A 128,641-nucleotide genomic window follows, 5' to 3' on the forward strand; every position below is an offset into this window, starting at 1 on the left:
GGTTGGTTGTTTTGTGTCTCAGCTCTGGCCCTCGCCTCTGCATATCCAAAAAGTTTTATTTTCCATTTGAGAAATCATTCTGAGAAGAGATGTAATTTTTTTCAAATGGTGGTTATCTCCCTATGATACATAACAGTCTTATCCAGAGTGCTACATAGCAAAAGTAATCAAGCTTTGATTGTGGAGAAACATTTTAAGGTAATCTAATTCCAAACTAATCTATTCATGCTGAGATAAATGCCACATTCTCAAAACGGGAAAAACTACCCTGAATTAGGAAGCCTGTGTTTTGGATTTGAACGCTTGTATTATTTATTGCTCTGCTTAAATGTATCCCCTTTGCTCCCCCCTATTGCAGCAAACAATTATCCTCTAAACATCCTGCTTTCTTCCACAGAGAGGTAGCAGTGCCTTCACAGTGATCTATCTTTCATTCTAGGTGGTCATTTGAGGTTTTTTACAGTTTTTCCAGGACACGCACAATGCAATAAAAACAGGAAATGTTTTGGCATGCCTCTCGGTGATCCACACCACTCGATTGTGGGAGCGTAAGCTTATTACAAATGTGTTTGTGGTGCCTTTGTGTCCTGCTGTGACAGACTACATTTAGAGTGTTGCCAACACACACTGCAGCAGCATTACAAGGGTAACAACTCAAGGAAATTGAGTTTGTGGCAAGCCATAAATATCTTGTTATTGTGCTAATAGCACCGTATGATTTTAGCCAAATGGTAAATGAACTCCCATAATGCCTCAAGCAAAATGATAACCTTAGTTTATCAGGTTTTATGAAGCCATTTGTACTCACACTCTCTATTAAAGCATGGTTTGGCCACTCAACCTTTGTGCAATAAAAACAGGCTGTGTGCGTAATTGGAAAGAACAGGGAGGGTTTGCGGGGTGAACTGGGCACAAGAAATGTTTCAGTAAAGCTAAAGCCAGTCTGACCTGATCCCTCCCCCAAAGGAGAGTTTGAACTTCAACGTGCACTCATTTATTTTATATGGATTTTTTTTAAAGGTCAGTTAATGTGTTATTATATTTTTTAAACAACATCTGAAAGTCCCATTTGCAGAAATAATGGAAATGAACGAAATACAATGAAATAGGTCACATACTTCTCACAGACCATCCAGCTTTTCCAGTCTTCCTCATAAACTCTTTCTTCAGGAGGCTCGGGAACGCACAGCTCACCATGCTCTGCCCAGCAGTGTTGGCCAGCATTGGGTTCTTTGCAGTAGAGGGCTGGGGTGGGAACATCAAGGGCAGGGATGCAGACAGGATTAGCAAACGGGTGAAAAAGGCATGGCTCTGTTGGAGAGCTGAGCCAGGACACCCTGGAGGATGTGAACTGAACTGAACATAAGATGCACATTTGCACTCCAAGCATGGCTGTAAATGCACAGATTAGCTTCTTCACATACACATACCTGTTTACATTGTATCATGTATTTTTACATCTAACCTGGCTGGTTTAATTCACCATTTCCTTTGTTTGAAATGGCGAGAAGCATTCCATTCCAAGTCAGGTGTGCATGAAACACTAAAATCCTCAGGTCTCTTTTCCAAATGTGCACTTTTGTTCTAGTTGTTCTAGCATACGCCCATTCTGAGTGGCATGCCAATGGTTGTACATTGCATTGAGGAGGCATGATTTTACCCCCGAAATTGACCAAATAGCGGCGACCAAAACTATTATACAAATCATTCATCCATCATTAAGTTTGACTTAAACTCAAACTAAATACAAAATGCCAAATCCTCATTTTGTCTTAATTTTGTCCAAAGAAAATGGACACCCGGTGTGTTGTTCTGAGAATAAAAGGGTGTTTGTGTTTGTTTGTTAGCCCTTCGTAGGCAGCCTGTATCTAGTTCTCCATGAGGGTAGGATAAAGAATTCAAAGTAATTGAGTTGAACCAAAATGACCCTTAAATGTGTCACACATTACTGCATAATTCCAGTCTTACCCCCTCTAGATTAAGAGTCCAGCAATACCTGCATCATGTGTTAATGAGTTTGGTCCTTTTTTACAACCGTGCTGGAAAACAACACATTAGACTGCCAGCATTACTTACCCTAAATCCTTCGGAAGATGCCTGGAAACAAGACAACCGTAGTCAGGGGAGGGGAAGGGTGCAACAAAAACATTTACTTATGTAGAAAGCAGATAATAATTACCTGTGTGTGTGTGTGTGTGTGTGTGTGTGTGTGTGTGTGTGTGTGTGTGTGTGTGTGTGTGTGTGTGTGTGTGTGTGTGTGTGTGTGTGTGTGTGTGTGTGTGTGTGTGTGTGTGTGTGTGTGTGTGTGTGTGTGAAAACAGAACAGTTGAGCAGTGCACAAATTAGAGTGCATCCTCCAGTGCCCATTAATCAACCACATTGGAATTAACTTTCAATTGACTTTCTTACCCTTCCGAATAGAATAGATGCTACGGCTGAAAAATGGAGCACGAGAGGAATCTATGTAGTTCAAACATGGTTTTTTTGCGCCGGTCGAAACGAAGTAACGAAATTCAAACAATAATTTGAATTTGTTTCAAAGTAATAAAAGACCATCTGAAGCCCCGGCAGTGCTTTCCCAACATGACGATTCTCTGTGATAATGGACAGCATTTTAAATGACTCAATACCAGAGAAGATCATTTGAAATTGTTGTACCATTACTCACCTGTCCTTTTATGTAACCTTGCTCCGATAACTACTTTTTGGGCGCAGTGTATCTCAGAAAAATACTCCTCATTATATTTCCGTGGCAAAGCAAGTTAGACTTATAACTTAAAATGCTGTTATGGATAATGGCTTTTATTTTAATGGGGCTGTCAGTGACTGAAAGCAACTTGTATTCAAGTGTTCATTTGATGGTTCTCTTATCGATTCCATCAGAGTATTACCACACCTGAAAGTGTCCTACACTTTCCCACCTTCTTTTATTGCCTTCAATTGCCATTTTATTCTCATTGTTGTAAGCCAAGGGAGGCATTTAAAGCAATGAATGGACATTGTGGGAAATACGCTCAATTGCTTTTTTGCTGAGAGTTAAATAACAGGATCAATATCACTTTCATACATGTCCAGTAAATCTATTGGCACAGCCGCAGCCAGGGGGTTATCCCTATGTTCCCACAGCCTGATGGTCCCACAGCCCTATGTTCCTTAAGTTGGTGGTTAGGTTCAGGCATCACAGGAGGGTGGTTAGGGCAAGGGGACAGGGGACAGAGAGAGGTTAGAATAGGAGTGAGACCGACACACACACACACACACACACACACACACACACACACACACACACACACACACACACACACACACACACACACACAGACATACTATTCTCTACTGTAGATAGATTACTCTGAAATAAGGCAACATAGGGCTGTGGGATCATTGGGCTGTGGGACCATAGACACCCGCCTGCAGCCAGTTACCTTTGCTTAGCATAAAGACTGAGAATAGGGAGAAACAGCTAGCCTGGCTTCTCCTAAAGTAACAAATGTGACCCACTGCACCTTGCGCGAGTATTGAGGGTAATCAAATGCCGTATTTTAAGTTGACACAAACAGCATCAGCATGGTAACATTTTCTCCTCTCTGTTAGGTTCCAGGAAACCAGCAAATACTGTATATGTCAATGTCCCTTGGCAAGGCATTGTCCAACACAATTTCCCAGTTAAACTGTGATTTCTAGTTTTCAGATTCGGTCACATTATACCGTGTTCTCGGCATTGTACATTACAATATAAGCAATAGAGATTTTCATTGGAGGGGGACTGTTAGCAAGCTTCTTAGGTTGGTTGAGAATGGGAGGGAAAATTTGCAAAGCTTATTCAAAAAAACATATTTTAACTATGAACTGACCAACTCAGCTAATGACCTGGCTTACACCATTTTGGACTCTCCAAATCTCTTGTACCTCAAAGGTCAGCAGAAACTCGCTCAACAGAAAATACGTGTGTAATTCAAAAATACTGTATGTAACAATTATCAAGGGACAAGGGGCACACAGAGAGACTACCCATATATGGGGCTTAGATTATTGTGCTACACCTCTGAGAGTGATATTGGTTTGCTCATTTATTTCTCTTATTGAAAGCCAATGAGCATATTTTTGAGACTATTAAACTATTCCTTAAAGGTAAAACTGACATAAATTCTAGTTTGATTTTGAAGGTATAACAGTCCCACCTATATACTAAATTATTAAATATCCTTTAACGACATTATTATACAATTGTAGCACAGTACCCAATTTCCTAGTGCTCCTGCTTATCACAACAAAATAGTAGTGCAATAAGTGGGCAAGACTGAGTTTTACTATTATTATAATTTTTCTGTCTATGTGTGTGTATGATGTCTTGTTTTAGTTTGCAGCATGCAACATGAAATGCTAGAGCAATAATCTCTACTGATCGTGGCTGGATGATTTGTGCTTGACGGATAACCGTCCTGCTCCACTGGCTCCCTGTATACCATCATGGATCACTATCTGGCCACACTCTAATTATGGGTACTGTCACGCACCACTATCTTGAGATGCTGCTAAACATCAATGACAAACCAAAGCCACAAACACATGAAATTAGCTTCAGTGTGTGTGGTGATTCAACATGATGTTGTTGTAGCCTTGGTGCTAAATAGATTAATTCTCGCTCACATCTGCTATATGTGCTCATGAATACAGCTTTGACTATTGAGCCATAATTTTATTTTAGCGCTCCTTCAAACCTTCGGCTCTGACTAGCCTCTGGGGAAGGAGTGGTTTAAAAGACGGCCTTCCACATCCCCAACCACTATTCCTCTCGTTCTGCCCTCTAATCAGCCATCACACACACACACACACACACACACACACACACACACACACACACACACACACACACACACACACACACACACGCACACACACACACACACACACACACACACACACACACACATTCATTCCCCACCACTGCCTCCCCTCCTCTCTATACACCCACCTACATGACCTCTTCACTAGCAGAGCCACATAATTATTTTTTTCTCTGGGAGACATACTGCGTGCGTGCGTCTCTATCTTTAATTACCATTGAGCCTAAGCGGGCTCTAACAGGAGGGACCAGGCGTGCTGCTTTGATGTCAGTTCCCGGCCATCCACTATTCTCTTTTTGTACTGCAGCAAATGCCTGAATGCTTACATGTCAACCCTACCCTGACCACACAGCATAAACCCTCTCCGGCAGTGATTGTGATGTTAAGCATGGTTGTCTTTGTGTAAAGCAGATTGCATATGCTTGGATCCGGGGCTGGTTTTTTGTGGCAGTGGCGTTAGCTCCACAATGGTCAGCATGTAGTTCTACTCCGAAATTAAAATTCCGGCCCAGCCATCTGCACACTTTGATCCCCGCTGCCAGCTATGACTTTAGTTCTTTTGGAGAAAACACTGGCAGCAGGGACTACTCTATGTTTGTGTGTGAGAGGGGAATGTGCGGGCATCAGGGTGCTTGTATGGTCTTTATGTTTTTAGGAGTCTCTTCACTTAATGCTTGCATACTACTTTATATGTATAAAATGATACTATGGTGAAATAATAGGTTTTTAAAGACTGATACATATACATTAATACTTGTAGATCAAAGGTTATTTCTTTAAGCTATATACTCAGTATTTAAAATTTGAGCATTTTTATGAAGAATATGCAGTGTGTCTCCTTGAATGTATTTATGTTAGCATATGGAACCGCAACTAAACAACTTATTTTAAAAACTAGACTGATAAAAATATGTCTATAGCTAGCCACCACATATATTCATTCGGTGTGTGTATGCTGGGGTATATGCAAATGCATGAGGGCGTGCATGTGTGTGTTGACTGATTAGCGACTGGGTCTGTGATTGCTGCTGTGAGCCAGTGATTAGAGCGTTGGCTGAGATGTTTGCTGCCGGCTCTTTTTGGCCACAAACGGACAAGAAGAAAACCACATTGAATCAGCTGCTCTGAGTCTGCCACCTTTTATAGTGAGCGAGAATGCCTGCTTTCTGTCCCTAAACGACCCCCCAAACTGATACCGGGGAACGCTTTGTTGTGTAAATAAAGCAACAAAAATCATAGCAAAAAAATATGAAGGGATGTCTACTGGCATCTGTAGCTATTATGTAAGTCGTTTTATAAAATGTGGGGACCTAATATCCTCCCAGCATGAGCAGAAAGAATATCAGACCAGGCCGAATGTCGAATTTTTATTTTATTTTTTTGTTTATATGGCAAGACTTTCTACACAAATTTGCAGCGGTGTGAACATAAAGATGTTATTGGACAGAAAACAAATCACCATTAATAAGATTCTGGTTCTAAAGTGAGTGAGCTGCAAATACATCTACTGTACATCAAAGAAATGGTTCAGTATTTTTCGAGGTTACGCTTCCTTTATTTATTTTTTATTTTTTGCTGAGATTTGAATAAGAGGATTGATACCACTCACGTGTCAGTATGCTAAGTATGAAGCTAGAGCCAGCAGGCGCCAGGCGGGCATTAAGACTGGGAGCGAGGGGAAACGACTAGCCCTGCTCTGTCAAATGTTGAAGTCACTTAAGAGGAAGCAGACAGTATCTCCCCATAAAAAATAAACACAATTTTGGCGCCATTGCCATTTAGTTTATTTGCACTGATTAACCAAACAACATATACTGTGTTATTGAATTAGCCTTGGAGGTGCTGGCAGCTGGTTCATTTTACATTTGGGGAGACGCTAGCTGTTTCCAGTCCTTTACTAAGCTCCTGGCATTAGCTTCATATTTAGCATGCAGACAAGAGAGCGGTATTAATCTCCTCATCTATCTTCCAGCTAGAAGGCAAATAAGCCTATTTCCCAAAATGTCAAACTCTAAGCTTTAAGTCCACAAAGTTAGTTTTCATTTCCCTTCTTAGAAATCCTCTACACATTAATACTTTATACGTTCATACCCTTTTTTATGCCGTTCTTAATTATATGCAGAATACATTTCAGCATTCATTTTTCGCAGCAGCAAAATGGGAGTATCTAGAGAGGCAACTGAACAGAGTAGAGAACTGTGCTGAGGATTTGTTTGTAATTAAAGCTGATTCCGCTTTAAAGGGTTTAGCGTTGACAGCGTTTAGAAATCCTGACAACAGTTCCATCAGTGCTCTTCAATGCGTCAATTGAATTAGCCAGCACAAGTGCTTTATGTATTTGTGTGTGTGTGTTTGTGTGTCTTGTGTGCTTGTGTGTGTGTTTACTTCTGCCTCAGCTCAATGTATGCTCCTGGGTGCATTTTAATAACATTTCTGTATTCTTTTGTAGATCCATCAATAACAGTTTTTTTCCCCCAGTATAAAATACCCCACACCCATTGTCTCCCTCAAAAATTGAAAACATAAACTGGAGAAAAGCGCACTAGCCATGGAATATCAATCAGTCTGCAAACAAGTCGAAGGTGTCAGCAGAGTAATGGCTTTTGTTTGAGAAAGAGTCTATAGCTGGTGCACACAGGGATTTAAAACAATAATCTTACTGGCATAATGACTAGGTAATATGGATAGTCCATTTATCTTTGATTAGATTTTTGATGCAGGGATTCATTCCCTTGGCTCCCTGTTTCATTATTATTTCTAATTACCTGCACCGATTCGCCCATCAAGCATCGGTACACTGGCAAGATGTAATTGCTTCTGCCATAAATCAAGAAACATTTGGGGGGCGTCTCGAGAGCCTCTTCTCCATTAAAACAAACACACCGAGAAGCCGGGCTTATGTTCACACTGATAAATCCAATCCTTCATTTTGACGTTGCAGATATTTGACTTGCTCGGTCTCCCGCTCAATGTTTTTGCTATAGTTCTTGCACTTGTCACTGTTTTGTTTGACAACATGCCTCATGCATTCGTCTCTCTAACACCAAGATTTTGCCCCCCTCCCCTTCCCCCTCGTCTAAGAGAACCCCTATTTCGTTAGTGATTGCGAGTGATGCGTCAGGTGTACAGCCACAGTTGTCTGCCAAGGGAAACAGAGCACATTGTGTCTTAATGAGGGCCCCGGCCCTGATCAACATTCAGCTGCTGGCTCCCAGTTTTGCCTCGGTCCTTGTTGTACAAAAACAAAAACGCATATGAAAATTTGCCAGGAGTTGAACGCCCAGATAGTCCAGTGTGCAGGGTTATTATTCTAATTTAGTTTAGGCATTAGGCAAATCAACAGCTCCTGGAGCAGCGCAGTAGGGGAGAAGTGGCCCGAGGTGGAATGTGAACGAGCCAAGTTAAGGCAGACAGAACTGGGGCTTGGCTGTTAGCCTGGGGGTCAAAGTGATAATGTATGAACTTAGCTCTGGCAGGCGAGGAGGCAGCACTACATTAGTGACCAACGAGTGTCTTTGAGTCGGGCGCCTTATTCTGAAAGCGACACAAGCAGTGCCATGTGTCAGCTGATCAGGGACGAACATAGATTATTGGCTCAGCACGGCCATTCCTGATGCATCACATTTGTCAGTTGCTCTTTTTTTTCATTCTTTTTCGCAATGTTCACACTGATCTTGACCTTGTAGCTTGTGGTGAATTGGATCGCTTGTGTTGATGCCAGAAGTTAAGCACATGAGGCGCTGTGAATACAAATGGAGGACACAATTACTTAAGGAAAGAAAAAAACAACCTTGCATATTTTTGATGAAAGTTGCCACTTCCAAAAGGTTAGACACGCTTTAATAATTAAACATATTAAATATTTCATTGTTTTTGTGCGCAGTACTTGCCAATTATATAGCGATTCTTAGTTTGCATTATACTGAAAAATAAAGTGGTTTAACACAAGGTCTTCCTTTCATTATATTCTATCAACATGCCCAAGAGCAAAAATTTTATTCAATTACAATGGCAAGGACACAGAGTTGGCAAGTGGTGAGTGGAAACCCGGATGAAATGTTAAATACACACACTTCTACCAATGACAAGAATACAAGCTGAGGAAAAGCAATTTTGATCTCTCACTCTGCTTTTAAATTTGTTTCTGCTGTACGGGTGGATGTGTGTGATCTGTTGACTTTTGGCTGTCTTTGCTTAATAGCATCTTGTCTGAACACATTCACTCCTCCCGTCCATGTCGGCCTCTTGTGAACCAAACAGTGTAGAACAGCTTCAACTGACGAGAATGCCCAGTGTGCTGAAATCATTGGAGTGTAGCAAAGTGAATGGTCCCCAACAATGCACTTACTTCCTTTTTGAGTTTATAGTGAATATGTTCTTTGTGCCCGAGACTTCCACAGTATTTACAGCGTTGTGCATGTTTAGTATCTGTATTTTTTACATTAACAATATCATAATCAAATTGCTTTAACGTGTAAGGTGTTGCTCATAGTGATGAACCCACAGATATTCAGACAATAGAAGTGTGTTTTAATTGGTGTATACTGTAGTTGCATGAAAGGAATTGTTGAAAATAAAAGTTATTTGTATAACCTTAGAATGAGCCTTTTATATCAACATAGGAGGCGCTCTACCCACTGCACCACGAGCACCACCAATATTGCGGAAATTCTTGAGGCAGTGGTGGATGATGTCATCTTTTGTAAGTAGCTTCTTGTCCTTGAAGGCCACCGTAGCTTCTGTAAATTCTCCGAGCGGGAGGGATAGACACCGAGCATTGCAATCTAGAACTTTCACCACTAGATGATGCTAAAATACACCGTTATTACACACTGTACCTTTAATGACATATATTAATGTTGGTGATTAATACTTAGCAGACCTTTACATAGACACATTTTGAGTCAGTTCCACTCTTTGCTGTGTAGTTTATGTGGATGCTACTGCTATATGCGTCCTGGGGGAAACAGATCCATTGAATTCATGGCTGTAGACATATTCCCAGCAGTATTGCAGCAGTACTAGATTGCGCACAGTTCCATCCAGCCCGCATCCTCCCACTGAGAATGTTCAAGTGGCTTCTGTTGAAACACTGAGTGGGAAGAAGTAAGGTGCTGCTGGCAGTGACCCAGGTTAATATGGTTAAAACTCTGGAGTGCCAGTGTCTGCAGTCACGGAGGGAGGCAGGGTGCTGAATGCAGAAAGCAGAGCAGGCGTCTTTAGAGGATCCTATAGCGGGAGCGTAGGGGGCATTGATACAGTAGCTGCTGTGTAAGCAGCTGTGCTGAGCAGCCTGCGTGGTGGCTGAGGTGGCTGTAACAGTGATTTCCCCACAGTCTGTCTCTGTTTCTGCAGACCTTGAACTAAAATCAGCACCTTTTGTAAGGGGACTCATGTGCAGCCGGAATCCTAATTAAACATGGCATAAAAAAAGCAATTATTTGAAATATAAATGACATACAGAGCCGAGAAACCCAAGAGAGCTGCAGGCATTAATATCACACAAATGGGTCGATCATAGGAAATTCAGTGTGTCATCACGACATCAAGAATAGTTTGATCAGTGGCTATATGGTCTACTTTGTGCCCTTAGAAAACACATTTACCACAATTTGAACCGCTTGAGAATGTTACGTTTGTGTGTTGATAGAAAATTTGTAGAGCAAGCTTAACACCACAGCGTACCACTTCTCCTCCAAGTCTGAGACGGATTTTCAGAGAGCATTAAAAAACAAAAGCTATTGAATCCGCTGTCAGAAGGAAAACAAAAAACTAAATTGATTTCATCCTGAAGATAGTATACCATAAAGGAGTTCAAAGAGGTAGAGTGCTCACGAGCTCAAGTGCGTACAAGGTGTCCTCTGACAAAGCCAGGGCTGTGTACAGGCAGCCTATAAAAGGTTTTTTACAGTCACAGCCACCATCTGATTATAGCCAAGGAGCAAACAAACCTGGGAGTATAAATCTGAGCTCCTCTGCTGGGTGCGAAGTGGGATCAAAGTGCTTTAAGAAGCCTGTGCCATGTCTGGCTTTGCCTAATCAAGTAAAAGTACACAGACATACGGAATCTCTTTGTACCTGTATTTATTTGAGGTATAATTCATTTTCATTTTATTTGAACTGGCTTGCTGGTGGTTGGTTGAAATCATGACTGAACGGCTGAGGTCTATATAAGCCTTCTATACCCAAATGGTCTTGTGTTTCAGATACATGGGCCGGACGTGGTGATCGAATGTGGCACCGACTGAGTAGTTCCTTGAGCACCTTCTCTTTTTGCTTTGTTCGTACGGAATGGAAATAAAGAAACGCTGGTTCAGCACGTCGATCAAAGGTCCGTAGGTGTAAAGCAGGATCTGAGTCTCCTCATCCTCCTCCTTGTGGTCAGACATTGGGATAATATCAGTCTCCAGGGTGTTATGGGGCTGCAACTCCAGGTGCATTTTCCAATGGCAACTTCTGCTCTGAAGGTGGATCAAAATCAAATAGAGAGATAGATGAATGCCACCTCTTTCCCCAGGGCCTTTTGGTTAGAAACGGGTTATTTATTCAGAGTAGGGAAATGTTTGTTTGTTCTAATATGATGAGGGCATTCAAACTGCATCCAAGCATGTGATTGGCGAAATGGCGATCATCATGCTGAGGTTGACCATGCATGTATGTATGCTGGGCCAGTTGCATAACATGCAAATTAATAATAACCTATGCAACAATGGTTTGAAGCAGCAAGGATTTTTGAGTTGCCCCCAGCAGTGGCATCAGTGGTTAGATGGAATCTGTTAACCTTTGCATTATGGATCAAATAGCTTTTTTTTCACACGTGACATTTGACACGGTTCATTAACTGATACTGGGCGAAGTGCCGCTCCGCCGAGTGAAAGTATTTGCCGCTTTTATATAGGACTAGTGATGTTTATTTAATCCTGCAAGACCAACGCGTTCTGCATGAATATTCATGAGTGCGACTCCCTGAACGTCAGGACGCAGGGAGACAGCCAGCCCAGCGGAGAGGCGGGAGGAGAGGGAGAGAGAGAGAGAGAGCGAGCGCGTGCCAGAGTCCGGCTGCATCCCTCCCGACGCGTTCGAGGGCGAATCTGCTCACAAACTCATCCTGCTCTGCACCGCCGACAAGTAAAACAACAATGGACTGACTGTACACAAACACAGAGCGAGATACGTGGAGGGAGAGAGATAGAGGAGGAGAGAAACGCCGCCTTGCTTTTTTCTTTTTTTGAAGCGTGTACGTCTTTTTTTTCTGGACATAAGCTCCCCGGGTTCATAGCATATGTGCAGAGCGGGACGGATCGAGACTGAGTGACGAACGACGCCTTTGCAAAGAGGGAGATGTCACAAGAGCAGAGCGGCGATAGCAGCAGCAGCTGGAGGATGCTCCGGAGCGAGCGATTAGTGCAGCGCTGCATCTCTTGGAAGATGGACGAGACACATTGGGGCTAAAGAAGGAGCTGGCGACTTATTCTCACGTTTAGCGGAATAGAGACGGGGAGATGTTTTTCAACTGCCGTGCATGGGCTGCTCAAGAGGACGAGCGCCTTCACCTGGCGTCATTTCCCGCTTGTGATATGTAGCTCGGCAGAACGACTGGCAGCAGGAGCGTGTGCAGCTGTTTCTCGCCAAGAGTGAAGACCCGTCAAAGAAGCGTCGCTCACCGGCAAGTCAGAGCCCGAGCCAGTCCTTTCCCCCTATCCTCCACTCTCCATGTGACGGGCTGTGATGTCCCGCTAAAGCAGCAAGCTCAGCCGCCCGGAGCTGTCCGTGGTGCTGAACGGATCACCACCAGCTCCCAGTAGGTCTCTGCAAATTGACCTTCTCTTCCCTTAGCCCGAGCAGAGAACCAGCCCTCCCGCAAATAAACTGCACAACTAAGGTGGCTAAAGGCAGGCCACCGCCGCACATGGACAGCTGCTGGGCTTGACTGGGGGTCAGCCAGACGACATTTTTTCTTTCATGGCTGTGGCACGCAAAATCAAAACTTTACTGACCGTCAACATTCTGGTGTTCGTGGGGATTATCCTGTTCTCGGTCTACTGCAGGATCCAGGACCGGTCCGAGGAGCTCATCCAGATGGGGCGTATGACCGACCAGAGGCTGCGAGCCCGCAATGGAAAAGTTTCCAACTTGGTGGTGGACAGACAGTCCATTCTGCAGAGGCTGGAGAGGCTGGAGGATGTGGTCTACAACCAGCTAAACGGTAGGTCACCTCTTGATTATTTTAATAATCTAAAACATGAGCAAAACCTGTGAATTACCGGTAAAGAGGTCACAAACAGAGAAAATAAGCACCACTGCTAACATAAATTCTTAATGAACTGTGGCTATATACCCCCTAAAAAGACAGTCATTGTGCAATGTAGAGCACTTAGTTGTGGCTGAATTGGCCAAACTGTCCTCCAAAATCTAAAAGGTTGCATGCACTGAGGAGAGATTTCCCAAATACCTAAATCATGACTCATGCATATTTTCCAGCCCTGTAGCCTGCATTGTTTTTGTAAGCAGTGAAAAATCTGCTTAATTTTTGCACATGGCACAATGTCAAGTGTGTTGGTGTGTGAAGGTCTGCTGCCTCTGAAGCACCAGCCCTGCTGGTTAAGAAGCTAATGAAGCATTGATGTGATGTATTACAGTGCAATACTTGCTATATGTGCTTACACCGTTTGCCCTGATAGACTTTATTGGGCTGTTACTTTTAACAGCCTATCAGGCTTTGACAAGCCTAACCCATAATTGACTTGTTGTAAACTTCATATAAACTTATGCTTCAAGTGTGTCGCTGTCTGTAGTCCTATGTTTAGTCCCACTCCCAGAGACACAAGTCGGCAGCAGCTCATTTCATTGGAGGCACGGCTGGTGAAACGTATCCGATCTAACAAGCTGTCTGAGTTTTGAAGGAGAGTCGAATGTAATGTCTCTATAACGGAATGACAGGCTTGTATTTCATTACACGGTCATTAGTCTGTGGGGCGGATTCGGTCCCCTCAGCAAGGTAGCCATCTCTGAAATCAGGTTATGTTACATATGACTCTGTCTTACTCATGGTGATACTCTCCTTTGGGAAATTCAGACGATCACAGCGTTGAAAAGTCATTGGAGTCAGTAGATATGGAGACATTTGTTGTGTAAGTGTTAAGTCAATTTATTGAAGCAAACAAACTTGTTCATGTCCTAAAAAAAATCATCTTAAAATCACATTTAGACAAGCAACATATTCACATGCATTTAATAATATTCATTCAATAACTGTTTGCACATAGATACTGTATATACATATTAGATTGACCAGGGAAAGGTAGCGGTGAGACAGTTGGCTTTAGGTGGTTGTTTAAAGGAATGACAATTAAGATTGCAATATATGATTATTCTGAATAATCCGCCAATTATTTTCTCAATCGATTGATACTTTTCTATTCTTGTCTGACCAACAGTCTGAACTGAAAAATCCAGGACATGATTGATTTTAATATAGTGCCTATTTACATTGTATCAACCAGCCAATGTGTTGCATTGTTGCTTGAATGACAATAATCATTAGAAACGGTTACATTTATGTTGATGAACGAATTAATTCATTGTCTCAGCTCTTGAGCGATAATGCATGGAAATCATTCACAGCAGCGCTCTCCTGCTGAATGGCTGCTTACCAGTATACTGGAGGTTTAAATGCCCGATAACATTGTCCTTTTTTGTGAGCGACTCAAAGAGAGAAAAAAGACAAAGAAAAGAAACAATTTATATAAAAGAAAATAGCAGAGACAAACGATGGTGCACTGACTCCTTAGTAGGTCTTTTTTCTAATGAAAAAACACATTTCTTAAATAGAGTGTCTTGTTTGGACTGACCAGTGTTCGCTCACAACATATTGAGGTTAAGTGGGATCACAGGTACAATTATCCCCCTCTGTTGGGACTGCAGTGGTTTTCAAACGTCCACACAATGTCTGTGATGTTGTAGAAGAATACCACTACTTACTTCACCTTACAGTACAAACAGGCCCAAATGCATTGGCAGGGGATTTTTCGCCCTCGACGATCAACATTGGTGATTCAGTGATTCATTGCTAAATGTGCTACACTTCCAGCCCAAAATCAGTTTTGGACCCATATACATTTTGTTTAACTCTAAAATGTTTTATTCCCAAGCCAAATCATGAGAAATTAGAATGGTGGAATGTAAGCAAGGTGTTACTTAATTATGTCTAATCTATCAGTGAAGTAGATTTCTATTTACTAGCTTTCTGTTCTCATCTGGGGAATTGTGACTCTTGCATCTGTGTTAATTACAGCCTACTATAGCACAGGCTGAAGGGGTGCTGTGAAGGATGCAGACAGTGTAGGAGGAGGCAGCTTCTGCTTGTGTTGTTGTATTTCATGCTAGTCACCAGTAGAGGTCACAGCAAGTTTAATACCCCTTTAAACTTCAATTCAGCCCCATGAAAAGCTCCTATTTAAACCCTAAATTCCATAACATAAAAGTTGAAAAAAAAAAAAAAAATTAAGCGTTTCAATTTCGTATTTGAAGATACAGAAGCTGGTATTAATTCATTGTGATGTGTTGGAAGGATCCAGAAAAAGCGGCTTGACAGTCCATTTGACTGTTTTGTTAACTGTCAGTAGTAAAGGATGTTTTACAGGTTCATGGCCCCAAAACAGCGCGACTGTGGACCGTTCCTGCATGATCTTGTTATTACGCCCTAGCCTCGGCAGCTATTTGAGGGTCACTCTGTCACTTTGAGTTATGCTTAGCATCTGGCATCCGGCCAGCAGGCATTGCCTTTCAAAATGTACAATGCATCCTCTCAGTCACTTAGGTTTATATGGAGACAATGAAACTGAGCCAGGAAACATCACAGCGCCACTGCTGTGGGACACAAACACACTGCGTCTGCAAATTTCTTTAAGGAGAAAGAAAACACTCATCTACTTACCAAACTTTTTTTGTGAGATTATACAATGAGGGTGTCCCAGCTAAAAATGCATGTGAATTAGAGAGTACAATTTAGTTCATGCCAATTGTGAGTGGGTGGATTTGAAAAATTTGTTAGCAGGATTCAAGTGTTGGTGGTGATTGACTGTTTTCCCGAAATTTTGGCTGAAGAGCATCCACCTTCACTTTGAATAGATATAAGAATAATATGAACATAAACACAGTCAAAATAGTCAGTCATTTTAATGTTGGTTAATATTGTAATCAGCTTTCAAAACGTACTCCCCTTTCAGGTTTCAGGTTGAGTCCAAGTAGCTGAGATGAAATTTGCAGAAGAGATTCACAGTCAACCGTTGTTGCAGAAGTGAGGAACAAACAATGAACTAAGTGCAAAGCTGGCACAGTTGCTCGCCTTCCAGTAAACATAGCAATACAAGAAAATGAAAGCTTCTTGAAGCTAGGCGTGAGTCTGAAATATACTTAATACATGATATAAATACAGTATTAATTGCATTCAGTGTCAGCTTGTTGCACTTAATTCCAAATGGTACAGTAATAATGCAAATTCATTAATCTATCAAATCCAGTTGTTCAATGCGAGCGTGCCAAATTAAAATGTGTAATTCACAAACAAACTCTACTGGCAAATTAAAGGAAAACCGAGATCAAGGACCATAGTGAGTGGTTAGGACACCACATGGCACCAGAACAGTTGCAATGCACTTTGGCATTTATTCTTTTAGTCTCTGGAACCTTACTGGAGGGATGAACACCTTTCTTCCAAACGATATTCCCTTATTTGGTGTTTTGATGATGATGGTGGAGATTGCTATCTAACATGTTGGTCCTAAATCTGTACATGTACTGATCTAAATGCAGATTTCCCTTTAGTCACTGTTCCTATTGGAACACGAGCCACTTGAGCAATCTTTGTGACTGAAGCTCCTACCATGCCCCAACAATGATCCGGCTTATACACTATGGTCACTAAGGTTACTCAGTTTGACATGCAGTGCACCTGTTTGGAAGCATCTATATTCGTAACGTTTGTCCACTCACTGACTCAGTATTTACTTTAATTTGTCACCCTTCTGTATATTTCATGCGATCCAAGCCTGAAACAGAAAAAGGAATCAATTGCAATTCCGTAACTTTCTTTGACAGCGACAATTTGTAAGAAGGAGTGCAAACAGGATGGAAACGTTCTCTGCTGGCTGTCACAATCCCTCCATGATTTGTCTTGAGCTCTTTTAATGGCTGCTTAATCATAACCTCATATCCCAGGTCACTGCACCTTTTTCCTCAATCGTGCACAGACCACAAATTGTATTATATGGCCATAGGGAATAACTATGGTGAGGGGAGGACTCAGCGTGCCAATAACTATTACCATGTCTAGGGGCGATATGAAGTAATTGCCCATTCTCTCTGTTGTTTATTGCCTACCAATGGCATGTTGTGGGAGCTCCAGCAACGTCCAATTAGATTTGAAGGACATAAACAAGTCACGGATATCCCTTTTTATGGTTTTCTGATGGATGGTCAACCGGACACACAACAAGAAAACAACGGTCAAACGTTTATCAGCGGCCCATTCTGTGCCGAAATGAGCAACATGAGGGTTATCAGCAGCACTGCTCGGCTGTGGAGGCCGCCGTCTTTGGGTAATCAGATGAGGGGGTTTTAAGCTTGTTAACAAGCTTATGAAGCAGCATTGTGACCTTAAGTACCGCATTAGAACCCGCAAATACCTCCTCGCCAGTACTTAACCTGCCGAAGCCCCGTGAGGCTGACTAAATCAACACCATACACAAATGAGATTAGCTGCCATTATAAAGAAAGTGATTGAAATGCATATTTTGTACCATTGACTGAATGGACGTTAAAGGCCAGTATAACCATTACATGGTAACTTTGAACTAAGCTGTACAGTAGATACCCAACATGTAATGATATTCAATTGTTGTAGAGAAAACATTATTAAATAATGAATTAATAGTTTTGTCAGGTGTACCCCTCTCAACTACGTCTTCCAGGCTTTAAATGTATGCTCAGCACATATAATAATGCTATTTCCAATAATAACAGTGGCAGATTCACCTCTTGAAATTCTTGGTCATTTTAGAAAATATATTCTCATATAATAGCTTTTCAGCTAATGTAGTGGATTGTGTTTTCAAATCATACTTAATTTTACAAGATTAAAAGCATTTTCTGTGAGGACTATGACAAGTTTGGCCACTTAGCTGGGCATGCTAATGATTAGGCTCTGTTGCCTCTTAGATGATAAATTCACAGTTTAATCCAAATACCCTTTTGAGGTTCTGTTCTTTTGGAAAGGCTAGAACTCAAAATAAACCACTGTCCAAACTCTTCAAATGCAAGCGCTTACTACTGCCCCATGCACAGCGTGCGAACACGTGGAGATATCAAATGCTTGTCAGACCTATTATGACTAGGTAAAGCTGCCAACCTGTAAAGGGTTTTAGCAAACAGTCACTTACATAAGGGCGGCTGTGGTGAAGTGGCTAACCTAGGAAGGTCGTCCACATGGTTGCAGGGTCGGTGGTTTGATCCCCCGTCTCCCCTCCACATGTCAAAGTGTCCCTTGGCAAGACACTGAACCCCAAATTGCTCCCTATAGCTAGCATGCACTCTGCATATTAGCTGCTGCTATCGGTGTATGAATGAATGTGTAATTGGGTGAATGTGTACAATACAATGTAAAGGGCTTTGGGTCTGTGAAAAACCAGGGGAAAGCACTAAATAAGTGGAGTCCATTTACCATTTTACATTTGACTAATATATTGTTAAATAGGCTAGTAGAGACACATATAATGTTTAAACATCAACATGATGAGATTAATTCTGTTCTAAAGTTCAAAGGTCAAATTGGATTAGACTCAGATGAGTGATGGCCTGACTTTCCTTTTCATTGCCTCTTTTTCTCTTTCTGTTCAGTCAATCAAAGCAGAAATGTTTAACTTAAAGTAAACTTCTTAAGAAACAGATATTGCTCTTTGCAGGTGAATGTGCTACTATACAGTTTACTCCACTGACCAGTGCTGGACGTGTCATTGTTTGCGCTAGGCTGTTGTTCCCTCAGCTCACTGTCCTACTGATGCGCATGTCATCAGCCATGCATGTCACTCCTGGCCTTGAGCCGGTGTGTAGGTGCTGATGGGATGGCAGCCTCAGAGGCCCAGCTGCAGAACCAGATATGCCTCTTATCTATAATGCCCAATTATGGCAAAGAAACCAACACTGTTTATATGCTAAGCCTGCTGGGGCAAAGACTTGATGGGAAATGATGAATGTCACCCTCCCTCTCTTCGACACTGACACACACACTTGATGCTCTGACAGTATCTTAATGATACACATCGCGGTGTGCCTAAATGTTGTTGTGCTGCGTATACTGGCAACGGCTGCAGTGACAGCATCAGGCATCACAGCACAGTGAAGCCTGATGAAATGAAATATATTTCAATAATGATATGGAGATGAGGCTCTGGTCCACAAAACAGTTTCAGAAAACAGATAAGAATCAATTCTGCTCAGCCTGGAAGGGAATCATGATAATGAATTCCACGGCTAACCTGACAATCAGCAGTCAGCCACAGACAATAAAGGCTATTTTAGATGGAGCCGGCATTCCTCCTATTTACACTGTTGGCCTAGAGTCATGCGGTGACTACATTACTAACACTTAATGATGATTTCCGATGATGGAAGCACATGTAGGCCAGTATGCCAGGCTGGATAATTAATGGTGGAAATTAATTTGGACAAAATGGAACAAAAGTGTTTACAAATAGTACTCAAGAATGCAACCAATTACCAATATTACATTCCGTCACCAGTTTGGCCTTCAGCCATAATTTGTCTTAGAAATCACAAAAAAAGGTGTCTCCTTAAATTGTGGAAGAAGTTTTTTGTTGAAGAAAACTTCACTATAGTCCAATATGAAAACAAATCTTTACTTGGTTCTAAAAGACAATACAGGTGCTTATGGTCAGCATTCATGCATGGAGAGAAGACCATAGCATCCTGCTCAGAGCAATGCCAGGGTATTGACTGAGTTTTATACACAAAATGAGCTGCTTTATACAGAATGGTTGACATGGTCAGATAGGTAGAATAACAATGGAACAATCAAGTTTGGTTCTTGATGACATCAATGCTAATCTGAATCTGGGAGCTTCCAGGATGGCCCACACCTAGGGTGTCAGCCCAATCAGACTGATTTAATTACTATAGAAACTCTAGACAGGAAACATCAGTAGTCAAGATGAGAGGAAATACACTTCTTACAATGATCAAATAATGAATGTAGAGACAAGAGTAGAATCAAACCAATCAATATAAAATTGGCTTCCACACTGGCCCTTGCCACACAGTCATGTGATTATTGCTTTTACACAGATTCAGTTCACATGATTTGTTCTGATGTTAACAGGTGTTATGAGTTAGATATTCAGCTATTCAGCTGGTGATAAAAGGCATTGTACTTTTTACCTGTTTTTTTGTGCGCTGTGGCACTGATGCTGCACAGTGCTATTAAAACCTCAAGATGCAATGTTAAAGACTGGCACTTGGTGTGAATTTACAGCAGACAGAAAGATGATAGACCCCGTTCATGGTACATCTTACAAAAGCATGCAAATTAGTTTTTTTTTTATCAACAGCTGGCACATTTTTTCATTTTTCATTTCAATACTGCATCAAAGAAACAAAGTAGTTGAATGTACACCTACTTCTACCTAAAAGCACTATGGCCCAATTTTTGTCGATAGCATATCACTGTTGTATTTGATTAATTGAGGTTAATTTTTCAAATTATGATATCTTATTTTATTGTGTACGGACAGCTAAACCCATACACATGTGCAGAGTTAAAATGGCAGTAGAGAACAATCGGACACAGAAAAGCGAGGCAGAGATTGATAACTCCCAACAACGTGCAGTGTTAATCAGAGCACACATAAAAATGCAGGTGTTATGTGTGCAATTACCAAGGACATAGAGCTTTGTATTGCAGCCCTAGTAATTACTAACCGCAGATAGATGATGCTTTCTATTCACTGTTTACAATACAAAATACATGCTGGTGTGATTTGGCCACTCTGTTACATACATTGATTCAGTCTGTTTAGGTATTGTACTAGACAATGACAATGGTTGAGTGTTCTTTGTTAGAAACTGGAGGGGAGAGTTGTACTGAAACCATGAATGAGGTATTGAATGGATTCATTTTGAAAACGCAAAGATTTTTGTTTTTCCATGGAAAAAAAGATGAGCCTCATATTTGTGCCCTTGCTCATTGCTCAGACAATCGTTATTGGGTGTAAAAGGACAACCATCCATTGTTTAGACATAATTTAGGGTTCTGGTGCTACCGATTTCCAATTCAGAGTTGTTATCCTCCTGAAATGCCTGCTGCTGTTATGAGCGGCAGTGCTAGAATTAACGCGGCTCTTCTTCTCCCGGCTCTCCATATTTCATAAATTTCCATTGGCCTCTGAAGCCTTTAAATGTCTCTTGAAGCAGTTATTTCCCTCTTCTTGAAGAGATCACTGAATCCCCCTTTGTCATCAATATTGAGAACACAGCTGCATCACTTTGGACACACATAAATCCATTCTCGCTCTCAGATCATTCATTTTAAAATGGGGTCATCTTTGATTCTGTGGCTCTATCTTACAAAAGGCCAAATCAGACACTTTCTGAAGGTTGCTGCATAATTTATAGCTGTTATGGGTTTGATGCATTGTGTCGGAGGGAATCAGGATAAATGGAATCGGAGGGACGGGCACGGAGACGGATGTAAGCTTGGACACAATGATATTTAAACTGGCGTATAGGATCCACAGTCTGCTGATGGGATGGGGATGAACCCTATGCTGGTCAAAAATGTAACATATATACAGTATATATACAGTTTGGGCCCTGAATTACATTAACTATTGAAAGAATGCTTGTATCGATACTGCACTCTACATTGAAACAATTGGCCCTTTAATCCATAAGTTGTTGATTCACTCTATAATGTAATACAATTATTACACTATTGGGCTCAGACTTTTGTTACATTATCGACCAGTTATTTCATTTTTGTAAGGTTTCTGTTACATTTTGGGTCGTTTTTTACATTTTCGGGTCATTGTTACATTTCAGGCTGCGACTGCTTCGAAGTGAGCCGATGAAAGTGCACCTGTGTGCCGTCTGGAAATAGTAAATGAAAGAGTATACTCCACAGGGAATACGTGGACATTTCAAAGCTGTGTTGTTGTCAAAATCTACAGACGTGCTATTTGTTTTAGTTTGATAAATCAATGACTTTCCATTTGTACCTGCCGTGGTCACAGCACCACAGTGAACAGCGTGCAGGCTTTTAGTCATTGTCATTTACTTTTGACCGGAACAAAACAGCCCACATGGTGGATGCTTTTAAACAAAGTGCCTCAAAGGATCATGGGTACGTATACATTTTTAACTCATGCAGTCTCCAGGGGAATGGCTTTTAATCATCACAGTGTTTGTGCGATGCTCTTCCCACAGACGCACACGGTCCAATTCTTCCTTTTGAGAAATGTACTAAAAGGCTTCTATTTTGGTTTGTGAACAATCCATTTGTGCTGTTGTGTAAAAGAAGCATTCCGGCTGTTGATTAATTTACGCATAGTCAATTTTGGTATGACATTTTGTTTTTCTTAAAAAGAAAGTAAACAAGGAGAAATCTCTAAATGGAGGGCACATAAAAGATGAATCATAAGGCCAGGCAGGGAAATGTAACTACCACCAAGACTTACTTACTTACTAGGCGTTATCAAACCAGGTTTTTAAAAACTTTGCCCCTTAAAGCTTCCAAACAGCATCAATTTGCTGCAGTGCTGTTTTTAGTGTGACACATACAAACTCATGAGTTGTGAGAGTGCCTCTACAGAATCCTTATGTTGAAGTGCTACAAACAGACTAAAGTGGAGCAGGGTTTCAGGGCCTCTCATCCCATAATGGACTTTTTTCTCTTTCAATCAGACACAGGAAGTGGAAGGCAGGGGGTAGCAAAACAACGCAGCTAACTGAAAACAAAAGCTGGCTTTGCCCTGCTTCCAAGGCACGTGCACAGACAGAGAGGCCCTCCAGACTCGAGTCTCCGGCTCTGGAGGGTTATCTGTGTTATTGTGTGTTGTGCCACTGTTCCAGATGGCCAGCCCGTGACGCAAACCCCACCCATACTCAAAATGCCTCCACACTGGCTGGTGCAGGCAGGGCAGGCTAAATCCCTCTCTCGGGAGAAGCGAGTTTGCAACCATTCAGCTCCAATTACAAATCTTCAGTGGCACTGGAGGATTTGAGGCCATCCAAATATGGTGATTACTCTGCAGTTCCTGGAGGGGTGAAGCTGGGAGCTGAGCTCTTCATTGGTATGCGCTGTTGACTTACTGTCTGTGTGTCCATCTGTTCATATGGAGAACAGACGTGGCTCCATTTTTCTGTGGAGGCCACACTGGAAGCTCGGCCCGCATCACAATGATCTGACATTATGCTGCAGTTTCCTGGAATTTAAAAAGATTGTCAAGCCAAGCAGCAGAGACATGTGAACAAGGGTAACAACTATGTATACCGACATAGGCAGTTATGTTTTATTTATTCATTTTCTTGCAAGGATTAGACAAACATAAATCAAAAAAAGTTACAACGAAAACATGCATTTTGTATGCATCATCGATCATAATCGTTCACTTTGCCCCATGCACAGGACAAACATCTGGTCTCTGTGCCAGGCCTTTATTTTTCATGTAGCTAGTAGCCAATATGCCAGTTGTAAAAAAGAGTGTTAGTAGGGATTAAAAATGATTTCTCTAAAGAGAAGTGTGTAATTTCTTCAGTGGCCAAAAGTCGCTTTTCTTTACTCTACAATATCTAATACTTTTAACTTGCTCTACTAACTAGCAGTTAAATGTGCAACATTATAGACTTTACCTTTAAATTATTGCATTTGCAGCAAACTTCTACTAAATGCACGCAAATATTCCAATGCTGAGGCTGTGTCCCACTAGTCATTTAATATTTCTTCATTCACAAATTACTAATAATGAACAAATTACGTTTGAAATTAGTTTGGAGTAGATTTGTTGCCGAGTGGGTAACTAGGGAAGGTTTTGCTTTAAAAATAAATTGAAAATAAGTTTTGGCCCCAACCCACCTCAGTGATTTGTCCCTTTGAGGTCTGAATCAGTGAAAATGCTTTTCTTCTCTCACTCCAGCCAAGGTTTCCTTTTTGACGCTGTATCTCATTTTTCTCCTTCTCTCCTGAGAATGTCACTGTCACGGTTACCAAAGTGACGGTCTGTTAAATCACAGCCATGAGTCATTTTAATCAGAGCAGAGGGGTAATGCTAAGTCTGACATATTCAATCCTGTATTGAATATAGTTTTGTTAGACCAAAGAAGCCTAACATGATGGGGTTGACCAAGGACTGGATCTCATTCATCACTGAGCACACAGACAGGCCATCCGGCCCCTCTACAGGGATTCTTTGTGGGATGAAAGGACCTGCATGAAACAAGCACTGTTGAAATAGCCACCAGTAATGTGCTGCTGCACACTGCTTCTAAATGCTGCTATAATTAGCCATAGAGAGCCATTATGCCTTGTTCGACTGAAGGTCTTTGTAAAGATCAGTGTATTCAAAAATGAGAAATCCATTGAACCAAATGAACTCAAAACTACATGGGAGTTATGCTTTATCAAACTTTTTGTCCAAACTGATGTACTGATTAGACTTTCTCCAATTAAAACTATTTATATATTTCCCTAAATCCAAAATGTTATGCTCCTCTTTTAAGAACTGTATAATTTCCCCAAATTTTGTGAGTTGAAAATATCTGTATCAGCTATTAAAACTAGCCTGTTCCTACCAGACCATCGTACTTCATTTAATTTGTATAGAAGGTCTGGACTCGCTCAATTGACAAACGTTAACTCACTTGAAGGCGGGAGTCTATTGAAGTTTAAAACTATTGGATCTGACCAGTGCCACTCTGGGTCTGCCAACCAATCGCATAACGATTGGTTGTGACGTATATCATGCGCCGGCTTCTAAGCCACTCCTTCTGTTTGCTGATTGGACCAGCAGACATCTGGCTGTAGAAAACCCACTAATATACCGCACACCCAGACTGATTCCTGAAGGGAAACTGAAATTGAGCAGAAGTAGGTGCCAGGCTATACTGTATAAAAACAGCAGGAAACATGGCAATGGCACACTTTTTGCAACGGTTTAAAACTGCATTTGATTAGTGTTTTGTTCTTGCTAGAGCGGCAAACTACTGTAGGACATTTTACAAAATATGACAAACCATCTGGGAAGCACATCCCGCTGGCAATAATAATAAAAAATAATAACTCTAAAGAAAAGAAAAGCGGAACAATATAATATAGAGTTGCTAAGTTTTCTGTTTATCCAACTGAAAACATTGCTCACAATAAATCAAGATGATTGGTTTTGACAACGAGAGACTCCATAGGCTTCATCAAGTCACCAAGAATTAATTCCTTTTGTATAGACAGACATACTGTGTACAACCACCCTCCTCACTATCCAGCTGTCATGCCAGAATAGTATTCTAGACACTGTAATGATGCCCTGTGGATGACCCCCACTGGGTGTCAGAGCTGCCATACGCCAGTCTCCTCACACTGAGAGACAATGTCAGTCAGCTGCCCCTCTGCATGGCCTCTCTTTTCACCTGTCTCTCTCACTATTCTGAGTGTGTGTGTGTGTGTGTGTGTGTGTGTGTGTGTGTGTGTGTGTGTGTGTGTGTGTGTGTGTGTGTGTGTGTGTGCATGCGTGTGTGTGCGTGTGTGCGCCTCTAAACATGGCCATGTACACGATTGTCCTTATTGTTGTGTCATCTTCTTGGCAGGTTTGGCTAAGCCCATGGGTCTTGTTGAGGGCCCTGGAGGTCTTGGCCAGGGGGGAGCTGCTGCCACTCTGGGAGAAGACAGTCATGATGCCGATGGGAAGTATGAGGAGTACGGCTACAACGCTCAACTCAGTGACCGCATCTCCCTGGACAGGAGCATCCCCGACTACAGGCCTAAAAAGTAAATCCACCTCCTAGATCTACTTCAATTCTGTCATGTACATTCTCCTTCCAATCCATACACACACTCTGCACCTGTTTTCTCCCTGGCTGGCTTGTATAATGTTAGGGAGACTTGCAACCGCAAGGTTTGCCAGTTTAATCCCCCGCTGCAGTTGATAGGCTCTATTTTTGTCAAGGAACACAATGTACGACGGGACTTTGTGCCAGGAAACTAGCATTTTCATCAAGCCCACAGTGAGTTGCAGAACGAGGTGAGTCACAAATGATAAGCTGTGCAGTCAAATCCTAGTGTTAAGGATTCCATGAATTTACAACGACGTCCTGCAGGCTCTCACCGGGTCACATGCAAAGGGATGAAAACTGAACATCTTTTTTTCCTCAGTTCACCAACAGTTCATATCCGTTTTATGAGAAATATTAAAATCAAACGTATTTCTAAACACATGCAGCAGTGGTGCAAACTGTTGTTACACAAAAGTATGCACTCTGTAAGGAAGGATGCACTAAGTCAGACATGTTGAGTTTGTTGTTCCGATGTCAGGGACGGATTGGTGGACATATCAACAACATGGATAATGCAACAGTTAGTGTTTTACCTTAAACTTAAGATGTTGTATATTCTTCTAACGTTTTCATCTGTATTCAAGATTTACTAAGCAGAACAATGGCCTCAGTACCCAGTGTCAGACTGCTGGTGAGTTGTATGAATTTTCATAGGAATCGCAAACTGCCTGTCCTTCATTTCCATATCAATCTGAATAATGCTAATGTCGCCCTTATGAATGTAAAGGCTTACAGTGGCGGACATCCTGGTGGCTCATTGCATTCATTTCACACTGACTGCCCTCAGTAACCCAGTGGCATTATGTGAACTTACTCCAACTCAAAATGATTAGGCAGAATACATTTATTTTGTGCTAACAACATTATTCAAACAGCTACACTTCATGTAAAATTTGCCATTCACTTTACAATGGTCAGCATCATCAGGGTTGATAGAAGTTAAAATCAGCATTTTCGTGGAGAAATCTTTTGTGACCCTCTCTGTGTTCTGTAGAGCAAGCTTTCAGCTCCAGCGTCACTTTTTAAAAGTGCACATACTGTATATGCACTATGCAGAGTTATCTACTTTTACCTGACTTCTCAGAACAATGCTGATCCTTTATTCGCATTAGGGAGACTTGTCAGGTACTGCTACAACTTGCAGGTAATGCTTCAAGTAGACGATAAGTATGGCCATCACTAATTTGCCAGCATGTTTACTGTAGACTGTCATAGTGTTTAGGGATTGTGAAGGAAGGAAAATGGCTATTTGTGATATTGGGCTGTATAAATAAAACTGCATTGATATGATTTTGATCTCTGTTAGCAGCTGGCTAGCTCAGTGGGTAACACCACTGAATTTGGTATGGGAATGTGATTGTTGTTACCACTGCTGGGTCAGGGTGAGGCAAGCATAGGTCCTTAGACAAGACACTTAATATTTGTTTCTGTCTCAAGTTGGAAGTCGTTTTGGCCAAAAGCATAATCTTTTTTTGTTGTTGCATACTACAAAGGATTTTAACCGAATATCAATATGTGATGTTTCCTCAGTTAGACATTCTCTTCTGTGTGACGGACGCACACATTGAAGAATTTAGGGCACAATTCAGCTATGAACTGTAAAGTAACCTATTCTTAAGGGATCCTTCAATGTGTTAAAAAATATGTATTAAAAGGTTTCTTAAGTTTGTATGTCTTTATTTTTTCTCTCAAACCCATTGTTTTAATTAGAACATCTCTCGCATTGTGAACATCTAAATCCCAGTGATATGGCAGTCCGCAAAAGCAAAAGCAGGGCAAGTCAAAAGCAAAGAGAGATGATGAAAATCGCTTATTTCCCTCATAGAGCTTTACTAATGTTTTGCCGACGGTACTGACACTTTTCAGCTGGCTCCCTCTGTGATGTGCCTCTTGCTGTGCACATGGTAATGATCCTTCAAGAGCCTCCCTCCTCACTGGCCCTCTTTACTTCCCTGTTGATACTCTCTCCGTCTGTCTCATTGGCCACCTCCCTTCTCCTTATCCCTTCTGTCAGTGCATTAGAGCCATTATGGCCACAGGGCATCTCAGGGCCTCGGCCATGGGGAGTCACACTAAAGAAAATGACTTGAGACACGCCTAATCCCAACATGAAAGGACATGAACAAGATGATGGGGACAGCTGAAGAGCCATTTTATAATTTTGCAATAAAGGGAAACTTGAATTACTTTATTTTCTTTTATGAAAGAGACCCAATGGACACCCAGCAAGCAGCCCTTAATTGGCCTTTTTAAGAGATTGTTTTTATATTTAGAAAGTGAATCGCAGCTCTGATACAGTGAGTGCTGCAAGAGATGGATTGGATCGGAAGGGGATTGGAGGGAGTGGGTAATCAGGGCCGCCACTGGCGTTTATATCACACAGTGTCAAAGAACAATGGCGACAGGCAGAGACACTGAGAGGAAAATCTGACGGCCAAGAGAGGTTTTCCGAGGGCTTATTGCGGGGATAATAATTCATTTCATCCGCGCCGCTTTGTTCTCAGCTCTTTTTCACGCCCAGAAAAATTAGACTAGAGTGGAACAGGGAGGGGGAGGAGGACGAGTCAAAAGGAGCTCACTAATTAATAAAGTCAGCTGAGAGCATGCCTATGGAACGGCAAGGCTTTTTGGATATTCCTTTATTTTAATCCACTATAGTTGAACAAAAAAATTAGACGTGACACAAAAGGGAACTAAGTGTTGGGGGTTGGTCTCTCTCTGGTTTTAAATGGCGCTGACTAAGTGATGTGTGTTTGCGTATGGATTTAGTGCTAGTTCCACAGGTTGTGACTAGGTTCTGTCGGCATTTTTTTAAAATTTATTATTATTCTTTCGGACAATTCCACACAATACACAATTATCTCTTTCATCTTAAAGCTATAGACCTTCAGTGATCGCACATGGATTTTATACCTTCTGCTGTTAGTCCAGGTTTTTTTCATAGCAGTAGAATCAAAACCTGAAACATTTCTTGGGCGATTCTTTTGATTGGGGGGGCGACAACAGTTTGTAAACGCTGCCATACTGAGAAATACAGATAGAGTTTTGTGGAGCTTAATCAGCTTTGTGTCAACCCATTTTGCGATGGCTTGAATGTAACCGACATTCATTTATGTGAAAAAGTCACGCACTATAGCTTTAATACAGTTGGTGTCTTGATCTGTGTCCAAATAATCCAAACTGTGTCAAGTTCTGATGTACAGGTTATTTCTTTGTGACACTATAGTACATACAGAGAGTCTCCGAGCCCAAACAATGTTGAGTCAAACAAGGTAAAGCATCAGTCCATGACGGCTATCCAATAGGAACACTGTTTGATAAAGACATTTGTTGTGAAGCTCAATGGAAATCAATACAGTGCACCTGTTGTTTGTTCATCCTGTCACTTAAACAACACTTTAAAGAGCGAGAGAAAAATCAAAGCACTGCTAGTCAAAGAACTGTTCCCAGAAATAAAATTGATTTGTGTACAGCCGGCACAATACAGCATTGTTGGCACTACTGAGGACTCTGGGGTGCTTTCATTCCTAAATCTGGTGCGTTTGTTTAGGAGTTTTGGTTCACTAAGGCCATAGTGTCGGTCAAACTCTAGTATGTACTAAGCAACCAGACCGAGATAGCGTAAGAGTAGGTGGGTCGCTTTCAAGTGATATTTAGGGGAGTGCTTTCATTCTGTGAGATCAAAATTGCCCAATCCAGATTTTATGAATAGATATGTGACTTGAGCATGAATTCAAAAGCTAAACGTCCATTAAATCCATCTGCTGGATGTGAATCGTCGAGGAAGGGATATCATTTGAAAATCTGCACAGGAGGCGTATGTATTATAATAATGTCTTTACAACCATGGTAACGGCACATCAGCATGTGAGCGTGGTAATGAGAGCAACACCTTATACTCATCTGCTTCTTCAGAACATGACAGGGTGTGCTTGTTGTTCTACTTATTGTGTTTTGACAGTTGCTCATTAAAGTGAGTTAAATGTATTTGACACCAAAGCAACCATCCCCTGGGGCTTTTATTGTAACGGACACCTCTCTTTAGATCTGTTAATTCATGGTAATTGCTATTTAAAAAAAAGGATGTTTAGTTGCGGTCTAATACTGCTCACAATGAGTTATTTCTTGAGTTCTTTGTGACAGAACTTAAACTGCATTTAAAGGTAACCTATTATGCAACATTTACTTTTTCATGTTTTTTCAACATAAATATGGCTCCCCGGTGTGTCTAAAGACTCTTAAAGTATGAGAAAAAAAGATCACTCTCTCTTTTTCTTCACCTCCACCTTTCTAAAAACCTGTGTTCAAAATCCCCAGTCAGATTCCTCCAGATAAACCAAAATGACGATGTTGAACCTGAGAATGTACATAATATGTTACCTTTAAGGTCAAGGAAAATGCTACATGACTTCTTCTCAGTCTCCACTAATGGATTTCCCAACAGGGGGGTCCAAGTGAAGCTGCTGATGATGCGGCATGGAGGGCACCAAAACTGTCTAATGAGTTACTTTTCAGTAATGTCTACAGCTGTTGGATCTTTTGTAAAAAGCCAATGAGAACAGAAACTGGTATGAGAACTCAAAGGCACCAACGTACCAATGTATTTTTCCTCCTGGTCTGGACCAAATTAACTGATTAACAGGTGTGAAAGCTCTCTCGGCCCACCCGCTGTGAACGGTTGCAGCACTCATATAGCGTGAAAGGCGGTAACTTTTTCTGATTTCTAATTCTGATTGTGTAATAAGCCTGCGAGAGAAAGGTGACTGCAGCAACTGCAGAAGCCAGGTGAAATGCAGGAAGCAGGCACGTCCTGTCTAATGGGCTTTTAATTGAACAGGAGTCATTGAGCCGAGGACTTTGATGACTACGGGAAAGCAAAGTCCATCGCCACGACCGAACGATCATGCATTCTGAAGTCTCTCTCCTTTCCAACCTGCCTGTCTGCGGCAAAACCAATTCATAATGATTACCGCCTCAGTTGTTTCTCACACACCAAAACCTATAATCCCCTTGCCCCGCCCGCCAGCCTGTATTTCTCTCTTCTGCCCTTCACTTCTGCAAGTGACATTCTTAACTAAGATACCAGGGGACTTAAGTAGGATATTATGGTGACTTTGAGGATGCCATTCGCTGTCCTCGGGAGGCTCAGCTATGATAACAGCTTACTGGGCTGTGCAGAGAAAAACAATGAAAGCTGCTATGATTACTGACGCCCCCTGAACAAAACGAAAAGATGTAAATTTGGTCACTCATAAAAAGAAAATTGTAATCCAGGGCATGAAACCTGCTTTTCACCCTCCAGTTCTCCTCTTCTGAGAGGATTGTTATTCAATTACACCTTATCGCACCTCTATCTCTATCGTCACTTTGTCAAAGATTTGATGTTTCTATTTTCTCAAAATAGTAGTTAAACCCAAATCTATATCGAAGCACAGCACATGCTCTTCTCGCCCAAGGACCCTTGGTTTTGTGTGTGAGTGTGTGTCTGCCTGTGTGAGGCTGATAGTCAGAAAGGGGGGGGCTAAAGAAACAGGCTTACCTCATCTCCTGAGCGTCTGATACTGCAGAATGGGATCGTAAGGTCTCCACGGTGGGAGCTTCTGCTGCAAATTGTTGCTCTTTGCAAGAGTTTATCTACTAGATGGGGAAGGGGGCTTGGCGGCGGAGAAATGACAAGGCAAACCATTATCTTTTCTGAGAGGAGTGCTTGCGGATTGGAAAGTTGCTTTGGTGTTGGTGGCACCGTGCGGGTTATTGGAGGTTAATGTGAAATTTCACAGCAAATAAGAGCCGGCCAGTGGCGGGAAAAAGTCTGAGGGAGCAGTATACTGGGGCTGCAGGCTGCCGGAGGAGGAGAAGAAGTAGAAGGGGAAGGGGAGGTGTGAGAGGACTACATCATAATCTGCCGCTCTGTTTCTGTCAAGGCTTGTTCCGGGTCAAATTATGAGCTCTGTCCAGTGAGCTCAGCCCCCCATTACAAACAGATGAGGCGATCGCTCATCCTGTTAGGGCCTTTACTGGGCTTTCCCGCCGCTGCAGACAGGTACAAATTTAAGGCAGAGCGATGCCCTAAATTGGATCCAGTAACTAGGGCAATGGGACTACAATATCACTTTACGATCTCAACACTGAAAGCCAGCTTCTCACCACGTCTCAACTAGAAGCGATGAGGCCGCCTTGCTCCCTGCTGACATTTTCCAGATATTACTCTGTTAATATCAATTAACACAGTCATTCCAGCACGTCATATAACTGAACAGGAGTGAAATATACATTACTTTATATTGCAGAGTTGCCTGCCATGTCGATGCTGTGTCTCTGGAAAGGAGTGCCGCCGTGCCTAAAAGTCTTCCCCTCTCCCCTCTCCCCCCCACAAACCCACTGCCAGATTTGTCATTGTATTTATAGACCTGGCAAGGCTGATTGAGAGAGGCAATAGAGGAAGCTGTGAGCGGGAACAAAGGAGTTGCTGAGGGAGAGCATAAAATGCACGGGGAAGGACCGGAATGATACAGTGGAGGGGGTTATCAATCAAAGCAATTGTGCATTTACTCTTACAAATAGAGCGCGGTAGCAGGGCTTAAGGTATAGATAGACGTACGCAGCGTGCTCCATCATAAACACCCTCTGTGGTTTGGGTATCCTTTTATTACCGCTGCTGTCAGATGCATGTGGGCTGCGGTAATGGATATGATTGAGAACAGTGCATGAAATGACTAGGCTCTCCCAGTCCAGAACATCCAGCACCTGCGCACTACTTGGCCACTGAGACTGTATCCAGCAGATTGTCATTCCTATGCATGAATCATTGCCAGTGTTTACTTCAGGTGCCATGTAAGAAATGAAAGTGATAAAGGTGTCTGAGTGCCTTTTAAGGCAGTTCCCCGTATTACATCAAAGTTACACCAAAGTTGTCATTATACGAGGCTTCACTCGTTGTTGCCTTATTGTCGAACATTGGTATAGACCGTTTATTTTTTATTAAGAAAATGATTTGAAGGAGTACAGTGCTTTACAGCTTCTTTCAGCTTATTTTTTTTGGTTGTTTTTTTTGTTGTTCCACAACTTATGTTTTGCTTCACTCTCACAAACAGTTGCTGTTCCTTGATGTCAACATCAACTGTTTACGGCCAAAAAAAACTGTAAAACCACTTCACGCTGCCAGAAGGCTATAGTACAAAAATACAGCTGATGAACAAAGGTGGAGCATTTAACAGCTAAAGCGAGAAGCCCTATTTTTCTAAGAAATTAAGATAAAACAGCTCTAGAAGGAGAGTTAATATCGGAATGTATCAAGTCAAGTGGCAATGACACATCTCCTAATACATTTTAATGTTGCTCTGTATCTGCTGGATGCGTAATAAGCAAACTGTTTGCTTAGGAGTCAGCTACCAGCTAACCTATAGTTCAAACTTAGTTGACTTTCTTCTGACTTACAAATGTTGAGGCAATGTCTGTAAAGTTTGACAACAACAACAAAAATCTTTAGGTCTAATTTATACTAAATAATCCCATATTAAACAAGCATTGATCAGAAAAATCCTCTTTAAATTTTCCCAAATTTTCTCACCTGCTGGCAATGTCAGCTTTACATGCCAGACGTCCTCCATCACTCCAGTATTTTAGTAAATGTTTTGTCATCTTTTTACAGGGTTAACATTACTTTGTATCAGCTTATAAATGTCCGGAAATCAACTTGCAAGCTAGTGTCCTTTATGTTTTAGTGCCCCTTATTTCTTGTCTGCCACCTGCCTGGTCTCGTCTTGGTTATGTTTGCAGACAGACTCCAAAGTGCTACATTTTTCATTTACGATTCAGACTGGTTAATCTCTGTCTAATATAGAGTGTGAAAGTATGCATTAAATTAAGAGAAAATTAATATTAAAAGCAAACAGCTCAAATTGCAAGGGATTAATTTTCAATAGAAGTGGACATGACCCAAGTGCACCTCCCTAGTTATCAGGGCCGGCGGTAGCCAGGGGCCAGGGTGGGCCGTGCCCACCCAAATGTGGGCTGTGCCCACCCAATTTATTTTTATTTTTTTTTGGTGGAAGTCCAGACCCACTATCGGACGGACCTGTTCATTCACTGTCCAAGAAAATGTCAAATAAAATTCAGACACTTAATTAATACTAACAAATATACCATTACCATTCATTGCTTCTAATTGTATTATTGGGTGGGCAGGACAGCCTGCCTCCAAGTTACCATCCCGCTTATAGTGGTCACTGGTCAGCAGTGAATTGAATAATTGAATCAGTTCATCTGGGAGGTAATCCGAGGTTAACTGATCACGTCACGTTCAAGTCCATGGCATGCACAGCGTGTATTGAGTTTATTTAAACATTTTTGAAAATGGGGCTGCCCTCAGTTGCCCATGCACTGTGTATAGTCTATAGCCTATTTCAGCCTCGTCTGTGGAAAAAAAGTTAACTGGACAACATAGTTCTTCTGCTTCGTTCCTCTCACTGCATTTAAATGAATTCATTATATTACAGAAAAATATGTATAATATGTCCCGTAAAAGAAAAAGAGCACCAAGCCCATCCCCAGGAGCCTGCATAATATTTTATATTTTAAGGCTCGTCACCTCGGCTGGCTACTATTTTCACCCAGCTGGACATCGGAGCCAATAGTGGAAAGACTATATATCTATATACTGTGTATAGTATATAGCTCTGGACTACCACCATCTGGGTTGCCCAGTCCCAAAGCTTTCTCTTCAATCAGATCAGGCTGCCTACAGTTAATACTGCGATTAAATAAAAGATACTTTATGTTGTATATCATGTATATTATATGTTATTCATAAACATTTAGGAAAAAAAACATGCAAGAATCAAATCTCCCACACAGCAACACTCAAAGTGTATTTGCATATTGTGTTCTACACAATTCACAGTAAATGTGCCAAAAAGCAGACGCAGAGATCTTACAAGGGCTAAGAAATTCTGCTTGTGCGCCCTGCGCGCGCTCGCATCTTCGGTCTCTCTGCCCAGTGTGCCCACCTAAAACTTCTACAGGCCCACCCTAATCTAACCGGGCCTGCTAGTTATAGTGTGCTAGACAAATGTGTGAAGTAAAAGAAAGTAGACATATGCATAGTAAAGCCCACAATGAAAGAATACGCCCTTTTTTAGATATCCCTTTCGCTCAATTATTTTAGATTAATATGCAAAGCATTTACTATATTGTTTCACAAGTAAATGAGAAACCATCTGTTGCGTCGTCCGACATAATTGCTCGTTCCCCTCTTGCCAAATCTCATCTTTGAGAGGTGAGAACCTGCACACACACGCCTGCCCGCCATACACACACACACACACACACACACACACACACACACACACACACACACACACAGAGCAGTGTGGCTGTGAAGTACGGGGAGGGTTCTATTGGGTGGGTTAGAGAGGAGGATGTAACTTTAGCACCATGCTGGGCTCCATCTGCTGTGTGGCCGTCCACCTGCGGCCTGACCCCATAGAGGCTGCTGACTCAAGATGACAACCCGCCTCAATGCTGTTGCACCAGTAGAGTTCAGATGGCTCTCAGCAAGGCTAGAGCTGAGCTCCAACATGCTGTCTTTGAACATTACATGTGCAAGGTAGCATTGCCACACTATAATTTTGAGTTAAATACACACACTACCAAGCTTTATATCTTAGAACTGTATGGTAAATAGGGAAATAAATCAGAATTGCCATAAGCACTGTAGTACTATGTATGTGCTTCAGTTTGCAGATGTACTACAGTATTGCATTGGATTGCACATTTTCATTTTCTGCTGATCGCTTCCCATGGGCTGTAATTGTGTTCAGCTCCACAGTTTCCTTTGGACTTTTATTTAAGGTTTGCTGCATCCCATTAGTTGAGAGATTATGGGTGCTTGTTTCTGTAGCAGTCCTAATGTGTGATTCAGGTTTTAAATGACATCCTTGCCAAGTGCAGATTTCTCAAGACTGAATTTTCAGTCTCACTCATTGCCTCTATCACATCTAATAGCCTGTGAGAGCGTGTGAGACTGATACACTGTGACAATGTAATATATTGTCGTGAATGCTATTTTACCTGGCCAATGCGATATGTCGCTTCAGCGTCTTAAACAAAGCACTCTGCCTTGATGTTAAGCAGACGACTTCGGGAGCTTGACAGGATTTACCGAGGCTAAACGAAAACACAAAGATGTGTTTGCACTATAGATGATTCATGTGGATTTGATATTCTAATCCAGAAGCATTTTACAAGTGTTACATTACAGCCCAAATCTCTTGTAAATAATTCAACCGCAACAATTACATTGGCCAACTCATTATCCCTACATAATGAGTCAGCACCGCTGAATAAGATATGTGAAAACATTCGGAAACAAAGGCAAAGAAGCTGGTGAAACAGCGTTTGTCAGCGGAGGCTAATCGGAGCGACGTGGAAAGATTCACAAGATGTTGGCTGGGCGTATGTGTGTGTTTCACAGTTGCCACAAAAAATCGCCTAAGTTCTTCCACCCCGTCAACGCTGTTATTTCTGACTTCAAAGTCACAGTATATTTGTGAGAGACTACTGTATTTTACTGGAAATGACTGGGGAAGTTTGACAGAATTGAGATTACCTGCAGAAGAGAGTAACAGGATCGTTGAGACGGAGTGTGTGAGGCAGACACTGGAGATAGACCAAGTGAATGTACTATGGATTTGTTTGCATAACCTAGTGTACAGTTTATTTGATTAATTAGGTCAGTGTCGGTGGCAAGGTGAGGTAGACAGACTTACAAGAGGTTACCTTGTGTTCTATGTATTAGGGACAGGTGGCATAGAGACCAAGACAGGTGGTGACACAGCTGATAGGTTAAGATATGGAGGCTGTTTGTATTTAAAGCAGTACTATGGTGTTTTCTAACTTAATTTTTCACTGGGATTTTGTCCACAATAACCATTCCACTTAAATTTGACTGAGACTAGACTTGTTCTTGCACCAATATCCCCCAGGCACTTAGGAAGTGATATAAATCGCTTTGGACAACTATTGCCTAATTATTTAGACATTGCCGTCAATAAAGAGACCAGAAATTGCTGTCACGTAGTGACATAATACAGCTTTAAAGAACACTCGTAAATGTTTTCTCTTTTATCCTGGATCTGACCATATGCAAGCTCATGTTTGCATCTAATCAAACCTAGAGAAACCTGGATATTCAACCACCTGTATAGGTGTTTCTAACATTATCTAGCTTTCTTATTGTATGTCGTCAGTAGAGGTGTCTGCTTGTCTTCTCCATGCAGACACACTGTCAGTTCTGTGCGGAATGCGATTGCACAGCAGTTGAGAATGAGGATGAACCCAGTTTGGCTTTTGGCTGCCTGGAGCCTGCTGCGTTCACGACTGTGACAGGATTTGACTTCACTGAATGTGACAATGCAGTTCATACTCCACATTACCAACACCATGCTGACTGCATGGCTCTGTCTCGAACAGGAGGAATTCTGATCACTTTGGTTAACATCCGACTATTGATCTACTGTAGTTCGTCATAAGGTCCCATTTAAATTCAGGAATTGTTTTAATTTTTGACAAAATACCTGCTAAACTAATTACATTCTCATCAACCTCAGCTGTACTTTGTGCTTGTTCCTGCTTAGCAAACGTTAGCATGCTCACACTTTTTAACTAAGATGGTGAACCTGGCAAACATTTAGCCAGTAGCACAGCCTCATAGAGCTGCTGACATGTTTGTGGTGTTGTATTCTTCGTTATTGGATGATACATGTAACATGACATAGCAGGTGAATAAATTCATCTTTCTCAAAAGCATTACAATATTTTATCCGGTTACCTCGATGTTTACATGTTCAAACATATAACCGGGATACTCTGAAAAGCCCGGTAATAATTGGCTTACTAGAAAGGAGCGTGGATGAAAACACAATGATGAGGGGAAAAACAAGAGTTATTAATGTTCATAAGACCCATGAGGCCTAATTTGTACCTATTATACAATGTTTTATCAGTTTGGATGCAGTGCACCAGCAAGCAACTCTGTCTCCTAAAAATGACATTCATATACAACTAATTTGCTTAGTATTCTGGAAGACGGTCATTTGTACCTGGATCACTGGGCACATTTTTTGTTCTTCCATCCAGTGAACAGTGTGACATTGTAATACTTTTTTAAGTTTTAGTATATACAAAAAAAATAAAAAATGTACATAAGAGACTGGTTCACTTCTTGGCATCCCATAGTTTAGGCTACTAACATACTTAGGTTAGATAGTGTTTGTCATTTCGGTTTATATTTTATGGAAAACGTCAGTGCATCATTTACTATTGACTTTTCCAATTTATAACCATGACCACAGCTCTTCCCTTACATTCAGTGCTATAAATTTGATTGTTAATCATGCTTTAGTTGCTATCAGCTGATATCGTTGGGCTAAAAAGGAAATGCATGGACATTGTACTGTTTTTAATAGGCATGTTATTGTTATATTGATTGGAACATGTGGTCTTATCGAATAAGACCATAATAAAAAATCATAAGTACACTTTAATTTTTAATGGTGTTGTTGGTGCTATACCAAATGTTAGGCTATTGGTCATGAACCTGTGAGGCTGTGTTAAAAATACATACATTTCTCTCCTGAATTCTGGAGAATAGTACATGTTGTTCAGCATGTGTTACAGCGTGGCAGCTCCAGTATACCGCAGCAGTAGTCACGGTACAGTAAACAACATCCTGGTCTTGGGGCTGCAGCTTCCCCATTAAATGGATGTGGGCCTTCAAATGATGTCTCTTGTTAGTTTGGTGCATGGAGGAAAAAGTGATCCAGGATGCATCCGTTTTTGTTTTGGAGAAAAATATACCGTAAGGCTGCAGGCCCCATGGGTAAACACTGGGAATGTGATACTGAATGTTTTATTCAAGTTTTAAGCGGAAAAAGCAGCTCAGAAACTCCAACCAGTGTAGGGGTTGTGATGAGACTGATTTACATCCATCTTCCATGTGCACATTTTGACTTTTCACATTGGTGTAACTAATCACATTAATTACCTGCAGGTGTGCTGGGCCCTGCTACTGCACGTGCTCACCCCCACACCCAAATGAAACGGAGCCATCGTTAATGTCATTAGTTGCACCTGTCACATTCCTGCTATGGCAAGTCATACTGTCTGCTGTGAGAACACGCTGTCAATGTGGGCTGAGGGTCACACAGAGATCCTTGAGGATGTATTAAACAGCTACGAGGGGATTACATGGGGAAATAAAGGGTTTTTATGTCTGAGGTTTAAGAGAACTTAATTGCATAGTTATTGTATTTCATTCATTTCATTTCACAACAGAATTCCTAGTTTCCTGATTAATATATGCAAAATAAATTCTGTAAAGATGACCAGTTTATGAAACAGCTCTTGCCAAGGGTAATATGAGAATATTGAAACTGCCTACATCTGTACAGCAGTTTAGCATAAACACTGGAAACAGGAAAAGAGCTTAACCGCTAGGTGGATTATGAGTGTATTTTCATAACTTTGGACACAAGCAGGCTAGCTGTTTCCACATTTGAATTTTTTTAATGCTAAGCTAAGCAAAACTGTCTCCTAGCTGTATAATGTACATTAAGATATAACAGTGGTATCAATACTTTCTAGTCTAACTCTTATCAAAAAGCAAATAAGTGAAGTTAGTACATTTGGTCTGTGCTATAGCTAACCTCTATACGTCTACCATACAGAGGCAGCTATGTTTGTTATTTCCTCGAATGATAAAAAAGGACAAATTCCAGCTAGTCAGAGCACTGTCTAATCATTTTACATTTACCTCACCAGGTGTAAGCAGCTGACGTACGCAGAAGACCTCCCTCAGATCTCTGTGGTGTTCATCTTTGTGAACGAGGCTCTGTCAGTGATCCTGCGCTCTGTCCACAGTGTGGTCAACCACACACCAGCACAAATGCTCAAGGAGATCATCCTGGTCGACGACAACAGTGACAGTGGTAAGGCCTTTTACAGCTTTATTAATAAGTAGAGTAAAAGAATATAAGGATCGCCATCTCAGGAACTAATTCCTATAGCACTATGTGACCAGTCTTTAACCCCTGGTCGCTTGCCATATGCTTTGCTTCACATTCATTGATTGAGATCTTTCCAGTCGTGGTGAACATTGAGCCTCATCTAAAATCTGTTTTTGCATCGGGTTCAATTGTTTCTCGCCTACAAGTGTATCCTTTCATACTTTGAATCTTAAACCTTCAGTTTATCTGATGCTGTAGGATCGCTTATTCAGTTGAAACAGTCATCCTATTTTTATCATGTTTTGTCTTCCCCGGTGGAACGTGAACTAGAGTGTGACACACAAACGAGCTGGTGTGATGAGAGTAACACTTGAAGGGACGGGGAACTCCTGCGTGTGGGCGCTTCAACAGCGGGTTTTAAAAATAGCTTTAAAAAAGATAGAGGAAAGAGAAGGGATGAGATTTGTGTTGTCCTTTCTTTCTACACTGCTGCGTGCTCCCGTCTCCATGGCGATGTGGGGATAAGCCTCAGTTGCCTCCACATCGTTGTGACGCCCACAGCAGCTGATGACGCTCGGCTACGCATCCCAACAACTTTCCCTGTTCGGAGAGAGGGAGAGGGAGAGGGAAAGGGGGAGAGGGAGAGAGAGAGAGGGGGGGAGAGGGAGAGAGAGAGAGGGAAAGGGAAAGGGGGAGAGGGAGAGGGAGAGAGAGAGGGAAAGGGGGAGAGATAGAGAGAGAGAGAGAGAGAGAGAGAAAGGAAGAGAGAGGGGGAGAGGGAGAGAGAGAGAGACGGACAATGGACTCGATTCCAGACGACACTTGGCCCCCCTTCACTTGGCACAGAGTAACAGGCCGGCCGCCCTCAGGCTGGCAGAGGAAAAGGGCGCATGAATAACATACTGTAAAAAAAGAGCATGCAGTAGTCACCACTGGCACATCTCCGCTCCCCCGCCGAGGCTCTAACTGCCTCCTATTAAACAGGAAGTCGTTAAAAGCAAGTGAATAGACGGGAAAAAACGGAAGTCAAACCATCCTCTTATTTCAGTCAGTCTGCCCCTTTTATTTTGACTCCCATAAGTGTTTTCCTGAAATTGACTTTTGAAGGACAACCCTGTTTTGACTATAAAGACTGACAGCATTCGATTATATTATAATTTACCCATTCCTCCTTCCCATAAAATATTATAAGTGTGAAGGTGTGAAAGACTCCAAAACATTTAGACTCTCATAAAACTCACAAAAACCTCTCAATAAAATCCATCAAGAAATGATTTCATATCTTGAGCAACTCTTAAGAAGCAACTCTGAGAAGAAAACTCTGGAATACTCAGTTGAAAGCTGCTCCGATCAATATTTCATATATTAACAAAGGATTAAATGACGACATTGAGCAGTTAGCAATTATAGCTGGTGAACACAGTGGGACATTTTGTAGCTTAAAAAGCCAACTTAGTGGAGAGCAAAGCAGGGCTAAAAGGGGAGTGGGGGGTGATACATTCATTGTCTGAAACATGACTCGGAATGAATGCTAATGTTGCTCCGTGTCTGCTTTTTGCCCATGAAAATCAATGCATTTATAAAAATGAGAAAAGCACAAATGAACAAAACATAAATATAACTATGCCAGACAATTTAATTTGCAAGTGTTTTTATGATGTAGTTTTCGACAATTAGTAACCACCCTCATCAACAACCGACACGACTGTCTGATATCCTGATTTGTACATCACAAAGTCCCACTAATTAAACCCTGGAGATCCACTCAGTTCACCACAAAAACACTTGAAGCATTGACTCTCATCAGATTTGTTCGTATTACATTGTATCCACCCAGATGAAGTGGGAAATGTAAACCGATGTTCATTGGCAGCAACAAAAAAAAAACACTTCAATCTGAACTCTACAGTATTTGCAACTCCTGCGTCTTCTGCAGAAACCTTTGCTCTGAATGATCACTGACTGTCGTTATACATCAGTGTTCTGTGTGCAGTTCACTGACATCCCGGCACATGGCTGCTAGTTTTTGATCTTTTCTTTGTCCACTTGCCTTCTGCGTGTTAAACAGAAGGCCCGATTCAGCTCACTGACACGGCCGTCAAGGGGCTTTTACTGTATGTTTACCAATGTTGACGATAACTTGTGCAGATGTGCGGCTTGTTGCTCAGGGGGCCACTCAGCTGTGACATTAGACAATTAACATGCAGGCTGGACTGCTCGACCTTTTCTGGATGGCTCCGTCTGTCCCCTCTCGTTTAAACAAGGCTCAGAGAGATGAGTGAAGGTACAGCCACACTCACTCACTCCTCCTGGCATAATGAATCACACACACAGGATGCATGTTCGCCCTCTTGGCCGCGACCCATTTCCTTTGCCGGGAAAAGCCGGTGACATTTATTGGTGGCTGGGAGGTTTATTCACAGCACTGGTTCCAGCGGTTTGAGCTGAATTCACATTTCCACTTGGTGTGTGTGTGTGTGTGCGCGTGTTTGTGTGTGCGCGCATCAGGCAGGACGACTCCAATTCATTGTTGTTCGTAATGTTCGTGACAAGGAAAAGCTTAATGAACCCGAGAGAATTCAATTCTAGCAAATACCACCAACAAATTGATAACTTAATGATTCGTATAATGAAAACAGCGCATTAAACTGTGATATTCATTTTCAAGTGGAGCTGAATAACTTCAAACATTTGGTACATTAGTAAGTCTGATTAAAGCCTGTGAGTGAAGGATTTGCTCATTAACATACTGCAGTAAATGTCTCACTCTGACATATTGTGACACTGAGTATGTTTCCATCCAAAAGTTTTTATTCAAATGAAGTAATATTGAATGAACAATTTCTTATAGAAACAGAAATATTTGATTGAATTTCATTATATCGACACAAATTTTATATGTTCAATGTCCTTGAATTTTCTCTTATTTGTCGATTAATGCCGATTGAATCGTTATTTGCCCAAATATTTATGAACAGCCGTCGCCTTTGTCGTGTGGCATTAATGTGCATAATAACGAATTTTTACTTACCGTCGTTGCTGTTGTCTGATTATGGTCGATTATGGTGATGGGGCGCTATGAGCTACCACATAAGCACTAATATAACTTGTGAAATATGAATCATGTATTGGTAGATGGTGCAATCCATTTTGGCTAACAACAAACTTTTGTTTTCAGATGTTTGCTTGAAAGTTGTGCGATTCAGAGCGAAAATGTATGGAAACACCTTAAAATGCTTGAAATCTATACCAATTATTTTGTGAAACGGTAGCCTATGTGAAGTTACTACGAACACGTTTTTACTAGCTTAAAAGCTGTTGGATGGAAACACACTTTCACCAGCTTAATTTTCATAAATGTTTTCAATCGATAATTGGATGGAAACATAGTGACTGAATTGTTTCTATTTACTGTCAAATGATCTTCCTTTGTTCTTCATTTAGTCCAATTTAGCTCAGTTTTGTTGGAGTTCACTCACTTTAATGTGTCATCTCCAAATGACGGACTGACTGTTAAATACAGGTTAGAGCAGGGGTTTTCAAAGTGTGAGAGAGTGAGCCCCCCCTCAGAGAACAAATGTCAGCGGAGCCCCCCCCCCAAAAAAAAGAAATTATTATTTTACAAATTTAAACATGTTTTTGTAACATTCTAAAAAATTTTGTGCGTTTTTAAACACATTTAATACATTTTAACATCTTAATCCAGTGTTTTAATCCTGCTTCCTTTAAGCATGGATACTACTGACTGAGTGTGCATCGGAGTGAGAAAGATAGGCAGACAGACTTGCCCAAATTATTGACTAGTTAAATGTCATTCACACACCCAGTGTTTTTTCGCTAGTGCCTCCAATGTCCTGCTGGAGGAGAATAGTAGCCAGTGGAGAACCAGACCCTCCTAGGGGGGTCCGGGGGTATGCCCCCCCGGGAGATTTTTTTTCACCTTTTTAAAGTGAAATGCATGAATCTGGTGCACTTTGAGAGGACAATTAAGAGGCTAAATATGAGGATTTTTGTGTGAACAAATAATTTGGAGACACTGGGTCTGATGAATTAGAAGCTATTGAAGAAGGACACATGGATTTTCCATAAAAATATTAATTTAAAATAAACAAAATGTATGCAGGGTCCTCTGGGTTGGGCTTGGTGCTCTTTTTCTTTAATGAGACCTATTTCTCTGTAATTTACTGAATGCATTTAAATGCAGTGAGGGGAACGAAGCAGAAGAACTTGTGTCCAGCTATGCCGTGATCTTAGTATAAAAAAGAAAAACTAAAAAAAAAAAAAAATTTTTTTTTTTTTTTTTTTTTTAGTTTTTCTTTTTTTTTACATATTCATCCGCGCCCCCCTGCCATAACCCCGCGCCCCCCAAGGGGGGCGCGCCCCACAGTTTGAAAACCGCTGGGTTAGAGGGTGTAGCTCTCATTGTTGTTTTCCTATTTTTTTCTGGTCAGTGATTTCGAGGAAGTTAAGCATAATGTTGCTTGAGCAGAATTTTAAATGAAGTAGACGAAAGTTAAGAGTAGGTTAAGAGTGAAGGATTGCTGTTTCCAAAAAATGTGGAAGAGTTGGTTAACCTCCATATTGCTGCTGTGCAGTTAATATCCACAATGCATTGGTCTACTGCTTATACCATAGATAGTATAGCTTATACTGTAGAACAGCCTTTGGATGTTATTCCTGATAAGCTTTTCGGCCCATTGGACATTTTAAAATGATACTCCCAGGGCTAGCCCAGGGCTTGCTTTTTATTTAATACATTTTTAAAACAATATTTAATAAAAATCAAATTGCTTGTGGTGAGCCAGTTTACCTGTTGGCTAACTACTGACTGTGACTGTGCGACGGTGATCATATCAAAGGGATCAATTTCAGACCTGTTTCTGTATCAGAGTCTGAAACGAGTTCATAAATATGCCGTTTACAATAACGGTACATTAATTTACTATTATTTAATGCTTAGTTGATGTTACTGATGGTGAGTTAATGCTTATTAATCATTTACTGTAATTGTTTAGTTATTAACGGTACGTTGATTGGTTAGGAATGAACTACGCTCAGTAAACTAATGTTTATTAAGCACTAACTAAACAGTTATTAATAGTTGGGTAATGCTTTGTTAATATTGAATAAGCATTAACTAACATTTAATTAATGTACCTTTATTGTAAAGTGTTACCAATCTGCCTTTAGAAGAATGTGACCTGTGGTTTGTGTAGCAGAAGTACATTTCTTTCTCTCTGAATGTAAACATTGTACTCTACCAGACCTTTTGTCTGACAGCTGTTCTAAGGCTGATCTCACTGGATGGGAAACAGAGAGTCCCGCGGGTTATTTTTAATTCAGGTATATTTCTAGTTGGTGAGGCAGTGTGTGGGAGGATCTAAGCTTTACAGTATGTACTGTAAGTGACCACCACTTTTTAAAGAATCAAAAGCATGTTCAATACCACTCCACCATTCCATCTATCTTTAGACAACACAAAGGCTTGTCCCATGGCTCCAAAGGAATTCATGTTTCTCCTTGTGCATTCTACTAGGCATTCATTTTGTATTCATAGCATGATGGATAGATATTTATCCTCTGCTATGTTGCGCAGCCAGTCCTTTTAAAATGTATTCCTTGCTCCATAACTCTCCTCTGGTGGATGCAGTCCAATGTTTTATTTGCCCGGGTTCAGAGGGAGGCCCATAACTTTTCTCCATCCCAGCAAAGCCCAATAATTATTACACTCTAATAGCTTTTATCATATTGTAGCTGCAGGGCCGGTTGATGATAAATGAGAGCCGTTGAACAAGTTTGAGCAAACAGAACCAAGATGCAAAGGTCCTTAGACCCTCAAAGAGGTGCACTGCATTTAACATTTAACAATGACAGTTACAAAATATAATACAGTAAAGTCTTACCTCATTATTTCGTAGTGATTTCACGTCACATTAATAGGTCATGTTTGGACACACCACTCTGAGATGTTCAGTTGTCTTTGGATGGAGTGCTAACTTCCATTAAGGAGACAATATATGTGTGTGTGTGTTAGTTTATTTTTTCTTGTGTTTTACTTAGTTTGATTTGTAACTTTTTTGTATGTTTGTAGATGTCACCCACCTCCAGAGGTTCATTGGATGAAAATAACGTAATAATGATCATTATAACTTAATTTGTAGGGCTTGTTTCGAAATCCACATTACAATGCAGTGGAGACAAAAAAAAGACAAACTAATCCTGTTTTAAATTATTACAATAAAAACAATTTGGTGTATAAAATAAATAAAGCAAATGTAATGAAGAAAAGGCAGAATATAAGAGCAAAGCATTTTCAAATTATCTCAAAGACAGCTCAAGGGAATTAAAAAGTTGAATAGAAGCAGGGAAGGCTCTCTGATAAAAGTATGTTTTAAGAAGTGAATTAAAAGGGATTACTGACTAAGCAGACTCAGATTTATAAGGCAGGTTGTTCCAGAGCCTCGGGGCCTGCACTGCAAATGCTGTCCTCTTTAGTTTTCATCTGGGCCAAGGGAACAACAGACAAAAGACCCCTTCCAGAGGATCTTAAAGTACATACTGGCACGTGAGGTCTGAAATATAGCTGGGAGAGAGGCCATTAAGAAAAGTGATCAGTCATCATCATTTCAGTTTGTGAGCATAAAATGCTCTGAAATCATCTTTTTGTATTTGATTGAAGTGGAAGAAGTAATCAGATCCTTTCCTCAAGTAAACTTAGAGACGAGTGCCAATTTTACCAATGCAAAAATACTCTTTTTTTTACAAATATTCCTGCCTTCAGAGGAATGATCAGTACAATGTTCTTATTATCAAAAGTGTAAGTGGCTCAGTGGCTGAGAGTTTTAGCTTTTCTTGTGAAACCTTGAACAATTTAACCTCTTTTGGCTTCGATGGGTTATGTTATATTTAATCTGTAAATATTAACTGCAACCCCTGTAGGCTAGTGTAGTGGAAATGTCAAGTAGCACAAATGGAAAGAGTCAAGACGGTACAAGTTCCAGACAAAAAAACCTGTTCACAGTGACACCTAAGTAAAGTACTTGAGGTAATTTACCTATTGACTCTGATATAAGATGATAGTCTCCAGAGAAATGTTGCCAGCTTGACGGCAGTTTCAAATCTAAGATATGTAAGAGAACCATTGAACGACACATCAGGAGACAGAGAAAGACAGAAACCGAGCTCGGCTGTTGCTTTGTGTAAAAATGCTAAGGCGCTTTTGCTGCAAGGGTCACCGCTGGCAAATTCACCCGCTCTCTCTGCAACAGTCACCACTATAAAGTTAAGACCTTCAGCTAGAAAAAAGACTCCTGACAGTCCTTCCACTCACTGCGTCTCCTTGGACACACAGACAGGGGATTAGACTGCCATTTTCCCCCCTACTTTAACTGGCTGATTTATGTCACCACCAAAGTCAGAAGCTAGAGGTGTAGGTAGTGCTCAGAGTCAGTATGCCACGAGCGTCCTTATTAATCTCTTCCTCAGAAAGTGGAACGCTCAGCAGCAGCAACCTACAAGCTCAAACAGTCATCTATCCTCCAACCAAACACAGACTGCAATCTGTGCAACTGGCTGTTCATCTGGTAAACTTTGTGATGGCAGCCACGTATGTGAGAGCGGAGGAGGAGAGATGGTACAATCCAGCTGGAATACAGACATCAGCAGAGGAACGCATGAGATAGTCACACTGTCTAGAAACCCATTAAGTAAACCAGAAAACTGTTTTAAGATTACCAAATGAATGCTGCTTTTCTGCCTTTATTTGGATGAATATTCAATATGAGTATATATACTGTATAGGGCCTGTTATATAATATGTTTTGATAAAGAAACACAGTATATTAAAGCAGTGGTAGGTTGCAAAACAAAATTAGTTTCTCACAAAGTGTGTCTCTAAATTCATCGGTCAATATCCAATGCTCAGTTTCAGCACTATTTTCCATGGTCAGCTTGTTTGCCCTTACCGTATTTACCCAAATATGCTGACCTCTGCAGCATGCATCCCATGGGTTTATGGCATTAGGGCCTGGGACGAGGTTACTAGTTGGCTGTTCTATACTGCTCTTGTATGGGTTTATTTCACAGACATCAGGATCAATCAGTATTTCTCCTTAATAATTCCAGTAGCCTATTTTGTCATTGGTTATTGATTATATTTATGCATTTTTTATGTTTTTATGTTTTTTTTATTTTATCTTTTGCTCTTTGGTTTAAATGCCTGTGATAAATGTGTTTTTGTTTTATATTTTTCTTTATTTTGTGACTGTAAAGCACTCTGAGCTGCATTCTATGTATGAAGGGTGCTATACAAATAAAGATTAGTATTACTATACAAATAAAGATTATAATTACATTATACACAATTTTTTGTTAAAGGGTAAAAATAATGACAATATTTTTTTATAATGAACACTCATTTTAACAGCAGCCCTGAAATAACTCCACGGCAAGTGGGGCTAAAGACCTTTCAGCACTAGTCTTGGGTTATCTTTTAAAAAAAACACACATAATAATTTTCTACAACTGCCTGGTCAATGTTCTCTCACTGCCATTTTGGGGTCAATTAAAGCAAGTTTCTCTCTAATCTGCTTTCTTTCAGTGGAGCTGAAATTCAACTTGGACCAGTATGTGAACAAACGCTACCCTGGCCTGGTGAAGATCGTGAGGAACAGCAAGCGGGAGGGCCTGATCAGAGCCAGAATACACGGCTGGAATGCTGCCACGGCTCCTGTGGTTGGCTTCTTTGATGCCCACGTGGAGTTCAACACTGGCTGGTAAGACTAAGGTCATGTTTAACATGAGAAGGTTCTAAGCTGTGTTCTCTATCCTTACTCACCTTTACCTTTTGTGCTCTGCTTTCTTCACTAGGATGTCATGTGAGATAATGATCGTTAAATGTGCAGTTTAGGACGCCCTAAGCTCTTATCTGCCATGCCTGACTGAGACAGCGCTTTTCAGCAGAATTATTATCAAAAGGGTTTATCATTAATAAGCTTTTCTTTCTTGCATCTCCTTTTTATAACGGGCTTTGGTTAAAGCTGAATAAAAAGACGTCCCAATTCAATGAGACTACTTCTCCACTTATGACGAGAGAGTGAGAGAGACAGAGAGAGAGAGAGAGAGAGAGAGAGAGAGAGAGAGTGTTACACTGTGAAAGGTGAGAGTGAGTGTAATTAAAAAGGGAGCTCAGATGTTGAGCATTTCGATACTATTTTACCTGTTGGGTTCTGAGCTTATTCATCATATAAAATTACTTCTGGGGGTCTCAGTCCAATGTTTGCCTGCTGCTGAAGTTAACCAGCAAACAAGTCACTCAAATAGATGTAATTGGCACCTAATTTGAGCCTGTCACGCTGTCAGTGTTTGTTCCCTGGAAAGCTGCCTAGAAGGCAGGGGTAGAACAGGAGGGATGAAGAAAGATGGCAGATAGAAATATTTCAGTTATCTCTTTAAAGTGTCCCTGGATGCAGTTCAGCCCTTTGGCTAACTAGATATGCAAAGAAATACCAATACATGTTTTCGTTTATGAACAGAAAATTCACGCTTCAAGCAAATACAATAAGCATAAGCAGCAGATTTAGTCGTAATATATATATATATATATATATATATATATATATATATATATATATATATATATATCCTCCAAACAATATATATATATGCATCCCATGGGTTTATGGCATTAGGGCCTGGGACGAGGTTACTAGTTGGCTGTTCTATATATATATATATATATAGAACATATATATATATATATATATATATATATATATATATATTTAAAAACAACATTTGCTCATTTCCATCTGATTCATACTTATTTCTTTAGTATCTCAGGAATCCAGCTGGTTATCTGTGCAGTGCCAATAGGAAAAGTTACTAATCCAAAGCCGGATGACTTTCTGTGATGAGAATTTGCCAAAAAAACATAAACAAACGAGCTGCAGGCGAATAACGTAGAGCTTTAGTTTATTTGAAGTTTATTTTTCATCTGCTATAACACTTTTATCATCGTTCACCAGGTTGGTTGTGCATTAACATTTGGCTGAAATTAAAGGTGTCAATTTAACCCATGATATAGCATTTAATCCTTAGTCCTTGCGTGACTTGACTATAAACAGCAAACTGATTTTTAGACAATAAACAGACTTACTGACAATAAATAACATTTTAATAATATTAATTTCAATGTGTGTATGGAGTGTTATAACTATAAATCAGTACGTCCTCGCATCTTTCCATTTGTACAATAATCTGCATATGTTGGTGTGCATGAGCTCACACCTCGGCTCCAAATGGGTCATTAATAGATGCACAGCTTTCATTTTCGAATCAGTTCAGAGTTCCATTTTCATTCTTTCTGAAGGTGGATTTCTAATACAAATCACGATTAATTATTCAATTAATTTAGGTTACTGTGTCAGGTTTCTTTTCTCATGAGCAGCTTGATATAAACATGTACTGTATGTATGATAAGTAGAAAAAAAAGGAGAACACAGGAGAGAAAAAATTAACTTTTAATCTGGTGTAGGCTTTGCTGACTTCTGGCGTAAACAAAACTACAATATGCATACAAATATTTTTGTGAAATAAATGGAAACAGACACAGATAGTAGCATAACACTGCTATGTCCACTTATAATGTAGGCTGGCTAAGAGAACAAACAGGATACTGATATGCAGGCTAAAAGCAAGCTTTGTGTTCATTATATTAACTGGTGTAACATTTAAGAAGGTCAATGTCTCTCTCCTGGCTTATTAGGACGACATGAAAGTGCTGAAGGTCAGGGTGAGCCTGATCCTGCTTCTAAAATGAATAAAGCATTCCTGTACTGCCTACACTGTGTTAGTCAGCCGTTTACCACCAACTGCTGACCTGGTAACCCTTGCAAAGGAGTGTTACATTTTACCTTGATCATTGCCCCTTAGGACACTGTTTCGTAGAATTAATTGCCGCCAAGCCAACAAACATCAACTTGCATTGCATTATTGTCTAAGGTGCATTGCTGATGATAATTGCTACCTTGGTGGTTCTCTCATCTGTTCCCCCATCTGTTTTTGCTCAAAAATAGATGTACCCTTCGTGCCCCCACATAACACATTCACCTTTGCTTTGGTTTTTCTATGTACCCGTCAGCACCACGCCTCACCCCGCATTTCAGTTGGTTCACCTGCATGACATCGTGTCAATTTCACACACCTCTAGCTCCTGTTTACCACCCACCCGCCCACGCACGCTGTAACATCATCCTTTGATAACCTGCTGCCTTCATATTTATGTTCTGTTTTGTTGCTTCAGATTTTTGCTTTGCGTGAAATTGTATTTACAGGAGTCGTTGGAAAAAGTAGAGCAGCATCCCTGTGATTTTCCCCGTGAGAAGATGCTGGGTAATGGGGATATGGCAAAGGAGAAAATGACAGGCATCCTTTAAAAGTTTGTTCACGCTGCTTAAATGCCTCTTCTGTGTGTGTGAGGTTGCATATACTTTCTACTGTATAGCAGCAAACTTTCTGTGCTGCTGCTCTTATGCAGATAGATTCACTGGCGGTATCTACACTATCTATTTATTACAATGGAAGAAGCCCCCTATTTATCATAATGTGATTATTCTCCATTGCACACACGGGCGATAAGTGAGATGGATGGTTCCAGTGGATGTTGTGGTGAGTCTCCCTCAATGACCTTGCACACGCTGCCTGTGCATACTGAGCCAGAGACAATGCTGCTGCCAGCTCTCTCAGCAGCGGTGCAGTGATTCATTGGCACGCCGCTCCCTCCGGGGTGCTGTATACGTTTGCGGCTGAAATGCATTGCTGGTTGGCATTATTGTTAAAGCAAACATAATTGTGTCATACTGTATGGTGCACTCCGACAGCTGTTTCCCATCCCCTCACACCACGTTGGTTTATGAGGAGTTAAGAAGCGGGCCGTTACCAGCCGAGCAATGATGGAATCTGATTTCCACAGCTTTGCTCTGCTTTAATATGAGGATATGACATTGTTGCCCGTCGTTAATGTTGTATTGCATCAGCCCAAATGTTCACACTCCATCTCCTTTAATGGTGTTGTATCCATCCATCTCAGAGACAAAGGTTGTCCATTCTGCTCCAAACAAGACCAGTTTCCCTCTGCATGCTCTGTAAATAAACAGGATTAATGGTAGCAATGGGAGCGTGTTGTAAATGTAGAACAACTATATGCCACACTCCTTCCATGCAGCTGCAGAGGGGACGCGCAGGGAAATTGACATTTATTTGTTTTTCTTAAGCCCTTGCACAATCTCAGGTTATGAACGATTAATGATTAGAAGTGTAGCGGCCGCTCCCTGCTGAGTGTGTGCTGCAGATAAGACTCTCATTGCGAGGAGGTTGTAATGAAATACATGCTTCAGAAAGCAACACTTTGATTAATTTTGAATGCTCCGCTGCTATGTGAGTTTTTCTAAGAATAGGACAAACCGGTGGAATTCATAAGTGTAAGACACAGATAAAAAAGAAAGAAACAGCCTCCATCTCCTGTAAAATAAAATATGTAAATTTGTCACAGCCATATTTGATATCAGTGCCTTTGTTGATATCACAGAGCTTTATCTGCATGTAGGTGGCAATGGTACTATATTAAATTCAATGGCACATACATTTCCTGAGTTCCTGAAGGCTGGGGAAATATTTTTCCAGTAAAAGTAAATCATATCTTTACTCTTGCTTGCAGAGTCTGGCGTCAGCTCAGTATTTATATCTGTCTAGAGACGACAAAGAAGGCTGCAGCCATACTGAGTGCTTCACAGAGCACAGGCCAGGCACAACTCAAAAACCGCAGAAAAGAGATTGATGCCACCTTTACGTCTGTATCATATCAACCTTGCCCAGAGCAAATGTATTTGGAAGAAGTGAGTAATCTAACGTTGCATCGTAAGAACCTATTCCATTTTATGCTTCTGAATCCCACTATCTATGCAAAAAGCCCTGGCGCCATGAAATTAATTTAAATTCTGAGTGGATACCTTAACTTTCTTAAGATTCTGCATAATATTATTTTATTTCTTTGTGAGGGGCCAGAGACTTGTCAATATTAATATGTGCTCTACATACAGTATATATAACTCAAGCAGGAGAATCTCTGACAGGCTAACATTAACAGAGATTTAAGCTTGAAAATGGCTCAAGGCACAGCATGCTTAAATACTTCTCAAAACACTTCAAATACTGTCATATGCACATTTATCATACATGCACAGCAAACATAAAACAGCACTCTTATCTTAAGACTCTTATCTCTTATTTTGAAACTTTAAAAGTATTTGAGAAGTCCACACTGTGGTGTGAATTCCAGCATTTCTGAACTGTTTGTATTTTAACATTTGTTGTTGACTCTTTGTGAAGACACAACACTTCCATGCTATTTAACATTAGCTGTTCTCAGCACTTGTGCACACATTTATGGATGAACTCCCACACAGTGGCATTGTTACATTAACACGGTCAGTTCAGGTGCAAATAAGGTTACACACAGAGCATGATTTAAACAGTAAAATAAAGTTTAAAAGTTTAAAAGTTCTTAGCAGTGAGCAAAAACACAATGCCAAACATTAGGTCAGATACGGCAGGCGTTGGCTTTGCAGCAGGGCCGCCGCTCACTATACGCAGGGTACGCAGAGCGCGTAGGGCATCAAGTTCCTGATTATTTTTTTTAATATATATATATATATTTTTTTTTTATTAAAAAGGAAAAAGAGATGATCCGGGGGGCCCCCCAAAATTGAGTTTTTAAAAAAAGTTCATGATAATCATTACATTACAAAAAATATATAAATTAGTTATGAACATCGTTGTTTTTTTCTTGTGTAACCTATTCAGGGGTGGATCACTGCACAGGCACACAGGGGCTCAAGGGCTCAGAGATACTGATAGTAACTTTTCATGTTGCATAGTCAAAGAGCTAAGTCACTGATGTCAATAACAGGGTCCAAAAAGGAATAGCCTAGATATAAGTATACTCATCACAATTTAACAAGATAGAAATCATCATAGGCCCCTCAACTAGTAGGGGATAAATACAAAAGCAAGTTAAAAACAACAGCATTAGTAGCTCTGTCTAAGGGGCTCCATGAGGGGCCTTGAAGGCCCTCTCACACATACACAAATAAGCTTTCTATGTGTGAATTCTAAATTGTTCATAAAAAGTAGCTATCCACTCTTTATCTGTTTAAATGGGCTCCTCCATCATAGAACATGGGTCTGCAGACCAATCTATTGTACTGTTTTTACAGTTGCAGAGTAAAGAGAGCTACCTGTTTAAGAAAAATCTGGAAAATAATGTTCCTTCTGCATCTCAGGATTTGATATAGGCTCTAAAATTTCCTCACAAAGTGCACCAGATTGATAGCCTGGCATTCCCAGACCTGCCACTAGGCACTGGCAAATTAAATTTGCTGCGCGTGTTGGTCTGGACACGCTCCGCTGAAGCTTTATCAAGAAAGCCAGAAATCTGGCTGGTGGTTTCAATTGGTTCTATCTAGAGCCCTTTATATGGTGCTCTGGGGAGGACGTAACCGGATGACGACAGTGACGTGCATGCGACGTCGAAGCCGTGATAGTAAACATCAAATATGGCTGCGGATATGTTGTGTGAGTTTGAGACTGTTTTGGCCTCGACCCTTAACGATTTGGAAGACAGCACTCAAATCTTTCATTAGCAAGTAAATGGAATGTTCTATTTTGCCGACTGACAACGGCAAACGTTTAATTTAACAGTTTAACAGCTGTTCGCTAAACGAAAGGGGCTTACGTCGCCTTGTGCATCGCTCTGATTGGTTGTAGTGCCATCCAACTGTGTGCAGTGGCATTTGAAATGCACGAGTAGGAGCCGCCCCTTGAGTTGGAAATTACTATTGATCGTGGCCAGACCCTCTATCGTTCAAGATATCAGGGTCTGGATTTCCAGGCTACCAGATTGATGCATTTTACTTTAAAAAGGTAAAAAATTCCCCGGACCCCCATCAAGGTACAGGGTCCCTCCAACAATATCCCAAAATCCTGTGGGAAACACTGACTTCCTTAATATGTTTTTGCCATTAATTTTATGTATCTGTGAAGAAAATTCAGTGTACTCAATTTGATTTGCTTTTCTTGCGCATTGGCTCATATCAATTATTTGGCTCATCCATGAACGCTACAGTACACCAGTCCAGCTTGTGTAGCTCAGTCAGCTGCATTAAGTCTAATGTAGAATTAAAATGAGATCTTATTTTAGACACGGAGAACCCTGCTGCACTTGGGGCATAACTCTGAGCACAGTTAGATTCCATTATGTGATTATTCCCCTCTTGAGAATCATTTGAGATCCATTAATCTGGGAATTTTAAATAAAAAGCTATCTCAAGTGGGAGGCCTGCAGGATATTTAGCTCAGGAAAGGAGAAAGGTAGGACACATAGTGGAACAATCTCTGAGTCAAGCAGTTTTCATTTGTGATTGTAGAGTGATATGTATCCTTGCTTGCTACGCACCAATGTGTTTGTTTAATTCTGCAAAATGTGTGCACATCCTGATGTAAAGCTCCTAAAAGGTACTAGCCGAGGCTATTACCAAATACAAACAGTACACCAGTTTATAAGTCAAAAAAGCTCCTGCTTCAGTATGAACGGCTACAAGAGATGGCATGATGGAGCAGACATTGGACGGCATTGGACGGTGTCAACAATATATATTCACAATTTTGGATGAGTCATTGCTGGAGGGGAAAGAGAAATCATATTGTACTGAGTATGATTTGGGCCGATGTGGATGAATAACCCTCATGGTGTTATGCAGAGGAAATGGCAGATCCAGGAAGAGGGATGACGGGCCTGTCTGTCAAACCCAGATCTTATCAGCCTGGTGGGGTGTGTCAAGGGGTTCTCAAGGACACAGGGGGATGAATGGAGGATGCTGGGAAGGCAGGGAGAGCTCATCAAGGGTACGGAGTGTAGAAAGACGTTCAGCTGCAGCAACACCTCGGCTAACCGCTACAAAATAACCACGTCAGGTAAACTGCCACACTAAAGGTTTCCACTTATACATATATATATATATATATATATATATATATATATATATAGTTCAGTCAGCAAGCTTTTAAACAATGGAAGTGCTGGATTAAATGAGTGTATATCAGACTGCTTTGAAACCTCACTGTCAAAAAAGATTCATTACATTGTTACCCGCAGCAGTTACAATGTAGAAAAATATAAAAGGTTTATCCATCAAATGATATCTGTCAGATATCAACACATCCATACATATTATTTCTCATAAAGATCAATCATTATGCTGTGATGAATAACGAGACTGGCATAACTGTGGTAGCCTCAATTGTTTCATTGTTATGAACAGAAGCAGTATGGATGTTTCAGTTACTCATTCTGTAGTTGACCCCCTTTTGACAGATGAATGTCTGTGTGAATATTGAAAGCTTTTCACACACAAAACATTCACTCACAAAACGCTGTGAATTTTGTTTTAACAAGCTTTGGTTTAATTTCATAATATCATCACAATGCAAAGTCCATGGTGAGAGGAACCGCCAGACTGTTATTCATAGGAGAAACACGAATGCAAGTGCAAGATTTCTGTCACTTTAATATTTGTATGGAAAATATGAAACCAGAAGGCAATTATCTTAGCATACAGACTGAAAACATGATAAACCTGTCTTGGTCCAAAAGTAATATAAAAAAAACAACAACAACACCCTAGCCCTAACCCCAAAATTCCTACTATTCATTTAAACGTGAGCTGACTCTACAAGATCAGTGGTGTGTTAATCTTTGGTCTGATTGATTTGCATTATTTGTTTACCTTATGATGACCACTGACTGGAAGTTATGGCTACCTACCCTTTTACCCTCCACATTGGCCATCAACAAAGCCTGGAATCAAAGGAAAACCCAAATTAATATTGTTTTCGACTAAATACAGAAAGAGCCATTCGCCAGCCTCTTAGAACAGTGGCTGTCGTACTTTTACCAAACACTCTCACATTATTCAGTGAGGGCTCTTTCTAAGCACTGTTCCCATACAGGTCATTTTTGGATCAATTACCTATGTACTTTCTGTCCCCTGCCTTCATGTGATAAGTAGTATGTTTTGCTTTTGGAATATGAATCGGTTACACTTTTTGTAGATAAGTATGAGGTAGGGTTCATCGAAGGAAAGTCAGTGGGTTGAGAGAGAGATAGATAGAGAGAGAGAGAGAGGCAACGTTGGAGTGTGGGAGGGTTCTTCAGAGATTTTATAACTGTACCCTCTTTTTCCTTGAATTCTAGAAATCTATCATGTGAAGACTTGAGCGTTTGAGGAATTGCTTTGAAGATATATGCTGGAGATCATCTCTCAGCATGAGATGATTATACAAATGTAGCCAGCGGCACTTCAGCGTCGTTCTGTGCCATATGGATCTCAAGACCACGTTGCCCTTGGCAAAGGCTTTAAAAAGCAAAGGGAGCTTACCGTGTTTTGAATCGACCAAAAACCATTCCAATGACCAAGAGGCACAGGCACCTAAAAACAAACCGTTGTCTACCCGTAGAAGTCCTCCCAAATGGCACTGAAGTAAAGGAAAGCCTATGAAAACACAGCAGCAAAACTGTGAAGAGCTTATTTTACTGTTAGGATTGGAGAGAGCTAAAGTTAACAGATATTTTACTTCCCTTTAAGTGTATGAATGTAAAGCGAGAGAAAGCTCCTACACCGTTCTGGGACAAACACTCTCTCAATCTTTCTGAAGTTCAGAAATCCACCTACCAGCTCTTTAAAGCTCTAAAAGGTTATCTCTTGGTTGTTCAGTCCACAAACAGCAGTATGTTGGATGAACAACAACCCATGAAATCATTCTCTTCATTTAGATTTGAGCCATCTATTTCCTGTTAATGACATCTACATTTTCTTTTCTGAATTGTGAAGGTTGTTAAGTCTATTACACTCAGTCACTACTATCCATGTTTAAAGGTAGCAGGATTATAACCTCATTTAGCAATTTATTTATTTTTTAAATATTGGAAGATTTTAATTCAAATAGCCTTTGTGGACACAGGCTATTTTGTAATTGACTGTGGATTTTTTAAATAAAACAACACATTTAATTGAAAGCAAAGTCATATTGGTCTAGACTTTTATCCAGGTTAGTGGCAATCATCAACTTCTTGTCAGAGAGATAGCTTCCTCTCCGTGGCCACTCTGACAAACTTTATGTACAAGGCAATGGACATTTCTTCGGTCAGGTTCAGTTAATGGCTCAGTTTGACCCTGTGATGTGTGAGCATTTCAGACAAATCCAAGCTAAGAAAGCCTCTGACACGTAGGCCTATCTGAGAAGTCTGATCCAAAATGAAAAAAAGATGGTGACTTTTGTTCATCCTTTGTATATGGAGTATCTCATTATGCCATATAAGGTACATTAAACCGGTAGATGCAAGGACTGTTTGCCTGGAGCCCCCAAATGGCTTAGTTCGCCACTGATATAATATGAGCTTTCTAAATGAATCATTGGTGACATTTATGAATGATGATTGACATATCGCCTTGACAATGGCTTACAGGAACAGGAAGATGCTATGAATAGCCACAGCTGTGCGTAAACGGTTGAACATAACAGAAGCTGCTCTGACACTGTTGAAAAACCTCGCAGACGAGACTCAACTCCTTCTCTGCTGTTCTTGTCATTGACAGATATACTGAGAGGAACAGGTATTGACGTGAAGGGGGATGTTTAAGAGCTTTTCTACATCTATTCATGGCTAACTGTGGAAGTGTTCGGGTGCCCGGTGGCTGTTCCACAATCTTTGAGATGCAAACAACATGCATTGTGGCAATTAGTGAGCTTAAGAGGTGATGGCGGTCATGTTATTGAACTTTGAACAGAGCCTCCTTGCTATAGGTTGGTACTTGTGGTACAGACATGAGAGCGGTATCAATCTTACAAACTAACTCTGGGCAAGACATTATATGAACGTAATTTTCAAACTATTCCCTCAAAAGAAACTATCGTTGACAGCTGAAAGGAGCATACATCGATTGATGTCGGCGTCTTTATTATAGGTGGTGTGAATCCATAGAAAATGAACTGCGTTTCTAATTGAAGTATTTATGTTTGATGGCAAGTCTAATTGTGCCCAATGGCGAGGGTGCTGCATACTGTAACCTGCTCTTTCCATTTTTCCAAATGGCAATGTAAAATGCCAATGTCTTTCAATACTATTGACTCAGTTATTAGAAGGTCTGCCTGCAGCGGCCATTTTCAGCCCTGTGACTTGTTCTTGGTGACTTATGAGTCTCTTTGACTACCCTTTCCACAGGCTCAGGAGCTGGTGCTAAAACGCTCCATGAACTAAGACAAAAACCTTTTATTAAAGCATTAAAGTTCAGACTGACAAGCCCATAACTTAGAGACATGTTTCCCAAATTGGCCAGTTAAGAGCTGCTCTTATAGCCTTAAGATGTTCTGCGAATATGGCTCCTGCTCTCCATTCGATGTGCTGTAAAAGAATGTGGGCCAGCCAACGCCGCCTCAGAGCTAAAGCCATGAGATGAAGGGCCTTTTTTCAGAAACTAACTTGAAACCCTTTCACATGGAAGTAACAAAAGGGTTAGGGGGCATGGACAGATTTACCAGGAGCGGATTAAGCCTCTCTTTTCACCTGATGTGTGTTTCACTTTCTTAGGTTTGACCTGTTATCAAGCATTTCAGCGGGATAAGTGTAACATTTTGACATTTTATTTTCATGCACAATAGATATAAAAAACATTATATTATTTGTTGTTCTTGGAAAACTCATTTTTACCCAGGGGGCAAAACCCTCTTTTTTTGGAAAACAGACATGGGCTGTTATAAACGGTTGTTCACCAGAAATGATATCTAGGACCTTCAAGGATCATAACCTGGGTGGACAACCTGCTCAACTACCTGCTGGAAAGCTACAGGGGGCCGAAATAGAAAATCTGAAACATGGTTTAATGCGAGATATAATTTCTGGTGAACGACCTTTTACAACAGCCCATGTCCAAAAAATAACTTTGCCCCCTAGGTATTTGCAACATATTCCCATCATCAACCATGGCAGGAAGCGGATCCTGGCAATCGTTTCAAACGCTGAATAAATGATGATTCAACAGAAATGCACCGTTGCTTGAAAAAAATAAACGAATGTAAATGTAGCGCTCGAGACAAAGTTGAGACGACATCTGCAATCATCCATAGCTGCTGGACGCATGCTTCATTTGGAGTCTGGATTCACATTCCATACCTGTCTATTCAATATGTTACAAAAAACATATATTTAGGTTGATGTCTCACGCATAGTTTAAAAAAAAACATATTCACAGCTTTCACTCTACATTTGCATTCAGGTACATTACATGTCTGGTTATTCTTGACCAGATTTATTCATTCTAACATTCGTGCAATATTAATACTTTAAACCTCTACAGGGCAGAAATGAAAATGTGCACTACTTTATTATTTGCCCTGTAGCAGAGTGTTCTCCTCTCGCTCTCTTATATTTTCTTCTTCAACTTTGCAACTGTGCAATGAAGCCTCTGCATACTGAATTGAGAAAGTCCGACTTTTAACTTTGGTCTCTTTGCCTCTCCAAAGGGCTGAACCTATTCTCACCCGGATGAAGGAGGATCACACCCGCATCATCCTGCCTGCTATAGACAACATCAAGTACAACACGTTTGAGGTGCAGCAGTATGCTAACGCCGCCCATGGCTACAACTGGGGCCTGTGGTGTATGTACATCATCCCTCCGCAAGAGTGGCTGGACAAGGGCGATGAGACGGCCCCTATCAGGTGAGTGCCTCGGCTGCTGGCAAATACAGCCTCCATTATAGATGAGGATGTTTGATGAAATATGGATAGCCACGGGATATGACTTATTCATGTGTGGAACCATCAAACTGAAGTGCTCGGTCGATGTGTGGCCCAAACACACAAATAGAACATTCCCATAGAAAGCTGTCTAATTACCATGATGAATATCTCTTGATTTAAATGCAGGATCAGGAGGTCACGGCGATTGCAGTTTCATTAGTGGTGTAATTGTGTGTTGAATATGAACAGGGCATTCCTTTATGCTACCGCTGATTGGAGGGCAGCACTGGCCTGTATCATGTTTCTGTATAATCTTAGAATTGATTATGTGTGTGTCCTAGGTCAAATCATATTGGATTTTAATAGGATGAGAAAGGGCACCGGGGTTCTTGTGTTGCATGGACAAGGTTTTATATTCCAATCAACGCTAAAGTAACACTAACGACAGAGTCCATGGAGTTAAATAGAATGCTTTAGCGGTGGACATGAGCTCTCTTTCAAAGTATTTCCCTTTACTTGTAATTTAAGTCAGACAACAATCTGAAACATGACTTCCTGGTCTCCATGTTTTCTAATCAATATGAAAAGTAAAAGACTGAATATCAGATCCTGAGCCATGCAGCACACAAGCATCTTCTCTTTGAAGGCTCACCCCAACATTGGTCAGCAGTGCCACAACAATAGAAAAAATAACAATGATTTTGTTGCCAAGGCAGCATGGCTGAGCCGGCATGAACATGAAGACATAACAACAATAATAAGAGACAGAAGTAACTGGAATCTTTTCAAAAACCAGCAAGAGATGTAAAAAATGCAAAAAGTATAGTTTTCTAAAATTATACTATTTTATATCTCTGGCTGCCTGGGCTCCATTTTAGAATAACTGAGCAAAATATGAATAGGGGAAAAAAGAGATAAAGATAGGTCAATCAATATTCACATAGCAGATGTGGTCATGCCTATTAAAATGCCCTTTTAACTATACATTGTAGCTGCCTCCCTGGTGTCACCACTAAGCTCTGATCTCTCTGATGAAATGCATCAATGCATTCGTCTCAGAAGGACATGCAAAAAAACATTTAAACTGTGAAAATATATAAAATGTCATTACTGAATTATCTTACGGTATGGGCATTTAAAAAGTCTTACTGAACACACTGACCAAGTCATAATCTGCTTAATGTGGAGGAACTGTCACTTTAGTTGCTGGTGCAGGAGCCTGTGTGCAAGGTCAAGCCAGAGGCAGCAGGAAGTAGCACAGCTATTGTTTATCATCTTTTCCATATTCATGGCAAGGCTTGAACGCAAATGTTGCCGTAGGCTTTGTGCATTGCCACTGCAATTTGAATGCAATAAAACCTTAAGTTATGGTGAAAGGTTTCATACTAGATTGTTTTTCTTGTGTAAAAGAAATAATATACAGACCTCAAATGTTATGTTTGATTACAGAGGCTGAGTGATGGCCCAGACTGCACATAGTCAAAAATTATTTAGGAAACATATATAATAGATATTTATTAATATAACATATGATACGTTATCAGTCCTTCCCTACTGAAAAAACAAGTCCACTTAATTGAAAAAAAAAACTGATATCTGTGTATTTACACATCCTGCAGTTGATGGAGCAACACTATCTTGTCTCACTTATCTATTGTATCGCCAATATTCACTCTTTTTATAGCTCTGATTTTGGTCTCCACCATCTCCTGAGAGAAATATCTGGCTGTTTAGCTGCTAAATACTTCACTATGTTAACCTGCTAGTCGTAACTGTGCTGTCTGGTGGTCAGTGGCTTTCTAGAGTTTTTTAAGCAGTTTGAGTTCAAAAAAGAAATGTTGCTTCTTTAAGCTCCTTAAAGTCAAGTCAAGAGGAAATTAAAAACTTCCCAATCAGGCTTCAGATCAATGTCAGCACTTGTTCACTAATATGCCCTGAATTTGGTGTAATTAGAACAAATGATTTACCACAAGTTCAGGGGCTATAGCACAGAGAGCTCAAACACAACAGAAATGTCCAAAATAAAAGTTAAAATAATTGCATAACCAAAGTAGCTACTGAAGCATAAGCTTGTTGTAGAGCCAGAAGCCTGATCATCTTTAGTATCCACAATATACATTGCATTATGGATCTGAGACACACTGGCTTATAGGGAGTTTAAAGGCCTGCAGTATTTTTGGGTTGACCTTTAGCCGTGGATGCTGCATTCATAACCAAATACGGTTCACTGCTGCTAGATCGTCTTTTAATACCCCAGACTACTATGTAAGTGCTAAAACATTCACACAACAAAAAGTGAATTCCAAACCAGGGTTTCATTATCTCGCTCAATCCAGCGTAGGCGAAGCAACAACAGTATAATTTGATCCAGTTGGGCTCATACGAACAACAAATGTAATAACGGTATGTACTGTAAAGCTCTGTGAAAATCATGTATTCTTCTTGAGCATTAAGTGCTAGACTTGAGGCAGGAGAAAGATAAGCGAGCAGCCTCAGACACTGCTGAGCTGAGTCGTGTTTCCATATTGACACTTTGCTGCAAATGGACAGATCACCTCAAGGCCCCGCTGAAGGGTGGCAGCTGTTTGGATTTCTATTGGAAATCATTCTCCCACTTGTTTCCTCGAGGTTTCTGCCCATCAACAACAGAAGCTCTGTGGCCATTCAGAGCACAGTCTGTCCCAAAGCCTTTTCTGCCAGTATGTGGACACATCTGACAACAAAGCCAGTAAAATGGTCACATTCAGGCACAAAAAGGACATGTTCTGAGAATACAGAGGCAACTTCAGCAATTATTGAAACCACATAGTGGGGGGCGTTGAAGTTGCCATCAATTTGTTTTGATGTGTTGACAGATACCTGAAATCCTAAATTGAAATCACAGGGAGACAGATATTCTTTTTCAGAAAGCCATGTATTTGGATAAGAGTGGTGCTTTTTAAAGAAAGATTTTTTAGGATAGACAACTTATCATTTTGAGATTTTACTCAATTAAACAAATATTTTCAATACATATAGCTTAATAAGTTAATAAAACTACTTGTAAAATTACTCAATTCCATTATTAGCTCTACATGTTCATCTCATACCTCGCTTCCTCAAAGTCGTACAATTTTCAAATGAGAGGTCACAGACAAGCCAGACGTCATGTTTAAGAAGCAGTTTCAATAGCAGCGCCTTCATCTGGGAGAGAACTAATCAATCTTAAAGGAAATGTTTTATCATGCCAGAATACATTACATGTATAGTATGAGATAGCTATACTCCAGATTTCAAGCAAATGATCGTTGGGGGCCAACATTAAGGGCTGTGAAAGGCGGATGAGCCCTGCAGGCAGACCATCTGTACACTAAAAATAACTAAACCTAATGTTATCAAATGAGAAGTCCACTGGAAAATTCCAGCCTCAGTCTTTGATTTCTAATGCAGTCTACTAAGCTACAAACGCACACTTTCTCTGAATTTGCTGTTTGACTAAAGCAATATAAGTTCATTCTCGTCTGTGCTCTCTACATGTAGGTACAAAGAGCCAGAACAACAGAGCAGGTAACAAAAAAGTAGAGGGCTGATGGAGAGAGAACAATGGCTGGGGCTGTTGGTGTTATTCCCTCTTATACAGAAAATCCACTGGGGGACTATTGTATTCAGCACACATCTGATTGCACGGTCACACAGAGTAGGAACTGTGGTCGCATTGCATCAATGTCTATTGAACGTTCTTATTGATGGAGAAATGGGTACCTCTGCCTCCACTATGATTGATTTGTCTTTGTTCAACAGTGAAGAAAAGTAGAAGAAATGAAACTGTCACAGTGTGATTCTTGAAACCAATGGTGGGGTATTCAGCCACTCTATTTTCTGCATTTTTGGAGGAACAGCTGGCTCTAATCATTCATTTAATTAGATCAGTTAACTGGCTCTGGTAGGGGCAATTAGTTATTCATGCCTAATATTGCGTGTTTGATCACCTTGCACACCGGACAAATGATAGTCACTGAGCTTTGCTATCATTTGTCCTCTTTTCTTCCATTTAACATTGCCAATAGTTAACCCACTAAAGCTCTGACTATTATAAATGTGAGGAAGTTTCTCCCAGAGCATTATAGTGGTAAAACAGAGTTTTTTTTAGCTCCATCAAGTAGTGCATCTGTCATGCGATGCTGAGTCAGTAGTTAAACAAGGAAAACAGTGTTTACATTTGAAGGAAGCTTTTTCTCAAGAGAATACTCAAAGAGGGCTGCACAAAGTTTGCACTGTGTAGACAGGTAAGGTAGGTCACTTGTCAGGAGAGGAGAAAGGATGAGGTGAGCGGGGCTGAGTGTGTGCTGTGTCTGTCTTTTTATCTGCACAGTGAGTGCAAATAATGGCACTTAAAAGCCTCCCTGTCATCCCCTTATAATTCAAACAAAGACTGTATGAGCCTACGTAAGGCTATAGGAGTATTGAATCAGCAAGCATGGGTAATGGGAACAAAGGTGTTCGGAATAATATGGTATTGATTTGATAGCTTGATAGCAAAGGCAATCTCAGCATTAAAGGTGCAGTGTGGAAAGGGAATTGTCGTATAACAGACTTGATAGAAATATAATTTAATTTTTATGAGTAGATTTGTATTTATTAATTTTTTATCTACATACTCCATGGAGTACAGTACCACAGAACTGACTGACTTACCGGCCTTACGCGTTTTTATAAATAGTGGGTGACTGCCGGAAATGCACCTGCTGGAAGACATAGAAAAAGTACTGAATAAATAAATACAAGGAGCGTGGCAATCTAGAACTTTCACCACTAGATGATGCCAAAATACATGTTTTACACACTGCACCTTTTAATTCTTCCACTAGAAAGTATTTGTTGGATGTCAATAAATTGTAGCCATTAGGAGTGTCAAACTTGGTATTGGTCGTTTCCATTCGTAATCGCCTTGAAGTAAAAAAAAAAACCTTTTTCTTCAAACCAAGAATCTGTTGCACTTTCACACTGATCCTTTAAAATGTATTGTTCTGAGTAACTTACAGTTTGACACTAGTCATATAACACATCCCATGAAATTCAAGCCATGGAGATTTTGATCGATAAAAATGTCAGAAAAGCTTTCCTTGGAAATATAATGGGCCGAGTGTGTTAACACCAATCCCTCCATCAGAGATAATGACCCGTCATGGTGCTCGTCCAGACACTGTATAATGGCTTTCAATGGAAAAGCACCATTCTCTTTGGCTCACACCCTGAATGGCTCAGTGCACTCTTTCAATACATTCAATGAATCATAATGCAGCTCCCTCCTTCTGGTACTTTCTACTGCCATGTTTTTTAGACTGAAGTGGCAGACACACATTTGCTTCTTCTCTCTCTGTGTATAATAAAATATGGTTCTTACCTCAGGCACCATTCCATGAAGAAGAATAAAGCCACTCATTGGTCACTTTAGAGGGAAAAATAACGCAGCGCAGTACTCTGTATGAATATAATGCTTTTTGTGGAGCTTTGGCCCAGAGCACTTAGAAACCGACAGATATTAGTAGTGGAGCAGCCCTGGGGGCGACAGAAGCTGTATTGGGACCATTTATTTTAATAAACGTGGAAAGAAAACACTTCCTTCTGTGGAAACACTCTCAAGCTCTACAAACTTGTGTATTTTTCCAGTTTTGCTAGTTTTGAAAGTATTTCAAGGTTCTTCCTCTAAAATAAGTGATAAATACATTATACAATGTAATTATTGACATTTAACATTCAAATGCCATTCAGGATTGTTGAACTGGACTGGGACGAGAAATAGGGCTAGTGTCATGGTGTATGATCTATATTCAAAATCTGAATTTTAACAATGCATCAAATTGATATGTGTCATGTGAAGGCTGTATCCCATAGTGTCTGTACGCTCCATGGTGTTTTGTGCCCCCAACGTAGCCTTCAAGGCACCGCTGCCTTGAAGGCTACGTTGTGGGCACAATACACCAAACACCTCCTCCAACCTAATTCCCAGAAGCAGCAAGCCGCTGTGTTCAGCACAAAGCACTGATAAACCCCACTGTATGTTACATGGCCAGAACCAAACAGCAAACAAAGTTAGCAATTAGCTAATGAACACATGGATAATTATGTCTAAAAAATGCTGTGTGTCTCTGCTCATCCAGAACCCCCGCTATGATTGGCTGCTCCTTTGTGGTTGACCGGGAATACTTTGGCGAGATTGGTCTGCTGGATCCTGGCATGGAGGTGTATGGAGGAGAGAACATCGAGCTGGGCATGCGGGTAAGAACCACAAATCATTCATCCGTGCTGCAGTTAAAATACATTCAATTTGGAAGCAGCCTTTGATTAATGACATTGAATTTGGTCTTTTTAAAACTGAATTAAAATTCTCTGTGTTAAGGCAGAGGAGAATTGCTGCAGGTAAAGTTGTTTTTTTAATGAGGCATATCTTTAGAGCTGGAGGATTTCTTTTGTGTGCGGTTGGTAACGAGCAAGGCCAAACAAAAAGCCATGATTACAAATCAAATATTTGAGCAGGGGGATAATATTTAGGTGTACACTCCTGATCGTAATGATTTGTGAAATCTTTATTCAGGCTTTGGAACAGTTTATGATGAAGTATTCTTACGTTTCCCAGCTCGAGGAACACCTCTTAAGATAGAAAACCCAGGGGCGTCAACAGAAGCCATGATTACACTCTGCAAAGTTTCTTTGGGAATGGAGGAGAGAAAAAAAATCCCTTTAATGCAAATCTTCAGCCAAACCAAAGGCTCTAAAGCCCGTATACGGGAAATGTAAATCTCTTTTCGCTGCTGCTTTGAGTTGAATTTAACGCTTCATGTGAGCGAAGGACTTGCTGAAGAATTGGTTAGCGTTTAAATTCAGAAAATGTTTCTCTCCAGCCGAGTGGAACCATTCTGAATCTAAACGCGCTCCTTCAGCTTATTGGAATGAGATGTGCTTGAAAGATCCCCACTCCTTCATTTGACGTCATCTCCACATCCATTTCAAAAATCTTAAGATGGCTTCAACAACACCTCTGAAGTGCCGGCCGCCTTGAAAAAAAAGGCCTTGAGTGAATCCGAGAGAATGGATCTCGGTTTACTGATTGCGGCAGAGCTTTGTTGAAGCCTGGGACGTTTACAGGGGTTGGTGACCGTTTCAGAGCGTCTCATTATTCCACAAAGAGTGGCTTTTCCCCTATGCATCAATCGCATAGTTTTCCCCTCGTAATGACACAAACGTCTTGCTGCTTGTGTGTTTAGCTGGTAGTTGTTTTGCCATTATCATTGGGTGATAACTCTGCGTTATGTATTATGCGCCAACAGCCAAAAGCCTCCCCCAAGGCTACACAGAGTTTTCTCATCCAGTAGGGCCGCTTATGTGTACCTAACAAACCATGCAAGTTAGATGGGGTTCGTCGGGGAAATCAATTCAGCTACAGCACCTAAATAAAGTTAGAACAACTCTTTTGAAATGTTTTGGAGGGCGTAACCACAAACTTTGTTTGACAAGCTCCTCATTGGCTTTGTCCTTTCTTTCACTATGAATATTTATTTACTGTAGCTTTTTGAGTCATGATGTAAAGAGAATATGCCTCTCTGTCTGGGAACACGGTGCCCTCACAAATGCAATTACCTCTCCTCCTGTTTGGCCTGTCTATGTGGAAATGAAACACATGCCACAGAGAAAAAGGGACAATTCAGCACATGTACAAGCTTGAATGGGTCTGCAGTCAACAGCCAGCATTAACCATTCATATTGTACAGCCGCTAATGGAATAGAGATGGGCTTCTGGCGACTGGACAGCAATTACTTCTCTGAGGTTGCAGCGGCAGCTCATTGTAGTGCCAGCTGAGGAGTTGCCATGTGGGATCGGCTTGATTGACAAGAACATGTACAACAATTAGCCAGGGCAGCTCACTGTAGCTGGGCCTGTCTAGAAGCATCTGACTACAGGGGGCTGATGAAAGGCAGGGTTCACACAGAGAGGTTATGGCGTATTTATAATTTACTGTGAGATCCAGCATGCGGCTTGCTCTGGGTAAAAAAGACGTCCATGATGCAAGGAACTGGCACTCATTTGTAAGCAGAAAGAACGCTAGAATGCGGCGGGGCTGATTATACAGCAAGTGTAACAGTGCACTTGGTGTTGTTTCCGTGAGGGAGAGGAATACAATAAAACCAAGGGAAGGGATAATAAATCAAAGATCTTACTGAAGTTTTCTTTTTGTACGGGTGTGCCATAATTTATCGGGTTGGACTTGTAAATGAAAAGAAATGAACAGAGAGATGATAAAACTGCCAGAGACAAAAGAGATATGTAAAAGATGCGCCCGGCATGATGCAGTGATCTACAGCTTACAGCGCTAAACACAATTCATCCTCAGTGTGACACATTGGAAGCTCCATAATCATGGCAACATGAACCACAATCAACAGGATGCGTTCTCACTGTCAACGGATCGGATCATATTTGATATCATCACATTTTAAATCATCGTAAAAAGGGCACGCCAGAACAAGAAAATATCCTGCCGAGTCGCCACAAGGCCCCCCGTTTGCAAACAGAGAGAAATGTTGGGGGACAGAAATTATGAATGCTGTCAGAAGTGTCAATATGGGTTTATCTTGTAATGTGTCTCTCCCCCCCTCCTGCTTTGCTGAGCCTTTGTGCTGATAGAACGTCTCGGGAGAACGGGACACTGGCTTCCATTTCAAAGTTCCTGTGATACACAAGTATTATTCTATGGTAACTCTGTCAGCAAATATAATACTACATCAAACATATCAAGGGTCATCCACACAGCTGCTACTGCCACTGAAACCTGATGAAACCTCTCTGCATAGACTATTGCAAAGGCATTCAAATAAGACAACAGTGCATTTGAATCAGTGCATTGGTATGAATACATTGTCTACTGGGGTATGACTGATGTTTGTTTTTCAAATGCTCACAATAATACCATTATATTTGTATACAAGGTATACAGGAGCCATCGAGAGTGAGAGCATATTAAATATAATATAAACAATTATAATTAATATCCTATTACTTTCCATTATAAATTAAACAAATGCCCTAGCATCTGAAACATTTAGACCATTTTATAAACACATTACACATTCAGCATGATAACAGGATGTGCTGGTATTAATATGACTTTAAGCAATTAATGCTGAATGAAGTATTTATTTGAAAGCCTCATACAGTTGACTCTATTCATTATTTATATTAAGAATTATTTAACTAATAAGTCTACCAACTCATTTGTATGGTAGATCATGTGTATGTATAAAAACAGAGTGAAAATTGAAATCCCTCCAGGGGATAAATAAATGATGTCTCCTTCTTCCTCCTTCTCATGACAGTATCAAAAATAAAAAGATTATTTCTGAGCTCCAAAAAGAAAAGATAATTTAATGTTTTCCAGCACTTCAACATCTGATTGTAATAAAGACCTCGGTATAAACGTTGTCTGACCCCAGTTTGTGCAGTGACTTCACCAAATGTGCCCAATGTTCACAGCCAAAGCATTAACTTGCGGTTCATCATTACTTTGAAAAAAAAAATCATAATATGCACTATTGCCTTTTCCCCTCATATCCTAATTTTCTATGACGCGTGATAATTTGGCTAAAAACAAATATCAGCCAGCCAACATGATGGTAACTTCCTTTCTGCCAAAATGAAAAAGGCCAATCTGCATCTAGCTGCTTTTACCCCACACAATATGCCCATGTGCTCACGTTTTACCATCAGGAAACCATCCAAGCTGCTTTATGAAATCTGTCTCATTCTCATTACAACCCAATCAATCCATCACTTTTAGAACTCCCAGAAACTCAAGTCTGATCTCATGGGGTTGGCCTGCTTGTCTCAGTGAAATTTATTAAACTCGCCGGGAACTCCTTTGAGAAGTAATGAACCACCAAAATTATTCCATATTTCTTCTTCTTTTGAAATCTCAGTCTTCATAACCACCTGGGCCGGGCCTTGAGGCATCTGGTCATAATCTCTCTGTAGTGAGGAGAATGGAGCTAATTAAAGTCTAGCGGTAGCAGCAGCTAGACAGGAGCGGGACATAATTACACTTCACGTGGTCCCTTCTGCACCCCAAGCAGACTTACTACTATGTGTTGACAGTGTACAGTACAACAGTATAGGACATTTAACAATGGGGGGGCGGGTTACAAGTTCGATTTTTTGAATCAGTTTTATGTATTAAATATTTAACAGGAAATGGAGCACTATACATAATTCACAAATGTCAGTGGAGCATACAGTAGGTTTTCAGACAGTGGCAGGAACCACCTGAGGGATGGTAGCTATAAATATATGGGGCTTTAGTTGTAGCCCAAAACTCACTTAGTAACTTTAATTAAACATTTTATTCCCTGTTTACATAGCCCAAATCTCTCGTTATCTTCATTTCAGGATTTTAAAAAAATCAGGATATCAATCAAAGGCTCCTTATGATCTTTAAATCATGTACTTAAAATTAGTGGGAATTTTTGAATGCCCTCAAAAGAGAATTATTTGCACAAGTAAAGGGCCGAGTGTGTGGCTCTTCCAATGAAACAGGTGTGACTTTAATAGATTCTCTGGCACAGACCTATTAGGCATCGTCCCTGCCAGACAACCTGCAGACCAATGGTGGACTATCTGTACAGCATCAGCTATTGCAATAGTTGAAGTTGACAGACAGACCCAGATAATCACACCGCTGAGTCTTTTCTATTGTGTCAATTACTGCTTATATTCAGCATCTATGCAGTATGCTTGAGTTCATTCCAGATCAATTGGAAATGGAATAACTTCACAAATCACTATGTTGATACATTATGTAATTTGGGAACAAATCGATTACCAAGTATTGTAGATTATCATTTAATTGTAACAACCTTTAACTAAAAGATGGATTGCATAGGATGCGTCAATTACCAGTCAAGCAATAACCCAAAGATTGCACCTAACATATTCTGCATCTCCTCTCATATCACAGTCCAACCTTTTTAGTTTTTCAGATTCTAACGTTGCTTTAAAATAATATGAATAACAAAGACTGTGAGCTCAAGATGAGCTCATTAGCATTATTTCCATTGGTACAATAACAGGTGCTGCTCCAAAACAGTTGGTGGATGCAGTCAGATGTTGCTTTAAGTTTATCCAGAGGAACATCTGCCCCACTGATACGAACAGGAGAGCTCGACACTTTATCACAGTTGATTAACCTCACAAGCCATCTGGATTTGTTTTATACAAATGGATTCAAAGGAAGTTGGCCCGCTCCAGATGTTTCACATTGTTACGTGGGATGGAAAAACAATACATTGTATATCAACTGTATGCATATTTATGTAATGCAGTTCCTTACTTTTATCCTGTTGCCTTCATAATACTAGAATGTATGATATTAATGTTGCCTAAATTTGAAAAAGAATTGGGTTTTTTGAGACTGTCCAAAGGATTGTTTGAGCTCAATTTAAATGTTTGCTTCTAGTCAGTTTCAAAGCTCAGTCTTTAATTTTGGGAGTACATTTCATTTGAGTATGTGTTTTGTTATGATGGATGGGTGAGAGTTGACCAGGGGATGAGGCGGTTGACAATGACCATGGTTGGCTTAAGCTGAATTTATAGCTCTTGGTCCATATCTATGCATAGGTTACAAAACTATACACTTCTGCATAAATAATAAACATATTGGGGCTTACTGTAGCTTGGTATGTAACACAATGGGTCTGGAGGAACCGGATGCTTGTGTATTTTTCTATAAGTTTCATACTGGTAAATAAGGGACATCTCTGAAGAGTCCCATGATCAGCTTTTTACTGTAACAAGGCCAACCTGTCTGCCTCGCATGTAGTCAATACTGTATAAACAGTTACTGTGGTGATCATAATTAAAGAAGAATACAGCCATAGAGAGTGGTCCTAAAACTAGGAACATTTTAACTGCTGTTTACCTGTATTCAGTCTGCCTAGCCCATAAATCGCAAGTACAGAACCATTAGATTCAGAAAGTAACTCTGCCAGGTGTGTGTGTGTGTGTGTGTGTGTGTGTGTGTGTGTGTGTGTGTGTGTGTGTGTGTGTGTGTGTGTGTGTGTGTGTGTGTGTGTGTGTGTGTGTGTGTGTGTGTGAACTTTCTGAAACAATGCTGTAACATTATGGTAATGATGCAGGGATTGACAGTGAAAAAGGAATAACACAGTAAATGTTAATGTAATCTGCAGGGATAAAAGCAGTTATCGGGGTTCTGCTTTATAAAGCCCACAGCAAGTTACTTCCTGATAACCCTGTTTGCTTTATGGAGCTAGCAGAGCTAATTGCGCTCTCTCCATGCCAATTCATAGCATATCACACCAATTATTCTGTACTAGGTAGTGGAAATTTGTATCTGTGTGTGTGTGTTTGGGTTGTCTTACGTATTCAACATTCAGATCAAACAGATTATAACTTGAATGATTCTGACATCAATCAGAACAGAGGACCAAAGCCCCCGCTGTGTTTGCCTTGGACTCTGTGGCTGTCTCCCTCCACATTGAAAGCATTCACCTTGAAAAGGGCATGGACGTCGTTATGAGGCAGCATTAAGCCCCTGCCATCTGTGGACACAAGCAATGCTGGCGACTTCAAAATCACCGGCGTGTCCATGTCCATCCAGCAGCAGATGAAAGTGGGCGCTGACCATATGCGAGCCCTTTCCAACAAACTGAGTCACTCCAATGATGAGAACTAATCTCAGGCATCGGAGGAATTTGGATATTACACTGATATAAGAGACAAGTATGGACATTTATTGGATTAATGCCATCATGAGGAATGATGTAGGAGCCTGCGGGGCGAGGCAACGTATAACAAACAATCTTGTAGCTCCATACGATGCTGTGTGTCCTTCATTGATTTCTGCATATATAACTCCAGTGGGAATTAAAAGCAAGACACTGCAGGCAAAAACATTGTTTTTTTTCAAGCACTGGTACAGTTTTAGATTTTTGTCTATTTTGCTTTCATAACAACCTTCTTTCATAGCAGTATAAATATAAGGTCCAAGATGTACATTTTGGTGTTTGTATGACTAAACTTTGTCTGTTTGCGTCTTTATATTTCTCCTATACAAACATCTGTAATGGCCAATGGTCTCAACATTCTTTTTTTTTTCAATCCAATACACTGAACCAATAATCTCAACTTCCAGATCACTTACATCAACTCAACTTTCCATACTTATTCATAGCACTATTTTAAAGGTTAGTAGACAGGCATTCATATGTTGTTAATCGTCTGATTTATGTTCGATTTTGTTCTTAAAAACATGCAGAAAAAATACCTGTACTTAGTATTTTTTGATTTATAAAAAGTAAAAAAAGGTCGTATCAAAAATCTGTGGTGTTAAAGCTTTGGACACAAAGTGCTTTTCAAAATCTAGATGTTTAGTATATAAAGAGATGCAAGTGGACACATAATTAGTAAGATATTGACACATTTGCATATTTATTACTTTACTTGAGTCTGGTGTAATGTTTCAGTGTTGTTTGAACACAAAGAAACGCAATTGATTTGCCTGTGGTTAAAGACTAGTTCAAACTGTTGTCTTGACTGGTCTTTGACTTGCATCAAAGCCTTAAGTACAACCCCCCCCAAAAAAACTATAGAGCTACAATATGGGAGGAACCATCAATACAGCCAACGTATAGGTAACATTAGCATTGGATATTGATTGGGCATTTGTCTATTTCAATGGCTGCATTATTTAGTGGCTAAATCAATCTGCAAGGGCTTAATGGACTCAGGTTTAGTTACTCAATTGTTCATTACTGTATGTTCCAGCCTCCATCCGTCTCTGGGAGGGAGCGACAAGTGAGAATAGATGCAGCTGTAAAAGTTGTGTATACAAGACTTGGATCGGGTAATTTTTTATAGAGGAAATACTGCGGCTATTGAAGGACTTACTGCTGAACATATGGCGGAGTGAATATGCTTTTTTGTTGTTGTGGTATGTGCCTCAGGGTGTGCATTCAATCAGCTGACATTATAAAACATGTCCATGATTTGCTTTTATCTGTGCGCTCCTCCACGCATAGATAATTCAAGGCTTATATCGTCTTGTCGTTACTTCAGGTGCTGCTGATCCAGGCTTTATCCGTAATTTATGCCTCAACAGATTGTTTGTTTGTGGAAAGCGTACTTTATGTTTTCAGTCTAGCAATGAGGTATAGCGTACTCCAAATGGGTTTGGAAAGAAGTCATGGCTCCCTGAGCATGACGATACCTCTGAGATTTGCCCATGGAGCTCAGGGCCAGAGGGGATAAGTAATTAGACAGATTTTGCCAGCCTGCCTATTATCCATGTGAATGATAAACTTAATTAAAAACTTATTTTTAAGATCGACCGCAGATACTCCCACCTTAATTTGAGCCCCTTTTGAAAGGGTTATTAAGATAAGTTCATATTCTTCTGCCATTCACGATAACTGATTTATATGGGGAAGCATCAAAAGCTTTCTCTGTGTGGACAGCATCATCTCCGGGAAATCCAAGTAACAAGAAGCCCAGCCCGGCTCATCTCATCATTAGCTGAGCATCAGTTAATCTGTTCACGTAATTGACTCCGTTGGATGTCTCCGACTCCAAAGAAAACTCAAAATGATCTGACAGGGCCGAAGTATTTGCAGAGTACTAACACGCACTGATATTGGCCGCACCAGCGAATCAGCAGGCATATCAAAGACGAAGGGCAGCAACTGAATGGAATTGGCTTTTTGACAGGCCAAGTTAAAAGGGGCCTCTACATCTATCTATCTTTCCATCAGCATCCTCAAGCATTTTATGAATGTATGAAGAAGGAGAGGAAGGAAGGAAGGAGAGGGCATGAAATGAAGTTATGGGGCCGTGTGGAGCTCCTATTCAGCCTCTCAGTGGAGGGGGGTGGGGAGGGCTGCCTGCCTTCAGTTGCCAAACGCTTTGAAACATCCATCATTATTACACAAGACTTGGAGTGGAGGCGAGCATGGCAGCATTTTCTGTCCAGTTTGAGATAACAACTAACTGGGTAAAACGCAGAAGACAAATCGCAATGACTCTTACTTGCTCCAATTCAAGTTGTTAGCGAAAGACAGGAAAGAGGGGGATCACATTTGATGTCGCTGTCCGGAGGTACAACAACTATTCTCGTGCTTTTTCTTTACTTCAGACAAAGCAAGGATTCCTCTTTCCTCCCACTTCTAGAATTAAATAAGACAGTGTAGTGAATAGACTGGAAACAGAGGGTAACAGCTTGCCTGGCTCTGTCCAGTGTTAAACAAAAATCTGTTGTTTCTCTGAGGCTCACTAATTAAAACTGCATTCAGCATTTGTTTATCCATGCCCAAACAGATGTGTAAAAACATCACATGGTAGAGCTCAGAGGCAGATTTGATCAAATGTGGGCATAGCAAGGCTTTCTGCTGCCTGCCTGCACTAAGCTGATGTAACCGGCTGCTGGCTGTAGCTTCATATCTGCATGGCGGACATGAGATTGGTATTGATCTTTTTTAAGTGTCGACAAGAAAGCAAATAGGCCCATTCCCTATTCCCCAGATATCAAACTTAGCAGTCTTTACTTTGACTAGTAAAAAGCTAAAGCAGGGTGTAGGTAGGTCATTAAAAGCTTATTCAAACTGCAACAGGCAAATGTCAAGTGCATTAAATACGACTTCAGGATCAGGCACCATGTCATCCAACCCACACTGACTTAGTGTATCACAGTTTACTTTTCCAGGTGCTTTCAAAAGTCATCTGTCACTCTCCTCCCAACACACACATTCAGATAAAAAACACTTTATTACTACACACTGGTATTCTGAGTACTATCTGGCTGCTCAGCTAGATGTTATTTGTTGGGGCGCTGTCCTAATTAGAGAGCTTGTTTTGTGCTTTTGCAATATTGATGATCTATTATTCATGGTAATTAAAGGCCACCGTAAGCTGTGCCAGAGACCTGTCAATCTTGCATTTCCTCCTTTGCTGATGGAGGTCAATAAGTCATAAATTACTTAACGCACATTTTACTCCTCAAATGTCAGTGTGAGATGAAAGCGTCTCTCGCTTTATCACATGAGAGTGCCTGAGGACCCTCCTGAACATACATTTAATTAGATGGAAAACAAATGTCACATAAATCCTGTTAGTAGACTAGAGTGTGTTTTATCATGACGGATAGATTTCAGCGATCAGCTTCACATTCTAATGCTTTCTGGTTGATAGTGTGTTTACTCACACAAAGAGCTTTTGGAAAAGGATTTTCTACCATGTCTTTTTCAGAGCATTCAGACCTGGAAATTAGTGTTGGTGTGAATGAACATTTGAGTAGATAGTGACACCAGTGATTCTAAATGAGGAGAAGGTTAGCTCCATGCCGGATTTAATATATGCTGCCTTCTGTGTGTGTGTGTGTGTGTGTGTGTGTGTGTGTGTGTGTGTGTGTGTGTGTGTGTGATAAAACTTGTGCCAGCACAGGATGATTCAACACATCACAGGGAAACTCTTTTTTTTATATGTGTCCACTGTTTCCCGTAAGATCACTAGATTTTTGCTGTGATGTCTTTTTTTCCCATAACCGTAAAAAAAGAAGATATAAAAAGGCAGTCTGCTTTGCCTGCTCCCTTAATAAGCATTTCCTGGCATCTCTTTGAAACGGGGAAGACTTTTTGGGATATGATCCTGCAAAAAAGACATCCTTTGGGTGTAGAGATTGTAGTGAAAAGAGCATTCAATTAAAATCCTGATGTGCAGAAATTCCCCAGACACAAGCGAGTGCTCACAACTCATTATCTCAAGTGGATACAGGAAGAATTTTGCTGTCTTTCTTCCATGTTAATTGTGAATTTGAAGAAAGTCCTGGGACACTGGCCTTTGTATGAGCCCACCTTACTTTATTCTTTTTTTTTAAAAGGCTCCACTGAGCATTTTAGCATCATTCAGTTCAGTGATTTGGCTTTCCAGCACACGACTTCAATGTTTTGGTTCAGTCTCACTGCTCTAAAGCGCATTGTTCTCAGACACAGCATAGCAGCTGTTGTCATCCATATAGCTCTGACTGTTACCTGTTAACTTGATCAGCAGAAAACAGACACATTAAGCCAAGCAGCTGGTGAACATTGGACATTCATCTGGGGGACAGATACAGTTAAATTGAATGATTATTATGTGGTTGTGTGTGTGCTGGATTTTTAGGCAACTGTTTGCTAACACTGGCACCATATCTATTATATTATATTATATTATATATTATATAAGATGAAGTATTATCATTACAGCTTGTTGCACAAATGTGAGTTTTTGTCATCTTTCATTGGTAGAGAAGGTTCTGACCATAAAAACCTTTCAGTTTCTGTTTGGAACCGGTGTAATGGTCATATTTGTTAACAACAACATATGAGTATGTGTTGGTATTAATCTAAAAGATCTCAAACTTGGTCCTAAGGTGCTAAAGCCGTTTGGGTTTTCTTACCAGCTGGTCAGGAACTGACTAACACCTGGTATTTTTTTTGTGAATGTTAATTAGTTGCTGCGAGCACAGAATACCAGCTTGAAAGTGCACTCAAGTATGCGGACTGGGAGCTGCAGGATTAATGCATGCCCACAATCAATTTTGAATGCAGCAGTCACACTGCAGGATTATGATCTGTTCAGGGTTTGAAATGTCACTTGCCTGCTAACTGTGTGTTTAAATAACCACAAAATAAGGAGGAATATACATGTGAGGGTATTGACTCAGAGTGAGTGTATTCATAATGACAGAAACAGAGACCACATGGAGTTCCTTAAAGTTCCCATAATCACAAGTCACCACACTAGCTGAATACTATGAATACTAAGTAAATGACGCTGTTTGAAAGTTTAAACAACAACAAAAAAGTTATATAATGAGTTATATAACGTTAAGTCCTAGTGTTCTGCCAACGGTGCAGTAATGGCATGGTGCTAATTATCTCCTGCTCCATATGGAGAGGAACAAATGACAGGGGGAATTAATGCATTTTTATGATGTTTTTTTAAGAGAACTTCAGGCAAGCAGGAAGATTGGCAGTCAATTAATGCCCCCAGTGAACCAGAGAGAATAGGACATTTTCATTTCAGATATGACACCTATAAAAAGAGCCTTGTTCTTCTGTTACATTGTGAATAGCTGCCTAACTTTTTGACTGAAATGAGTAAGGTTTAGTTCAAAATGTATTTTTGAGGAAATTGCAAGCATTTTGGACATAACATCATTGTTACAGACATATACTTCCATAGATATACAGTATCTACTACACATACACTAGCATGTGTCTCGTGGGTCTCTATCAGCAGCATGACACCAAAATGTCAATAGTCTGATAGTCGTGTGACTTTCCATATGAAAAGACCATTAGCTAAAGCATTGATTTTGAGAGCACTGTGGCAGATATCAAACATACAGTATGTCTGCTGAAGCATGCAGTGCACAGGACACAATGGCATCCCGGTCAGAAGGTCATACATTTGCGGGGGGCGCCCTTAGCTCAGTTGGTAGGGCGTCCCCCCCCCCCGCCCGAGCCGGGCCCAGCAGCAGACCCGGGTTCGATTCCCGCCTGCGGTCGTTCTCTGCATGTCACTCCCCTCTCTGCCCCATTTCACCTCTGTCTCTTCACACTATCAATAAAGCATGAAAAATGAAAAAAAAAAAAAAAAAAAAAAAAGAAGGTCATACATAATGGCTAGGGGCTATCAGCACAACTAAATGTGTCTGGATAATGTGTTGCAGTAGATGTAGAAACAAAAGCATCAAAGAGGCTATTCAGTGCACAGTGAAATAGCTCTGGATAATCTCTCTCTCTCAATTCTGTTCAAAATCTTCACAAAAAAAAAATATTTTGGCTGCGATGTCGTGCACACGCCATGGCTGAGAAAAGGTAGAGATGAACTCTGGTCGACCCCAGGCTGCTGCCACACTCAGACGGGCAAATCTTTGGCTTTTGTGTGTTGCCGCGGGATCACCTCCCTCCCTGTCCGTCAAATAGTTCAGCTGTCAAGCAAAATGAGGCATTGCATTAAGTCTGCATGACCTCAGCCCTCCCTTTTATTGCATTGGCAATGCACCCAAGCCCAAACATATCCATTACACCAACCAGTCCCTGTCTGGGAAGCTTATCCTCAACCTAACCCGAGACCATTGCCCCAGCCACATAGAGTGACAGTATGGAAAATACATAGGCTACACACTAATGATGCAAACTAGTTATTTTCAAGCATAAGCCACTCTGGAGGTTTGATGCACTGGAGACCAATTGTTATGTCAAGTCAAAGGCCTTGTATTACTAGCAGCATCAATATATTCAAAGCAGAAACAGGGTTTGGTTTCAGTGACTGTCTTGCAAAGTAACTCCAAAGCCCAATTTAAATGTTTTAAATAGTATATATACTGTAGTTTAAGTGGAGCATTTCCATACACCATGATACAGTAAATACTGTTTTAGTAACTTATTTCCCCACATGTCAATATTTTTTTACATGAAATTACTGAAGAATTTAAATCCAAATCCTGCCGTAATGCCCGTCATAAGCCTGTACGAGCCACGTTTTTCCTGTTCATTGATCGGTCTGTGTAATGGCGTTGATGGAAACCTATTTACTGCTGTTAATAGCTTCTATGCTCTTTACGGCTGATGTTTTCTGTTGCGCCGTGAAGCTTATCACGCAAATGGTCCAGCTGCAATTAACTAACTGCATGTACAGAGACAATTGAATTAAATTAGCAATTACATTACCGATACATCAAAGCGCTCCATGTTAAGTGCCTCCTCTCTATGAGGCAGACTGCAATTTCATAAAGGGTCAGTAACAAATGAACTTAACAAAAAATGCAATCCTGAGGACCTGTGTGAGGGATGTCAGAAGAGGTAGAAGATTACATCAATCCAATTGGGTATTTAGATTTCATAATGTTTACATAATATTGGAATTTGTAAAGGCCCTTTCTATAACGGCTATATCTAGCTCCTCTATTTGAAGCTTTGCTTATCACCTGGTAATCTTATTGAATGTTTTAAATATGCTTCAAACATTAATTGTCCATTTATGCATGACAAGAAATGTTTTGGGAGAACTTCATTCCACACTGAAGGATTGAAATAACAAGTTATCACAATATCATTAGTAAGTAAAGCATCAGATAACTTGCAGATGTCTTGCATTTGTATAGAACAACTCTCAGTTTAGTTTAAATTGATTTGGTCATAGTTCAATGGTTTAGAAAACAACAACATAATGTGAGCCCTCTTCCATTAGCTCTCAGCGTGGCTTTGATGTATTTTCTCAGTGGGAACACAAAAACACCAAAAATCCTTATTTTCTGTTTTATGTGGAATGGAAAAAATATCTGACATTAGGTCTGATTTGTTTTGCTAATGCTTTAACTGAAGCCCCAGTTCAGGCTGCAGAATAGAGCCATGGGCGTCCCTGTTATGTAACACAGTGTGTGTTTCAGCAATCTGCTGTCCTGTTTATTCTCCAAATGATCAGATGATGGTGATTCTCTTACGTGTTTAAGAAGTCACATCCACATTGATGATCCTCAAAGGCAGACTTGACTCCCTGCAGATGTCTCAGGTTGTTCACTGTTAAATCAAGGAAGAAATTGACCCGAGCCTCCCCCATCTCCCCCACATCTTGTCCAGTTAGAGGCTTGTGATTAGCTTCACATCACCAGATAGTCGCTTAACTCAGAGAATAAAGGTTCTAATCAACGTTCCACTCTGTTACACATTGGACCATTGGACGTATGTAGGGAGAAAACTGTAAAATCCGTTGTGGAGAGAGGAGATGGTGCAGTCCAATACATAATAGAATACACTTACAGAGCAGGCACAGAGTCTAGAACAATGATCTATGTAGAAATATACACAGCAGCTGAGAGGCCATGCTCCTGCGCCCGGTGGTGAAGAGCAGCTGAAGTCAGAGTGAAAATAAACAAAAGCTGAGGAATAATGCCTGAGGAATAAGGGGTGAGTCTCTAGTTGAGACTTTTGGTCGACATCGCTGCTTAATCAGAAAACACATGCTCCTCATTTCTTGAAATACAGTAGGTGTACCATGTTGGTTCAGAAGGGGTCTTGATAAGTGAATTGACCTCTGCGAAAAAGCAATAAATAAATAAAAATCCTGAAATCTTTTTTTCACAGGATTTTTGATTGCTGTGCAACGATTTGGCCTCCGACAAGTTTCGAAATCAAACAGAATTTCTGGGTCGTATTTCATCATTACACCGCAACGTAAAGTAACACGCCCACCACAATGCGGCACCTTGCGGTTTTTTTTAGTGAGGGTTATTTTGGTCTGAATGCCTGCTTACCTGTGGATCTGTTTAGAGAAGACTTTTCAGTTTCACAGTGACAGTGCAGTTGCCATGCTATGTCCAACAAAGGCAAACACTGCAATTCTTCTCTGTGTGATCTTCAGTGACTTTCAGAAGTGCAGAGATGAATTCATAATCTACATATAATGGAAATAGTGACAACATGGAGAAGCATTATGACAGTCGACCCTGTAACTGCCATCATTTGATGTGGTGTCCATCAAGTTAGACACATCAGGGTTTACAGTGATGCAGCAGGAACTCTCCTTCTTCATCCACTTCCTCTGATATAATGGGACTTAAGCATTTGGAATGTGTTTGTCCCAGTCGCACATACCTGCACATTGCACAAACACACATAATGGGTTGGTATAGTTACTGTATACAGAGCGATATAGACAAACAGGGTAAACCACATATTGATAAAAACACTTTCCCAGAGGTAAACAGAGCTCAGCATGAATGTAAGAAGCTATAGCAGCTAAGTGTATTCAGCATTTCTTTTCAGGGCTGGTACTTTCAAAATACCTCTTTTTATCCGCCATAAAATAATCTTAATTACAGGAAACACCCATAGGGACCAAATTGGCGGATAATCTAGTATTTTTCTTCAATAGATTGAATATCACATGTAGTCGTTTCTTGCAGTTAATTTATTTTAATTAATTTCGATTTACAATATATAGGAATTATGTTTATTGAGATGATTACAAGTGCACAGCAGTATTATTCAATGGGTGGGGTACAGTGGTTCCAATATGCACAGCAGTGCTTCCATTTGAATGGAAAAAAAAATAGAAAAGAAAAAAGACTCTTGATCTCTCTATAATTATATACCCCTAGTCTGTTTTTTTAACAATTCGTGGATTTAAATGAGAAAACCTGTCTCTCGTTAAAAACTACCACTTTTAGTCTCTTCTCTCCAATGAGTCTACACAAAGTCTGACTAAAGCTTAGTTAGCTATTAGGTTTCTGACCTTCTGGAAATGGCGGTTGAGAAAATATTGATCTTCAATTTGCTTTTAGTGCCTGCCAAACTGCTAACTGCAATTACACATATACACATTTTCAATTATCCATGAGTGCTTCACACAGATATCCACAAGCACCTAACACAAACACACACCCACACACACACACACACACACACACACACACACACACACACACACACACACACACACACACACACACACACACACACACACACACACACACACACACACACACACACACTATTGATTTTAAACAGGAAACCTGGATAAAGAAACCAGAGGAAAATGTATTTACGAAGAGCTTACAGCGGTTCAAAGGGTGATGGGTGGAATCTGCAAGGACTAAAGACACCAATGAATTGGTATTGCACTTAAACCCACGTAAACTGACCAACCACAAAGGCTATTGTGGAAAAGCAGCACTTGCCATGGACAGCAGCAAAGCAAGTAAAGCCTACTCCATAGTGCTAATGGATTTATTTTAGACCAGGATCATCAGCAGTGGAGATGAGGGTTCAGGCAGTCAATGGACGTATTTAAGCTTGGGTCAGCCACTCCGCCGACTGATACAGCCTGGCTCATTGAGAATTTCAGGCTAAAAGAGAATAGAAAGAGGACGGATGCCTCTATTAACGTACAATTAAACACAGGGTTTCAAACACCCTTGAGCATCACGGAAACATGTAAATTATGGTAATTGGGACTTGTGTAAATGTTTGATAGTGTCTCATTTCCATGAACACTCCACACTTGGCCATATGGCTCAAGGCTTACTGATTCACACAGCTTGCCTGCCCACAGGAGAACAAGTTTATGCAACTTTCTCTGGGGATTTGTTTGTTGCCTCTTGCTATCTTAACAAATGCTAAATATGTTTCAACACTGCCAGTTAAGCAAGTTGGATGATGATCTTAATTTTATTCGACTTTTGTGTTGTTATTAGATTAGATTTAACAATAAAACTAGAGAGTACTTAGTAGTTCCCAAGGAAATCGAAATAACTGCTGGATGACTACTAATTAGCTTCCGACTCAAAAAGCACATTAACGATTCACATCATTTCCCTGGGTGACATGTTTCTTTATTACAATGAAGAAGATGGGCACTGTAGCCAATGTTGAGGCAATTCCACACACACACTGTCCGGCTGCCAGAAGTGCTCACCAGAGAACCAAATGTGTATTAGTCAATGGCCGAAAATGGTCCCTAACAAATTCACAATTGACTCTCATCGAAGTCAATTCTGCTAACAACTACAGTGCCAAGCTGTTTAACAAACTGAATGAGCTTTTTATTCAAGGAAAAGTGAACATTTGTGACCTTTTTTGTTTGTAATTCACGTCTTTTGTTTTCCGTCTTGGTTTTGTCGAAAATAGCTAAACTAAAGCATAGATTCACCATCCTTATTCTTTACTGAGTAGATCCCGATTTATCTCAAACCTGCTGCTGAGTGGCGCAGTACTTAAAACTACTACACTAGTCACTGTTTTGTGCCCCCTCAAATACAGTGAAGAAATCTACTGCAGAACTAAAAAGTAAGCTAGTGAGTCTTTCCTGGGAATTTCCATTTATTTCTCACTAACAAACCAGAAAAAGAACAAAATCCTCAAAACTGATTTGAATCACTTTGGGAGCATTTGCATTTAGGGGTAATGTTCTGTAGCTGGTTTAACAGGGCTTAATCATCACGGCAGTCCCATGCAGAAGTAGGAACGATGACGGTAGGGTCCATGCCCGGGGTTGTTATTTGTTTGCTATAAGTGTTCGGTGGCACCATTCCAGCCCTGGCCAAGGGAACAAACCTATGGGAGGAGATTGCCAAAGTTTGAATAAAACAGACTTGATTATTGTGAACATGCCCTCAAGCGCAAGAAGCTGTATTTACTTCCATGGCATTAAATAAACATGGCCAGCTCAACACAGGCTTCCACCGCTGCTCTGGATGTAATTGAGAAAATAGTTTTGCAGTGGTATCCTCCTTTAGCACCTAGTAGGGGGTATCGTTCTTGGTTCGGTTGGGGAAGTTAATGGGTCGGAGCATCTGTTACGCATTGTGGCGATCATCATTAAGAGACTGTGGGCGGCGTTGGCTCTGCAGTTTTGTACTGGCTGGGAGGACATTACCATATGCTGGGGCACTCTGATGACGTGGCGTGAGTGTGTTACACTTCTGGGCCACTTTCCCACAGCACATTGGCATAGATTAGCATACTGTTTATCAATCGAGGATGTTATTTTTTCGTAAAGTTCATATCTTTTGCTGCACTTGCGGACTGTTTTACTACCATGTGACTGCCTGCCTGCCTGCCACTACTTCCTTCAGAATGTCAGATGAGTGCCAGCAAAGTCCTGACTCTGCAATCAATAAATTCCTTCAGCAGCAGGATGACATGTATTTACTGCTGGGCTTTATACATCTCTCCTTATGCCATTCCCGCTACACTCATGGTATCTGGGTTTTCTGGTTTTCATCGGAAACTCTCTGAGGACTTTTATATGTATGGGCCATCTGTATTACACACTGTTTAATGCGCTTCAGCAGCAAATAATATTGTTGTGCATGTTGCAATCTATTCCCATGATCATATGTTGGTTAGACTTTGGGTTTTGTATAGTTTTTGACTGACACACTGAATTTAAATTTGCTCTCACTAGTACCAAGAATGAATATTTGTTGATCCCCTTCCCCATTGAATTGTTGGGCTTAGAGCATCATGTGTTGTCCATTGAAACTGTTTAAACTTCTCCTGCAGCAAACTCCTCTTGCTTTTCTATAAGCAATGTATTTGTGTTTCACTTATGGGCCCAGAAAGAGGGGGCCTTTCAGTTGAATATCATACTTTTTTGGACCTGTAAGTTTATTACGTCATAAAGTATGTCCAAGTGAATTAATTATTCCTGGGTGCAGGACCTTTATTGATATTGTGATGGTTTGTTACAGTTTTTTTCGAACGCTAAACCACAGTGGGCACAACTGTAGCTCAATGTGCAAAACGCTAACTACAGTCTGCACTACCAACAGTCATTGGAGCTGAACAGTTCACTTCACCTGCAAAACAGGTTCAGTGCAGCAAACACTATGAACCAGCCTCATTGAGATAACACACACTGTCACTCAGAACCTGCTCAGAGTGCAAACACTAGCATCAAACCCCAATACACAAATTACAAACTTTTAATCTTTACAGTTTGAATAATATGAGTTATTTCACACAAATTACATAATATTTTCTTTGATAAAAGGGTGAAATTCTTTCACATGAAATTGTTTATTTTATAACATACCATTTTTTTAGGAAAACAAAAATAAATGAAAATCAGAATTTTGCTTCAATAGATACACATTTTGTATACTTTATTGAAAACATTTCCAAATGTAGTATTTATCTGTGTAAATATTCTAAAATTGTAATACAGAAATCAATTCCTGTAATGTTGTCATTTACTGTAAGGATGCAACTCTAAGCTGTTTGTTTGCTTGAACATTCGTATTACAGATGCAACTTTAGATTTTTGCAGATTGGGTTGCACTCTCAACCCTGCCTCTCTCAATGAGAGACCATGATTCACAACAGGGTCTATCAGTGTAGCCCTTACTGTATTTCATCAGACATTACAGCTCTATGTCTTCTAGGTCTTCCTCCACACATCCACACTCTCACTGCCACTCTTCTACCTCCAACAACCTGTCTTCCTGGGTCCATTTCCAAAAAAAATTCCCTTTATACTGTATATATGTTCACTAACAAGTCTAAACAAGACATCTTAGTGTTTGAGTTGAAATTGCAATCCGCAGTGTTTGAAAGGGATTAATTCTGTTTTGAATGTGTGGTTTATAGTTGTGGCAGCAGTGTGTTAGCATTTGAAAAAAGTGCTGGAAATCCACAGTGTTGTGCAGGCTGTGGTTAAGCCATGAGATAGGTGTGTAGAGTTTTGAAGGTTGTGTATAAGCAATGAAAAACGAGCTAAAACGAGCTACAGTTTGGTCCGAATGAACCGCTGCTGTGCATACTGTTGTTAGAGTTTTGCACTTGTCGTTCCAGTTGTGCCCACTGTGGTTTAGCAATCGTAAAAAACTGTAAATTCATCAAATGTGTCACTCAAGTCTGATTCAAGCTGTGAAAGAGTTTAAAATTCCACTGCACCTGGAAAGCCAAAGTAAATCATCCTCCTTCATTCCCATTATATTGATGTACATTTAAATGAGTTTGTTAAGAAAGAAACATTTCTGTGTAAATTCACTATTGATTGAAACATGGACTCTCTATATATCCCGCTGCTGTCTATAGGTGTGGCAGTGTGGAGGGAGTATGGAAGTGCTGCCGTGTGCCAGAGTGGCTCACATCGAGCGCACCAAGAAGCCCTACAACAATGACATAGATTACTACGCTAAGCGCAATGCCCTGCGGGCCGCTGAGGTGTGGATGGATGAATACAAATCCCACGTCTACATGGCCTGGAACATTCCCATGAACGTAAGTTTTTTTTTTCTCTGACTTAAATCACTCAGTCCCTTAGCTCTCTTTCCCACTTGTTCATTCAGACACGCAGCCAAGCTCTCCGGAGACACAAGTCAATAGAAATTCAAAATTCAGATTTCATCCCAATTGACCTTCACACTGACAGGAGAGCGAATGCAGAGCGAGGAAGCAGTGAATTCTCTCTACAAACAGATGAGAAAGGTGCACCAAGTGAATAAGAGAAGCCTCATGTCTAATCACTCTTTTTCTCATACATCACATCACCCACATCCCTCTAGCTTAATTGCTTTCAAGGGTCTTTTGAGATTGGCTGCAAAAAAACAAACAGCTACTTTTACATTAATAAAGAGTTTAATATTGAAACTTGATTGCCTTTTCAGCCATGCAGAATGAGATGATTGTCGGTGAAGGACATCAGTGAAGGCCTCTGAACACTGCCCGAAACGGCACACCGCTGTTCATAACAAAATAATGACTGGCTGTGTAGCAGTCACACACAGCTCTGATGTGCCGCTGATACCTGCATGCCGTCTAGAAATTTGGCACGAACATCCTCACATGGCACTGGCTAAGTGCAGGTAGAAAGTGCCAACTGGGGAAATGTTGTAACCATTGTGTGTGTGTGTGTGTGTGTGTGTGTGTGTGTGTGTGTGTGTGTGTGTGTGTGTGTGTGTGTGTGTGTGTGTGTGTATGTGTGTGTGTGTGTGTGTGTGTGCATGCAGCATGGGAAGCATTGAAGACATGTTGTGGGTAGGTAGGGGGGGCAATTTTGACAAAATAGCAAATCAGGCTTCCATTGTAATTACAAACACAGTGGTAGGGCACATTATTACCCCAGCTGTCCTGTAGCGCAGAGTTATTTTGTGTACAGTACAAAGACCTAATGCTACGATTATTCCATCCACCAACCCTCCCTCCCTCCAAACCCGCCCATACACACAATCACAGTTTCGTGTTATTGTCTGAGGCACCCACTGAGAGCACAATTACTTTGGTGGGGAAGAGCTTTATGACTCACCACAGTGGCCAGCCCCAAGTCCCAAAACTAAACAACATCTCACTGAAATTGAATGCATTTGTTAGTGTCATTTTAGGGTACCAAAAAAAGAAGAAAAAGCGGATCTTTCTAACCAGAATTCATTATTAACAGATGTTGAAAGCAAATTCAGCAGCTGGCTGTATGGACTCCACCAGAAAGGGGAAACTGATGAGAAGGATTTGCTTCGAATAACACTGTCTGGTAATAAGACAGCTGTGTGTGTGTGTGTGTGTGTGTGTGTGTGTGTGTGTGTGTGTGTGTGTGTGTGTGTGTGTGTGTGTGTGTGTGTGTGTGTGTGCGTGTGTGTGTGTGTGTGTGTGTGTGTGTGTGTGTGTGTGTGTGTGTGTGTGTGTGTGTGTGTGTGTGTGTGTGTGTGTGTGTGAGTGATATGCTTTTACATCCCTTTCCATTCCAGGGCTATAGTCCTTTAGATGACGATATAGAATGTGTGTTTATTTGCATATTCATGCACATTTGAGCAGTGCTCTGCATATGCACATACTGATTTGGGCTCTGTGTGTGTGTATGTGCATGTGCATCAGACAGCGCAGCTATTAGGCATTTCCATAATCAATCTGGGAAGCCACCCCCATAATGTAGACAGGGCCGTGAGGGCTCATAATTAAGGAGCTGATTAGAATTTGCTCAGCAAAGATCATGTCTAATGAAAGAACAATGAAGGTCCCACATGACAGGCGCATCTATCCATCTCCTAACTAAATGCTTGTTGCGTCCTTTCAGCACCTCAGGACTCTCGCGTCTTCCCTTTCTCCAGTAGCTAGTGCTCTCACTTGGCTCCTAAGTAAAATATCCGCTGGCTCAGAGTTTTTTTTCTTATTACGTGTTTGTTTTGCACTGTTTGTTGACAGAACCCTGGGGTAGATTTCGGGGATGTCTCGGAGCGCTTGGCCTTAAGGAAGAGGCTGCAGTGTCGTAGTTTCCGCTGGTACCTTGAACACGTCTACCCAGAGATGAGGATCTACAACAACACCATCACATATGGCGAGGTAAGAAAGATACTTGCTAACAGGATTATTGGAAATAGTCTGCATGTTAATTGTTATGCACCATCTTTATCAGATTTGACAAAGATGCAGACAATAGGACAGCTTAATAGCTTCCATGGATGATAAGTACAGAAAATGAGTGAGACATTATTCATTTATGAGCTCAGCGTTATCAGGATCATCTCTGCGATAGTCTTTTTTGAGAAATGTTTCCCTGCCAAGATACTTACTTTACTTTGTACAAATCCACTTAGTGGTCGAAAAACAATCTGATATTTTGCAGATTATAATGAATCCTGGGATGTTCTTCTATTATATTGTTTCCGGAACTTGTATTTTTATTATATTACCATTCCTTTTAGTAGGATACATGGCGTTGTACCCTTTGGCAGGGGGACTGCCTATGGTAAATCGCCTTTTATCTATAATTGGGTGCATTTACATTTATTTCATATACCGTTATGTTCATTAATGTAAATTGTCACTCGAGGCTCATTCCCTCCACATGAACTATTGCACTGAATGTTGCAAAGAAAATGAATATGAATTTACTGCAGCCAGTCTAAAGTAAAGGTATTTTGTTGCTATAGCAATGCAGCAGAGCATTGCCACAGAGGATTAGATGTCATTTCCTCAGAATGAGTTTCAATTAAACACTTATTAGTTTTCCATTCCGACTTGATTGTTTTGGGTTTGGTTGCGCACTCAGCACAGTGGGGGGAGAAAAATAGGATTATGACAGGTTGAAGAATTGTACACGCTCGACAGTCAGATACTATTTGGAGGTTTGCTGAGACGCACCATTTTTTTGTCATATCAATTTCAATGACTGAAAACAGAGGGGAAATCTATGTGTTCTGCGAATGCAAAGTCGGAATGCATCAAAATTAACCCCCTAGATTCATCAGAGCTGTGTGAATTTGCTCCGCCCTTTGTTTCCCCTGTCGGCTGTTTTGGGCTCTGACACCCAGCTAATGGATTCCTCGGAGCGGCAGCCTCTTAAAGTGGCACTATTTCAGATCTGTCCACGAGCCTTGTGTTGCTGCACAGACACGGCAGCAGCAGCAGAAGTCTCATCTGTCACTGAGCATCAGCGCCGTGCCAGGCCCTCGCTGACCAAACCAGTCAAGTGGAACCTTCCCTGACAACAGCACATGATAGATATGTCACAACCTGGAAAATGAAGCCGTACGCATTCAAATCACACCCAACCAAAGCTCATGCTCAGTGCACACACCACCATCTGGAGGCCTTGAGGCAAGGGAGAGAAAGAACTGGGCCTGGACGTGGCACGTTGATATCCTATCATGGCTGTAGTCATCACTTTGAGGACGGTATAAGACTCTACCTTGTGAAGAAAGCCAAAATGGATCTGTTAGACAGGAGGAGGTTGTAACATGCACACAGGACTGAAATGACAGGTTTGCATTCAAGGGACAAGGGAAATCACAAAGTCAATAATTAGCAATCGATTTTCTTTCAGATTCAATTTTGCGGAAAATGTAACAATAGGGAGTTCTTTTCGATTCTCTACACATTCCTATATTTCTGGGTTGATGCAAGCAATAGTCAACATGTTTAGCTACATAAAATAAAATTTGAGATTTTCAAATCTAAAGGGACAGCCATGGAGACTGTAACAGAGGAGAACAGCTAACCCTCTTCCCAAATGAAACAACATACCAACCAGCATCTCTAACACTCACTCATTAACATGTTATCTGTAGTTGCAACTTTTCGGGGGATAATGTGCTGGACTATTACTTGGCCGGGCCGTGACTTCCTAAAAAAATTTGATAAAAATGTGTAAAGTGAGTTAAAGTGCTGCTGGTTAAACATAACTTAATATAATATTTCATGAACTGATAGGACATTGGTCTAAATCTTCAATGAACTCACAAAAAGAAACATTTTTGTTTGGAAATGTAAACATTACATTTACCTCCACCTTTTTGTCTTTCAGGTGCGGAACAGTAAAGCTAGCGGCTACTGCCTGGACCAGGGCTCTGAGGACGACGACAACGCCATCCTCTACCCCTGCCACGGCATGTCCTCCCAGGTCAGACCCAGCTGCATTGAGCTGCCATGTTTCTCAGGCAATCAGTCAACATTGCATTGGTCAACCTGTCAGTCTGTCAGTGTTTTTCACATTTGGTGTCCTTGTATTGTCCACCAAGTTCGTACTCGTTATTAGATTTAGAAATGAACATATTTTTCATTTTAACACTTGATGATGTGGTGTGATTACCGAAGACCAATAAAAGTTAACCTCAAAAATTATTCGATGACAAAAAAAAAGATAATTCATAACTAATTTACAAATTCCCTCTAATTAATCTACAAAGTCTTAGCTTCTTCATCGTCATCTTAGTTATAGTTGCATTTCAACATAAACACATGTAACTGCAAAATATATATACAGTGTGTATATATATATATATATTTATATATATATATATATATACACACACACACACCTGGGCTTGAGAATAAACGAGTGAAAGTAGTCATTGACAAATTGCTTTACAAAACAGGGAATGTTTAAATGACTTCACTTGCTTGATAAAACTGTATGATGTCAGTACGTATGCAGGATTTAGAAACGGTTCATCAGACACTGTGTTGTGACTGTACCAACATACAAAGTATAATTGAACATGCATCACCAAAAAGATCTATTTGAGCTGCACAGTAGGAAACACTGGGAAACTAGGCCACTCCCAGGTAAATGTTCATGTAGTAATAAAAATATCTAGTCGCATGCTGCTGAATAAAAGAGCGCATGTGCTCAGCATAATAATTATCTTGAATAGATACCAGTTCAAATGTACCTCCGGGAGGGAGGTTGGTTTCCTGCTTTTGTACTTATTTTACTTTTGTGCTGTGGAACAGAAGATAAACCCTGCAGATAAATCATGCATATGCTGTTCATCTATCATTTTTCTTTCTTTCTTCACCTTTCCGAAACCGCTTCTATCTCTAGTGAGCTACATGACGCCCATCATCTGAAGGAGTATTATAAGGAGGCCAGCCAGCTCGGTGGCCTCTCTTTTCTTCTACAGTGGGAGCTCAGTGGGGTTCACTATTGTGAAGCTTTTAATCTCGATCCCCCTGGGGGAATAAACAAATGGAGATGAATGTAGTGCCTTTGTATGATGCCCAATTTCATTTTGTGGGACACTGTGATTTTGCATTCCTTGTTGCATTCCAATGGCTCCTTTTAAGTAGAAAAAATATAATTGGACAGAGTATGTCTTTATTGTGCTTCTGACAAATACATCTTTCTCTCTCTGTGGGCCCTCCCAGTGGAAATCCTGGATATGGATCATGGTCACAACTTTGTTCGATTGTGTAGTGCAGTGGACGCATAGTGGAGGGGCAACAAAGCCTTCCTTTACTACAGTATATAAATGTATTGATCAATGCACACTTCTTTACTAACGTTCCTGCTTTAACCAATCTAAATTAATGGTTTGTTAAATTGTTGTTTTTTACATTCTGCGCATTATTCCATCTTGGCTGTGCATTCAGATTTGTATTTAGTACGCTGTTTTTGGTGATATCTATGACCCGATTGTCAACAAAATACCAACACATTCTGAGCCCTGGTCATTTCCAAAACTAGCGCCCACAGACTCAAAAACACTCTCAGATGGAATCCCAGCTATGTGTTGTGCACCTTCGTGTGCATGGTGTTAGTGAACACCGATTATGCCCAGGGCCTCCTAAGTCTCCCGTCTAGAGCTCATTCCAATGCTAGACCGTAGTCCCATATGGAGCGAAACCTCTGCTACTACCAGAGCTGAAACCCTTTGTGAGACGTTTGAGGTAATCTGTTGCACAAACTTACCGTTAACTTCTTGTTGGAGCAAGGTACAGAATAGGAAGAAATGTGGTGATTACAACCCAATACAAAGCTCAGACACTCCAACTTATATTTACAATGTCACAGTGTTGCACCATAAACGAGCTACTTTAGAAACTTGTGATCAGCTTGACCTCCAAAAAGTGGCTGCATCATTTTAAGAAATGGCAGCGAGGCAATGGAGCGTCTAATGTTGCTGCATGAGGCACAGGTTAATTGGCTTGGCAGAATAATTTCCTTGCATTAATTATTTGTTATGGTCCCATTTTAAATGAATTAAAGGCGGCCAGACTGAGCTGTAAACAGGTATTAGTGGGGATTATATGGGGGTTTCCTTGTACCCAAGCACAGTTTGCACCATGGATAAATCTGCTTAGTTTGGTATAACCCCGAAGGACCCAAGACAGCAATACAAAATTCATTGAAGGATTTTTAATCAACCTGTCTGTATTAACGACCTTTAGGCGGCCACCTCGGGTAGAATAGCCCAAATTCACAATGTTATTATCCTTATCAGCTTCCTCATAAACAGCCCAACCGGCCCCAGTGAACCTCAAGTGACACACAAACTGGTGCTTAATGGTTTTCCTATTTGTTCCGAGTTGCTCCTTAGGGCAGAACATTGAATTAAAAAGTTCTCTCTTCTTATGAGGAGCAACAGACACAAAGGCCACTCATTGCAGCTCTTACCGGTACTTTCTCCTTTTGTGCTTCAAAAGTCATTCACTCTGACAAAGTTTTATCCAGATTTCACTTACAGGTTTGTAGAGCTAGTTACCATGAGGACAGGCTTTGGCAACAGGGACAAAGACTTGCTCATATTTCATCTAATTTTCTAAGGCAAACCTTCAGAAAAATCTGCATCAATTAAATATGTTTAGAAGTTTAGATGCAGAGATACACTGTTTCTTCCAGGAATAAGGAACCGCAGCCCTGTGGTTCAGTAGGGCACTGCTGCGATCAGACCGGTCACGGATGTTGTGTTCCCCTCAAAGCAGGGCTGCCGTCGTACTAAAGGCCTCCCTATCTTTGGCATCTCATTTTTCAGAGAGGATCACACCCATGAATAATGAACGCTATCTCTACTGTATCCTTACGTAATAGATACTTATCGTGGCAGAGCCTTTAATGTGCAGGATTAAACAGTGATGGATCAGGTTTTGGTTTGGGGGGAATAGTGTAGCCTTAACAAGCTGTACACTGTGGTTTCCGTACGGAGTGCCATACTGAAGTATTATTCAAAGAGACATGTAATGAGGAGACACATCCTTGCATTATTGAATCTAGGAAATGTCCCTGTCCTAACAAATTAAAAGTTGTGGCCAAACACTGTAACTAAAGACCTCAATTTGCCTTTTAGACATGTTTGATCATTTAAAAATATTGTGCTAAAGAAAACTACTTAAGATTATCCTGGCCTTTGTGCAGTACTCCACCTCTTATCAGTTGAAAGGGAACCTTTTGATGCTAGATGGCACTTTTTCCCCTCACTTCCAGTAACGATTCTTCAAAGACAGTATCTGTATTTTCTATTTATTATGAAGATTTTAGGGAAATTATTTAGTGTAAAATAATCAGCTTAAAAAGACAGAACATTAAAGCATCACAACCGTTCCTGTGGAAAACTTCAAACCCTTCATCTCAACTTGACTGCTCCTGTAGTTACTGCTGTCTGTCTCTATGAGGAATCACTACAAAGCAGGATAAGTGTTCTCTCATTGAAGCACATTTACAGCTTCGGCTTTCCACCGATGTTCAGGTGCTCTCTAGAAAGCAGAGTGTTTGTTCTTTGAAGCTATGAATGCTGCTGCAGTGCGTGGGTCCAGCAGTGTAACACATTGCTTTTCTCTGTTGCAGCTCGCCCGCTATTCTACCGAGGGGCTTCTCCAGCTAGGACCCCTGGGGTCCACCACCTTCCTGCCCGACACAAAATGTCTGGTTGATGATGGCAGAGGACGCACTCCCAGACTGAAAAAGTGTGATGCCATTTCCAGGACTTCCCAGAGGCTTTGGGACTTCACGCAGGTAAAAAAAGGAAAAACATTTTCTGCTCGATTGACATTGGTCTCCACAAGTGCAACACCTCTGGCAATGCAAATGTAATAAAGACAGTAATGCATTGGTTACTGAATGCTTAAAGTTGGAAAGTACTTGTTGTCAAAATTACTTTTTGTAAAAATCGTTCAATATCTCCTCACGATCAGCTACCTAAAGAAAACAGTGCTGATACACAGCCTAGGCTCTGTAAACCGCCATGTTGCTAGCTATGGTGGGCCCCTTTGTTTACATACCCGCTTACAGAGGTTGTGCATTAACACCAGATTTGTTTTCAGCACACACACAGCACAGACAGGTAGCGGATCGTGAGGAGATATTCACTGATTTGCTGATTACACCTTCAATAACATGTATTTGATAAAATAACAACAGGTTGTGGAATAGTAAAACCACCAGTCTTTTTTTCCAGATGATTGTGCAAATGTGATCATGTTATCATGTGTATTTGTTGCAGAATGGTCCAATCATCAGCAGGGACACTGGCCGATGCTTGGAGGTAGAAATGTCCAAAGATGCCAACTTTGGCCTTCGCCTGGTGGTCCAGAGATGCTCCGGTCAGAAGTGGATGATAAGGAACTGGATTAAGCATCCCAGGCACTGAAGCCAGAGAAACAGCCTCTGAGACAGTTTGGCTGTGTGTTTCAAGTCACAGTTGGATCTCATGCTGTGGACAGTTCAGAGAGGAGCTGGGTGGTCCTAGTGTGTGTGGTATTTCAGGCTACAGACTGCTGCACTGGCACACTGAGCTTCCCCTCAGGCCACGGCGCTTTCCAACACCGGGTCTTAAAGAAGAATATGATCAATTAATGTGTTCCAGCGAGCTGCACATTCACAGGGACCTTAGGGCAATCTGTTTGAACTGGGCCATATTTCTGACATCCTGCGACATGTATAGAACAGAGAAACAAGACACCTGAGTGCAGCCCCCCTGAAGCTGCTAGTAATTCTTCTGTTTCTGTTGTAAAACTATCAGATTTCTGGAGGTGGAAATGAGAGAGTGTGCAATGGTGTGCGTATTGTTTTTTCTCCGAGTGCATCCGAGCAAATCAAGAGATGGGATGGCTGTCAATGGCAAAAATCAGAGCGATTATTTTAGGCTGTGATTTGGAAAATTGCTTTGGACATATTGTTCTGCCCTGGCAAGACATGTAATAGGCTTCAAGGGGGCTGCCCGTCACCGGATCGGGAGGCATTTCACCCGGACACACACACACACACACTACAGTTCTTTGTTTCTTTGGACTGTATTGCTCACTGTGGACAGGAGCAATCATGTGCCTTTTTTCTCATTTTTCTGCTTAATCTGACCAGGGAATGTCAGTCCCGAAAAGCATGTACAAAATTATTTGAAAATTATTAATATATAAAACAATGTATAGAACAGTGTATTGATAGTAATATATTGTAAAAAGTGAAAAAATGATATCCGTCCTCTGAAAACAATTAGGATAATAAAATCATTTTTATGATTAGCCACGTCTCCATGTGTTTCTTCCCAAGCGTGTATCTCTTTAGTTATCAACTCAGTCAGTGCGTTTACATGCAGACTCATAATCGGGTAACTAAACAAATAAGACTTCAACAGGACTTTTAAATTGCATGTAAACACCTTTATTCGATCTACTTCGCACACAAATCGGCACAATAACGGACAAGAGAAGTCGGATAAGAACACCTAGATAACTCGTTCATTGTCGGCATTCTCTCTGCATGTATACAGGGATCGGACATCGCATATCGGAGTTTGCTTCTGCGCCTGCTCGAGAATCCCCGTGGAGGATTTCACAAGGAAGTGGAAGGAGACAACGTAAAAAAAATAGTAGGGTTATTGCATAGATAGTATATAAAAATATAAATAAACATTTATCCGATTTCTAATAGGTCATGTATACTCAGACAAGTGACACGGTCCGTTCGAGTGTCTAGTTCGATATATGTCTTAATCCAATCTAGTTGTGCCATGGAAACGCGTGTGCGAGAGTGTCTACTTTTGCTTTCCCAGTGAACTTTGATGTGTGTTACATAAAACACGAAACATTTATTTTGTTCTATTGTAAAGCCAGCGGCGAACAGCACCCTAACAATATCCTTTTGTTTTGCCTGCACTCGCTAACACCTCAAGCCTCCATCAGGTATGTGTATTGTGTGCTGTGAACCCACCAACTGGATAATAGGCTTGCAGGAAGCATTGAAAGCGTTTCCAACCATTTTTCCCGGAAAGAAACTTCTTCTTTTGCTTAGTTCTTTTCATGTCCAGACAGAAAAATATTATATTATATAATTTTATATTATATATAGTATACGTTCAGAAGGGAATAACTTGAAAGTGTCATTTGGCATGCCTTTAAAATAACTATCCCAATCCTTTTTAGTTATGTAAGATATTAATTTGATTGACATGTATTATGTACTACACCAACATTGTCAAATTATGTCTTGTTCTCCCTTCCCTTAACAGTGAATTTCTAATCACTGCTTGGCAACCGTAGCAAGGCACGGCAGGCCTGATCATTCCTAAATCACTATATTAGTTTGTGGGATTAGATGTTCAAGACGTACACATCTACTCTGTAGTAGCCTATGCATAGCCCTAAACTACAACACAAGAACAAAGCTGTTTTACATGAATAATCTACGTGTGAGGATACTGAGCGGCTTTCTGCCTGGGATGGGATGTAGCTTTAACCTCAGTCTTAACCCAGTATGTAGACACCAAGTGCAAAATTATAGGAAACTGGAGACAGGATGTTAACCAACTCCTGAAGTTAATGTTAGCTAGTATGTTTTTAGAAAATTACAAAGAATTCTGTGCAGTAAAGTTGACGCCATAATGATTGTAAACTGCACATGTGCTTTTTAAGCGAGGCATAGCAAAAAAATAACTAAAGCGTGCAGAGCTTAGCAGAACAGTCAGTAAGAAACTAGAGTTACCTTTTCCCATATCCTATTAATAGAAGCATGAATGAATGCAGAATCTTCTTTGTATCTAGAGTGAAAACAAGCTGTAAAAACATGACTTCTTTTACACAAACATCATGTTAGGCAGCATGTTAGCTAAAAATGCCTTCTACAAGAGGCTTCCTTATGTGTGTATTCTCTCCACTCAACTCAAGCCCAGTTATACTGAGCATTTTATGATGCAATGTAAAGTGAAAAGTCCTTTTTTGCTGCGGTTAGCCAAGCTATCCGACCAGCATGTTACAAAGGACCATTTTAATTTGGTTTCCAGCTGGTTTACCTTGAGAGATTGCCTGCACTTGCCACCACGTCATGCTTCTTTGCCTCTAATCATTTCACATAAGCAATGCATCATCTGTGTGTCCTCTAAACGAAGACTGCTTCAGCCCTGCCAAAGTAATATCTTATTCTGCTCTCCGACAAGGAGTACAAACACACCGCCTGGCCGATGTCTCAATGCCCCTGTGTCAGGAAATAGCCTGAACCAGGGAAATTATTATTCTTGCAATATGGGTTTCCTTGGTTTTAACACCTGCAGAATAACCTTACCCCACCTGATAGAATGAATGTATTCAGTGGGTTAGAGCTCTGTTCCACAGAGGCTGGCCTGACGAGTCAATCTACCTCTCCTGGGAAGTGTGGTGCTGAGACCAGAGAATGACTGAGAGCTGCTGTACTGTATGGCTCAGCTGTATTTATATCACATGGTTTGTGTGTATGGTCATATATGGCAACTGGAAAGAATGTCTTCAAAACATTATTTGAATTCATGGTTGAAACTACTGTTGGAGTTATAGTAGTGGTAGTGAAAACGCTTACCCTTTGTAGAAGCCTAGTACTCTGCATTGCATCAGGGTCTAGAGGCTGTGATACTGTTGGATACACAAAGTCACACTGCGTCTTTGAATCCATGCCTTCCGTGTGACAAAGCAAAGCTTGAGTGACAGTTTCATATTCAAAAAATACATTGAGGCTCCTGGATTATTATCAGGGGTTCGGGATCAAAGGTAGGGATAAGGGTTAGTGAGCAGAACCAACAGAAGTCTTGTAACATGAAATTGGTGTTACAATTGGGTGTGCACCGTGTGTGTGTGTGTGTGTGTGTGTGTGTGTGTGTGTGTGTGTGTGTGTGTGTGTGTGTGTGTGTGTGTGTGTGTGTGTGTGTGTGTGTGTGGTATTGATGCTGCATGCTTGAGCATCAGAAAATAGCCATTGAGGCGTCAGGTGAAAGGGAAGGTTAGCCTGCATTAAAGGTTTCATTTTCCCTTAGATTGGATGACAGAGTGACAGTGAGTGATGGGCTGGTGGAGGGTGGGGAAGATGGAGGTAAAATGTATTTGAGATAGAGGTGGGATAGAAGGGGTTGTTTGTGTGTGTGTGTGTGTGTGTGTGTGTGTGTGTGTGCGCGCGCGTGCGTGCATGCGTGTGTGCTCGTCATTACTTGGGAAGGGGTTGTATGGACAAGGACACCACATAAGTCTCCTGAGCACGGGAAGCCTCATTTTTTCTCATTGTGACACTTACAATACTCCTTTTGCACCAGGGCTGCAGCCGAGAGGGAGAGGTGACTTCATTATTCAGACAGCAGTGGGCTGTGGGGGCGTGGAGGGGAAGGGTGGGGGGGGGGGTTCAGGGGTTGGTGGGTATGCTTTCAACTCTGTCCCATAGAAGTGTTGGAAAAGATGATTTATTTTCCTTTCGAAAGGCCAAACTGAATGGATGAATACTCTTTCCACATATATTCCAAAGTATAAAGGAGCCAGGAGAGCAATCGGGAGTTTATTTATCTGCAGACAGACCAACAGCAATTACTACTGTGCTCAGAAAGCAGAGATCTCTGGACAGATCAGCCAGCTCAATAAGCAAATAAAAAGTGCAAAAGTTTAATGAGCAAAGTTTCTTTTGAGAGGCAAACACACAAACCTATAATTGTAGATGATGTGAGATATAAATGTTGATTCATCTCACAGAAAATTGGTTGTGTTGGTGCAATGCAGATATTATCTTTGAAGGTATACAAATGCAGCGACGGTATATTAATCATACCAAATACAATCAAAATGACATTTTGGCTCGGACGACTCAAATCCATTAATGAGGATTATTAAAAAACTCATATTTTCCCGCACTGGATACCAGCCAGACTTTATAGAGACTGTGAGTGGGTCATTCCTGTGCACATTAATGTCATGAAGTTTATGAGCCCTTCTCAAGAAAAAATGACCATGTCTCTGTACGATATTTCACCTCTTTACTAGTGCCCATCTGAGGCGACCAATGTTAAGTCTCATTCTGAGAGAACACAATAGGAAAAAAAATTTCCTTGTTATATTTCTGCCTGTTTAATAGTGTTCCATTTACACAGTAACAGAACAGAAGCCTCAAATAAACGTAATATATAAGGTATCAAATTATAAAAAACACCTTCCGGTGTGGCTGCGCCTGGGCAGGATACGAGCTTTGAGGAGAGAATTGTTTTGGTGTTAAGAGTCATGTAACACTGTAACCATGTAAACCTTTGGTTTCAGGTTTGATCAACATCCCTATTTGGTAACCTAAAGCGAGATACTGAATCTTCATTTGTTTCCTTGTCCTTCCTGATATCTCTGCTGCAATCTTTTAATGTACATGCTATAAGAAAACCTTTCCATCTCCAAAGTATATTGTATCTTGTTTCTTTTGTCAGTAAGCAAACAGCAATATAAAAATGTAATGTAGCAATTTGTGGTTTCAGAGCAATTCATTATTGATGAGAACAGTTTCTCCACCCAGTTAGCACTTTTGTGCTGGTTGACTGTTCCTGGACCCGGCTGTTGTCTGTGGTACAAACTATACGAAAAAAGTATGTTTTAACTTTGTAGAGACTCATGTTGGCTGTTTCCCCCTCCTACTCTGGAAGCTAGAGAGTTGCATGACACGTTTTACATCTCTGTCGGAAGTGATAGGAAATAGGCATATTTAAAAAAAACATTCCTTAAATAGAGTGGCCTGCATAGACATCTCTATAAATATTACTCTAGCTGTTCCCTGAGTACCTTAAGAACAAACTGTGGATTCCAGCTATAGTGATTGTTTTTTAAACCTGGAATAGCATCATGTTGTGGGAAAGTATATTCTTGGGTTTATTTGAATTTTACACACAAATACATTACACAAAAGATGGAATAGCACAATTCAAATAACACTGTGTGCTGAATTGATCTTTGTAATGTGTGCTTATAGTGTCCAATGTCTACAAACTTGAAAAACTTGTGTATTAGGAACGATTCCTTAAAAATGTTGAGCAGACTTGTGGAAGAGAAAACAGTGATGCTGAAGGAGTGGAAACAGTCTAAAAGTTTGGCAACCTAGGATTGCAGGAAAAACATCATGCTTTGGGCACTTCAACAGCCATATCGGCTGTCAAATGGACAAAACTTTCCAAAGACTTTGAAACCGGCACTGTTCTCGTGGCTTGGATCAGACCTACTAACTAGACACTTTGCTATTGACAGTTTACGGCAAGATCAAACACCCCGCACAGCAGTTTATCTGTTTGTCTCTATGCTTCTCTCTTTAGGTGCAAGGTGGAATTTCCTAATCAGCGATAATTGTTTTATTCTGTCAATACTGCGAAGGGGCGATGGATATTTCAGACAGCTATGATGTACAAGCTAGTGGGATGAGAGAGTGAAGAGTACGGGTACGTGCCTGAACAGCTTGTGGATCTTATAATGAGATCTCCAGAGATGAGCAGCACTGTAGCTCCAAGACACAATTAGGCCCAGCGTTGCTCTGCCTTCAAGATAGAACTGTATAGGCAGCGCAGAGGTGATGGTGTGTGTGTGTGTGTGTGTGTGTGTGTGTGTGTGTGTGTGTGTGTGTGTGTGTGTGCGTGCACGTTTGTTTTCCGTGGGATTCAGCACTGTGGTAAATAATAGACCTGTTTTCTAGGGCTAGCATAGCATATAACAATGACCCTTTTCTTCTGAACGAGGTGGTTTTAATTTATTATACTTCAATTGAAATTTGCCTTGGTGTTTCGTATTGGTTTAGTTATATTTCAAAAGCCAGTCATGCTGTGGGACGCTATGTATTATGTATTGATTTAACTTTCTGTATCTAGTCAATCCAGCCCCCCAACAAGGTGGCCCATTGGTTTGGACCGCAACGGCCCCGTGTGCTCAAATAACCCCCACTGAGGAAGAACTCTGGGGGTCAAAATAACTGCTGTAAACCAATAAAGTCTGAAGATGCCTTTAAGCCATGATTTGTCAAACGAAAACAAAAATGTGTTTGATCTGTTTAGTGGGCTTACATTTAATAAGACAGAGAAGAAAGAGCTGTCTGACTCTGCAGGGATGGCTATTGAACATAGTGGAAGAACTCTCGCCTGTACAAGGGCTATCATTACAGTATGAATATTGCATTTAGTAGGTTCATAAACAGAGCAGCACAAGTTAAAATCAGTGGCAACATACTGTACTGCATTGAATAATCTATGACCACCTTTACAGGACCAGGATAGGCTACATTAACATTGATAGAACTTGTCTTCTCCACAGAGGTGCCTAGCATGCAAGTCTAATGTGAGGGGAGTTTCTATTCCCCGAGTTCAAGCTAGAAAGTCAGAAGCTTCTGACCAAATAATTAATAAGTATCTGGTATTGATCAGCAACTCCTCCCTGACTCTAACATCAACACCAACGTACTCATAGCTTCACACATTTATAACCCAGCCAGCAACAACATAAGCTACTGTTCGCACAGGCTACTGTAAATCAGCAGCCCTGAATCACTGAAGAACTTTGTTAGAAAAAAAGGTTGAGTTTGAGCAAAATAATTTCTATTTCACTTTTTTTGACAATGGCATCCAATCCAATTATGATGGAAAGGTTACCTTGTTAAAATGACTGAAACACGACATTAACAGGGAACAGGAGACTGATATACATAAAAAAACAAGTTTTTTATAATGCAAGGTTACTGTATGCGGAGTAGCTTGCAGATACAAATACATTTACACACACACACACACACACACACAAACACACACCACTGCTAACACCCAGTATGTGGGGCCCAAAGGGCTGTTTAATGCTAATAAGCTCCATCAAGGTCACTCAGTCTTTTCACTGCTCCCACATCCCGGTGTTCTTTCCACACCGTAGACAGTGATGACTTTAATGGCTCTTTTCCCATCACAGCACAATGACTCGAGGGGGAATGCATATCCCATGGCAACATTTGAGGTCATGTGCCACAGCAAGGTTCCCTCATCCCCTGAACTCCTTTTGCAGTTTCATCCCACCAGAGACCGCTCACAGTATGTCTCCAGTTCTGGTCCCTTACAGTGCATACTCACATACATACATACATATTAACACAGTGGCCTTGCAAAAATGGCTGAGTGCATTACATTCACTCTGAAAACACAAGCCGCTCATAAATAAAAGCTACATTGAGCCTGTTCTAAATCCTCAAAACAGAAAACGAGTTAAACCAAAGCCATGGGTTTCTTCAGCTGTAAAGGGATGAAAGTAGAAATACTGTTGACAAGCCCCGGACAGGTTTAAGCAGTGTACTGAGTGATACTTTCTTGTTGAGTGCAAGAATTTTTGCTCTGAACTGCACTCTGATGTGGGAGGAGAAGCACAGCAAGATACAGCAATGATCAAGAAATGCACTGCAATTTCAGAGTCAAGGATTACTGGGACTGGTGCCACTTGCCTTAACACCCTGTCAAAGGCGCATGGTGTGATATGGAGTGTTGTTCTGTGCTATTTATGTGGTTAAACCAAGTAATGTGCACATGGAAATATCAGAATTGACTTGGATATCATTTTCCTGAAGCAGAAAACAGTAAAATCCAACATGCCATTGTCACTATAGTATTAACACTCATGTGACCAAAATAGAGCCTTGATAGATGTAAGGCTGGATGCCATGTCCTCTATAGATGTCAAAGAGCAGCTGGTAGATGGATCCCCCTGCAGCCACACTGCCCCTGCTGATCACTGTTGACTTGTTTGGCTCCTTGCCTAATATCACTGAAGTGGCTCCTACATTATAATCCCCTACCAAGCTAATTTTGTGCTGACATATTAAATCATGTTATTTCTACATCTCAAGGACATCAACTTTCTTGTGATATGTAGTCAAATCAAATCAAATCAGTTTTATTTGTATAGCCCAAAATCACAAATACATTTGTCTCAGTGGGCTTTACATTTCATACAATATGACACCCTGCCCTTACACCCTTAGCTCGGCTGAGAAAAAACTCCCAGTAAAAACCCTTTACCGGGATTAAAAAAAAAATTTAAGAAATCTGAGGGAGAGTCGACAAAGTAAGGGATCCCTCTCCCAGGACGGACATACTGCAATAGATGTCATAAGTAGAGAAAATCACAAAGGAATTTGATCATTGACCAGGTGATGACATGGTAACACTAAAGTAAAGTGCGAATAGTGTGGATGCAGGAAGACTTCAGATGCTGCCAGAGGATCCACACCGTCTCGTCACCACCAGGGAAAACTAAGGTTTCCAGCGCCGGGATTACATCCCACGTCTCCAGGTGGCGTCCTTAACCACTGCAACATCTTCAGCGTTGATGGTCCATTCTCAGATGTTACCGGAGGGGGGACCAGATCCACACCGTCTCGTCACGACCAGGGAAAAATGGAAGAGGACAGACAGGCAACCAATGAGCAAAGCAAAAATGAATTTAAAGATTGAACAAGCAAGCAAGTAGAAAGAGTACTATCCTGATGGACGGTGAATCAGTGCTGATAGTAGTTGCTAGCTGTAGTACTGGGAAGTCAATTCAAGTCAAGTTTAGGTATATCAGTGATTCTTGAGAACCGGGACAAAAGGCTGGGACAAAATGTAACCGCTGTTATCTTTAAAAATAAAAATTATTAAAATTGTAGATGTTGTTAGGGATGAAGAAGAGAATGTCTGGAGCACAATTATCCCCTTAAATTTAATTTTATTTTTATTATGTCAAATTTATGACACTTGTTATCTTCTCATGACATCAAAAACAGTGTGTCCACAGAGAAGGTTTCAATCTTTCATATGCAATAAAACCTATTAAAAATGTATCAAAGGCAACACTAAATAATCTCTCATATCAATAAAAAAATAAAATCTACAACACATTCATGTTTTATAAGGTTACATTTGATTAAAATGTTATAAAATCAGGCAATATGAGGGGCAGCTGTCTCTGTGAAGGACCTATTGTCACATTCTACCTCTGCAGAGTACATTAGAGTCAGACAGGCTCTGATTAGTGTTATAATATTTTACATTCCAAATCTTGAAAGTCCTGTGTCACAACCATGATACGTCAACAACGACTTACAATTTCTGAAGAAGTTATTTGAAATGTTTCGATAATTTTATTTTCCCGAAGTAGTTCATACTAGCACCTATCATCAACAGAAAAACCAAACTGCTACTAGAAAAACTCCATTTGTTCTGTTTAAGAAACGTTAAATATGTCAACACCGTCAGATATCAAAAACATGTATATTCATATAGATTTTGAAAAAAAAAAAAGTGTGGCTCTATCAGTTTTGGTGAATATTTGTGATCTCTATACATCTCATGGGTCCAGCATAAAACGAGGGAACATTTATTCGTGTTTTTTGGTGTCTGACGGAGTTGACACAAAATAAGGAATGGCAAGCTAAAAACCCATGTTAAAAAGGAGAAGCAAGGTAAAAAGCTGGGAGGTTGTGTCATAGTTTAGCTCAGTAGCTTAGTATATGTTGGATACACACATGTAATTTAATTTGCCTAAACGTAGGGTTTGTATTTTTCAACATTGCACCCTGTTTTGTCCCACTTCTCAAGAATCACTGATATAGCAAGTTAAAGAACTAACAGAGTTGAACACAATTCTGTGCCAATTAAATTGAACGACAAAAAAAGCATGTCAAATCAAATTGATAGCAATAAAGGGGAAAATAGTTAGCCTGGCACCGCCCGCATACTACTTCCGCTCAATTTTCATTTCCCTTCAGTAGTCAGTCTGGGTGTGCGTTATATTCTTAGGTTTTCTCCGGACAGATTTCTGCCGGTCCAATCAGCGAACAGAAGGAGTGGCTCAGAAGCCGGCGCATGACATGGTTGGTTGGCAGATCCAGAGTGGCACTGGGCAGATCCAATAGTTTTAAACTTCAACAGACACCCGCCTTCAAGTGAGTTAACGTTTGTCAATTGAGCGATTCCAGACCTTCTGTACAAATGAAATTAAGTACGATGGTCTGGTAGAACCAGGCTAGGAAATAGCAGTAGATAGTGCACAAATGTAGAACAGAAAAATACCAAAATCTTGTAAAAATCCATAAATAAAAAATATTTGTTCTGAGGATCTAACAGAAGGAGATGCAGATGTTGTCTTAAATGTTAGATAGGTTAGGTCAGTGCTTTTCAAATGGTGGGGCGCGCCCCCCCGGGGTGAGTTGTCAGGGGGGGGCGCGGGTGTCCTTGATTTTCAACTGACCAAAAAAAGAAAAAAAATTAAACCCTTTTTTTTTTTTTGCTTGCTAGCGCGATGTGTGCTTGTGTATGGTCATATGCGCGTGAAAGGCCGTGATTTGCAGTAAATAAATGTCCACATGTGTTTCCAAGTGTCTCTGTATGCTATTTAAAAAGAAATCAAGCAAGTAGACTATAATAACATTATTGAAGTATAGGTTATCGCATCACAGAAGGCATATTGGCCTATAATAATAAAAAACACCACCTTAACTATGTTACAGTTTAAATTTTTTTTTAATGAAATGCAAACCTCAGTGAATCATTTGCTCTTGTTTCTCTGTTCTGAGATTCACACAGACTGAGTATTCTTGTTTAAATGTTACAAATTGAGCTAATAAACTGAACTTTGAATTTTCTTTAAGTTGCTGCAGAAGTTATCTCAGCTAATTTTATAATCTAACATCTAATTTGATAATATGGTGATTGTATGCAGAATGCTCATGCCAGAAACTCATACAGTGGTTTTGTACAGATAAATAAATAAATATTAGCAGGTTCTCAACAGTATTTCAATTAAGGGGGGGGGGGGCGCGAAAAAAAGTCTGTCCCCTAGGGGGGGCATGACAGAAAATAATTGAGAAACACTGGGTTAGGTACATTGGAATTGTGTTATTAAACTAATTGAGCGTAGCGTTAGTTCAGGCAGGATACTGAGCACGGCTGTCAAACTATGCACGTCAGCTGACAGCCAGCTTCCGCTCCCAGCATCCCATTGGCCATCCACTCAAAGTGGCACCTCATTTAAGCTGCTCTAGCCTGCCTACTGGTGCTGCTTCCTCTGCAAGCTCTTGCAACCCACCTCCACCCCACCACCTCCTTGTTTACTGTATTTGTCTATCAATGTTATTTCTGTTGTTATTGACGCTTGTTCTGTTCTGAACCCTAGGGGGTCCTTGCTGCAGCTCTCCACACCTTCGGAATTTCATGTTGCTCATGGAGGGCAGAGGGATGGCTCTCTCTGCATTAAAGCCTTCCATGTGTGCGCGTGCAGGGTGTGGAGATTTCAGATCAGAACCATACCGCCAAACATACTTACTGCAAAGTATTCTGCTAATCAAAATAAACTTCTATTTTGACCAAAGTATTCCTGACTGAACTATCCTTGAAACCTATCTACTAAATCGCTTATCAGCAGGATTTGAGACCTGTATCACATATGCATACTTTCATTTATGTTCTGTGATTTTGTTTAATTGGGTGGTGAATATCAATAGCATGGATTAGTGATTGAGGTAAATATTATTTGTAGAAGTATTTGGAAAATAATCACTATTACATGTTCAACATTTACAAAGAACTGAAATCATTTAAACATGTCAAGCCTAAATTGTTTTATCATAAATGTAGTTTACTACATTATTATTATTTCAATCACAGATGAGCCACGGTCAATCAGCCCACCTGAAAACAGCACACAGTAAGCAGGCTCCCAATATTCAGCTGAAATGAGCAACTGGCTAATCTTGTAACACACAAATACAAAAATTAAATTACAGGTTAGGAGTGAAGTACTGCAGCTGCAAGATAGATAATTATATTCATTGATGGCACACTAGTCACATTCTGAGTGGAATAGAGGAGAGAGAGAGAGCTGTATTTTTAATGTGCATTTGTGTATTCTGAAATAGAACCGTTGCAGGTTTTCTAAAGCTATTATTCTGAAACCAATCTTGGAGCTGGGAAATAGAAGAGGATGCCCCCTCCACCCAGCCCATTAACCTGAAGTCCTTTCAGCCAATCAGTATGTTGGTTGCGTTCGCGACACACAACCCCAAGGATGCCATCACTTTACTTAGGTTGATCGTCAGCAAAAACTACTAGTGCAGGTCATGGAGGTGGTGCAAAGATGGAGGCAGCTAATTGAATTGTCAACGTGGCTCTCCTGCGCCATACTGCACTGCCACCTCATTGGCTGCCCTCCAGGCCTCCTAATAACACGGATGAATAGAATCAATCTGACCGAACTGTGAAGTGGTAATGGGACATTCAAGACATTCATGCATCTGGTTGTGCAGAGAGCTGAGCGGAGTTAAAGGCTGGTCAATGAGGTGTATGCCACTGACCAACTGATCTGTGCCATTTTATGAATGAAGACATGTTAGTTTCAAAGTTTTTTTATTCCCACCTTAAAGGAGACATATTATGCTAATGTTTAGGGTTCAAATGTGTATTTGTGATGTCTATAGAAAACCATTTTCCTGGTTTATTGTTCAAAAAAAGCATTAGTTTTGTCACACTGCTCATGCTTGATCACCTATTTCCAGCCCCCATTTTCCTCTCTCTCAAATACTCAGTTTTGGCACCTGCCCCCTTTTCCGAAAAGCCCAGTCTGCTCTGATTGTTCAGATTTACATGGGTGTGCATGCACGCACCACCCTGCTAACTAACTCTACCTTCCTACATGGATGTTGGAACTGGCTAGCACTGATTATTGTATTCAACTCTGGTGTGCTTCAATACTGGAGACAATGGTTGATGTGAGGATGAACTAACAGTGCAGCTTGCTTCTACTCTCCGTTGCTTGCATTAGCAAGTGGAGCCTCAGGTGTGGTTACCTATGGGAACGTGTTGATATGCCAATGAACTGCAGAGTGTCTGGCGTTTGACTTGGAGCATTTGCAGAGTGTAATATGTTAACTAGCTTCAAATGATGACATCACTTTTCTAAGCTTTATGGAATAGCGTGTCAATTTACAATTTAAAATAAAAATAAGCAGCCCAGAAGGAACTGGCTGAGTTTTCTTTTGTCAGCCTTTGGAGGTTGGTAGGGATACCAAATACCTAAAGATTGTGCACAAACACTGGAAAAGTAAATTTTTCATAATATGTCCCCTTCAAACATATGTATTTTTCTTGTGTAGAACTTCCTGGATTCCCTCTTCTCAGAATATTAGCCCATACAGGCTAAGATGTTATCCACACATCCCTTGTTGTACTTGTCCACAGGGTTTCCATCCATCTTAGGACAGGGGTGTGTGTCAACATTGTGAAAATCATGTTTCCCCTGTACTTTTTAACAAAATAAAGCCTGATCTCTCCAAACATACTCTTTACCTGATTCAGCCCTGTGGTCATACCACCTCCAGAAGCTCTCTGATGACTCGCCTATTGCTGTTGTGGGCGGTGAGTACAAGGAGGAGTATTATTTTATTATTTGGTATTTCTTTCTATATACTGTATACAGCGTGAAGAGGAAAGGTGAGAGTACATGCCCCTGTGGTGCTCCTATGCTGCTAACCACTGGCTCAGACTGGCCGGACGAACTGTGGTCTGTCCATCAGGTAGTAAATAATCCCGGTGTTTGTGGAGGTGTGAACCTGCATTCTTTGGAGCTTTTCACTCAGCAGTGTAGGCTGGGGTCGTGTTAAAGGCACTGGGAAAAATCAAAGAAAAATGATCCTCACAGTGCTGCCTGTTTTGTTCACGGGAGAGGAGTTACGCTGAAGCAGGTACTGCAGATGATTGCGTCTTCTACTCCGGCCTCAGGGCAGTAGTGGAAACTGTACGCATCCCTCACGTTTGCATAAAGCCAGTCCAGCATTTTATTTGCTCTGGTGTGGCAGAGAGGCAGACGTGTTGTTAAAGACACCAGATTTTAACTTAATTTGAGATCCTGTCATTAAATATTAACACCTGAAAAACATTGTATTGTAATCTGTACACATGTATTTTTTTATATGTTTATATAAGGCAGCTGTACAATACGGCCACAGTCAAAGCTGTCATGTGTCTGCTGCAAAGATACAAGAAGAAAAATGTTTGTAAGTCACAAAGGTGGTTAATAATACATCGCAAAGAACATAGTAAATAGTCCACCAGCGGAGACTCCCAGTTGTATTGGACAAGTAGGCCAAGCATATGTAAATATGAGCATGCATTGGGTTCATATTGAAAGAAGCAATAGTAAAGAATGAAACTCAGACATGTTTACTTTTATTACACATCTGTTTCCAAGAGGTGAAGGTGTGGAGATATTATAATCTACAAAAGTTGTGGTTTATCATTCCAAATTGCAAATGGAGGGGGGGGGGATAGTGATGCAAATGTCAATCCTCTCTTGGATACTTGAAGCTTTGTTTAAATGCCAATCCGAGATTGGCTGAGGATAACATGGAATTGAAACCTTAGAGATTAATTTTCAACCGATGTGACTCATCTCTGACGTGAATTTAGAATATTTATTCAAATATTCGTACTAACAGGTTCCCATTTACATTGTTATTCCATTTTAACGCATAAGGTGCATTTGATAAATGAGAAGCTGGGCGGTGTGCATGTTTGTGTGTTCTGCAGCTTCTGTACTGTGTTCGTCAAGGCAGGAATGTCATGCCCTGACGACCACAGTTTGGCCCTAAGCCTCTCAAGGAATCATATGCCCTGCAGCCACATGGCCTTGATGCCCTGTTCGCTCTGCTTCATCTGACTTCACCATTTTCTATTCTGCCTCTTTCCTGTAAATACAGTTTTAAGAAAACTGTGTGTTTTGTTGAGACTCTGAGTTCTTATTTGGCAAGTCAAGTGAAACACTGGGCTTTTTGGGTGCTATTACATTATATGATGTTACACAGATCTAGCACCAGCCAACTAGTAGACTTCATTGAACTCACCCTGATGCGCCAATACAATGCAATACTGTGAGGAAGGGATCTTCTGACGAGAAGAAGATGAAGAAGAAGTTTAATGAGTTGAAGTAAGAAAGTTTGATACATTTGAAAAAGACAACTGACTTAACATGTAATGTACCGATTGCTTGTATTTCGCTATAGCGCAGACTTGGCTGAACCATTGGCATGATAAGTGTTACATTTCTAAGTAGTATAGGGATTGCTGTTACACAGGCAACTTACCTTGAACGTTTGTTGAGTGCAATCATGTCCTCAAAAGGATTAACCTTGTCAATTTTTGTTATATTATTTCCTTAAGCACCACAGTCAGGCCAAATATCTTGAGCAGTTTGCCATGGTATTTGGCTCTGTGTTGAACTCAGCTCACATTACATTTGCCTGTCAATCTGACCTGTAGAGAACAAATCAAGATAATCTTGTACATACGTATTTGTCTCAAGTTTTGTGTGGAACAAGTTCTTGATAGCATTCTCACCTTGTTTTTGAAGATAAGATTTAAGATTTGCAGACAGATTTTGTAGAGACAGAGGTGAAATGGGGCAGAGAGGGGAAGACATGCAGAGAACTGACCCGGGCAAGATTAGACCCCCTTACAAACTGCGCTAAGGGCCCCCCATAGAACTTGTTGATAACCCACAATATTCCTCCCTAAAATGCTAAATAAAAGTAAGTTGACGTTTTGATTTCTGGTAGTAGTTTTACAGCCAATTTACTTTAAATATTCAAAAGAGCCTCTTTTGAGATGAGTATAGGCTCATGCCAGCTCATGCATATCATGTGTCTTTCATCAGATGTTTCTCTTCTGGGCCTTCAGCAATAATTTAATTCACAACCAACAGTGCAGCAGAGGGCTCAAGCTGGTTCTCACCCTAAATGTACTAGTAGAATATGTGATATACAACGTCTAATTTTAATGCCTTCATTCATTGTTTTGCCCCCAAAATGTAAAGAGCTGAAGGCCATTGGAGACGCACTTGCAGAGCTTGTTTTTAAACTGACTCAAACCCAAGGGACAAGGTGGACTGACCACAAGAGGGGTGCTGTGTCCTGTCTTACCATCTAAAAATACAGGAGCATTGTCACCCATCACCACCAAAGAAAAGACGAGGCAATGCCAGAGAAGGAGAAAATCAAGAGATCCAAAGTAAACACCATTGGGTTTCTGTAGCTATAGTAAAGACACTGTGAACACTGCAGACGTTAAATTGCACGTGTCGGAAAGGGACTGCCAACGGATGATGTGTTGTGACACGACTGTTTGAGACACATTTCTATAATTCGAATCCAAAATGATGCAAACTCAAAAACAAAAGGTGAAACAAAGGGTTTTATGAATTTACTAATTTATCTGTTACACACATTTGTGAGGAGAGACAGGTGAGGAGTCTCAGAGAATGAGACAGGCAGCGGGAGGCAGACACAGAGAACAAAGAGTAGAGGACGTCTGAGAGAGACAGGGGGATGTGTGAGAGAGAGAGAAAGAGCGAAGCAGAGACACATACAACGAGGCTGCTTTTTAAGGCGATTGTTATCCACTTTTTTGTCCTTCAAATGTCTGGAAATGCACATGTTTACATAAAGAAATAAAAAGAAAATTGGGGTGGAATCCCCAGCAGGCTTAGTTTTTAAACCTTTATTCTGAAACCCTGCGTATGGACCTGGGTGGTAAGTGTTATTAAACTATACATGTCCTTGGTATGCCATTTTACACTATTATCTTACAAGTCGTATCGATTTGACCTGTAGGGTGCTTTCATTTGCAAGTCTCGGTCAAGCCAAGGCGTCATGTACTCACTTCTACCTTTTACTCGTCTCTGAATACAAATGAGCCTCCTTTTTATCTATCTTAATAATCAGCCGTGTCTGTACAAATGTAGGCAGCTGCTGATGCCCTTGATGCAATTCTTGAAGGGGACATTTACACAACAAACATGAGTAACAACGCTAGTCCTCTGCTGAGAAGGGCATTCATTCGAAAAAAAGAAACAAACTCAGTTTCCAGATTTTCGAGAGAAATTTCAAAAGGTGGTGGTGCAAATTGAAGGGCAATCTGTCCAAGGGTGTTCTGAGCAGAAAGGGGAGCTTTTATCTTACTCCCAGATAACCTTTGCAATCAGTTGTAATCGGGAAACAGCGGGGTAAGAATGCGTCACTCGCTGCCTCTCTGATGGACAATCACCAATTAATCGCCTCTGCTGTGCTCCGCCACAGATGATTATCATCAATGGGAAGTGTGCCTCCATCTAAACAGAGTCAACAACTGAAACATAACAATTAATTACCTGTGCATTCCGGAGAAAAACATTCCAAGGACAAGTATGTACAAGGGAAATCACACAGTTCCACAGTCGTCAGTCTGTTGGCCTATGATAAATGAATGAATGTCAAGGCAAATCATTTTTGGCCCTAATACTTAAGGAAAGTTCTTGTTCTGAAAAAACCGAGTTGGTTAAAAACACATTAATAGCAGCAATACTTTGTAATTCCATAACCAGTTGATATATTTAACTTGTTTTAAACCCATCTGAATGATTGGTGAGAAAAGTGAAGATAATGTTATATCAATGTTTTATATAACACTCTAAGGATTAGTTCATGTGTAATGTGTTGTAATTTATTTTTAATTAGGATTTACAGCCATGTCATTCTTCATTATCAATCATTCATAAGCTAACTTTAAAATATCCTCAGCATGGCCTGCTACTGCAGGATAGTGCTGCCACCAGAAAATAAATAATTCTGCTCAGTTTCCTGTTATAACTTTTTATGTGAAAATTAGAGACCATGTCATTTACCTTGTCAACCCTATAACAAGATAGTATTTGTGTTATTATGACACAATCTCTTGATTTCCTTTTTCTAACACCATGTGGAAGTTTTTGGAACAATAAACCAAAACCATATTATAAAGAGAAACGTGTGTTCTAGATACATACGATAAGATAGGGATCTGTCGAAATAGTATACAAAATGGTCTTGGATTTAAAACAGAAAAACCAAAGTTGCAATTACAAACTAAAAGTTAGCTCCATGAGTTGGTTGGTAACACCATCTCTGGCTAACGTTCAAATGCTGCTGACTTGTTTCAAAACTGCATAATGCTACACGTCATCGTTCTGAAATACAGGCTAAAGTTCGGCGTATGTGCAAGTCGTAAACAGGGCTTTTTAAATATAACTTTAAAGGTGTAATTATAGGCTACATTTACACTGAAGGTGGTAAGCTAATTAGCTGGACATGCTGCATGACTTTTGCTCGGCCATAATTGAGAATTGCTGTCCGTGGGAGGGAGTGAGGGCACAATCAATAGTACTGTATATATAATATACAAGGTTGAATTCTTGCTGCAAACTGCAGAACAGCAATGTATGTTGAGTCTACTCCAGAAAGTTGAATTCCACTCATTAAATAATATCTACTGATAATAGAGTCTGTTTTTAATCACATCATGATAAGCACTCAATGATTGAATAGAATTAAATCAGCTATACCTTCAGCATTTAAATGCCAAAGCTGTATTTACTTATATATTCACCTTACTAATGGGTATCTAAGTGTTGTTGTACCAGCTGGTGAAGCCACACTGTCCAACCACTGGTGATTTATGGGTTGTTTGTTTCATGAGACAGCAAAGGGTAGCTTTTGATACCCACAAACAATTGTGGCGCCGGGTGCTCTTGCTTCAAATTGATTCTCCTCTGTATCTGCTTTGGAAAATGCAGTTGCTCAACCTCAAAGATCAATTGTTTTTCAGCCTTATGGTCTTCAGACAAAAATGGAAAGAAAAAAGGGCCTGTGGAAAGAAAAACAATTACAGCAACAACAGGGTGTGTATTGAATCATATTTCCAGTGTATAAGTGTTTTCCTTATGTGTGAAACACTATTTAAGGCATGGGTAACTTTAAGGATAAAAACCCTGCGACAGGACATGGTGATTGATTTGTCGAAGGCAGCACATACCCAGGAACCATGAAAACACGATTGTTGTGTATATAACTCGTATACAAACACAGAAAGTTCAAATAAACCTCTGAAAAAGGGCCTCTTTGTGTATACAATATACTAGGAGGTTAAACAATTGTATTTTTAACTTCAAGTGCCGACTAAATTAGTGAATTATGCTCTGTATAATGCAGAGAGTCAAGTGAATGCCAGCCAAAGTTTCCCTGAAGTACATCTAGCACTTTCTATATACATTCCCTTTGAATCAGAGAGCAGTGCAAAGTGCTTTACAATGCCTCATATTCACCGATGCGTGCACACTAAAATAGCAATATGGCAGCAAGGCATCGGTGCCATCAGCATTGTCTGACTCACTCACAACGATGAAACATTTGTCACATGACAAAATCACTGGCAGGGCAAGATGCACACTGAGACACACAGGGCTCTTGCAGACTTAAAACATTATCACAGATCCAATTGAACACCTTTGTGAAACCATCTACGAAAATGGCCGTGGCCATTGTGCCATCAGAGTCCAGGGTGGATGCACAAAGTCCAATGGCACAATTTAAAGCACAAAAGACAAGGACCTGTTAGAAACGTATAGGATGTCGGATCGTGCTGAACATTTACTTTTGGGTGCAGTGCAACCAACAGATTGTGTCAACATACAATGTTTTTGTTTATTACAGTAATGGCAGCTACTGTATGAGAGCCATGATAAGCATCTTAGGTTGACAACACAACTGAACACTATTTATATCTCCCCATTTAAGTTGATACACACACACACTAGACAAGACATTAGGAGTGGTTTTAGGGAGAAGTTTTGTTCCAAAGCCTCCCCAGGCACCAGATCCAAACATTATTTGAAAGTTAATCGTTCTAATAGATTTCCCTCTTTAAAAGAACTCAATGATATCCTACCTGAAGAAAATCAACTATTCTATCCACGATGTGTGATACTGAGATAACAGCAGAGGAGATAAGCATTAGGTTACTTACCAGCTGAAAGGCAGTGTTTCTTACCATTTCTAGTTACTAGTTTGTTGCATCTTTGATAACACCCAACAGTGATGTCATGTTGTACCAACCCTCAGTACACCTCTACATCATGCAGCAAGTTAAGACGTTAAACCACTGGTGGGCGAAATATAACAAGAATTCCATCTTAAAGTGCTGCTTAAAAAATGGTCTAATAAGGAATTTAAGCATATTGGTTGCTTCACAGTGATGTTAGTGTTTATATAATTTTGCCTTTAAGCCTTTGGATTTTATGCAACTGTGTAATTAAAACCAAGTCATGCTTACATATCTACACCTAGGAGTTTAAAGAAGAACAGACACTCTGTTGAAATAGAATGGAAACATCTATGTGGAGATTGACAGGTTCTCATCATCATCTCTCCATGTCAGCACTGACTACTCTCCCCCATGGTACAATATGACACTGTGACAATACACGACCAGACAACTTTATACACTTGTGGCTACAAATGGCTTCTAGGAATGACGGTTCAAATCTTTTTGTATCATTCAAAGTGGCATTGATGAACTACACACTGTGTACTTTTTGTTCTCCACTGCAGCTGGTGTGTGCTACTTCATACCAAAATGTCCTTAAATCTGAAAAGGAGACAAAAGAGCAAAGATAAATACTAATAATGTTTTTCAGCAAGAATAATTCCATCTTTCAAAGTGAATTGAAGCAATTTACCTGCCAAACAACTTCTCCTCATTCCAAAATAACGCGCTACGCCTTTTTTTACCTTGTGCCGGCATTGACAGGAGGAGCACTCGACATGAGTACTTTTATCAACAACTCAACCGTTAAAGCTCTAACAATGGCAGTGTTGGACAGTCCATCACTCTAGCTCACACACAAAGCTCCACTGCTTGTTATACTGTCACAGTCTCTTGTCATGGTCCCCTGAGGATATACCATTGGCATCAAGGTCAGATGCTTTCTGGGAATCATCACCAACATATCGCCAATGATGGAATAAGTACATCATAGGCAACTTTTTTTTTCTGATTTTGCTTTTTTAGGCCACGGTTTGAATTTAGTTTTAAAACTGGTCTACTTCTTTCTTTTGGCAGTTTAGCAAATCCAAACCCTACAAAATACAGGGAATGGCCAATCCTCTCCGCTGGCGGCCCTACTTTCTCCTCTTAGATGCATTTTTACGAGAAATCCTGCCAAGTAGTGCAGCAAGATTTAAAATTACGTTGAGCAGCAGAATTCCAACTGCCTTGATCTCGAACTACATGTTGGCAATGTGCCTACGTATCCCTTCCCGTCCCTTTCACCAGAGACCTCTCAATGTTATTCGCCATCCTGTATCGACAGCCTTTAGATTGCTTTCCATGCTTGATTGATGAGAAGCTGAAACAAGCACACTCTATCCACTCTTTAGCCTCTTGCGTGAGACACTCCATAATTTATTCAGGTTGCTCTAAAGATACTGGGCTGGTCCATAAGTCCCCATGACTTAAAGAGCTTCCGTGCTGTCCTTGTTGCTTTCTTGAGTGTGTTTTCCCCCTCTAGGTGCTGTTCTCCCACTTGAAAATGAGATCACAAGTCCTCTTTTACCACGTTCTATAGTTTAGAGAGCAAATAACTGAGCCAGCATTTCTACGCGTGCCAAGGTATCCGTTGACCTGTTGGCGCCCCACCAATTAAGACATCTATTCGATTGGTTGTGAATTTCAATAATGGAAGCTGTGATTTTTTCGACATGTACAGTCATCCCAGTGTATTTGAAAACAATTGTACGTGGGCTGGCAATTAATTATCCCCTGTCAACATGATATGTAGAGCGTTGCTATTTTAATTTGGGGTCCTCTGGAACACTCATTAATCTTTCCGAGATGCTTCTGGGTGCCCGTGGCCATGTTGCCTCTGTTTACTCTTTCCTGTATCACTATATGTTATTTTTATGCATTTTCTCCACAATTTTTGTTCTGTTATTGCACAGAGCACATATCCCACCCCGTGTAATGAAATAGGTTTTTATGTACCAAACCTCCCGAAACGCTCAGTGCTGTTGTTGCTGATGTATGGTCGGTAAGTAGGACACTGTTAAAAACATGCCGCCGATGATGTGAGAAACTGCTGAGTGAACACAGTGGTCCTCTAAGTCCAAGCAAAGTGCTTTTTTCTGTCCCTCTTTCATTGCTCATAACCTGTACCAGAGCCTCTCCAGCAGCCTCCAGTCTGTTCCTCTCTCCATGACAAGATGTGCTGTGACAGTCCTGTGCCCACTGCTTGATCCCCGGGCTCCCGGAGAAGTAGCGAGGGCCGCTGGGTTTGACAGCCATGGTGCTGCAAGCGCCCAAGGGACAGAGCATCAGCCACCGCTCTCAGATGTGAGCCGAGCATTTTCCCCCCCCCCCCCTTCCAACAAAGGCCAAACATTCCCCAGACCCTCGCCACACCGACAAACACATTGCAGAGGGCCGCATACACTGACAAGAGCATTTTAATGCGCTTCCCACGTGTCCCTGATTTACTCTAACCGCTCCAGACAGGGCCGAGGCGCTCATGTCCTGTTGTTGTGTTGTGCGTCTTCTGCAGTTGTTTCAGTGAAAAATGGAGATTTTGATATCATTACGCGGTGTCTTGTTTGTCAGGGCTCGCTGGGGATAATAATTTCCATAAAAGCACATCCTGTAAGCAGGAAATGTTTTATTGATGCTAGACAAAAGGGTTATTTTTGGCTGTTATAAAAGTGTCAGAGCACGGCAATATCAGCACAGTTCATTTCAGGGATGACTCCACCCCCCGAATACATACGCAGGAGAGTAAAAAGGAGTTCAAAAAGAATATTTAACAAAATACTTGTAGGTGTCCTCATTTTTATTTGTTTTTACCAAGTAACTGCAAAACTAATGACATTGACTGCCATACTATTTGTAATGTAAATCATAATGCATGTGCCCATCCTAAACTGAGATTGAAAGTGAGCACAGAGACATTTTGAACTTTCAGAAGCATGAACTGTGTCAAATCTCTGCACCCAAGTAACATATTAGTAGTAAAACACATTTTTTAAAGGCCTTTAAAGCCACTATGAGTAACATTTAAATATATTTTAAACAGCCTCATGTTTCCTCTGATAATCATAAATTACCCTTTTTTTTAAAGATTATTTTTTGGCATTTTCAAGCTTTATAGAGAGTTGAAATGGGGAGACAGAGAGAGAGGGGGGATGACCTGTAAAGGTCCACGGATCGGATTCGAACCCGCGACCACTGCAACGAAGGCCGGAGCCAATATGGTACGCGCTCTATCCACTACGCCACCGGAGCACCCCGATAAATGACCTTTAACAGCAAACGAGACCATCAGTGCAAAGAAAGACGTTTATATAGTTTTTACTACTGCATTTGGTCTGGTCGCACACCCAGTCCGATTTTCAGTTTGCGCATGCAGGCTCTATGGTCACATATTTGTATTGGTCGCAGATTTCAGTGTAGCGCAGCAACGCGATTTGAGAAGCCTATCCCTCGAGGTGAGGGAAGGGGAGCGGCAGCCTTGTTTGAGACAGTTATTTGTCATCATAATGACTGATAACGGGGCTGAACCATCAAAGAAAAAAAAGAAAATGCAATGAAGAAAAGCTAAAAGTGAGAGTGATAGACGGGCGAGAAGAGGGCGTTGCCAAGCAACGTGTATACAATTTCACGGGAGCGAACTAGACTGCAGTGTTTACTCCTAAATGAATGAGCGGTACTAAAACAAAGTTTACTTTGCCTCACCATCATCAGATGACCATTATTCATCTGAAATAGTCATTATTTACAACAACATAAACACATTACCTCATCGTGATCCATACAAACTATGGTCTCTCGTTCATTCGCTTTCTGTGAGGACACGGAATCTTTCAGCTATGTGCGAGTTGTTAGTGAACCTGCATCAACTCATTGCAATCAGGTGTGTGTGGCACTGACTGGCATTAGTTGATGCAGAGTAACAAACCACTCTCACAGAGCCGAAAAGAGTCCGGTGCCCTCACACTTTCAACACACGGACATGCACTTTATTGCGTCCAAACCATTTGAATCTTGCACGCCCGGCACGCGCTAGAAAACAGCTTTACGACAGCTGGCGTCGTAAAAATACTACCGCTTTTTTCCAAAGGGGCCGCCAACAGACAAAGTTACTGGTAGTGGCTTTAAGCTGGTCCACATTTATTACTGGTATGGCGTTGGTCTGTCATGTTGTAATCCAGATAACATTAAGGTTGTTGAAGTGTTTTGGCCAGACATTTGTGGCGCCCAGATTGGAAAACATCTGCCTTCCATATGGCACTCCTTACTTATTAATGAAAGCATTTACAGTGAAGTAATACAGGAAATTGGACCTTGTGTTTGCTGGCACACTCAGTTTCCACAGTCCCATTGCTGATGGTCCAGCCGGCTCTTTCTGATAAGGATGTGTGTGGTAAGCTTCACGCTTTTCACAATCCCTGATGAGAGCAGTTTCACAAGCAAGCCTTGCAGTCAACCAGCAGGAAATAACAACAGTACTTGATGTATCTGGGCCCATATAAATGGATTGTTGACTACAGTAGGTAGATAGAAAAAAATATTTCAATAGCCACCTGTTTATTGTGTTGCTTATGGTTACTGGCCTTGGCAAGTGCTGAAAATAGAAAAGTCATAAAAGAGCACCGTGCAGTTTGTCCTTCTTTTTCAACACGATGTATCAGGTCAGTCGAATGAAAAATGTCTCTCCACTTGTTAAGGATGAAAAGAGTCCACTTACTCTTTAATTAGTTGAATGAGGTCCTCTGGTTTGGTTTGGAGAGCTTGAAAACTGGTTATATAAACCTGCAGTTCATTTTGGTAGTTAAATACATATTCTATTTTTTCCAATTGGTCGTATCCTAACAAACGTGAGGCCTAAAATTGTTTTGTTATTTTTTAATCTTTTTTAATTAATCGGTGTATAGACATTGATTATTGGATGTGATATTAATCGATCATTTTCCTCCCCCTCACTGTAGCGTCCTGCTAATTTCTGTTGATTGTTAAGTGTTTAGTAATTATTCAATGATGGGAAGTGTTGATTGAGTGATTCTTAAAAACAAAATTGTGTATGCAGCTGTTCATACTAATTGAAGTGGTAAATAAACATTACTGCTATGGATAAAACATAAACACAAATCTGATGAAAAACATAGAAGATTTATTTTCTTTCAATGTTTTTTTTATTAAATCGCAGAGTAGCAAGCAACTGCAGTACAATGGATTATACATTTTTTCCCCTTTTTTTCCCCCCCCCGAACATACCCCACCCATATCCCACCCAATCACAAACAGTCCTGCATCAAAAGATCAGTACCCAAAACAATACATAGCGTCAAAAATAGCAGAAACGAAACAAAAACAGAAACATACACTCCAAGAAACAAAAACAAAAACAAACAACCAATATGAAAAAAAATATAAACAGAAGATTTATTTTAAAGAAGTAACACATCCTACATCATCTTGTCTGAAGTGCAGCCTCAGGACATTCTGTGTGAGACACGATTGTCTCCTAAAGATTAGAACAACCTGGATGGTGCAGAGGTATAACAAAAAAGAACATGATGGAAGGAGATTAAGTCTGTCGAAGTGTTGATTGTTATAGCGTAGTTTAGTCAAAACTGCCAACTGCAGTCTGGAGAAAGCACAATTCATACATACACACTTAAAAGTAAATGACTAAAACTGTACTATACGAGAAAAAACTAGGGCAAAATTCTGAACATTTTACTACAAGTCTAGGCTGCTGTACTTTACTCCCACTTCAACCAATCCTCCTACAGCAGTTTACATATCTTCTATGTAACTCACTTTTCCTGTGGTATCCTCTGAAAATAAATCTAAAAACCTAACGGGATACATTTACATTCCCTAGTTTTACATCTGGCTGCTGATGTCAATCAAACACAGACACAATAGCTAGCTGAGACTAAAAAAAGTGTTTCTGACATTTTCCCAGAAACACTTTTTTCTTCTTTTACGTAATAAAAAACGAAACTATTAAGTTTAGATTTGAAAACTATGACTGCATTATTTCTGATGGTAAACGGAGATGACTAAATGTGTTTTCAGTTGGACGTTAAGTGCACCCCTGCTGGTACCGTGGTAATGATGCTGAATCTGATGATGCTGAGGCACAGTGGCAGAATAAAATGAGAGACTACTGTTGTCTTCAAAGAAGACAGCTTGCAGGTTTTATTTAAACTGTTTGATTTTACAATATCTATTATTTAAAAGAGCCATTACCCAAGGCTGTTCAGATGTGGAGTAACAGAAATAATGAATTTTTATTTTACATTTATTTTTAATATTTTAAAACATTTCAACAAGCTCCATACAAAATGTACAGTCATATGAAAAAGTTTGGGAACCCCTCTCAGCCGGCATTATAATTGACTCTGCTTTCACAAAAAAAATATAAAAGTGGTATGTCTTTAATTTACCAGGAACAGCTAAGTACTGGGATGTTTTCCAAACAAAGATTTTTTGAAAAGCAGTATTTGGTTGTATGAAATAAAATAAAATGTGAAAAACTGTCTGTGCAAAAATATGGGTACCCTTGTGGTTTTGTTGATTTTAATGCCTGTAACAGCATGTAAAACTGATGACTTTAAACACAAAGTTGGTTGGATTATGTTGTTAAGCCTTGAACCTCATAGAAATGTCTGTTTAATCATGAGAAAATGTATTTTAGGTGCCTAAATGCCAGTTGCACTTCTCTTTGACTCTCTGCTGAAGTGAAACAGAATGGGATCATCAAAACAGCTCCCAAAAGATCTGAAAAACAAAGATTGTTCATTGTCATGGTTTAGGGGAAGGCTACAAGAAGCTTTCCCAAAGGTTTCAATTGTCAATTTCGACTGTAGGGAACGTTGTCAGGAAATGGAAGGACACTGGCACAGTGGCAGTTAAACCCAGGCATGGCAGACCAAGAAAAAAACAGGAGCGGCATAGGTGGAGGATTGTGAGAATGGTTGCACACAACCCACAGATCACCTCCAAAGACCTGCAAGAACATCTGGCTGCAGATTGTGTATCTGTACATCGTTCAACAATTCAGAGCAATTTGCACCAAAACATCTGCTTTTTATGAAGACCAAATAACTTAATTTTTGTCTCATCAGTCCAAAGCATTTTCTTCCAATATGAATCTGGCTTGTCTAAATGAGCTTTTGCATACTCCATGCAACTGTATCTGTGGCGTGGGCGCAGAAAGGGCTTCCTTCTCATCACCTGGCCATACAGATGTTTTGGTGCAAATTGCACTGATTTGTTGAACCATGTACAGATACACAATCTGCTGCCAGATGTTCTTGCAGGTCTTTGGAGGTGATCTTTGGGTTGTGTGCAACCATTCTCACAATCCGCCGCATATGCCGCTCTTGTACTTTTCTTGGTCTGCTAGACCTGGGTTTAAATGCAAATGTGCCTGTGTCCTTCCATTCCCTGACAACGTTCCTTACAGTAGAAATTGACAATTGAAACCTTTGGGAAAGCTTCTTGTAGCCTTCCCCTAAACCATGATAATGAATAATCTTTGTTTTTAAGATCTTTTGGGAGCAGTTTTGATGATCCCATTCTGTCTCACTTCAGCAGAGAGTCAAAGAGAAGTGCAACTTGCATTTAGGCACCTAAAATACATTTTCTCATGATTAAACAGACATTTCTATGAGGTTCAAGGCTTAACAAAATAATCCAACCAACTTTGTGTTTAAATTCATCAGTTTTACATGCCATTAAAATCAACAAAACCACAAGGGTACCCATATTTTTGTATGACAGTTTTTCACATTTTATTTTATTTCATACAACCAAATACTGCTTTTCAAAAAATCTTTGTTTGGAAAACATCCCAGTACTTAGCTGTTCCTGGTAAATTAAAGACATACCACTTTTATATTTTTTTTGTGAAAGCAGAGTCAATTATAATGCCGGCTGAGAGGGGTTCCCAAACTTTTTCATATGATTGTATGACTCCCCCTAAAACCCAGCCATCCTGAGGAACTGGTCCTACAGTGTGGAAGACTCTGCCACACAATCCATGGGAAGCTCCACTGACAGTTTTCCTGGTAATTCAAAGGCACTTCTAGGGACTAATTAAATCTCTTAGACACCGTTATGGAAATCAAAATTGTGTGACTGTATATGTGTATATACAGGTGTATATATATATATATATATATGAAATATACTGTATATATACTATATTGAATTTTCATAAAGTGTGATTCTTCATAAAATAGATCAAAGTGTTCTGACCTTTGTCTTATGTAAGATAAAGTAGGTTGTTATAACTGAGATAGTATGTACTTGAGACTTAAATAGTGCCAACATGTGTTTGCTATGGCTCACTATTTTAACCCTGATAAACTCCATTACGTTGGATGAGGTTTTTGCGTTAATAGATTTTGCTATATCTTCTGAAGCAAGACTGCCTTGCTGCAGTCAATTGTACAATTTAATTGCTTGATAGTTCTCTCGACTCATGTTTGCAAACATTAAAGATCTGTTTGTATTTAAACATTGTGTCATCTAGTATTAAACTGCCAACCGCTCATCTTTTAAGACGCTGATATTTCAAATCCACAACAACACAGAGCTCTCAAAGGAGAGCTCAAGGGATTCCCACATCTCTCTTGATCATGTGTTGACATTAATGTGATGTTGCATTTCATAATGTTCTCGGGTTAGACCAAAACCAGTGGCGATCTTTTGAAAGCTCCTTGGTTTTGGCCATTTCCAACCATTAAAAAGTAATGGCTTCTGTAACGCTTGCAGTTATATGTGGATAAATAATCATATTTAATATTATATATTTTATGTCCCACAGGAGTGATTCCAGTATAAACATTAAATATGTATGCATTTTCATATATGCACTCATACTAGATATCCTTATGGGAGCTTTTAAATGAACTATGATGAGTTTTGCTTTGCATGGTGTTTTAGCTATTTTGTCTGCCTGAGTTTCGCCTGTTATGACCCCCTGCCTACCATTTGGACTCCAACTCTCTAGTGTGCCCATGGACTTATAATAAGAAAGTGTGCCTCTTAGCTACTGCCTGCCTGACATGAACCTTTGCCTGTTTTCGACTGCAAGTAAACTTCAACTTTTTATTTGAACAACCTGGTTTCGGGGTTGTGCTTTTGAGTTCAAACCTATTTTTATTGAGCCTTAACACTTTCTCTATTACATTGCAGCTTGTTTCTCTTGTGCGAATTGTGCTCATGCCTGTACAGTGAACAATTGAACAGGTGACTGACACCATCCTTAGGGATGTCTACTTCTGTCTAGCTCTGTCACAGTCTTGGCTCTGAAAAGATCTTCTTGTTGAATGGAGTTCAGTAAAGACTTAAAAGGAAAGAGAGTAACATCCCTGCTGCCTGAGAAGAGGAATGCTCTGACTGGTTTTAGTGTCTCAGCTCCATTAAACCAGGATCATCTCATGACTTAGGTGATCGGAGCATGAACGTGTTATTTCAGATATGCAGCGGTGCTTTTTTGACTTGCATTATATTTGATATTTGCAATCTACAATCAAATATTGGAAACAGATTTATCAGTTGGCGATGAACACAACACTTAGCACTACCTCCAGCTGCGATAAGCACAACCCCAGATACGCCTGATTCAAACTGGCAGTTAGATTCAAACCGGATCTTGGGCTTTTTTTGGAACGCTTTGCTTCATGAGACAGGCTCTTAAAACAGAGCTTTTCAGACAGAGACTAAAAAGGAGATTTGGCAATGACACTGTGAGAAATATATAAAGGTTGTTTGGACTCTACACTAGGGCTGTGTATTGGCAAAGGACTTCATGATACGCATCATGATACATGGCTCATGATATGATATATCACGAACCATCCCATATTACGATATATTGCGATACTCCACATAGTTCAAGGAAAATGTAAAAACAAAGCTGAAATAAAAGTTGCTGTGCAAGATATGAGTGGTCTTAATCACTTCACAATATATTAATAACTAAGCCCAAACTATTCAATTAAAATTCAAAACCCGGCTATTCTAGGCAACTATCCGTACTACGACATCTACATGAGTGGAGGTTGTAGTTCACAACCCGTTTAAAAGCTGCATTTTTTTCTCTCAAGTATCGATACTGGAGCTGACGATGCGATACACATATCAGAAAAATAGATATCACGATATATGGCCGTATCATTTTTAGCACAGCCCTGCTCTACACCATGAAAGCTGTTTAGTAATGGATACACAAATTACAGTTTTGAGCCTGACAATGAGCATAATATGTGACCTTTAAATCAATGAATAAAGGTTCAAATTGTATTTTCTTCCTTCTTAGCACAAAATGCATCAGTACATCGTTTCACAGGCCCTGCTTGTTTACAAGAGTCTTCAGTAAACACATTAGACACACGATAAAAAGCAAAGCTGTCCAATGAGAAGAGTATGCTGCACACATAATAATTATTTTTAATTCATTTTAGAATATGTTGACCTTTTTTCATTATCCTCATGCCCATTGACCTTAACTTGATAAAGTGACTATAAGGCAAAGTTACGGACAACTTTCTACTATTTTCCCTGTGAAATACTACTTCAGATTTGCTTCGTGTCTCTGTTTCTTTTTATGAGAGATTAATAAATGTTGTCTACGGTCAGCCAGAGGGAGGGCTGAGTACTATCAACAATAACCCAGGGGAGAGCCATTTAGTTCCTTACTTATGGAGTTTTGATGTCTTTCGGGGTGGTGCAAATTTAATGATGCAATGGTCCATTAGTGTTTTTATAATGAGAAAAGAAAGTGTTTGGCACAACGTTCCCACTTTATTGTAGCAAGCAATACAGGAACATTAAAATGGATAGTTATAGAATAAAAACTACTAATTTTTTTGACTAGAGTTAGATAAGGAGATTTATAGCACTCAGGTATCTTGCTACAGCCAGCTAGCTCTACGCTGAGCACAGAGGCTCTGTCTAAAGTAAAAAATAGAAAATAAATGAAAATCTGCCTGCCAGTGCCTGTATGCCTATAGATCACTTTTACCAAGCTGTTTTTATCCAGACAAAAAATAAAGTATAAAAAATGACAAGGTCTTGGAGTTATCTGCCAGACTATACGTATGTGTGCACTGTATATTTGGAATGTTGTTGTCATTGTGAGGCAGCGTACCAAGAAAGAGTTCCAGCAAGCTTTGTTTTTTTTGTAAAGTTTAAATAAACAAGATAAATATGTAAATAAGTGAGTTTAGATGTGCTAGTAGGCCTGTAGACAAATCCACTTGTTTACTGTCTTTGTGCCAAGATACGCTACCTGGCTTAGTTTCGTAATAACCGTAGAACATGAGACTTGCCTCAGTCATCTCATCTAACTCAAGGATAAAAACCTCTTGGATATGCTTCCTCCCCAAAATGTCATCCTAATTGTCACTATTTGGCAGAAAACATGATATCTTGGTGATTTAAAGCACACTTCATGCTGTTTTCAAGAGTTGTGTTCAAGTGTTCACAGTGCAGTTTGTTTTGCAATTCATGCTTGGATTTTGACCCATTAACTAGCATAAAGACTGAGTTTCCATAATAGTGAAATATATATAATAGTGAATTATATATATACAGTAAGCATTAAAATAAGGACAAGGATTAAAGTAGGCTATACATTGCAACCAATCTATACGGTTAATTTTCTGAATACAGGTTTCTAGTTTAACTGTGGGTTTATTTTCATTTTGTCACCTTTCCTCTGGCTAAAAATCCTAGTGTCTAAGATTTTATTTAAAAATTAAATATTGTTAAATGAGCTCCTCAGTGGTTTTGGTTTGAAGATGTGCGCCAGACGGCTGTGTAGAGAAGTAGCCTTGGGCCTCCTTGTAATTCTAGTGCTGATCCCAAATGACATGTTGTGTGTGAAATTATTCAGATGGCCTCCTGTTCAATTTTTATTACATGTTTT

General features: G+C 40.5%; 1 protein-coding gene across 1 annotated transcript; it reads left to right on the plus strand.

The window, feature by feature from the left end:
- Positions 1-12,809: 12,809 nt before the first annotated feature.
- galnt9 (polypeptide N-acetylgalactosaminyltransferase 9) lies at positions 12,810-96,204 on the plus strand (the record flags this gene model as incomplete). Its single annotated transcript, XM_080040784.1, has 11 exons — positions 12,810-13,053; positions 25,716-25,896; positions 39,783-39,949; positions 48,567-48,741; positions 60,602-60,799; positions 66,961-67,078; positions 87,443-87,628; positions 89,543-89,680; positions 91,644-91,739; positions 95,403-95,570; positions 96,058-96,204. 11 exons carry the CDS (start codon positions 12,810-12,812, stop codon positions 96,202-96,204), a joined length of 1,818 nt encoding a protein of 605 aa, XP_079896910.1.
- Positions 96,205-128,641: the final 32,437 nt, after the last annotated feature.

Source organism: Ammodytes marinus, assembly GCF_949987685.1.
Source record: "Ammodytes marinus genome assembly, chromosome: 2".
Taxonomy (NCBI): domain Eukaryota; kingdom Metazoa; phylum Chordata; class Actinopteri; order Uranoscopiformes; family Ammodytidae; genus Ammodytes; species Ammodytes marinus.